The following is a 140,371-nucleotide window of genomic DNA, read 5'->3' on the forward strand; positions in this document are numbered from 1 at the left end:
GCGGTATGGTGAATTGGGTTCTTTCTGTGGCTGACATATTGCTCTATTGGAGAAAGTCTTGGAATGATAAAGAATCAGAGCAGAAGAGTTTTTCAAGATCAATCAACTCTATTTTACAGACGAAAGGGCTGGAGGGCCTGAAAGAGCAACTGCCCTTCCGAAGGCCACCAAGTGAGTGGCAGAGCTGGGGCCAGAGCTTCTTGACTTTCAGCCCATCCCTTTGGTCTAGTGCCAGGCTGAAAAGGGAAGGAGGAAGTGTTTCCCGTAGAAACAGAGTGCAGTGAGTGTGTCTGTTTGTGGTTTAAATGAAACATGAACATTGCCTTCGGTAATTCTCTTCTAATCCTTCTGATGACATTTAGAAGAAGGTCTCCTATTAGAGCAAGAAGGTAAGCCTTTGTTTCTCCCCACTTTTCAGTACAGACAACAGACCCCAGGCTGAGTCTTCAGCTGAAAGCAATATCTGGATAGAATTTTTAAAAATTGGATGGCATTCTTTATATTTATTTTTACTTCTATTTATTAAGTGACCCTAGTATTCTTTGAAATATGATGTTACACAGTTTCATTTTCAAAGAACTATTTGAACTAAATGCATACATACATATTTAGTAAATTATTATACTGGCAGTATTGCAGCAATTATCAAGGGCGGAAGCAAATGACTCAAGTGAGGGATCTTGCTTTGGCTATAGCCCCTCAGGTTTTTGCTGGTGTGTTGAGCCCTACCCAGCATCTTGACCTCCATGTGACTTCACTGCCTTTGAGATAAAATGCTCTGCAAAGTGACAAAAATCACTTAGGCTCCTATGATCTGCATTGCCAGATGGGAAACTTCTGAGATGTTTGCCTTTTTGTCTCCAAGGTAGAGCCAGGTTCATCAACAGAGCTCACCGTTTTCATAATGGGGAATCCCTTCCTGCACTCCTCCCCACAAAGCTAACAAAACATTGATTTTTCAACCCAGGAGAACATTATCCAGCAAACAGTTGACTTGGGCCTCAGAGAGCAAATATATATATTTATTTATTCAGGAAGTCATTTCTCTTTTGCAGGCCCTCAGCTGAGTCTTTCCCATCGGGATGGAAGGATTACCATGTGATTATTCATTTACAGTTGCAGACCCAAGCCTCTGGGATTTTGTGCACGAGGGTAGGGATGGCAGCAGGAACCAAGGGTTGGCACGAACATTTTGTGCCGACCAAGATGACTGACCACAGACTTTGCAAGCTCTGAATCCAGTTAAGTTGCAAACATGCTTTTCCTCAAGTAGGTGCTGACCCTGCAGCTGGCCAGCCCCACTCAGGGAGGCCTGAAGAAGGGGTTCCTTTGATTGTGTATTTGATCCTAGTTATTCATCACATGTCTTCCCAACTGCTACAGTCTCAGGGCTGTTTTATCCATTAAGTACTAGAGGCCCAGTGACTAGGGTCTGGGAGGTTTTCAAAGGCCTACAATATTTGAGACTAGGAAAAAAAAATATTGGCTCCAATATAGGAAAAGTCAACTATAAAATCAAATTTAAAATATTTACTTACGTGCTACCACAGTCACGTGGTGGTAGCAGGTAAGTTGATTTCACTTATTTTGGAATTTGGCACCCATAAGAAGTTTATTATGTTGGAAAACAATCTTAGGTTAGATTTTTTTTCTCCTTTTATGGGAATTCTCAATACCACAATTGCAGAAGGAGCAGTGCCAATCCCAAATTACTTGGAGTCAAACAATTTCAGAAGTAAAACTTTAAAAATCATTTCAGGTACACATCTGCAAGAATGATATTGAATGAGGAGCATACATTTTATATATTCAATATGGCGTGATAAAATGTTAAAATGCCTAGTGTGGTATGGGGGTATTAAACGTAGCCCTTGACATTCTAGGGCCAGTTGCCTTGAGTGTATCCCTTACTGCTCTCCTAAAGTCAGCCAGGAGAATACACGCCACCTTACTTTAGGGTCAGGTCAGCACAGGGCTGTACCACAGCTGCAGGAAGAAAGGAATACTGCTAACCATTTAGTGAACATGTAATATGAGCTTGGCACGGTGCTAGGTACTTGGTTACGGATATTAGCTTTCATTTAAAAAGTGCCTTCTGTGTGCCAAGGCCTTGTGCTTTATGTGTAATGCTATATGCAAAACAATATTGTGTGTTCCATGTTATTGTCTCCATTTATAGAAAAGGAAACTGAGGCTTGGAGAGGCTAAGGTCACAGATGTGTTAAGTGACAGGCCCAGGATTGAAAATGAGGGAGGTCTGCCTCCAAATCTATTGTTCTCTTCCTGCCACACTGCTTCCCTGTTTACTGATAGTTACCTTATGGGCTGACAGTCACTCTGTGACTATTCTAATAGACTGGGCTCCTTTTTGTCTCCTGGACAGGTTTTGCTCTCTTCAACTTTACTTCTGTTTTTCTTTCTCTTCCCTAAGGGCTCTCCCTCAACTATTACCATCCTTCAGATCTCCTCTTGGTCCTATGAGCTTGTGCATCACCACCTGCGTGAACCTTCCTGTACAACTCTACCTCTGGTGAACCCTTCCTGAACATAACCTCCTTCGGCATTAACTCCCGGTACCACTCATTTGGGTGCTCCATCATGTACTACCTTGTTTTGTTATTTGACTCTTAGGTGTGTATCAGGTCTTCCCAACTAGATGGTAAACTCGTGGGAAAGAAATCAGGCCCTTTCTTGCTTCTGTATTTCCATAGTGTCAGGCATATGGATAGCTCAGAGGGATACTCAGTAACTGTGTGTTGAACTGAATCGCCAATCTGGTCCTCTTAGTTTCCTCATCATTTGTAACCCAAAGAGTTTCAGCTGAATAATTTCTAAAAAGCACCCCCCCACCTCCGCCTGCTTCTAAGACTCTGTGAGACAAGATGAAACATCAAAGTGCTAGTAGCCAGACTAGAATGTGAGGAGAGGCCCTTCAGGAAGACCCCAAAGGTAGCTCAGAAGAGGCGGAGTAGAGAATACGCAATGATCCTGTAGAGACTAGTTTTTTCAGGATAGCCTAGAGGCATATGGGTGAGGGAGCCAGAAAAGTCTGTCTGGGTTGCTGGCCCGAGGTAGTCTTTGAACCCCAAACGCCACCTCCAGTATGGCTGTCAGGCTTCCCCCTGGAGGTGAGAGGTAGCTTCTTCAGGAAGAAGCGGGTTCTGGAAGAGCGGGGCTGGTGTAGGAGGGGCCGGGGCCACTACAAATGACCAGCAGTGGCTAAGGGGAGAACGGACTGTGCATTTTCTGATCCTCTGCTTGGGTCCTGTGTGAGATTGTCCAGAACTGATTCCTGGCCCCTCAGTAGAGGGCACTGGTGGGATCTTTTCATAGAGGTTGTGTCTGAGGACAGGTTCCACTGTGAGTAACTAGCTGGAAGCTTCGCTGCTCCGCTAGGTTAGTCCTGACAGCCTGTGAGAAGAGCTGTTGCTGACGCCTCTTTCCGCTTTCCGTAGGTGCCAAGGCTGAGACGGGCTGGGGTGCGGATACCCTGAAGTGAAATTCACCGGAGAGACAAGCTGAATGAAGGTGTAACTTTAGGTTCAGGAGGCAGGTGGCTGCTAATAGTCTTCTGTTTCTTTGAGCACAGCACGGAAGATTTTCAGCTAGCTTTCTGCCGAACAGCTCACACATCCATGAGGACCACCTAGGGCTAGGACAGCTGACCGGAAGCAGCACTTACTCCTAATGATGGATGCCCAGCCGCCCTGGCATTTGACTAGCTCTGTTGTGAAACACGGTTGCGATGCTAATTCAGAAGGGAGACTGAGACTGTGAATACTCAGCTCCTCGATTACTTTGTGAGTATGTATAAGGATATCCCCAGGAGAGAGGGAAGAGGGAAAAAAAGAGAAAAATGCAAATAGAACAACAGTCCAGGAAACTGGGTAGAGGCAAGCTCTGGCTGGAAAAACCCAGAGGGAAACGAAAAGGATGGGCAGCCTGCAGGGCAGTGTCCTGCTCCGGAGCAGCTCTGGAGGACAGCAGGGCTACCTCGCCCCACTTCTCTGAACGTCCTCCTTGCTCTCCTTGCTGAGACCTGTGGTATTGGCAATGAGTCAACAGCCAGGCCAGAGGAGTTGGGCTGGTCTCAGATTGCTAGAAGCTTTCACGGGGAATCTCTCCAAGAAGGAGTCTCCTTAAAGAGGGGTCCCTGACTCTGAAGGCCCATGGCCATGAGATGTCCTGGATCCTGGTTTCTAAACTCCGAGGCTCAGAGCACTATCACAGGAAATCTGGTTGCTGCACTCCTACTGGGAAGCCTCCTTCCGTACCCAGTGGCTGACCCTCTCTCCTACCAGGTCCATTTTTCTTTACTGTGTAGCTCTTTGGGGCCTGCTCAGGGAGACCAGTGCCACCATGATCTTGCTTCAGTGAGTGGAATGCCTCCCTTAGTTCCTGACTATAGGATCTGTCCTCAAGAAGGAGAGGATGTAGTCTTCAGTCCAGCCAGAGTGGAGGCATGTGGCTCCCCTCACATGTGTCTTGTTGCCTTTGACTTATTTCAAGCCTGTGTTCAGTGTCTGGACCTCCCAGGGATGATGAGGACAATGATAAAAGCAGAGCAAACACTTGCTGAGGGGTTTCTAGGTCCCAGTCACTGTTGTAAGTGCTCAATGTCTATTTTCTCATTTTTTAGCATATGAGGAACCTTCCTATTGCCCTGGCTCCATGGCTACCTTATCTTCCTCATTCAGTTCCTAAAGAGAAATACTGATCAGAGGCATAGCCCAGAGCGAGCAAGTTAAGGAAAACCTCATTAAGGCCAGTACACTCCTATCCTAGGTTGAACGCAGATATGCACAAAGTACACACGAAGCCACAAGATAAATGTCTTCTATCCCAATTTTACCAAAACTATTTTTTGGGGGAAAGGAAGTAATTTAAAACATTGTTTTTATATAAAATAAGACTTTGATGGAGTATATTGAAAAATTCAAACCAACTACTTAAAAAAAATAATTTTAAATGGTTCTGATTTGAAATAATTTCAAATTTATATATGTTTCAGAAATAGTACACAGAGCTCCCCTATCTACTTCACCCAAATTCCCTAATTATTAACATTTCTGAACTATATGAGACTAAGTTACAGACAAAATGCTCTATTACCCCTTTATACAGAAATGAGTATTTCCTAATTACAAGTACTCTTGCCTACATAACTACAGTACAGTCATCAAAACCAGGAGATTAATGTTGATCCATTATTACCACAAATGATGTTTGAAGATAACATATAAAACATCTTTGGGGGAATTCCCTGGTGGTACAGTTGTTAGGACTAGGCACTCTCCCTACCGAGGGCCCGGGTTTGGTCCCTGGCTGGGGAACTAAAAATCCCACAAGGCTTGCAGTATGTGGGGGAAAAAAATCTGTGCATTTGGTTATTTTATAAATATTAGTTAAGCAAAAGCAAGAGGCTTCAGAGAAAGCTCATTCCTGCTGGGCATGACTTTAGGTGCTTAATTCCCCTCAGCCATTACTAGCACTTCAGGGAAAAGTCTGAGAAACATTGCTCTGTGGGCTCTAGTTGACCATGAAGACCCAGTCCTGGATGTGCCAACTTTGAGGGTAAAGAATGTTGATCCTACCTAGAAAAATGGTACAGACGAACCGGTTTGCAGGGCAGAAATAGAGACACAGATGTAGAGAACAAACGTATGGACACCAAGCGGGGAAAGTGGCCGGGGGTTGGTGGTGGTGGTGTGATGAATTGGGAGTTTGGGATTGACATATATACACTAACATGTATTAAATGGATAACTAATAAGAACCTGCTGTATAAAAAATTAATAAAATAAAATTAAAAAAAAAAAGTGATGATACTTACCAAAGATAAAATATTTTGGATGTTTCAGGCCCATCTGGAGGTCCACCAGATGGGATCTCTGCAATGTTTTCACCCTGGCCCCAAATAGCAGATGGGAAGTGAAGACTTTTGTTCTTGCTGCATGCCCTTATTTATGTCTCCAACAGCCAATGGCATCGTCCGGGGACATGCTTGACTAGTTTACCATCAAGTTCTTGGGTGCTACTTTTTTTTCCATCTCACTGATACAATGTGAGCATTCAGGTGAAGGGGATGTGGTCCACAAGTGAGAGGCAGAAATGTAAACACCTCAGGATCATGGGCACTGAACACTCTTTCTTGAATGAACATGCTTTTGTCTCAATCTGGGAACCTGCGCATTTGCTGATTGATTTGCCAGTCCAGGTATAATGAGTTTGACCTTGGAAAATGTCTGAGATCCATTTGGGACCATTAACTAGAATGACACTTTGGGAACATCACTGGACTGGTTCAAGAAACCTGAATTCTCACTTAAACTAATCATGTGATCTTGGGTCCCCTCGGTCTTATTTTTCTCATTTGCAAAATGCGGAGGGGAGGACTAGATGATCTCTGAGGTCACTGGATACAATCTCTTAAGACCTGATTTTATGAATATCTACTGAAAGAGCCTAAAGCTATGCAGATGTGAAGTTCTGTCTTGTGCTAAATGCCATGGCCCAAGCAGGAATTTGTATTGATTCTCACTAGGTCAGTTTGTTTGTTTGTTTATAATGGAAATATAGTTGATTTACAATGTTGTGTTGATTTACAATGTTGTGTTAATTTCAGGTGTACAGTTTATGTTTTAAATGTGTAACTTCAACTAAGTTTCTATGTGAAGAAAGTAACAAGTGTGATGTTTTCCCACTGTAACCAATCTATTGGAAAGCAGTGGACCACCATTGGTGGTAGTCTTGTGTAATGGAAGACAAACTAGGAAATGGAGCTGAATCAGAGGGTGGGAAAAATACAAGTGATCTTCCACAGGGAGGTGAAGGGACAGTAAGCTTACCTAAGGACTAGTTTAAATGACTCAGGAGGGGAAGTTGGAAATGTCACTAGAGCTTTCTCTCCATCAGCTGCTGTGACAGTTGAACCCTTTGGAGAGGAGCTGGTAAGGAGGACACCCTCAAAAGTTAGTGGCCCTAAATCCTCTGCCTTCTTTCCATATCTCTGGATTCATGGAAGGAAGAGATGAGAAAAACCCCCTTAAGTAGTCTTAATACAAATACTCAGTAGCCTTTGTTTCCCCCTCTAATTGAAAGCATTGCCCCTACCCATCCCACTCCAAATTACCTTACCTAGAGAAATTAATACATATTGTCCTTTTTGTCTGACCTTGAACCCTACCTTATATACTCTTGGCTGGGAAGTTCTTTTTGGCAAGAGGAGGCTGAGGAGGAGTTTGGCCTCCTTAGTTTAGGTCCTTCGTTCTTCTGTCATGGAAGTCAGGCCTGCTCCATCCATCACAGGTTTGGCTTCTCAACGTTTGACATCACAGTAATAAATATAAATGATTACATCTCTCAAACTTTTCCTACACACCAGCCACTGTACTAAGCCCTTTATATATGTTGTCACATTAATCTGCATAATACTCTATGAAATAGGTGACCTTTGCATAGATGAGGAAATTCCAATCTCTCTAAATCAAGAGGACTTTTCATCATGGTTGTATTTCCATTATGGGTAGACATCTTTCCTTATCTCACCTCTTGTGAACTTCCTACAAGACCTCACTAGCAATGTTTTCTCATGCCCCCATGGCTTCATGGATGCGCCCAAGCTTACTGGCTTTGGAGTCCTGCACAGGAACACATCCTGGTAAGAGATCTGACTGCTCTTTCTATCTCTCCATGGTAGAATGCGGGGGTGGGGGTGGGCAGGTGGTGTAGGAGGAGGACTTTAAAATGAGGATCTGGAGTCTTCGAAGCCCTTTTCGAGGCCCAGTTGTGCAGGAGCGTAGGAGGAATGTGGTGAAATGGGCCAGGGTTCTCACAGAGAAGTCTCCCTGGACGCTGTTGCTGCGTTGGTCTGTTTTCTGCTGCTGTAGTTCTAAGGTCATCCCCTAGGGCCAGAGACACTATGAAGAGGGCTGTCTGAATCAATGTGAGCAAAAGGGTTCCAGACTCAAGGGCACTTCCTCTTCCTACACGCTGCCCTTGAGATCAGGACCCTTCTCTCTCTGTTGACTCAGCTGGTCCTCTTCATAGTGTCTATGGGTCATTTTCTTCAGAGTCTGGAGACTTTGGGGAACTCGGGTCATGTAGAAAGGTATCCTACCTAGGCTATCTCAGATAGTCTCACTCCTAGAAAGCTCGTTCACACTAGCTCCAGTTCTTGGGTTACATTCTGTACAGGACTCTGTTTCTGCTCCTTAGATCCAGGTCGAAACAATTCTCTTTAGAGCCATCTACACAAGGCTGGGCAATACTCCCCTAGACACCCTCCTCCCCCACTCCAAGCTCCCACCCCCAGCAACAGAAATCTCATAACTAATCAGTCTCCTTTTCCCATTTTTCAGCCTTTAAGTAGGAATGTATCAAGACGCAGCCTTGGTAACTGGTGCAAACCTGTTACTCATTTTGAACCTCAGCTTCAGCCTTTGAAAGGCCGAATAGCCAAATGCTGATTTCAACATAATTCCTGGCATCCCTGAATTTGGCTGTGATCAGGATCATGTGAAGGAATGGGTGACTGTCAAATCTAATCTGTTAAAGCATCTGTATGAAAACAAGGCAGGTCATTTGGGTTCATTGTTAATATCTGAATAATAATCTCTTTCAGATATTGGTGAGTACTCTGAATGTGACTGGAAGTGAAATTCTCCTTATGAACTTTAAAAATGTTGAAATCCTATCAGTCAGGGGAAATATAAATGCATATTTATTATTTTAAGAAAAATGTTGTAATAATTAATGGTTGTAAAAGCTTATACTACATATAAATTTTATTAAGAATTTTCACATAGTTAAATAGGAAAATTAGTAGACAGTTATACAACTAATAGAAGAACATGGATTAGCTGGATAACTTTAGGAAAAAAACCTTATATACTTTTTGAACCAAAAATATTTACAACAATTTAATAATTAGCACAACTACTATTTAATTTAACAAATAGTACAAAGCAGAACAATAGAAATTAGATTAGATCATGAGTCCATGATTTCATTATATTATAATCTTTGTGAATTGATATATTAGCATTTCTCATGTTAAACAAACTAATCCTTAAAAACTGTACTTTTTTAGGAAGATTTTTAAATTGAGGTATAATTTCCTTACAGTAAAGTACACAAATCTTAAGTGTACAGCTCAATGAGTTTTCACAAAGTAAGCATATCTAGAGCAAGAATAGAACATTTCCAGCTTACCTCCTACACCTTGCCAGTTAGCGCTTCCCAAGGTTACCCCTATTCTGACCGCTATCACCACACCATAGATTGCTTTAGAATTATGTTAAGTTATTTAATACTATTTAGATCATGAGTATTTCAAGAAAAAGCCATATTTGGAAATTCTTCTTATTTCGAGAGGATACATTAAAAGCATAATTTTAGGGCTTCCCTGGTGGCGCAGTGGTTGAGAGTCCGCCTGCTGATGCAGGGGACACGGGTTTGTGCCCCAGTCTGGGAAAATCCCACATGCTGCGGAGCGGCTGGGCCCGTGAACCATGGCCACTGAGCCTGCGTGTCCAGAGCCTGTGCTCCGCAACGGGAGAGGCCACAAGAGTGAGAGGCCCGTGTACCGCAAAAAAAAAAAAAAAAAGCATAATTTTAGCCACTTAAAAAGTTTGTGAGGAGGATGTCTCCAAAACCATAACACCCATAAGAAATATCATCAATAAAGAATAAAAAAAAGAGTTGTGAAGAAAGAATAAAGTGAAAAGAAAAATCAGCTACCCCTAAGAGACTTGGTTTTCTATGCACCTCAGTTGAAAATCATGTATTTAGAATGATAAATGCCCAGTACAGTGACCACAGGATATATAGATTTTACATTCAGTCATTTGGCATTTGACTATAAAGTATATTTATTGTCCCTCTACTTTCAAGACTCATCAACGTATTGGCCCCTCACTCTGCTTGAATTGAATTGTTCAATGCTCTGCTCCCCTTTCTTTTCATCATCCCTTCCCTACCTTCTCTCCTCACCATCTCAAACCACCCAGCCCACCTAGCAGGACTCTGCCTGCAGACTTATTCTCCAGCCTACTCATAAACATCATTCTAGCAGAAGAAAGACCTCAAGGAGAATTGAATGGGGTATTTGCCAAAGGGGTATCTGCGTGTTTGCCAAAGGTGAATATGACTGGACAGGGCTATTGCTACTGTTACCTACAGCTAACTATCATTATTGAATGCTTATCAGTGCCTGGGCTTGACTAAGGCCTCATAAATGTCATTTCTAAATCTTCCTGAAATCCTGTTGGGTAGGTAGTATTACTCCCATACATGGAAACATAGTTGCAAAGAGGTGCAGTTTTCTTGAGGTCATGTAGCCACAAAAGACTGAGCCAAGATTTACACCCAATGGTATCTGGCTCCAAAGCTTACTCTGACTCTGGTAAGGCATAAGGGAGCGCTGGAGTGTGGGAGAGGGATAGGTAGAGAGTAGACTCCACAGCTGGGAAGGGAAGGTCTAACAAGGTAGTATTTGGGTGCTCAAGTAGGGTGGGCGTGGGGCGGGCATGGGGCTTAGTGCAGTTTGTCTGGGACTGAGATTAAGGAAGAGAGAAAGGGCTGGAGATGGTCAAGGCTGCAGGCAATGCTGGGTGTGGGCTAGGAGTGGGAAGCTATCAGGACCGAGTCTACATAAAGCCATAGCTTCTCCAGTTCTGCTCACCAGGAAGGGAGAAGTGGTGTCTGCAGCCGGGGTTTGGAGGGGTGGGGGGGAGGACGGGGAGATGGCATTTCCACATCTCAACCCCTCTGGCCTGGGCGGATTGCCAGAGCAGAGAGCCAGGGAAGCACCAAGGCAGGAGAGATCATTTATCGGGAGGAAGGAAGCTCTGGCAGCTCCCACCAGCTTGTTTGTGACAAGCGGGCACTGGGCCACGAAGTCCCTTGAGGTCAAGGGAAATGTGATCCCGGAGCAGGGGGATGAAGTTGGGACACTCCCCTGACACTGTGCCTTCAGGGCTATAGGCAATCAAGCTAGAGCCAGGCCCAGGGCCCCGGAAGAAAGAGCAGTGGACTAGAGAAGGGGGACGGCAGAGAGGTGGGGTGGGGCAGAGAGAGAGAGAGAATTAGGATCCTTGGAGCAGCTCATAAACAGTCCCTTGGCTAGAGCGGTAATGACCTTTACTGCAGCCAACATGGGGCAACTGGCTCTTCAGAGCTCTCGGGACATTGTTTCACGGGGGAGATCTTACCTGGTTCCCCTGTGGTCCCTGCAGAGGACTCTCCTTTTCCACCCAGCGGTAAAGTAGAAAGTGCGCTTTCTACTTTAAAGTCCAGCTGCTGCTACTAACCAAGCTGACAAGCTCTTTAATTAACAACTCTTTCTGCAATCTCAACGTCCTCATCCCTAAAGAAGATGAGTAATCCTAGTCATGTCTATCTCACAAGGGAGTCACGTGGACACACTGTGAAAAGCGTGAAATGCTATGTAAATATGAAGTGGTGCTGCTTTGTCTTCTTCCCTTCAGGCCACCTCCCTGCCCACAAGCCACGTCACTGCCAATCAGAGCTGGGGAAGAGGCCTAATTTAGGAATAGGAGTGGCTCTCGCCATAAATCCCCTACACTCCTCTTCCATTTCTTTCCTCCTCTCGTCATGCTGCCGTGAGAAGATGGGGTAGGGGAAAGATGTAGGAGGCACAGACCAAGGAACCCACACCCCTAAGCTAATGAAAAAACAGCAATGAAAAGTTGAGAGATCGCCATCTCTTCTGGAGTTTAGCCTACTCATGTATCACCTCAACTCCCCACAGTCCCACCCTCTCAGAGGAGCCTGAGCTAGGAAGGGCCCCAAGAGATGTCAGAAGAGAACCTTCTGGGCTGAGGAGGAGTGGTCCAGAGGCCTGCAGAGGGATTTAAGGAGCGGCCCAAGCACGCGGCTGGCTGGAAACCTAAAGGACATCGTCCAGGTGGACAGGAACCAGCTTGAATTTGCTAGAGTCCCCTTCCTGGGGAGGGTCACAGGCCACGATGTAAGTAGCATTCAGTTGCTTCTCCTTGTACCTGCAGTCTGGGTACCTCCCTGAGGTGAGGTTACACATGGTCAGGGTTACAGGCTTCTAGCTCCGGTGGCAGTTTTTACGGCCTCTCTTGCAGGTTATGTTGGGCGTCTGACAAGTGGCGGCCACACCGGAGAAGGATTCATGCACGAAGGTGTTGAGGTCTTTGCAGCGATTGGAGTACTTGTTGATGTTTTGCATTGTCGTGTTGCATCTCTGAGGCCTGGGCTGCACGTGCTGAGTTTCAAACCACCGAGCTGAGGTCATGTTTCTGGGCTTGGCACCGACTGGGTCGTCGGCCATCCACAGGCCCAGCAGCAGGAACAGCAGCAGAGGGCAGAATCCTGCTCTGGCTGGTACCATCTCTCTTAGGGGGAACAGTCAGAAGGGAGGGCTGGGGTCTCTGCGCACAGAGGAGGTGGAAATTAGCCTTGCTAAACCTGCTCCTTCTAGCTAATCACCATCTCCCTCCCCTGCTGTCTCCTTCCTCCCTCACCCTGTGTCTTTCCTCTCCCTTCCCCTCCCTGTGCCCCAAACCACTAAGACCCCACCCCCTAACCCTAGGGCTCCATCCCCCTCACCCTGAATCCCTATCCTCCCTCATTCTGTCCTTCATGCCTCCCACTCCTTGCTCTATCTCCTCTCCCTCATGTCCATCCCTCTGTGTCCCCATGTCCCTATGTCCTTATTCCTTTCTCTGTGTCTCACGCCCTCCATGACCCCATCCCCATCTCCTCCATAGCCCCATTTTGTGCCTCCAACCCTCAGCATCTCTCTCCTCTCTTCTCTCTCCCCTGTGTGTATACTCACCCCCTCCACATTGAGTCCCTCCTTTGTCCACCTTGTCACTCACCTGAGTATGCTGTTCTCTGGCCAGAACCCATCCCTTCCCTGTCCTCTCTCCTCACTCACGTCCCGCCACAGGCCTTACCTCCTCCCCAAATCCTCGTGTTGTGGCTTCTGCTCACCGGGACGCACCTGCCTTCCGCTGGGCCTCAGATCTCTGAGGGCCTCTTCTCACCACCGAACTCCTTAAGAGCTGGCCTGGCTTGTGGTGCTTCTGTTTGGGGGCAGGCTGGGGAGTAGCCGTGGATCAGGAAATGAATCAGGTTCATGCCTCTTCACTTACGTGTCCCAAGTAAGTGGATATCTGTGGAGCTGGTACATCTGCCTAAACATCTTCAGCAGTGAGGATGCCTGAAGCCTGAATCCTCACACTCAAAGGCTAGACCTGGTCCCTAGCCACATGGTTCTAATGACTAGTAATGCACCTGACTCAGGTGTCAACCCCGAATGAGAGCTGTCATTTATCATCTCCTATATACACCTCTGGTTCTGATTCTGGGAAGAGCCAATCACTGTGGTGGTAAGGATTGCTTTTTCTGATCCGAGATAAAGATGGAATAGCCTAGAAAGTTACTTCCTGTCATCAGGACTTACTGCTGAGCTTTTGGAGGAGATGGAGGAGACAGGGAAGTGGACCAATCACCAGAGTCACAAGGCGCAGCACCATCCCACCTCAGCTATTCTACAATGATTCATCCCTCTGGGTCCCTCCCGTTCCAGGGTCAAGCAAGGTCATCTGGCTTTACCTGGAGATGGCGCCCAACACCTGTCACCCTTCACTCTTTCCCTTACTACTTTATTAAAATTTGCAACGCTTAGTGTCCTAATTTGAAAATGCTATTGGTGGTGGTGTGCTGTACAGCCAGCCTAGACCTTCCTCTACTGTGTATTCCCCGTTCCTTGTGGCAGTTACAGTTGTGTGGAGAGCTTGGGTCCGTGCTGCTCCGGCGGCTCCAGTGAGCTTGGCATGGGAGACTCAGAAGAACTGAGACACTGAGGAAAAGACGCATCACTATCTGTGGATGGGAAGGCCTGGAAAACTGAGATGAACAGTGTTCTTGTTTTCAGGTTTCACCTGTAAGTAGTAGGTGGTCTCAGAATAGTGGTTTCAGGTTCATTCATGTAGTCAATATTTATTGAGCATCTACTATGGGCCAAGGTGCTTGGGATATATCAGTGAATAAAAGATACAAAAATCCCTACCTTTGGAATCCTTACATTTCATTGGAGGAAAGGCAGTAAAAAATACACCATTGCTAAGGAAAAAAGAACAAATGGAGATTGGTAGGCAGTGATTTTTATTTTTATTTATTTTTCATTGGAGTATATTGCTTTATGCTATTGTGTTCGTTTCTACTGTACAGCAAAGTGAACCAGCTATACTTATACATATAACCCCTCTTTTTTGGATTTCCTTCCCATTTAGGTCACCACAGAGCAGTGAGTAGAGTTCCCTGTGCTATACAGTCGGTTCTCATTAGTCATCTATGTTATACATAGTAGTGTATATATGTCAATCCCAGTCTCCAATTCATCCCACCCCTCCCTTCCTCCCTTGGTATCCATACATTTGTTCTCTACATCTGTGTCTCTATTTCTGCTTTGCAGATAGTTTCATCTATATCATTTTTCTAGATTCCACATATATGCATTAATATACAATATTTGTTTTTCTCTTTCTGACTTACTTCACTCTGTATGACAGACTCTAGATCCATCCATGTCTTTGCAAATGGCACAATTTTGTTCCTTTTTATGGCTGGGTAATATTCTATTGTACACGTGTACCACATCATCTTTATCCATTCCTCTGTTGATGGACATTTAGGTTGCTTCCATGTCCTGACTATTGTAAATAGTGCTGCAATGAACATTAGGGTGCATGTATCTTTTTGAATTATGGTTTTCTCCGGGTATATGCCCAGGAGTTGGATTGTTGGATCATACGGTAATTCTATTTTTAGTTTTTTAAGGAACCTCCATACTGTTCTCCATGGTGGCTATATCAATTTACATTCCCACCAACAGTGTAAGAGGGTTCCCTTTTGTCCACACCTTCTCCAGAATTTACTGTTTGTGATTTTTTGATGATGGCCATTCTGACCAGTGTGAGGTGATACCTCATTGTAGTTTTGATTTGCATCTCTCTAATAATTAGTGATGTTGAGCATCTTTTCATGTGTTTGTTGGCCATCTGTATGTCTTCTTTGGAGAAATGTCTATTTAGGTCTTCCTCCCAGTTTTTGATTGGGTTGTTTGTTATTTTGATATTGAGCTGCATGAGCTGTTTGTATATTTTGGAGATTAGTCCCTTGTCAGTTGCTTCATTTGCAAATATTTTCTCCCATTCTGAGGATTTTTTCGTCTTGTTTATGGTTTCCTTTGCTGTGCAAAAGCTTTTAAGTTTCATTAGGCCCCATTTGTTTATTTTTGTTTTTATTTTCATTACTCTAGGAGGTGGTAAAAAAGATCTTGCTGCGATTTATGTCAAAGAGTGTTCAGGCAGTGATTTTTAAATAGGGTCATTAAAGTAGGTGACTCTGGGACAAAGATTTCAAGGTGAGAGTGAACTTACGCTTGTCTGGGGAAGAATGCTCCAAGCATAGAGGACAGCACTGTAAAGGCCCTAAAGCAGATGGATGCCTGGGGAGTTGGAGGGACAGTAAGGAGTCCAGTGTGGCTGGAGCGGATGAGTGATGGGGTCGGAGAGGGACCAGAGGCCAGATCATGGGAAGCCTCAGAGACCATTAGGAGTTTTGCTGTGCACACAGTGGGGAGCCCTAGGAGGGTTCTAAGCAGAGGAATAAAGGGAGTTCCCTGGTGGTCTAGTGGTTAAGATTCCCGGTTTTCACTGCCATGGCCCAGGTTCAATCCCTGGTTGGGGAACTGGGATCCTGCAAGATCCCACAAGCCATGCGGCATGGCCCAAAAAAAAAAAAAAAAAAAAAAAAGGAGGAGTAAAAGCTTTATCTGTTTAAAAATACCCTGGCTGTGGGACTTCCCTGGTGGCGCAGTGGTTGAGAGTCCACCTGCCAATGCAGGGGACACGGGTTTGAGCCCTGGTCTGGGAAGATCCCACATGCTGCGGAGCAACTAAGCCCGTGAACCACAACTACTGAGTCTGCGCTCTACAGCCCACGAGCCACAACTACTGAAGCCCGCACGCCTAGAGCCCGCTCTCCACAACTAGAGAAAGCCCACGTGCAGCCACGAAGACCCAACGCAGCCAAAAAAAAAAAAAAAAAAAAATCTCCTGGCTGTTGCATGGATGTGACTGCAGAGAGGCCCACGCAAACCATATGGGTCATACAGTTTGTGTTCCGGTCCAGAAGTTAGGATTTTGAGTCAGGAAGATGCGTGTTTGTTTTGAGGTCAGGGGACATCATTTTAGCAGATAGAGAGCATAGCTGTGGGTCAGGATGAAGTATCTTTGGAATAAAAAATGGTGTTGGAGGGAGAAGCACCACTAGGTGGCAACAGAGAAGCAGGAGCCAGTGCACACAGGCCTCTTGCTCCTCCGGTTCCCGCTCTGTGAGGCCTTGGCTGGGGAGCGCATTCACTGCTTTGTTCAGGTGCCTGAATCTTTGTAGTTGGAACTTCTGGGTAGAGAATTATGCCTCTGCTGCTGTAGAAATGCAAATGTTTGGAGATAAAATCCATGGTTTAAAGCAGACTGTGGACAGAATGTGGATCAGGCCAGCCCTGGACTGGAGGCTGGGGTGAGAGGAGTGGGTGGGAGGCCAGGACCTCATTTGGATTCCTCGCCTGCCCGGACTCCTCCTCACTTCTCATTATTCTAGGGTGAGATGTTTCCAAACCATGGCTTGAACTGCCCTCTGCTCTTGTATTTTCCTGTCATTATAATTATCCCAGTTTGCCTTTTAACTTCATCATGCGGGGTTCTCCAGAAGGCTTCCTTAGTGCTCTGTGAAAGTCAACACAGCCATGCTGTCCCAGTTCAAAGGGAAGAGGGAGTAAAGGGTTAGGTTTGCGTGTGAAAACTGAAAAGTCGAACCTACTATTTGCACAGTTCAAGCTGAAACCCTTATTTCACCTCCATTATTTGGATAAGGCAGGTGATTTTGTTTATTTTTTCGCTGAAACTATCCAGCTTCCAAGACCCACTTCACTTTGCACTCGGTAGGATAATTTTGCCATGTTTCCTTCGCTACATTCATAGGGCGAGAGGAAAGGATGGAGGAAGGGGAACAGGGTTAGGGAGAACAAAAGGAGTCAGGCATCAGGCCAAGGACTGGGCAGGGAGTCTGGCAGAAGAGAGAAGAGAAAAATTAAAAGGGAGAGCAGAAGACAAAATGGTGGGAGACAGGCTTCCCTGGTGGCGCAGTGGTTGCCAATGCAGGGGACACGGGTTCGTGCCCCGGTCCGGGAAGTTTCCGCATGCCGCGGAGTGGCTGGGCCCATGAGCCATGGCCGCTGGGCCTGTGCGTCCGGAGCCTGTGCTCTGCAACAGGAGAGGCCACAACAGTGAGAGGCCCACGTACCGAAAAAAAAAAAAAAAAAAATGGTGGGAGAGAAGATGGGGGAAGAAAGCCCCTCACATGGCAGCCTCTATCCAGGGATGTGAGGTAGCTCCCCAGCCTCCTTCTCCTTCTAGCGGCATAGTCACTGCTCTTGGCCTAACCTCTCCCCAGGCTGCTGCTGCTGCTGCTGCTGCTGTGTGTGTGTGTGTGTGTGTGTGTGTGTGTGTGTGTGTGTGTGTGTGTGTTTAAAGTTGTTCGGGTGGGTGTTGTGAAAATGCCAATAGTGCCAGGTGGACCTCTGCCTGTCTTCCCCACAGGACCACAGCTGCTACTTCCTCTAGCCTGCATTGGGAGGGGGTGAGGGGGGCTGGAAGAGATGAGGGCCAAGCCTGGATTGGTGCCCACCCTTCAGAGCCCAGCCTCTCTCTCTTCCGGAGTTCCACACAGCCTCTGGATACCGACGGAAAGCCCGTGAGAGTTTCCCTCCAAGCAGGAGCAGATCCAAGTTTTGTTATCCTGATTGTGTTGCTCCCAGGATAAATAAAGGTAGTGGACTCATTTTTGTAGACGGGGAAAGTGAAAAAAACAGCAAGTCGGGGTCAGATGTGGGATTCACTTTGGGTCTTTGAATTCTCATGACCTTTCCTGGAACAGCTGTGGATCTGGAGGAAGCAGCAGGGACAGAAAGCTGGAATCTTTGGCTCCCAGACCAATGCCTTTAGACAAGCCAGGATGTAGCAGTGGGGGACCTGGTCTGGGATTGAGAGGCCTTACCAGGTCACTCTGTCTCATAAGCCATTGCCAGTTCCTCATTTATCTCTAGAATAAAATATAAATTCCTTAGCCTGATATTCAAGGTCTGCCGTAATCTGGCAAACCCATCTTTCTAACTTTATCTCTGACTTTTCTCCCACTGATTGCCTCAACCCCAGCCAGGCTGGTTTTCTCTCTTTCCTCAAACATACCTTTCATAATTCTCTTTATCTCCACTTAACTCAACTGTTCCTTGAGATGTATCCCGAGGTCCCAGGTGACTCCCTCTCTCCCCAGAAAACTTTCTCTGACCCTCCTAATTCAGAGGGATCTCTCTCACCTCTAAATTCCTACAACATTTACTGTCTTCAAGATGTATAATTTTCTGCCTTGAATCATTGGTTATTTCTTCATATATATGTATTGCTTTCCTCCCGTTTAGACTGTCAATTCCCAGAAGACAAGGACTATCTGTTATACTACTTCTGTACCTCCCACAGGATGTAGCATAGTGCCTTGCATATAAGGGACCCTAAATGATTCAAATTCTACGTTAGAAGGCATTCATTCTGCCCTTGAATGATCCCAGTCCCAGTTGAGGAACTAACAAGGCACCTCCTGAAATTTAACCCTGGGGTGGAGGTGAACCTATGACAAGAAGGTTGAAATGGCTGAAGCAATCCTTTGGGTTCAAGGACAACCCAGGACACAGTTTGCTATTTGAACAATATGAGTTGGACAGGGCAAAAGTGATGCCACTGAGATTGTAGTGAGCTCACTTGGGGCAAAATCTTGGGGCACCCCCTCAATCATAGGGAATCATCCCTGCACTTGTCACTCTAGCCAGTGGTTCTAGAAATCCTACCATTGGGGAGGGGAGGAGGGAAAGAATGTGTAGATGGCTATACGCAGAAAGTCACTTCTACGGGAAAAATAACAAAAAGTTGTTTCAGTGATGAACTATCAATAATCCTTTTGCTGGTAGAAGAACCAGCACCATCACAAGCAAAGTCTAACAAAAATATTTCTAAGTCTTGGATATTTACCAATCCTTTTCAATATATAAAGTATAAATAAGTCTGCTTTTGCTAGGAAATCTGATTCTCTCATTAGACCAGAATTTCTCAACCTCAGCACAATCTACATTTTTGTCTGGATACTTCTTTGCTGTGGGAGCCGTCTTGTGCAATGTAGGATGTTTAGTAGCATCTCTGGCCTCTACCCACTAGATGCCAGTAGCACCTCCCAGTTGTGACAACCAAAAAAAAGTCTCCAGACGTGATCCAATTGCTCCCCGTTGAGAACCACTGAATTAGACATATGACCTCAAGCAAGCTACCATCCCTCTCTAAAACTTAGTTTCTTCATCTCTAGGATGATTCTTGCATATGTAAAGTCCAGTATAATGGGGTAACAATTCCACAAATCTCAGCCTTTGTCAGAATGGATGAAGCAATCCTATGGATCAGCTCCTCTGGGATAGGATTTTAAAGACCAGACCAGTAGGACTGTAGGTGGGAACCTGAAGGCCATCGCACACTCAGCACTTTTCCTGGTCCCGTGCTCATGCCTTTGTAACATACGTTCATACGTGTGTTGTTCCTACTGAATTGTAAATTTAATCTGGACTGGAACTGTCTTATTTACCCTTCTATTTTCCCCAACATTCGTCATAGTGTTTTCAGATAGTATTCAACAATTTAAAGTATTTAAAAGTAATCAACATGGGGCATGACTAATAGAAAGCTTGGTGAAGATGAATTTAAGTCAGGTGTTAAAGAGGGCTCTAGATTGGCAGAGTGGGGATGTGGGGAGGTCACTTGGCTCATTTGGGGAATATAAGACTTTACAGGGCTTCCCTCGTGGCACAGTGGTTAAGAATCCGCCTGCCAATGCAGGGGACACGGGTTTGAGCCCTGGTCTGGGAAGATCCCACATGTCGCGGAGCAACTAAGCCCGTGAACCACAACTACTGAGCCTGTGCTCTAGAGCCCACGAGCCACAACTACTGAGCCCACGTGCCACAACTACTGAAGCCCGCACGCCTAGAGCCCGTGCTCTGCAATAAGAGAAGCCACTGCAATGAGAAGCCTGCACACTGCAAGGAAGGGTAGTCCACACTCGCCACAACTAGAGAAAGCCTGCGCACAGCAACAAAGACCCAACGCAGCCAAAAATAAATAAATAAAATAAATTTAAAAAAAAAGAAGGCATTTGCAGATGTTAAGTGAGTTGGAGAAAAAAGTGAGTTGTTATAAGACCTAGGAGACCATATCCAGTTTTCCATTTATATATTGTTTAACGGCTAAAAGTCACCTCCATATTGACCATCTCATTTTATTCTTGCAGCCTCATGAGGTAAGGAAGGCTTCCATTTTATAGAAGAGGAAACGGAAGCTCAGTAGGTTATCTGAGATCAAGTCCTAAACTCTTTCCTCTACTATGTCTGTAGTAACTGTGTGCAGAGGTGAGCGGTGGTGGGTGGGTAGGAATGAAGAAAGAAGACCAAGAGGGATGAAAAGCCCGTTTCTCTTCCAAGGGAAGCTGCAGCCTTGAGCAAATAAGGAAGAGGTGGCACACTCTGAGCCTGGGGCCACAAAGTGCTAGCAGCTTCCTCACACCAAAGACTTGAGTCAGCCGGGCTCTGGCAACACCCTGCATGGATTCCCACTGGGTGTTGGCTGATACACCAGCCTGAAGGACACAGATGAGCCACCTGCCTGTGTGGGCTTTATCCTCCCTTACTTGGCTGTGCACACTTCCCTGGGGAGGTGCTCCGAGCAGATGCTTCTTAAACAGGATGTCCGGGCTGATCGTCACATGAGCTGGCCCAGCGGAACTGACGGGGGTGAGAGCGGGAGGAGAGAGCAGCATGCTGGGTAGAGGAGATAACGTGAGCGGGAGGTGGGGTGGGCACCGCTGGGGGAAGCAGGCAGAGATGGAGATGCAATTGGAGACATGGTGGCGGCCAGGTCATGGCGGTCTTCTGTCCTATGAGGTGTAGAGTCCTCCTGGAGTTGGAGAGTGTGTGGTGTCCAGGAGAGGGGAAAGCCTGAGCAGGGGAAGAAATAGGAATGGAAGAGACTGGTTCGGGAAAAGTTTTAGTTAAGATTGTCAGGGCTGGGACTTCGCTGGTGGTCCAGTGGTTAAGACTCCGTGCTCCCAATGCAGCGGGCCTGGGTTCAATACCTGGTCAGGGAACTAGATCCCGCAAGCCACAACTAAGAGCCGCATGCCACAACGAAGATCGCCTACGCCGCAACTAAGAGCTGGAGCAGCTAAACAAATAAATAAATATTTTTAAAGAATTAATTTAAAAAATAAAAAGATCGTCAGAGCTGCGTGACTGATGGACTCATGCTCGGATTGAGTACTCACCGTGTGCCAGGCCCTGGGCTAAGAGCTCTTGATATGCATCTTAACGAATCCTAAGACTGCCACGAGGTACAGAATATTATCTGCATTAACTGATGAAGAAACTGAAGCTTATACCGGTTTAGTGAACTTAGACTGATGGTGTACAGCCTGGAAGCAGTAGAGCCAGGATGCAATTCCTGGTCTGTTTTACTCAGAAGCTTTGCTCTGAGCCACCATGCGGTACCGCCTCCAAACAGGTGGGATTAAGGAGAGGGCGGGGTCAAGGACCACTCTCAGATTTCTTGCCTAAGTAACTGAGGAAAGGGACAAGGCAGGAGGGAAAGCGAGTTGGGGAAGGATGGCTTCAGCTTTGGACTCTGCTTTGTGATGTCAGAAAGAGCAAGTTTAAGGGGGCTGTGAACGAGGAACACCCACGCGACTCTCTCACGCGCCCCCCCACCCTTCCTGAACTACACACTGGCCTTGGGACACTCAGTGTTCTCTGTTTTGACTCTCTTCTCCCGCTCTCCAGGGAGAGAATGGTAAGCTGTCCTAAGCCCACAACCTGGACAACAGGTGCGCGGAGGCAAGGCTGAGACGCCTGTGGGCATCAAGGACTGTGGCTGGCAGGCTCTGGGGAGCCAGCTCTTTGGTTCTGATGAAGGGGCAGGTGTTGATGAAAAAGAGTTAGGAGCCTGGCCCTTTTTTCCAACATGACAAACTACAGCAAGATCTGCTGGACACAGGCGGTCCACACCCCCTCAAGTCCAGGCTGTGTTGTCTAATCCCACCTGACAAGTTTGAGGCTTTGGGGTCGGCATGCATAGGTTTCCAGGAGTGCTGTGACTCTGAGAGGGCCTGAGGTTACAGGTGAGAGTGTCAGTGTGATCACGATTGGAGTGAAGTTGATGGTGTGGGGGGGTCCACACCGAGGTCTTTGATTCTCAGCCCAGCACTCAGGCGGGAGGCCCTTGCGTACCTGGCCTCTGGGGATCTAGTGAGTGGGATGAGAGAGCGGAAGACCCTCTGTTCTCTGAGGGTCAGGAATAAGCAGCACTTTGTTCCTCAGGAACATGACGGTGCTTTCCTTGTCGCCTTTCCACAGGATCATGGCCTGTGAACCAGAGAAGACATCAAAGGAAACCCAAGAACTTCGGGACTTCTTGCAAGGAGGCTGGAACTAAGTGTTCTGATGACACCAGAGAGGCGGAGACCAGAAAGCAATGTCTCTTTCCTCCCCCCCATCCACCCCCGTCAGCACAGGGGCTCCTCAAACCCAGGGGACACTCCTTCGTCTCAGACTGGTCTTCATCCAGAAACCTTTCTAGCCTCTTCTTACCTTTGGGCTGTCCTTGGCCTCAGGAAGGAAGAATCCCACCCCTGCCCTGCTGTCCTCCAGCTCCTGTCCTTCCACTTCAGTCAGAGAAGTGTAGCTGAGCCTGTCCCTTCTGGAATTTCTGCATTTTTACCAGAAGGATTAACTGGGCCAGGGATAAACGGGAAGCGTCTCTCACCCAAGGACCAGTTGGACCTCGTATTTCGTAAGTGTTACAGCTCCCGGACTGGGTGAGGCTGAGACCCTAAAGTAGATCAAGCTAGAGGTGGCTGACCAGATGGGTGACCTTGGGCAAATGTCTCCTCTCTCTGAGGCATGAAGACTTGGGCCAGATGATCTCTGAAGGACAGTCCGGCTTTGAGGGCATAGGGGAAGGCACATGGGGGAGACTGGGGGCACGCTGGAAGCTCTGGGAAGGGGCGGAGAGCCACTCGAGACCCACCTCTGCTTCCAACCACCTTAACTCTGCCAGCAGGAAGAATGGCACCCCGTGTGGTCCAGCTCCTGTTCCTCCGGCTTGTTCTAGAGCCAGCTTTGGTCGAAAACATCCAGCTACAGCTCGCTATCAAGAACTTCCGTACCTTACATATCGACTATCCCAAGGTTAACTACGCAAAGCGTTTCCGGGGCTACTGTAGTGGTCTGATGTCCTATGTACGGGGCAGACAACAAAGCTGGTATTGCCCAAAGATCCATTATGTCTTACATGCCCCGTGGACAGCCATCAAGAAGTTCTGCAAGTACAGCGAGAGCTTCTGTGAGAATTACAATGAATATTGTACAGTCACCCAGGACTCCTTCCCCCTCACAATCTGCTCCCTGAGCTCCAAGCAGCCACCCACCAGCTGCCACTACACCAGCACCCTAACCGACCAAAGGCTCTATCTGCTCTGCTCCCAAAAGTATGATGCTGAACCGATAGATATCATGGGCCTCTACTAGGGATGGGACGTGTTAAGTCTGAACTAGCCCCCCCTACTGCCGCTACAGACCAGCCTGTCCCCACTCCTGAAGCTCTGATCCCTGGTACAAGGCTTCCTTCCTGGCTTCAAATGTAGGCAGGATCCCCTCCCAGGAGACCAGGGAGATAGGAAATATGTCCAGAGCTTTGGTCACCATGCAAAGTTGTACTGTCTTCTAGGCTCTTTCTAACTTGTTTATCTCCCCCCATCACTCCTGCCACCACCCTCCCTCTCTCACGGACAGTTTCACCCACCCAAGAAGCTGACTGTGTCCAGTTGGCAGTGACAGTCCATCTACTGGGCCAGATCCTGTATCGTGGCTGGAGGCCCAGAGCCTCAGCTCACACCATGGTACCAGTTCCGAGTCTCAAATCCCCTTCCCTGCCACCCTTCCCTTCTCAGTCTTCCCCATTTCCCTTATGATTCCCTCTACTCCCTCACCCACATGGTAGGTATCTCCAGCTATAGGAACCTCCCTGAGCGTCTTAGAGTCATATTAGCTTCATTTCTCCAGGCCACGCTCCCTCCCCCGAGCTCTCAGTCTGTTCCTCTCTATGGAATCACTGATTTCCTTTTCATGTAACCTGTCCTTTCTGTCCTCCTTCCACCACGGAGCCCATTGCAGTCTCTTCCCTACACACCCAACCTCTTTAGTCACCCTTTATTCTTCTCTGACCTCTTTTCCTTCCATCCGTCTCAGCTTGGTTCACTGGATTTCCAAATTATCTTCTCTGACCTATTCCCCCCAGATTCCTGCATCCTTTTATTTCCCAACCTCCTCCTAACATCCCCCAAACTCCAGAATCTGCCTCTGACAAGGCAGGGGTGAAGTGGGCCCAGCTGTAATCACAGAAGGATTTAAAACCATATCTGAATTATGTAAGATATAACCATTGGATGAAACTGGGTGAAGGGTACATGGGACCTGTCTGTACTTTTTGCATCTGCCTGTGAATCACTGCAAAATAAAAAGATAAAAAAACACATCTGAATTAGTTCTGATTTCATTCCTTTTTCCTCAGTGCACCAGAACTCCTACTCTCAGAGTCCTGGAGGCCACCCACCTCTGGCCATCTTCCTGGGCTACCCTTGGCAGTCAGTAGGATCTTCCATTCCATGTCTACCATGATGGAGGTGGGGTGGGGTAAAACTCACTTCCAGGCTGGGTGTTGAAAATGGATTCTCCCTCCCCATCAGCTCTAGAATAAACTCATAACAGGAGTTAGGCTAAGTAGATCTTTGGCCCACCCTCTCTGGTTTCTATTTCTCCCCAAACAAAACATGGATTGCAACAGATTAGGAAGGTGGAGGGACCGGGAAGGGTCTAGTTGCTAATACCTGGGTCCTACTAGCTCCAATCAGGAATTTCTACTCCCCTTTGGCAGGTCGAAGGGGATGGATATCAGTATTATGTGAACACAAGTAGCAAATACTTTTGCCTCCACATCTAGCTTCTCTCTTATCTCCAAATATATTCCTCAGCCGTGTTCTTAGAAGCTGCTGTTGAAGGGGATGCTACCTAATGGCGGGGAGGCCAAGTAGAGTAAAGGGGGTGGTGCTGAGAACCCCCATCCTTGGGTTTCTCAGCTCCTCTCTCTGTCTCTGCACCAAGGGGCCCCTCTTCCCTCACCCTGGTGGAAAACAGAGCCCATGAGCTGCTGCACACACAGATGTTTATTGTCCCCCAAGCTTCCCGGTGTTAAAGATGCAGGGTCGAGGGCCGGCAGGCTAAGATGACGCTACTCCCTAGTTGCTGCCCTTCTTATCATAGCTGCCAGCACCCTTGTAGCCACTCACGTAGCCTGAGTTGTCAGTCACGTCCTCCCGTCCCGCGATGCCTTTGCCCTTGCCGCTCTGGTCAAAGCGCTCCTTGTGGGTGCCCGTGTACTTGCTGGTGTCCGTCAGGTGGCTCACCCCTCCCACCGTCACTGCTTTCTGCAAGCCAGAGGATGAGGCGTCTGAGCCCTCTCCCTTCCCCTCCACTGTCACGCCCCTTCTCTAGAGATGAACTTCTAGCAGTTCGACTAGTTCTCAGAGCTCTTGTTCAACCCTTGGCATGGTGCTGTTTGCTTAGGGCCCAGGTGCAGCTGGAGGCAGGAACTATAATAAGAACCATCCACTTGCGAGGAAGAAATCTGGTTTATGGGAATAAGTGGGGGGAGGTGTGTGTGTGTGTGTGTATTTTTCTGCTTCCAGAGGAGCTAGTTTGACTAGGCTGCAGCCAGAGGACTTCAACCCCAGACCTAAAACACAAAGTCTGTCCTGTTGGGAAGGCCCTATTTGAAACCTAGAATAGGAAGAGCTTTTAGTAGAGAGGGGACAAGTAGGGAGCAGAGGGCGGGTGAGAGGGAGGAAGTCAGATATTTCACGCTACATAAGAGCGAGAAGAGGAGTGAGGATCAGGTACCAAGTCGTCTGCACTCAGTGTCCCCCCAAAGCCGCCAGGCCCTAGTTGCCTGGCCCAGATCCTGGACGCTTGGGAATGAGTCTAAGTTTTACTATTAAAATAGCTGTGGACCTTGGGTAAGTCATTTCCTCTCACAGTTTCCTCACCTCTGAAATGACTCGATGATCTCTAAAGCCTGTTTCAATACCAACAGTGCCCAGAGGCCTTCTGCCCTATCTCCCTGCAGTGCTGCTGTTGGCAGGGGTTAGGGACATCGGCATGGAGGAAGGGACACAGGAGCAGCAGGGACTCAGGGAAGTAGGGTCAGGGGTCAGGAATGAAGACTCACTCACAGTAACACCGGTGGTAGCTGGCTCCTTGCCCTCCATGAGTTTATAAATGTTCTCCAGGGCTTCATCCGGGCTTTTCCCCTTGAACTGCTTCTGGCCCAGTTCTTTCATTGCTTCCTGGAACTGTTGGAAAGTGATGGTTCGGGCATTCTTGGCCCTGATCAGTCAGACAGAAATTCAGGAACTCAGGAACATGAACTCATCACCTTCCAAGGTCCAACCCTCCCCTTACTCAGACAGGGCCTCTACACACTGAGTGCCTTGAGGACAGGGGCTAGCACAGTGCCAGAAGCCCTCCCGCATCCCACCACCTCGTTAGTTCTACTCACCAACCCCCGCTCCCGTCTCTGGTCCCTTACTTGACTTTGCTGAACACGATGTCCACGTCAGTGGAGGTGACCTTCTTGTCATCCATGATGCCACAGTCTTTGCACAGCTTGGAGAAGTTCTTGTTGTTCATTTCAGTGCCACTGCTTGACGATCCTCCAAAGACAGCAAACCGCTGGAATGTTCTTTCTGCTTCTGATGCCATGGTCAACTGGAGGTGGGGGAGAACAGTATGGGGGGAGACTCGGGGGTGAGGGAGGAGGGGAAGGGAGGATTGAGGAGTAATAATGATGAAGGTTCAAGTAAAATCAGGGGCTTCCCTGGTGGCGCAGTGGTTGAGAATCTGCCTGCTAATGCAGGGAACACGGGTTCGAGCCCTAGTCTGGGAGGATCCCACATGCCACGGAGCAACTAGGCCCGTGAGCCTCAACTACTGAGCCTGCGCATCTGGAGCCTGTGCTCCGCAACAAGAGAGGCCGCGACAGTGAGAGGCCCGCACACTGCGATGAAGAGTGGACCCCGCTTGCCACAACTAGAGAAAGCCCTCGCACAGAAACGAAGACCCAACACAGCCCTAAATTAATTAATTAATTAAGAAAAAAAAAGAGTAAATCCTATAAAAACAAAAAAGTAAAATCAGAATCAGCAACAGGAACAAACCCCCTTTTCCCTCTCCCTCCCTCCCCCCTTCCCTCTGATTCCCATCTGACCTACTGTTCCCAGTACAAGGGATACTAGTGTGGATCCTACATACTGAACAATCACCACCACCACCCACTGCCCCATCACTTCTGTGTACCTGAGAGTACCCAGATGGTGTCTGACCCTTCCCAGCCTTTGTAAGTAAGTGTGTGCAGATCTGTGAGAGCCGGCTGGCTGGGGAGACTATGTGGCAGTGGGAAGACTGGGGAGAAGAGGGAAGTTCTATGACCTCAGCAGTGTTTCTGTGACATAATTTTCAGCCCTTGCTACAGCCCTAATCTTTGGGGGTGGGGTTCTTAGGTTCCTACCTTGCATGCTGCATTGAGCATGTTGCCAACCTCCTGATCTCTGCAGGTGATCAAGCTTCCCTCATGGTTTCAGCCCCGCTTGACCCAGTCCTCTGGGTCTTGATCAAATTGCCTTATGCTCTGTCCCTCAACAAAAGCTGAGGAGAGCTCAGGGAAGGAGTTAATGGAAACAGGTTGACATCAGTCCAACATTGTCCTGTTTTCTAGTCTCCAGGCCCAGGTTCGTGACCAACATGGAGAATCCCGCTGGGTTTGGCAGACCAGGTGTAATAGGAGCTTAAGTGGCTTCCAAAGTTGGGCCCCACGTGGAAAGAGCACGGGCCTTGGAGGGTCACACATCTGGGTGGGTCAGGGTGAGGTTGAGCCTCAGACTCTAGATAATTTTCTGTGCAGGTCAAGGATGTTCCTTTTTTGTTTGTTTGTTTTGGGCTGCGTCGCATGGCTTGTGGGAACTTAGTTCCCCGACCAGGAATTGAACCCGGCCCCGGCAGTGAAGGCACTGAGTAACCACTGGACCGCCAGGGAATTCCAGCCCCCGACTTTTCTTTTAAAGTAATGCTATAATTTTATTCAGTTTTTTCTAAATGTGTTGTTTCTTCTTTCAGAAGGGGTTTCTCTTTGGCCTTTTCTCTGGCTGGAAACCATACAGATGAACGAACTTCAGGGCCCCTAAAAGAGAGGAACTAGGTTGGTGACTTTCCTCTCCTTCCCATCTAATCAGTCACCGATTCCTATAATCTCCCTTGTCTTACAAATCCACTCCTTTCTTTCCATTGCTATTCCTCCCACACTTTATTCAAGTCCCTGTCATCTCATATCTAGTTGATTATCCTGGCTTCTAAATGACCTCTTTCCTAAGTCAAATGCTTCACCCCTATCCACCCCATAATCCATCTCTTTTAAACCCCCCATCAGATTAATTTTCACAGAACAATTATTTATCCATTGCTCCTACTCAAGAACACTCTATGGATCTTCAAACCTTTCTGAAATGCCAAACCTTTTTACCTGTCATTCAAGGACCTTCACACTTGGCTCCACTCTACCTTACCAAACATCACCCACCTTTCATCAACACTACTCTTCATCTGGGGCCATAATGGCCTAATCATTATATGCTTCAGAAGCTACCTGAAGCCTAGTGGAGAGAGAATAACCTTGGAGTGGAATGAATCTGGGGATTTCAGTCTTAGGTAAGTCATCTACTAGCTGAGTGGCCTTGGGCAAGTCACTAAACATCTCTCAGCTTTAATTTCTTCATCTGTATAGTGAGAACAATAGTACTTACTTTATATAGTATTAGGGGATAATATATGGAAATTACCTTGCACATAGTAGCTACTATTCAATTCATCCTAGTAACTTGTGTATTTCTGTCCCAAAACTTTCCTTCATGATCTCTCTCTGCCTGGATAGAATGCCCCTCCTTACCACTCAAGTACTCCATTGTTGTACTCTTCATAGGGTTTACCCTAGGAACAAAACCCTTTTCCTTGGACTTCCCTGGTGGCACAGTGGTTAAGAATCCACTTGCCATTGCAGGGGACACAGGTTCGAACCCTGGTCTGGGAAAATCCCACATGCCACAGAGCAGCTAAGCCCTTGCGCCACAACTACCGAGACTGCGCTCTGGTGCCCGTGAGCCACAACTACTGAGCTCGCGAGCCACAACTACTGAAGCCCGCGCGCCTAGAGCCTGTGCTCCACAACAAGAGAAGCCACCACTCGCCACAACTAGAGAAAGCCCGTGCGCAGCAACAAAGACCCAACGCAGCCAAAAGTAAATAAGTAAAAAATAAAATCATTTAAAAAGCCCAAAATGAAACAGCTTGAGCACTGGTTGCTTTAAAAGAAAACCAACCCTTTTCCTCCTCTGAATTATACTAAGATAATGGTTCCTAGCCTGTGGGCTGCAGCCTCCTGAGGCAAGGGTTTCTGAGTTATTGCAAGGACCTCTGCAATCTGTATGTACACAGAAGACTGGTTGTTGAGTAAATAATAAGCTTTGCACATGTAGGTGCATAGATGCATAGATGTTGCGATTATCAGAAGACTGAACAAATTTATTTGAAAGTATTGCTGAATTCACGGTTTGTCCCCATCAGGGGATTCTAAAACCTTCATTTGGAAATGGAAATCTCTGATCTCCCACTCGAAAAGGGTGGGAAACTATTGCTATAGGACTTATTGTCTAAACAATTAATTTATATTTACATCACTTCTTAATTTTTTCTATCTTTATACCTTCACTCAACTACTGGATCCTATGCTCTAGAGAGGGTATGACTAGACATCACACTTCTTTGAATTTCATCTATAACAGTGGCTTGTATGGAGCAGGTACTTAAAACTGTGGCTTACTGGAAGGTATAGTTTGAAGCTGCTTCTGGCCCAAGAGAAGGAAATTAGAGACAGAAGTATTCTTGTTGGGCCACTGACACTGGGCCAGGCTGAGACCTGCCCTGACAAGGAGGAACCCCATCTTAGATCAGAAGCAGCCTCATTACTGCCTGTGGCAGGCTGAGACCCCAAGCCTAGGACGCAAACAGATCCCAGTGGAAATTTCCCAACTCCTGTCTGCCCTACGCCCCTGCGTTGGCCCCTTATCAGGTTCCCCCTGAGTCATCCTGACCCAGAGACGAATTTAGATGCTGGAACCTCCAGGTCCTTCCCTCCCCCACTCCAAGTAACACTACTTTAGACACATCAGAGGAGGCTGCCGGCAGAAGCTCTCACCCTAGGCTCTCTTTCTCCCCCAGTTGCAGTCGGGCTGGAGAAATCTCTCTTCTGTCGTATGCATCTTTATCTACAGTCCCAATTCCAGCAGGCTTTTCCTTGGCCGGGAGAGTGTTAATATGACATCCAGAGGGGAGAGGGGACTAGGAGAGGAGCCAGGGTACCCAGCTTCTGTGCCAGTTTCTGGGTAAATAGTTATGAAGGGAGTGGGGGAAAGGAATGGAGGAAAGCTTGGGTGCTCCAAATTGGGGGATCTAGGGGAGATCCTTTAGATGTGGGGCTGCTGAAAGCTGGGCTTGATCCTGACCGGTTCTACTCTGGGTCACCTCCTCCCTCTTGGGCCCTCCTTTCCAATAGACCCTGCCAAGTGGGGATGAAAGGGGCATTGATGTTCCTTGGATGGGATTGGGTCGTGAGTGGTGAGGGTGGTGGTGGTGGGCAGTTCCCAGGCAGGAGGGGGCAGGCAATTTGGGGGTCTTGGTGGGGGCAGTCTGAGCTGGTGTTGCAGTTGGCAGCTCCAGTTCCATTGGCCATTGTTCCCAACTGGCCTGGGGCCCAGCCCCCGAAATGGCAACTCGGGAGCCAGGCTGAAGGAGGATAGGGTGGGGACCTCAGGGGGGGAGGGGGCCTGGAAAGGGTGCAGGTGGGGAGAAATTCAGTCTGGTGTCCTTTTGTCTAAGACAACTTTGAATCCCTTTAGCCACATAACGATCCCCTTCTGGGTGGATTTCCTCTTAGGGGCACAGGGAGGGTGCATATAAGTGGGGGGAGGGCAGGGCGAGTGAGGGGTCCAGGACGTCAAACCCACCCAGGCCCTGAGAGACGCAGCAGTGCCTGAGAAACCAGCGCCTGGGCGATGCGATTCCGCCGGGCCGAGCTGGCCTCACCGTCCTCTGGGCCAGACTAGAAGGGGTTAGCTCGGAAGCCACAGGGTCTCTTGGGTCCCAGCCCAGGACACTGCGTCCTCCCCAAGCCCCCACTCCACCTCCACAGAGTTAACTCCACCCCTGCGCCTGTTTACCCAAGAGTCAGAACCCCTGGGGGTCCCTGGCCCCTCCTCCGCCCCCCCCTTGGGGCCTTGACCCGGGAGTCCCCGTTGGCCATCCTCTCCCCGCCCCCCCCCCCCCGCTCCCGCGATCTCCCTCTATTTATAGCAGCCCCCCGCACTCCCCGTACCCCCCTCCCCGCCTTGTTTTCCAACTCCTCAGGGAGCGGCCGGAGAGAAGGCGTCGGGACACTGCGGAGAGAGAGGAGGTACCAAGGGCCCTGGGAGCCCCCGAGCTGGAACTCCTGCGCCCTCGACGCTCCCACCTCCAGCCCCCACCGCCCAGTCCGCGCAGGCACACCTTCCCCTCCCAGCGGGCGAGACCCCCGCCTCCTCAGCAGCGATCCTCCCTTAACCTAGTACTCTGTTTCCGGGCGGGTGGAGTCAAATTCGTGGGATGCCAGCGCCCTGGATTCGCCTCCCTTTTACCCGTCCCCACCTCGGAGTCTGGGGGCGAAGTAAGGAGCCTGAGTGCGACAGGCAGAGCCAGGTCACGGGCGGGGGCAGTGCTGCGGGCGGGCGTGGGGATCCCCCGCGGGATTAAGGGATCCCCGCGTACCCCACAGCCGCCCCGTTGCGGGTAGCCGGGACCAGAGCCTGGAAGCACCCAGCAGTTTGCTTTCCTTAGAGCTCCCTTCGGGCCCCCAGCACAGGCCCTCCCAGAGCGGCAGGCAGCCTGGGGCGGGGGGAAGGGGGGCGTGTTTACAAGGGGTCGGGCGGATCTGCTGGGATCCGGCGGCCCGTGGGCGGGCGAGGGCGGGCCGGGGGCGGGTCTGTGGGGAGCCCGAGCCGGGGCTGGCCGGGGAGTCAAAGGCAAGTGAAGGTGGAAGCGGCCGTGGCGGCAGCAGGTAGGGGGAAGGGCGGGCGAGGGGCCGCAGGGCCTGGCTGGCGCCGAAGGGGCCGGTGGCGGGTGGAGGGCGGTTTGATCCCGATCCCTCGGAGATGACGGCTCGCGGGAAGGGGCCCGCTGGGAGGGCCGCTGGGCCGCCGCGCACAAAGGCGGAGGCTCCGCGGGCTGCAGGGCGTGTTTGGGGCGTGCGCGAGGTTGTGTTCGGGGTCCAGGGCGCTCCGCGCCAGCCGCGCGAGCGTGTCAGTCCCCACGCGGACGCGCAGCGGAGGGACTCGTAGGGACAGGTCCCGGGGGCTGGGCCCAGTCAGTCCCTTCTGTCCTACTCATCCCTTCCCAGCCGGCGCTCGGCCTTTGCAGGTCGTCGGGGCAGGCTGGGAAGAGATTGTGGGACCGCTCCTCACTCTCCGCTGCCTCACCCCTTCTCCACTCGCGGACCCACATCGAGACTGGGTGGAGGAGAGAAGCGAAGGCACGAGGCTTAAAAAAAATTTTTTTTTAAATAGTGGAGAGAAACAGCCGTGCTCTGCTACCCCATCTCACTCGAGAGCTGTCAAAAATCTTGGGGATCCCCTAGTCCCCACTTGTAGTTTGCAAATGAGAAATTGAGGGCAAGAGTAGTGACAGGCTGAGCCAAGGTCACACTGGTAGCAGCAGAACCTCGGACTAGAATCCAGAGGTTCTGACACAAGCCATGCTCTTTCCTCCACATCAGCACTTCCTTCTCTCCTCTCCCAGCACCCCCCCCCCCCCCCGCTCCCCGCCTGGACTGATACCTGCTCTCTGTGTTGCTCCGAAGACCCCTCCAGCCTGTACTGATTCTAGCTGAAGCCTAGGGAAGACTTGTTCACTGGACTTGGGGGTACAAATTGGGGAGGGTTAGTGACCTGGCAAGGGTTGGTGACCCAGGTAGTCCAGGTCTTGGCTTAGGCTTTCTGTCCCTAAAAGACCCAGGGTCTGTCTCCCATGTCATTCACCTCATTGCCTTGTTTTCTCAGACCCCAGAGCCAGGAGGAGTGAGAACCCTGACCCTTAACCCCACTGCATACAGCCAATAGGAGCCCAGTAAGTGACCCCACCCCCAGGCTGCTGGCCCTTTACTGTGCTGGTCTGCACAGGTGCTCTGCTCCTCGCCCTGGTCCCAAAGATTGAATATATGCTAATTTATTCACAGTCAGGAAGAAGAGTCTTGAAAGGAAGGGAGGCACTGAGTCAGTTGGACACAGATGTCCCTTGTCCTTCTTTTCTTGTTTCCCCCTCCCCCTCTTGGTCATGTTACTCAGGTCATTTTTAGCCCCTTTCCCTTTGCGCTGCTGACTTTGGGGCTTTAGTTGAAGGTCACAGTCCATGGTGAACTCTCATTACCCATCCTTAGTATCTTTAGAGTACCCAGTCACTGAGCCACGAGTTTCACCCCCTGCCTAACTAACTAGGAGTGTGGGGTGGCCCCTAAATATAGCCTGGGACACCCGAGCTGCACTGCTGCCCCACTCTGGTATTTCCATCCAGGACAGGGGAGAGAGGTCCGGAGGTGTGGGTGTTGAGGGGGGTTGGGGATGGCCAGGCTAAAAGGAAGTGGTGTCCTGAGCCCTCCTGCACAAGCCCTCCTCCCCAGCTGCCTGGATCTGGAGTTGGGGGCAGGAAAGGCTCTCTCTGTGTCCCGGAGTAGTCCTCAGCTCCTGGGGCCCTCTGCGCCCTATTGTCCAGGGCTGAGAGAGGAAGCCAGCTGTTCGAGGAGGTGCGGGGGTATGGAGCCAGCCTCCCCAGTCTCCGTGTTTCCTCACCCTGCCAGGCCACCATGGCGGAGCTGCAGGAGGTGCAGATCACGGAGGAGAAGCCGCTGTTGCCGGGGCAGACACCTGAGGTGGCCAAGGTTATCAGAGACCCTCTGACTCCCAGGGCCGAATTCCAGACCTTCAGGCATCCCCCTCACTCCTTACCTTCCCAAATTCATGATCTCCGTCTAACCACACCCCTGCTTTCTCCACGTCTACCTGCGTCTCTCTCCCCATACACCACAATTGAGAGTCCAGGCTTCTGTCCTGTAACTACGCTAACCTTCATCCTCTCCGTGTCTCTTTTTGTCAATCTCTTTCTGTCTTTGGTCTCTGTTGTTCTCTTTACCTACCTTTCTTTATCTGTATCTGTCTCTCCATCTGACTCTGCGTGGCTGTGTGTTTCTGTGTGTATCTGTCCGTGTGTGTCTTTCTCCAGGAGGCTGAGTTAGCTGCCCGAATCCTCCTGGACCAGGGACAGGTAACAGCTTGGGGCAGCCGCAGGTGGGAGGAGGGGCTGTCCTCTCCCCAGGAAGGAAAGGGCCGCTACGTGGCTCTCTCACCTCTCTGCTTCCTCTCCTTCTATTCCAGTCCTTTCCTGTCCCCATCTCTCCCTTTCATTCCTTCTCCTCCCTTCTCAGAGTTCCCTGATGCTCTGCGATCTTTCATTATTCTTTTCCACCCTCAAAATCATCTTCCAGTGTCATTTTTACCTAAACTGAATTCTTGCCGATCCTGTTTCTATTTTTTGGTTCCCGTCTCCTCTCTTTCCCCGCCTCCCCTCAACTCCCTGACTTTTGTGGAGGTTCCTCCCCTGCCTCTTTTCCTCTTAGCCTAACTCCTACCTGATGGTGTGACCTGTTTTCCTGCAGACTCACTCTGTGGAGACACCTTATGGCCCCATCACTTTTACTGTCTATGGCACCCCCAAACCCAAACGCCCAGCGATACTCACCTACCACGATGTGGGGCTCAACTGTAAGGACCTTCACTTCCCCTCCCATTTCTTTCTGGGAAGAGGCTGCGGGGAAGGGTAAAACGGTGGTCGGTGTGAGGGGAAGGGTCAGTATGGGAAGGGAGCCATGTGGCACGTCAAGGAAAAGTTCTCTCCTAGCCTGACTGTGGCATGAAAGAAAGAGGGTGGGTTCTGACTTGGGGACATTTTCCCTGTCTAATTCTACTGTTGGGGCGATGGGGATTCTCTTTAGATAAATCCTGCTTCCAGCCGCTGTTTCAATTTGCGGATATGCAGGAAATCATTCAGAACTTCGTGCGGGTTCACGTGGATGCCCCTGGAATGGAAGAGGGGGCTCCCGTGTTCCCTTTGGGGTGAGAATTAGCTCCTTCCCTCCTCATCAGACTGTGAGGCACATGGCAGGCATGGAGAAGATCGGACCGGGGAAGAAGGAAGGGAGGGCGAGTGGTAATTCTGGGAGAGGAAGAGTAGGATACTTGAGGTGGGGGCCGTAAGGGCAGGTTGCTATTTTCCTCAACATTCCTTTCTTCCCCAGATATCAGTACCCATCTCTGGACCAGCTTGCGGACATGATCCCTTGCATCCTGCAGTACTTAAAGTGAGAGGCCTGGGGACCCCTCCAAGCCAGAGTTCTCTTTCCAGCACAAGGTGGCCCTTAGAGCTCCTGTGCCCACCATGGCTCCTGGGCGAGTTCTGTGTGGACTAGAAGTACCCTCCCTTCTCCACGCTCCAATCTGATTGTTGAAAGGAAGTGGGTGGGTGTGGAAAACTGACTTGAGTCAGCAGAGTAGCCCTAAGGGATAGAGGAGAAGAAAAGGAAGCTGTGTGCCTGGCCCTGCCTCAGGCTGAGGAGGGGCTTCTCTGATCTGGAAGCTAGAGAAGAAAGAGGAGGGGGTGGCACAACCCCCGAGGAACCAGACAGACCTGTCTTTCCCTCCCACCCCCTCTGCCTCCTCCAGACACACACCTGGTGCCCTCGGCACCCTGTGTGTGAGGGCAGTGGGAGAAGGAAAAGAAAGAAACCAGGCAAGGCCTCCTTGCTGCGCATGTAGTGCTGATGATGCTGGGCTCTGTCCTTGGCTTGGCTTTTCCTGGGCACCAGGGCCCTGGGCAGCTCTGGTTCACCCTTTGGCTCTCTTTCTCCCCATTCTTCCTGTTGTTCACTAAAGTTGTATCTTTTATTTAACATCTTGCTTCAAGTTCCCTTCTTCCCAGTTCCTCTAGAGGAACCAGGAACTAAAACAGAACAAGTTGAACTAGCTCCTGAAAGTTGAGGATGGACAAACAGCTACATAAGAAACAGTGTCTGGTTGGTTGGCGAACAGGTGTTTCTTTTCAAGACACTCACTCTCCCAGAGGGAGCTGGGGGAAGACTTCAGGGACTGACGCTGACCACCAGTGTCCATTTTTAGCTCCTTGGCACCTTCTTTTACAGCATCCCCCAAAGGAAGGTCCCTTTCTGTCCTTTGTGCCCGTGGCCTTGGGAAGGAGGGTGAGGAGTTTGGAGAGTCAAAGTTTTGGACACCAGGACCCATTAGACCTACATTTCCCTTTCACAGTTTCTTCACAATAATTGGAGTCGGTGTTGGAGCTGGGGCCTACGTCCTGTCGCGATATGCTGTAAGAAATAAAAAACCCCAGACGAGGGAAAGGCAGGTCCAAGGCCCAGGCAGAGTATTGTTTACTAGTGTGTGTTTAGGGGGAGGACGTGCGTAAGAGGGTGGGGAGACAGGCCCCGTGCAGCCTGGGGTGGATGGAGCTCACCGGGGAGGGGTAAGGCCATGTATGCCTCTGATTTCCATTCCTTCTACTGCCCCTCAGCTTACCCACCCGGATACTGTCGAGGGTCTTGTCCTCATCAACATCGATCCCAATGCCAAGGGCTGGATGGACTGGGCAGCCCACAAGGTTTGGAGGGGCCTGTGCGCTGAGATCTAGGGCGGGCTTCCCCCGTATGGGTCCATTCAGGCTCTAACAACATAACTGATTGGCCTGTGAGCTTCAAGGAGGGAGGATGGAGCAGGAAAGAAGCCATGTCACTTTGCCTAGGTCTTTTCTCCACCTAATGTCCTGAGCTTTCTTACCTGCCCTTTCCACGTAGCTAACAGGCCTCACCTCTTCCATTCCGGAGATGATCCTTGGACATCTTTTCAGCCAGGTAAGTGGTTGTGGAAGATGGAAGAAGTAGAGGGGACTGGAATGCTTGGGGTGACTTCCTTACTTGGGATAGGATCTGGGGAGGGAAGAGGGCTTGCCTCTTCGCATCCAGTAACTGTTGACTTCCCTTCCCAGCCCTAATTATTCTCCCTCTTCTTTCCTTCAGGAAGAGCTGTCTGGAAATTCTGAGTTGATACAAAAGTATAGAAATATCATTACACATGCCCCCAACCTGGAGAACATTGAACTGTACTGGAACAGCTACAACAAGTGAGTGGGCATGTAAGAGAAATGTAGAAGCAGTAACGGGGGTCATGGGAGGCACAGAGAAGGGGAGGGGAGGCTGGGAAGTAGGCCGTGCAAGGCGGGCAGGATTCGGTGGGGAGCTGGGGCAGCTGCAGGACAGACCCAGGGGGGAGAATTATGAGGAGCCGGTCCCCTTGCTCCTGTTACTTCCTTAGATTTTTGGATTCGCAGAAGTTAGATGATCTCGTGTCTTTGTGCCCTTCATCCCCTTCACTGCCCTCTGACCAGGGACCTTGGGCACAAATGACCATAGGGCTCATGCTTGAGGCCTGTCTGCCACCTTCTCCTTCAGTTCCCACCTGTAATCACCAATATTTGACTCTAATTTTGGGGAGGAAGATAACTTCCTCACGGGGGACCTGGCTTCTGTCTGGATGGATAGCACTACTTGCCTAAAATTCCTACTCTTCTTTTGCACCCTCTTTAGTCGCCGAGACCTGAACTTTGAGCGTGGAAGCGATATCACCCTCAAGTAAGACTTTAAGGGATAAAGCTTTGCCTCTCTCCCTGGATCTTCCCTAGGTGCTTCCATCCTTTAGAAGGAGAGTCTTTTGCCAGGGAATTTTCTTGTCACCTGCCCCCCCGCTCCATCCTATTTAGCAAATCACGACCCTCTAGGTCTTACCACTTTGAACCCTGTTAGTGGGGTCAGTGAGGTTCAAAAGGCTGTTTCCTCTTTGGAGCCAACATCTTCCAGCTGCTCTTCTGGGAGAAGACGGGGGAGGGAGTGCCAGGGGCTCACCGCCGACTCCTCGACACTATGCCTCTAGGTGCCCTGTGATGCTGGTGGTAGGAGACCAAGCACCCCATGAAGATGCAGTGGTCAGTAGGGAATCTTGGGGTGGGTGAGGGAGGGTGGCAGTCAGAGGGCTGTCTTGCCAAGAGGCAAGCTCTGTTTGGGACAGGGAGAGCAACTTTGGGGCATAAGAGTTTGATTCCTGGTAAGAAGGAGATGGGTAGGGGGCTGATAAGAAAGAAACTGGGTCTGGGTCCCTGGGTTCCTTGTTTGAGAGGGGCCACAGGGAGTGTGGCCTCATTTATTCAGCCTCTTCCTTACTTCAGGTGGAATGTAACTCAAAACTGGACCCCACCCAGACTTCTTTCCTCAAGGTCAGTAACCGTACTCCACGCCCAGCCTGACTCCTGGCCCCCTGTCCAGAGCCATAGATCCTCTCTACATCCAGCTGCTAGGCTTCCAGGGTCCTACATGGGAGCAAGTGGGTGGGTGGAGTAAAAAAAAATAAAAAACACCCTAAAGGCCTGGAGTGGGGAACCTGGGGAAGAGAGACCCTCTTCTACCTCTCGGCGTGGCTTTTTATTTATGTGTGTATCACTTTTTCTGGATGGCTGTCTCCTGAACAGATGGCTGACTCCGGAGGTCAGCCCCAGCTGACTCAGGTGAGTACCCCTGCCATCTGTGGGGTGGGATATTAGTGGCCCTGAACGATAGCCTTTGCCACACACCCCGTCTCTAACGTGCCACGGCCGTGAGCTCTAGCTCAGCTTCTAACCTCCCCTCGCTGTCTCCCTCTCCTCGTTTTACTTTTACAGCCAGGCAAGCTGACCGAGGCCTTCAAGTACTTCCTGCAAGGCATGGGCTATAGTGAGTATGTGGGTCAGAGGCTGTCATGAGGACAAGGGGTGTTGGCACAGGAGGAGGGAGGGGCGCTGAGGGGAGCAACCCATTTAGGCTTATTCCTGGATTTACAACCATCTGCAAAATCAAGCTCATTGACCCCCGGCTCCATCTATAACTCTCATCTCCAGCCAGGCACCCCACTCTGAGTTCCCAGCCTCTCTTCCCCTCTCCTCTCTGACTGCCTGCTTCTCCTCCTGTCTCCACAGTGGCCTCGTCATGCATGACTCGCCTGTCCCGGTCTCGCACAGCCTCCCTGACCAGTGCCGCATCCCTGGATGGCAACCGATCCCGTTCTCGCACCCTGTCCCAGAGCAGCGAGTCTGGGCCTCTCCCTTCAGGGCCCCCAGGGCACACCATGGAGGTCTCCTGTTGAATGACCCTTGTTGCCCTGGGTGTAGGACCCAGCCCTCATCTCCCCCAGCACTAACCTGGGAGGTGCGTAGGGCACTGGGCCAGAGTGAGCAAGGGAAGCGGGGCAGATCGTGTGTGGAGAGGAACTTGATCTTTGATTGCTACCCTAACCTTGACCTCTAACCTGTGATTCCCCTCAGCTCCTGGGAGAGATGTCCTAATATCTCTTAGGGACCCAGACCCCTAAATGACCCCCCTCCATCATGGTGTTAAGGCAGAGAAGGCACGTATCCCCTCTCCCCACTCTGGGTGTCTGTAGCTAAGGGATGAGAGGTTGTTGTAGTTGTCCGTGGCATCTCCTCCAGACTCTGCCTCCTTTTGCCATATTGCAAGAGTCGGGGGCTCGCGGCCGGGGTACCACTCACCAAAGCTGATATGGCTTCTCATGAACCCTTCAGACTACTGAAGGGCATGGGCCTAAATGAATGTGTGTCGGGAGAACTGCTTATGGGTTCGTGGTCCTCAGGATGTGACAGAAACATTCAGTGTGGAAATGGAAGCTGGAATGGGAAGTGGTGGGCAGTGAACAAGTGTGACAGAAGGATTGGAGCTGGGCAATAGGAAGGGGGCTGGGGCCATTGGCTGCTCTAACTTTGGTAGCTGTCTAGACAGTGTGTGTCTAGAGTGGGAGGCGGGGAGGGAGCCAAGCTGGGCAGGGCTGCTTGGGGTTTGGCATCGCGGTGGGAAGGGCTGCCTTGGGGCTCTGACCACCGTGCGTTATGTGTGGGGGGCGCCCTCCTGTCTCCCACAACTTCTGCTGTAACAATAAACTGTAGAGGAATCCGAGTTCCATTCTTCTTCTTTGTCTGAGTATGCCTGCCTCATGCCCCTTTCCTGCCCTCTCCCTGCCCAGCTCTCACATTCTCTTCTCAAAGTGACAAAAACCATGGGAGAGGGCATATATAGCATAGACACACCACAAAATGTGACCTCATAGTTACTGGTCCCTATTCCAATAGGATGGTATTGTCCTCCATATTGATAGTATTTTCAAGTTTGGGGTGGGAGGAGCTACTCAGATCTTAGGATACTTCATATCTGTGGAATGGACCATTGAGAAATGCCACAGGATTTCAGAGACGTCACCAACATCATGATCTTAAAGAAGGAAGTGTAGAAAGCTGACTAAGTGTTCAAGGACATCTCGTGACTCATTTTCCGGCAGGATCCTCCCTAGGGTCACCAGATTCCATTTTAGACGGTTCGATACAATCAGTAGACCAGGCCTCATGCAGTTGCTAGAGGCGATGGGTTGCTCACAGTTGATCCCAATAGGAAGACTCCTTCAGGAGAGTCACAGCCAAAAAAAAAAGACTTCCTCTCAGAAATCTCTCCTTTGAATCAGGGAGTTAATTAGACTATGTTTGTGATTCTCTGAGAAGCTTTTCAAGTATGAACAATCAAGAGGACTTCAGATATTTCGTGGCTGATGCAGGCTGATTCTTGGGCTCTTGGGGCACAAGAAGTATAAATGAGGGCTTCCCTTGTGGAGCAGTGGCTAAGAATCCGCCTGCCAATGCAGGGGACACGGGTTCGAGCCTTGGTCTGAGAAGATCCCACGTGCCGCGGAGCAACTAAGCCTGTGTGCCACAACTACTGAGACTGCACTCTAGAGCCCGTGAACCACGACTACTGAGTCCACGTGCCACAACTACTGAAGCTTACATGCCTAGGGCCTGTGCTCCGCAACAAGAGAAGCCACTGCAATGAGAAGCCTGCGCACCACAATGAAGAGTAGCCCCCGCTCACTGCAACTAGAGAAAGCCCGTGCACAGCAACGAACACCCAACACTTAAAAAAATAATAATGAAGTAAAAATGAGACGGAACCATATAGCATTATTGGCAAGAGGATTGTGGGTAGACTATTACAAGGTCATTTGCCAGACTGCCTTATAGAAACCCCACAGGCAGTTTCGTCAGTGGAACTGAGCTGAGGACTAATGCAGCTTGGTGTCTGGTGCCAACACACTGGCATAAAAGTGGAGCATGGAATATGTTCTTGAACCTTGAGCTTTTCCTCACTCTCTCTCCCAGGACCAAGTCTATTTTAAATACAGTAGGCCAGGAGCAGAAGGGGGCAGTATTAGGTGACCAGCAGAGTTATACAAGTTATAGAGCTAGTTATTGATGGTGAGGGTGTTGGCTAACCACACACAGGGCAGACAGCAAGCAGTGCTTAAATGCCACACTAAAGAAAAGAAACAGCATCATTGGACTCAGTGGACCAAACAGCTCCTAGATAAACATGAGGAAAAGGCAAAGAACTCACAGCCTTGACCGGCAATAGCTGCTGTTGCTCGTTATGGAAGGGAAGGCAGGTCCTCTCGGTACATTTGCCTGAAAAGATAACACTGTTAGGGTAATCTTTTTTTTTTTTCAATTTTTTTTTTTTTGAGGTACACGGGCCTCTCACCGTTGTGGCCTCTCCCGTTGCGGAGCACAGGCTCCAGATGCACAGGCTCAGCGGCCATGGCTCACGGGCCCAGCAGTTCCGCGGCATGTGGGACCCTCCCGGACCGGGCACGAACCCACGTACCCTGCATCGATAGGCGGACTCTCAACCACTGCGCCACCAGGGAAGCCCTGTTAAGGTAAGCTCTGCAAGAGGGAGTAAATTACAGTTGTGCGTACATAGGAGAGAGCGTGTGTATGTATCTGTCATGGAGGATGTGTGTGAAATGGGTGGTGACTGTGTGTCTCTCTCTCCTACAGATGCCTCTGCATCTATAAGAAACCCAAGAGTTAGGTAGAGGGAGAGATGCTGTCTGCTGGGAGCAAGGGAGAAGGGCTTTGCTGTCCTTGACTGACCTCTCTACTTTGCTGGTCCTGCACACTCCAGGCTAGCCCATGGGGATTCAGTGCCCCCCTGTGGTTGGCATGGTTCTTCCTAACTTTCCCCAGCTCCCAGGTCCCTTCCTGAGTCCCCCACTGTTCTTTGTGATTCTAGCAGTAGCTATGGCGGGAGGGCCTGATACCATGGTCAGCAGTGGTCTGTGGCTCCTGCCCATTCTCAAGATCGGAGCTCAGAGGCTCAGAGGAGAGGTGGGGCGACTTCACAGATGTTGAACCGCAAACTACCGCCCTTTTGTCTCGGCTTCAGGCTTAGGACTCTGTTTCTCCCTTCCTCTCATTTTCAAGGAATGTTTCCCTGACTTTAGGAACAGAAGCCCAAGATAGCTAAGCAACGGTGCTATGGGAAGGAGATTAAAACTAGAGGAACACGGTCATGAGAGCCTTGGGTTGTCAGCTTGAAAATTCTGGAACTCATAAAGAGATATTAAAGGGTGATTCTCTAAAGGAACACACAAAGCAGTGAAACTACAGCAGGAGGGATAGATGTTAAGCTTTAATGAGTACTCCTCTAATAGGGAAAAGCCAAAGTGGGAGACATGACCTTTCTAGAGAGATTTTAGGACTAACTGGAAAGTGAGAGTCTATTCTGACCAGAGGCCAGGGGTGTGGTCAGGGTAAACCATGCCCAGAACAATGTAGTCGTTTGCACACTTTCTCCTCACCAACATCAGAATTTTCGGCCAGTTGGATAAATATACAGTAAAAGTAGAATGCTTTCTGTTTTTGACATTCAGTGAGTCTAAAGACAGTAACTCAGAATAAAACTGAAATAAAAAGGAAAGCATTGACAACTGGCGTCTTTAGATTTAGTCCTTAAGCATCCCCACAGACTGGGGGTGGGCATAACCCCTGTCTGCACCCCTTTGGCTTCACCTTTGCTAGTAACCATGGGCTCCTCCTCAGGTCAGTGGGGGGAATGTGAGGGTATCTGGCCGGTCGGCACACTCACACGTACCAGCCCACTCCAAATCTGGCAGCTGTTTCTTGTACCCTGTCACCCAGAGCCAGGGACCGTTTCCTCTGGTGAGGGAGACAAGACACTGGAAAGCTGTCGTTCAGGGGAGGGCGAAGTGGCATGAATTGTCTCCTAAGAATTAGTCTGGAGCTCTTTGGTTTTTGTTCCTGGGTGTATCTTGTTGACGTGTGTTCTCTAACTGGCCTCCTGCCTGGCTCTGGGGTATTCACAAAACTCTGGTTTCCCTTTGATGCTGTTCCCCGTCTCCCCTTCTTCACAAATTCTTATCTTACAACTGCAATATCCAAACCCAATCCTCAACTTGTAAGCAAAGGAAAGGTGGAAAGCTCCAGGCGGTTGCTTCAGAAAATCATTTATTGGTGCAGAAATGGAAAGCTGGCTCAAAGCGGGAGGGCAATTGGAGGTCTCATTCTTTTGTTTTTGTTTCTGTTTAAATATAAAAAAAATAGATGGGGTGGAGAACGAGGGGTGGGGAACGGACACAGGAGTTGAGAAGACTTGAAAACTGATTCACATAAACTCTCTTGTGACTATTCCAACTAGCTTCCCCTCTTATCTGCTTTTCTAACCTGTATATCTTCGCTCCTATTTTTATCTTTCAACTCTCATGATTCTAATTTCCTTCAGTTACAACCTATCTCTCAAGGCTGAGACAATCAAGGTTCACTCCTGAATCTGGCTTCTAGTCACCATGCCCCAGCTGGCTCAGCTGTCCCTCCTGTCCTATGGTTCTCATGCCTGTTCTTATTCCATTCTTCCTCATTTCCAGCTCATTCAGAAATCACGTTCATCTTCCGCTCCCTTAGAGCCCTCTCTGGCTCCTTGCTGGGGATTCAGAGCTTTCGAAAATGATCAAGATTGTTCCTTTTTCTGAACCTGATGTTCTCTCTCTGCAGCATTCCCTAGCTCTAGTTTAGCTCTCGATACAATATAGTTCAAACTAAAGATGGTTCCAGTCCTGGTTGGTAAGGATCTTGGGAAAGGAAAAGGAAATGGTCATTGGAAGGATGGCTGAAAGCAGAGGCTACAGGGGAATCTACAGGCCCCTGGGATGGGAGGGGGCAAAAAATGCATGACCCACCCGTGCTTGAAATCTCCAGCCTCTGCTCACTGACCTCAAATGCTGATAGCATCAGTGACCCAGAAACATGTGAAGAGCCTCGGAATCTGGTTTTTTTTTTTTTGCGTTACGCGAGCCTCTCACTGTTGTAGCCTCTCCCGTTGCGGAGCACAGGCTCCGGACGCGCAGGCTCAGCGGCCATGGCTCACGGGCCCAGCCGCTCCGCGGCATGTGGGATCTTCCCGGACCGGGGCACGAACCCGTGTCCCCTGCATCGGCAGGCGGACTCTCAACCACTGCGCCACCAGGGAAGCCCGAGCCTCGGAATCTAATGTGCTTCTCCTCAAGCCTCCTTTCTATAGTCATACAAACCCTCTGTACCAGAAATAGCTCTTTAACTTCCATATAATCATGTCCTTCCCAATTTCTCCTTCCAAAGTCTGGGCAAGATCACTGGAGTTGAAAGCAGCAGAGAATCGATGGTGTGTGGGACGTCTTCTGTTTGCCTCCCCAGACTTCTTTAGGATCTGCACCTCACAAGGCTAACCTGTCTGCAGTGCACCAACAGACATTTTCGTCCTTGGCTTCTTTGGTTTGGCTTCTTTCATTCTTGGTTTGGGTATGGCCGACAGGAGACGTTGGCAGTAGGTCAGAGAGTAGAAGGAGAGTGAGGGTATTCCTCTGGCTTCCTCCTGGTCAAGTCCCTGCAGGTTGCTTGCATCCCTGCACCAAGGCCACACCTCTTACTGGATGGCCCTCTAGTTTCTGGTAACTGCTCCCTCTGTTCAGCCTAGGTAACAGCATTATTATGCAGCCCCAGGGAATTACACCATCCCTTGTTGCTCTAAGCCCTGCCCACACCTTTCTATATACTCCCTTTATTAAACTTGCCTCACTTATCCAATGTGTTCTCTGCTTTCTTATGAGACCCTAACGAAGAAGATGGGGAGGGAAAGGTAAGGAAGAAGGGAATCTACATCTTGAGCTTTTCTTAGAATCACAGAAACACGGGTTTGAACCCCAGCTAGCTATCAAGTCATTTCACTTTTCTAAATGCACTTCCCTAGACTTAACAGGGATAAGATCTACCTGGCAGGGTTGGGAAGGGGAGATAATGTATGTGAAAGCAATAGCGCAGTGCCAGGTGCTCAATGTAGAAATTCTATTATTACTACCTGTGAGTGTATTCCATGTGAGAGCATTTAATACTGAAGGGAAAATGGAATAGGATGGTGCTTCCGGGAAATTATTTCCCATGTCAGACATTTTTATTTAGCTTTGCCTGAAGCTTGCCTTCTCACTGATCCCTGTGTGTGTACGCTGGGCTGGTGAGGAGGTTTGTGTATCTTAATTTATGGGGAGGGGAATGGGATGGACAGAAGACAGACTGAGACAAGAATGAAACTCAGGAGACCTTGTCCATGTTAAGGCCACTTGGGCTTCCACACCGAAAATATGAGAAGGGGCAAAGTGGTAAGCTGTTGAGCTCACAGGGCACACCTTCTCTTTCCCAGTTTCTCCATTAAGTCTGATATATTCCTCCATCTCGTGGGTCAGGGGCTGGGCAACAGCCACCCTGCTCCTCCTCAGTTGCACATAATGTATATGTCCTTAGCAGCTTTTAAGAGAAGCAACACATTGTGGGAGTTACTCAACTGAAAGGCAAACTGTCCAGCAGGGAGGGGCTGGAGCCCTAGCGGCAGGTCAGGCATGCAGAAGGAAAAGCGCTAAGTCGTGGCAGAGCCAAGCGATCACCCCAGGCATTTCTCTGCTGCCTTTCTCCCTCTCCAAGCACACTGCTTCTTAATCCCTCAGCACAAGGCAGCTGGAGGGAGAGCAAGAGTGGCCCTGAAGCCACACAGGGCTCAGCGTGAAACGTAGGAACCAGATGGAAATAGGCTCCATTTAGCCTTATCTCAAGAGTCTGTTGGACACTTTGTGGGAGACTGGGAGTGGGGTGGGTGTGGTTAGCATAGGAAAAAAATCTAGATCCCTGTGGTTTCTGTTTTTTAACCTCTTCTCTCTAAATGCTGGGAACTCTGGCTCAGTTTCTCAACCCCTGTACATAAGGTGGTAGTAGGTCGTTGGAATTTCAGCAACGCTCCCATGTCTCGAGAGGCATGGCCTGCAACTGACAGAATGGCTGGGGGCCCAATTCCAGAAAAGAAGACTGCATCCCACACTCACCCTTCCCGCTCTCCACTCCACCACCTCCTGTACCAGGTACCTCCTAGGCAACCCGGAGAAATGAAGTATAGCATGGCTGAAGGGGAAGGATAAAATGGACATTTTATTACACACAGTAGGATAAACGGGACAAGAGTCAAATCAGGAGTGATGGTCTTTATATCAGTCCTCCAATTTACAGGCACTCAACTGAAACATCCTTTTCTCAGTCCTGCATGAGAAATGGCACCTCGCGTAGCAAAAAGCTGGGGTCCAGGTTACAGAATGATGCCTAGTGAATGTCACTTTATCTCAGTGAAGAAATGTCAGAGGGCTAAGGTCATTTGGGAGGCAACTCTTGGGGGTAGGGAGGTCATCTTAGATCCATCAGAAAAGTCAGGAATCTCTCAGGCCCACAAGGCAATAAAGGCCATGAAAGCAAAACCGGCAGCTACACAGCCCCACTTGGCCAGAGGGGCTTCAGGACCTGAGAGCTCCCGGGGCAGAATTTCCAGGAAGGTGACATACAGGAAGGTGCCAGCTGCCATGCCTTCTAACACAGCCTGGGCCAAGCCTTGCCCCCCTTCAGAGACTCCCTGAGGCACAGCCAGCCCTAGGGCTAGGCCCAGGGGGGACATGAGAGCTAACGACAGTATAGAGAGCATGGCCCAACGTGATCCAGTGCCTACCTGCACCAGCCGCAGTCCTACACCAAACACTACGAGCCCCTTGTGAGCCAGGATGGCAAGACAGAGCTGCACGGTAGCTGCGACTGTTGGCTGCAGTCCCACAGCTAGACCTTCAAACACGGAGTGAAAGGAGAGTGAGAGCAAGAGGACGAGGGCTCGCAGGGGACCTCGTGATGGTGAGGGTAGAGGTCCGTGGCTATGGGGTTCAAGGACATTAGCCATACCCCATTCTTGCTCCTGCACTTTTGATCTTCCAGCAGCCCCAGGACAGCACTGCAATGCCAGTGACTCCAAAAGGAAGACAAAGAAGAAGCCCAGGGAGATGATGAGCTCTCCATAGGGATACTCCATCTAGGAACAGAAAGAGGGGTTGTGAGATGGGAAAGAAAGCGAAGAAATTGCATTGGATGGACATGGGATTGGGAGACTGAAGAGAATGGGAAGTGTGGTAATAGAACGAAAAAAAGGGAAATGAAGCCAAGAGTAGACACGGACATTTGACAACAAGAATACCACAGGGACTAAGGGAAACAATATCAGTAGGTTTAAAAATATGGGAAAATGATATGAAGCATGTCAAAGGGTCCAGAGAAAGAATGGAAGGCTAAACAAGAGTTCTTTCTGGGGTTTCATAAGCCCAAAAGGATTGGGTGGCTCCTCTTTTCCCCCACAATGCCGCTGCTGAGGAGCAGAAGGAATTCCTGGAATTCCACACATAAATCCTCTCAAAAAGGTCTGGGCATTAAAGGCATCTCTGGTTCTCCTTACTCTCCAGGTAGGGGCTGGTGGGAGATACTTACATAAGCTGAATCAGCATCATCAGAATTCCCCTCACTGTTTGTGCTGTTCTAGGGAGAAAAAAAGCACAAATTAGACGAGGGAAAGAGCAGCTCAGCTTCCTGTCCTGTGCCTTCGGCTCCATCACTTTCCTTAAAGGCCAATCTGACCTGTTTCCATCATTCCGCGCAAGAGCTGTCATCTTCCCTGTTGTTCCTCCCGTGTCCTTGGCTTCATTACTTTCCCCCTTTCTTCATTACTCTCCCTGGTTCTGTTCATCATTCTGGCCTCACAGCCCTGCAGCTCAGCAACTCTGCTGCTCACCTGTATCACCAACTTCTGGATCTCTGATTCAATTCCCTCCAAGGCTTCAGCAGTCATGTGCATGAACCCCGCTCCCAGGAAAACGCCAGCAGAAGTGCAGCTCAGGAGGCTGAGGACCTGGCGGTGACGACCTAGTAAACAGCAGGAGTTACAATCCAGCTGGCAAAGAGGAGACAGACAACAATGACTAAAGAGCCACAGGCAGCACCCCATGTCCCAAGCTTGGGGATGATGAGAGAATCAGAGCAAGATATCAGGACAGGGTGACAAGGCTGAGTCAGACTTAGGTTATGGGGACAAAGACATGGTCGGGCTGTACCTGTGGCAGTCTGGAACCATTTGAAGCAGATGGGGAAAAGGCCACAGACCAGAGTGAGAACCAGCAGGGAAAACAGGCAGCCAACTTTTACTCCTAGTAGTGGCTCCATCCTTATGGTACAGGGTAAGTAGAGGCCTCAGGATAACAAATGGAGTGACAATCTTCGCAGCAGGAGTGGTGTCTCAGGTGGTCAAAGCCAGAGCCTCCACTCTTCTCCGTTTCAGAAGGCTATTGGGTCTTCTGGTCTGTGTGGCCTCTTCTTGCGCAGACTTGCATAGAAAACTTGCTCAGCCCCAGCTTCCCGCCCTTCCCCTACATGGAGGCCCCTCCCCTGGCTGACGCCTTCCTGAATTTAGAAATCAGAAACTCTGGACTCCCTGCCAGGCACAGCCTGGTGCTGTCTTCTCCTCCTTTTGAATGCTCTGACTAACCCAAGGGCTGTGGAGTCTTAGTTCTCATCTGGGGCTGTTCTAATCCAAAAAGGGAGTCTATGGTAGCTCTCCCCGGCTGTTTTGTGTTGGGGACAATCTGGTCCTGCCTCACTCAGGACATTTGATCTAAGTCTTCCATACCCTCTCTACCCCACCTCAAGTCTTATAGGTTGCTATGCTGATACCTGAACTGCACCCTTTCAGAGGGGATTTGGGGCCACTTGGGGTGAGGAGGAGGGCCTGGGAAGTGGAGCTGCCAGCACTCTGTGGGAACTAGCAGAGGAGGGGGACTCCCCTCTCCCGTAACCCCAGAAAAATAGCTCCAGGCATGGAAATGTCTAGAAGGAAGATTTCTAGTATTACAACATCAATACTGTTATAACTTTTGACTATGCCTGTTTCCTGATATAAATTATAGGAGAGGGACTGAGAGTTTTAGGACAAAGAAAGTTGCTCTAGCTCTGAAACAGCAAGGCCTAAGGGAAAACTGAAGGCTCCTGCCTGGATATATGAAGGTGGAGATAGATTCAGGCCTGAGGGGAATCAACTCTTGAGAGAAATTTATGAAGTGAACTCTGAGGGAGCTGAGAAAGTTGAAAGGAAAGGAGAAAAAAACAGAAGCCAAGCAGCTGCTGATTCCCCTATTCAGGTGGCCTGCCTAACAACCCTGAGACCTGTTGAGCCAGTTCTCAGGGAGCTGGGGATGGCTTCCCCCACTACTCCAGATTATCTCCAGGACTCCGTGGGAAGTCCTGGAATCTGGTGGCAGCAGCAGGATTCTTCCAGGACAGGGTGAGCTGGAGATGTGTGTGGGAAACATTGAAAATCTGAGGATTCTCTTCATTATAGGATAGGCCATGACAACAGACTTCTACACCTTTTAAGAATCACAAGATCCACTTCCATTCTTTGAAAACTTTTAATTATTATTAAAACCTAAGCAAACACAGCTATATAGGGGTACTGTTGCTGAAACTCAGCCTCTGTTCACCAGTGCTGAACAGAGACACAGAGACAGAGTTTTCGGTGAAGTATAAAAGAGTAGCTTTTATTGCTTTGCCAGGCAAAGGAGGCCACAGCAGGCTAATGCCCTAAAGACCGTGCCCTCCCTTAAGAGAGAACAGCAAGGGGTCTTATAGTTTGGAAGTGGAAAATAGGGCCATAGATAAGGATCAGGGTAGATGCAAGCTTGCATTCTTCACTTCTGGAAAATTTCAAAGCTCGTGTTAGGTGCTCTCCTCTCCAGACTGGTTCTGGTGGTCCTTGAGATTATCGCACGGTGACCTTCTTTCTGGAATGAACAATGCTCACAAGGGAAGGGAGTGTTAGGGAGTGTTTCCTTGGAGGAGTAAACACCAGGTGCATAGTACAATTCTAGCTAGAAGGCAATCATTTGCAAAGTGCAATTAAACAAGAAAGAAAAGCATCTGTGAAAGGATGGCCGAGTGAGCTAAAAGAATAAGGCCTACTATAATGGAGGCTATTTTAACTAGTTTTTTGCTGTAAAAGTACCAGCACTCCCATCCTGGATACCAGGTAGCTTCAGCCTTGGCAGTCATGATAGAAGAAAACACATGTTACACATCCTTGTCAACTCTCAGGGGGATCTTGAGCAGGTGATGGAGGAAGCTCAGATGGCGTGATCACAGGTAAACGATCTCCCCAGGAGCTGACACGGGCACAGCGATACAAATCCCTATATAAAACAGAGGGTCAATGTGGGCTGCAGGTTCTTGCTACCTTCCACTAATTTTGGTCACACCCTCTATACCTGCCATGTCTGCGGGCTGTGATCACAGCATGCTGCATATGCCCATCTGGACAGCACAGGTGACAATGCACATGGCGTGGCCGTTTAAGAACAGGCTGAGTGATTCGGGGCCAGCGATTAGCCTCCTCCGGAGACCCTCGAGCAAGGATTACCATCGAGAACTTTTCCTCCTTTGGCTTCTTGTTCTAAGATAAGGATATAGAGATGGCTTAGAGGTAAAAGACAAGGGAAAAAAAATTTTTGAACCCCACTCATACAGCGCTTTTCATATTCTATAAGTCATGCACATTCAGGGCCTAAAATCTCCAAGCTATTCTCTGAATTTTCCAAATCCTCCCACCTCTGAGTCTTTTTCATTGTGCCCTCCCAGGCTACTTTCTCCCTACCACAGTATTCCCAGAGTACATACCCAGCTGAACGGGATGGGATGGTAGGCCTGGGAAAAGCTACAGGCCAGGGGCTTAGAGGCTGTCAACTGGGGACAGGGAAGTTCATGGGGACACTGTGAACACAAACAAAAGACATGACGTAAGACAAAACAACAGATCATAAAACCGAAAAACTAACAGTGAGAGTCAAGAAGGGCTAGGGAGAAGGGAGCACAGGAGCAGAGGGTAGGAAAGCCAGAGGAATCACTAAGAAAGAAACTGGACAGGGACACAAAGTAGTGGAGGTGGCTTAGCTTTACTCTCTTACTTTTCCTGGCCACAGCTGAGTTCAGATCTTTGCATGCTGGGAAAGGGAGAAGTAATACTCACCGGGGCAAAGACAAAACCAGGTCGAGGGTCCAAAGGTGACTTCTCTTTTCCCTGAAATCAAAGGAAATCAAAAAAATTAGGTTGGGCCTGAGGGGTCTATTCTCATAACTCAATCTCCGCACTCAGTAAATTGAGGACTCCTCTAACATTCAATTCTGGTAATTATTAACTATGTTCTTTGAATTAAGCTGGCTGCTTCTTTAATACTCCAGACAAAGAACTTTCTCTTTGCAGCAGGAGAAAGGCAGAAACTTGGCACATAATATGGTGCTCTCCCTTGTCAGCAACCTCCACTCTCAAAAAGATCCCACTCTAAATAAAACAATTAAATTTATGATTATACACTGGCTCATACTGTCCCAAAGAGATAAGGTTCTCGGCTCAGAAATGCCCTGGATCAGGAGTCGGCAAACATGTTTTTTTTTAAAAGGCCCGGAGAGTAGGCAAAATCTGTTTCTTTCCTAACTATTCAACTGCTGTTTGTACTGTGAAAACAGCCATAGACAACAGACATACAGCCACAGACATACAAACAAACACGGCTCATATAAAAACAGGTGGCGGGCTGGATCTGACCCACAGGCCCAAGTCTGCCAACCACTACCCTATATCATAATGACTTCATATGCCTACTATCTTGAGAATTATCCTCACCATTGTATGACAGAGTCCCTTCAGTTTTCACAGGCGTGCCAGTAACTGGTGAGAATAGGTAGGGTATGGAGGGTAAGGTGAAAAAAGGAGAAAGAACCTTACGTTAAGGACCAGGTCCCTGGCGTCCATGAGAAGGGAGTGCCCAGCTTTTGTTCCATTCTCCACCAATATCTGATTACAAAAGCGGAAAATAAGAAGCCCCAAATTACATGAAAACATAAATGTCAGTAGCTCTGTAAGAACATTCCCAGATGGAATAGGGATCCTAAAGAAATGGGCATTATATACAAGATGTGGATGGGGACCCTACAAGAGGGACAAAGGGATCTATATAAGAGAAAAATGGTCAAGAATGAAGACAAGCTCCAATGGGGAGAAGGAAAGCCATGAAACCCATGAAGCTGTTTTAAAACTTGAAGGGAAAAAGGGGTTTCTACTCACCAGAAAATGACCTGTCTTGCGCCACAAGGTTTGGACTACGTCAGTGCGGTTGGCCTTGCTGGGCAGTTCACTGAGAGAAAAGGCTGATACCACCACATCAAATTGTACCTGGTGCACAGGACAAGGAACATGACAGACCTGACATCTCCCTCTTCTAAGAGTACAACAAAGGTCTATCCCACTAAATTTCTTCTGCTTTCTTTTATTTTCTAACACTTAATGCTAGGTTGCAAAGCCAAGGCCACAGTTTTCCATGTGCATACTCCACATTTAGCATACTTTAAACATCGCCACTTGCCTTGGGTGATACAGGTAGAAACTGTCTGAAAAAGACACCTGGCACATAAGGCATCCCAGATCCTGAACCACCTGTAGAAGTAGAGATGTGGCAACTATGAGTGTACAGGTGTAAACTGAAGTGACATTCCGATAAGAAACATGGCCCCGAGAAAAAAGAAAAACGCTAGCTGAGGGTGAGATGCAATAGAGTAAGCAACTATAAAAAAGGGCCGGGAGAATACTGGGTCACCTGTCCTGTTATTCTTGTCCTACCCATTCACAGTCCAACAAAGGCCTCCAGCACCTTCTGCTGGACTATCGCATTGGAAGATCAGACTCATTTTTAACTTTTAGCCCTCTCCACTACTCCCCAATAAAAGACCCTCTCTTTTACTCCTTTGCTTTTTAAATTCCTTCAACTCTGGAAAAGCCCTTCCTTATACTTTGTCCTCACCTTTCAGTAGCTTTTCTGCCAATTCCAACATGGCTGCTGAGCTGTCCACGCACATATATTCCCGTAGGCTCTGGCCCCAAGTACTATGAGCAGCCCTAAAATGGCAAAAAATAAATCGCCAGCCCTCATGACAGAATCACCCTTGCGAGAGACCCCTCTGTTCCCAACCCACCCCTGGAGAAACACAGTGCTATGTTAAAATAGTTGGAAAAACTAACAGTGTTATTTTCTTATTTCATTTACAACTCCTTAAAAAAAGGCAGACTCAGGGCTTCCCCGGTGGCGCAGTGGTTGAGAGTCCGCCTGCCGATGCAGGGGACACAGGTTCATGCCCCGGTCCGGGAAGATCCCACATGCCGCGGAGCAGCTGGGCCTGTGAGCCGTGGCCGCTGAGCCTGCGCGTCCGGAGCCTGTGTTCCACAACGGAAGAGGCCGCAACAGGGAGAGGCCCGCATACCGCAAAAAAAAAAAGGCAGACTCAAAAATTATTTGTGCACAAAAAAATCTTGATGATATGTAAAACCTCCACCCTAGACTAAATTCCTTTCCTTTTTTATCCTTCTAATCATGGATCTTGTTTTCACTTGACATTTCTTTATGTTCTGACCCTAATCCATATACCTTCTCATGCCTTGTCTCATCTGAGGGAAGAAACATTCCAGTCCCCAACTTCCCTATTCTCCCTCTGGTTCTCCAGTCTCTTGATATTGATGTGGTATAAGCATGGCTCTCTAGAACTAGAAGTGACAGAGAAAGAGAAAGAGACTCACCAGGTGACAGAGCCAGTACCTGAGCCAAAGTCCATCAAGGTTTGTGGCTGGAACTCTGGAAGTCGAGCTTGGATCTAAAGAAATATACAACACCCCACAGTAGACGCTTGGTAAACATGAATTAGGGGACCACAACAGAGAAAATGAGATATGAATGACTTTTAAAATTCAATGTAAATGCTTTATAGAATAGAAAGCTCTTAAAACAGTGCTTCTAAACCTTTCTTGGGTCAAAAATTCCTTTCAGAGGATAGAGAACCTCCTAAAAAAAAAAATGCACATGCAACGTCCCAAGTATCCTACCCCAGAAGACTACTTTATGAATAAGGGAACTGATGGTAGGAAATTGAGCGAATTTCACCTCATGGAATGCCCTGGAGACTGCTGCAAAGCCACCATCCAGTCTTGCTGCCATATACACCAGGCTCAGTCCCTCACTGTAGCTGCCAGAAAAACCAGAGTCATACCACTGGGAAACAACCTCTATCCCGTAGCTACCCTCTGACTTTTAGGAAATGAAATCTTTGGAAAGGGCTCTTCCAGCTCAACACTTTCACTTCTCAACACAGAAGAGTCCTAGGGAGGCTTACAAGCCAGGTCACTTTTTTCAAACACAAAATTGTGTAACTGTACTTCCCCAAGTCTCCTTCTTCTGCAGCCCTTCTAGTCTCCCTTACCTCAACTCTTGCCAATGATAGGTAGTTCTACGCAGAGCATGCAGCACTTCTCCACAAAGTTTTTCCATCTGACATGAGTCTGGGGTGAGAACAAGGACTGGAAGTGAGGACCTAGGAAGAACAGGGCTCAGATCCAATATTTGAATAGACTGCCTGCCCATTCATCCCCAATTCCCACCTGGGAAAAGCCTCAAAGCTTAAGAGAGAAGTCAAACCTAAAGAAAAGTTTCAGGTAAGAATAACAATGACCACCACCACCACCAAAGTGTATCAGATAGTATATTTCCTCTAACAGCAGTTTACTCAACTCAACCAACTCTATCCCACAGGTTTGTTCTATATTAAAAGGAGGTGTAACAAAAATTTAAAGGATAGGATAAACACAGTATTTTGTGGATTTCTTCACCTCCCCAAAACTTAATATTGTGACGTCTCCAATCCTCCTACAGGGAGGAAAGGGGCTTGAAAAACTAAAATCTCATGATTGTGTTTTGTTCAGTACTATCTTATCTACCGAGCACCTACTATGAACCAGATCCTATGAGAAGTTCGGAGAATACAAGATGAATAAAAGGCAGGTCTCTTAATAAGAGACAACTCATAACCATAAAAATAACCTGATAAATTATTCTCCTTTCCCTGTAGTGGGTTTTAGTACTGGACATGAACTTTATTTTACTTGAACAAAAACTTAGATGGTCTTAATCCAGTGGACTGGGAGGACAAAGCCAAAGATCTAAGTTTCGACAGGATACTGAAGCACTCACTGACTTTTACTCAAGCCCCACGCGCAATCTCTGAAATAATGTCTTCTCTTAGTAAGGCATCATTGTAATAACTGCTCTCGCCAGAAAGTCACATAAGAAATTGCAGTATCTATTTAAGGGGCTGCGAAATTATTTCTTGCTTTTCATTTCCCTCTGCTTTTTCAATTTGGCCTACTCTTTATTCTTAAGCCCTACCTGCGTTTTCCAGGAATCTTTTCTCAAGATGGACAGCCCGTCTTTGCAACTCCTCTGGCTCTACAGGTAAATGCCGACTCCAGAGATAATTGGTCAGTGCTTGCACCTGCTTCTCCATATTGGGCATCGAGCTCTCTAAGGACCAAAGATGAAAAGTGGAATCACTTGCACGCAGGCCCACTTTCCGCTTCTTCTCGAGCCTCCATTTCCCCCCGTTACTCACCCAGCAGCAATAACTGCGCGGCGTCAACCAATACTTGAGGCAGCCGCACGTGCGACAGCTGCAGGATACCGGGGTGTCGGCGATGGGACCTCTTCCCCAGGAAATCAGACTTGTTATCCACCTGGGATACGCCGGGCACGAGGGCAGCGAGCGCCTGCAGGCCGGGAAAGAAAAGCTGATTGGGGGGGCAGAAAGCATGGCTGCGGACGCTGGTTAAGGGAGGGGCGGCCGAGAGCGGTCCTCCTCGGAGCGGAGCTGTTTCTGAGACCCACAGCCTCTTCGACAGCAGGGAAAGTAAGCACTCACTCGGGACTGGGTAGCTATTCCGAGGCCGCGGCGCCATCTGCCTAATGCCAGCAGATACGCCGGTCCTCTAGCGGTCGCCATGGAGCCAGAGGTGAACCGGAACCGGAAATTTAGGTGCAGTGACCCTCTCTCTCGCCGCGGCGAACATCCTCCGCGGAACGTCGGCGAGGGACAGAATCAGCCAATGAGGAGAACGAGTGCTTGCTAGTAGCCAATAAGCAATCGATATGTAAAGCTCCTTGAAGAGCGTACGTGCGCCTCAGTTCGGACGTAGCGAGCCGGAAGCGAGGTGGCCTCGAGTCTGTGTTGGGATTTGTCTCCTCCTCCAGGAATCTAGAGGGCGGGAGGGGGAAGGGGCGGGCCCTTTGCTGCGGTCTCTAGAAACGCGTCAGAGACCCGCGGAGTTTGTGTTTGTATTAACTACCTGTGGTGTTTTTTTTTCTCTTCTGGGGAACGCTGAAGTCTTGGGATTTTTACCTTCTGTGTGAAACGGAGAGAATGCAGTATCGGAAAGGTGAAATAAGGAAAGCCAGATTTAGGCGTCCGAATTTAACAGGATAATAGGTAATACTAGATTTAATGTTTTTTGCATGTTAGATTCTCTTAATATTAAACCAGTACTCTTAGATAAATAGCCACCATGAGAACATTATGTTCCAGGTAGTGTGGCAAGCACTTTTATATGGTACTACCTCATTTAGTCCCCACAATTCTATAGGGTAGATTACTTTAACCCCATTTTGCACCCAGTGAAAGTGAGTGTTCAGGTGGCTCTTACGCCCAAGATCACAGAGCTTGTTAGGTGAAAACAAGATTTAAACCTCGGCAGTCTAAGTCTGATAGTTACCTTTAAATATATGCTCTACTGCATAATGTTGGTACTTAGAATGCAAGTTACCAAGTGCCAACTACAGATTGGCACTTGCCATCTACCTCTACAAGGATTAAATCATGAGCTGCTGCAGCTGCTGAACTTTAACACTCTGAAAGGAGTTCAGGGTGGAGATCAAGAATAAGGCACTCTGTGCTCTGGAAAGAACTGGCAGAGAAGACCTTCAGAGAGTTAGATACTTTCAGGAGATGATTTTTATGAGCCCAATTCTTGCATCTCCGCATATCTAGAAAAGCACTAAAATATTTCTTGGTGAAGTCTGCTTCTCATGACTAGCAGTGACCTTCACGAGAGTAGCAGCAACCTTCTGCAAAAATGTGTGCTTGGGACCTCCTGGCGGTCCAGTGGTTAAGACTCTGTGCTTCCACTGCAGGTGACACGGGTTCGATCCCTGGTTGGGGAACTAAGATCCCACATGCCGTGTGGCTTGGCCAAATAAATAAATAAATAATTTAAAACGTGTGCTTGATTGCAGGTATCCCCCGCACCCCTCACCAAAATCACATATATACTGACCTAACCCCCTGCCTCTTTGGAGCAGAGCTATCTGAAATGCTGTCTCCCGGGCTATACTCCTCATTTTGCCCCCAAATAAAACTTAATTCACAACGCTCACATTGTGCTTTTTTTTCAGTCAACACAAGTTAACTAAGAAAAATAAGCTAAATGTTCTGAAGTATTAAATTAACATGTAGCATTAAAAAGAACTTACCCAGTCTAACCTCTTGATTCCTATAGCAAACACATTAGTTAACTATGGTGTATTTTAACCTTTTGGGATAGAAATCTGGTGGCTGGATGGGTAGCAGTATTGTCTTTGGTGTAACTGCAAGCGTCCAAATATGAAAATTATGTGATAAAGTATGGGGAACTATATCAGTTGGAGAGTTAAATGTCTGGTTTGCATTTGGGTTATTAAACTTTGCTTCTAGTAAAGGAGGCCTTTCCATAATCTGAGTGCTCTGGAAGGAGACTTAAGGGGCACTTAAGACCACTGTTGTAAATGCCTCACTCACTGCTCTCCTCCCTTTCAGGTTCACCTTCTCTCCCCACCACCCCACCGCTTTGATTCATGCTGCCACACTTAGTCTCATTTCTTGTGACACTTTGTTTTACTTTATATTGCTGGCTCAAGTGTTAGCAAGATAAACTATATCACTGTAGGTTAGCTATAGCATAAGATTGGCTATATTATTTTTTGACATAGGGAGGTAGCAGAACATAGGGATAAAGTGCTTGGCATCTGGAGTCTGGCAGTCTGAATTTGAATTCTAGAGCAGCAAGACAATAATAGTTGCTATCTCACAGGGTTATTGGAGTGAGGATTTAATAAGATAATGTCTGGCCCAAAGTAAATGCTCAATGTGTTTATGCTATTATTATTATCATATGTATTTGGGGAACTTAAAGGGACATGATCACATTTTAATTTTTATTATGAATTCATGTCTTATTTCCAAGACAAACTTGAAAATGGGGATATTTGGGACCAAGCAAGACAAGGCACTGGAGACTGAGAAGTAATGAGCAGGAGAGCTTGGTGGTGCCTCTGAATGTCCCTCCTGCTTTTCCTTTAGAACTACCAACATAGATGTGGCTTCATTTATTTTGACACTGGCCTAATTAGGATTGTTCCCTTCCTTCAATAATACAACATCTCAAAAGCTGACACAGTTCTGAATTTATGTGTCTTTGTTCTTAAGCCAAAGTGTTGTTCATAAAAACAAAATAAAACAAAAACCTCCACGTCAGCCTCCTCAGGGATCAAGGATGTCCTTGATCGAAAACAGTGCACATAATTTTTTGTGCATTGATGATGCTTAATCAATATTTGTTGATGATGTTAATAAAGTGATATATTTGTTTCCATGCTTGGAAAATCTCAGCAGGATAGACTAGGTTGAGGAGCTGAGTCTAGTCATTTAACCAGGTCACAATCCCATAAAGCATAGATGAGCCCATTTCATACCTAATCCATGAATTCTACCAACTTAACACTGATCATACTTTGACCTGGGTCATATTTCCAATTAGTGGCTCTACATTTAAAAAACAGATAAAAGTGTGGAGAAACTAGACAATATTAAAGAGAAATACCCCCCCAATTAAGTAAAGGAAAATAAGAAAGATTCTTTGAGGAAGGTTTGGATAAGTTGGTTAGAGATGGATAATGAGCAATGGAAAGAGCTAATAATTAGATCTAGAGAAAGTCTCGGTAATGAAGATGTGAAGCAACTGGAATAATATCTTGGGAATAAAGAAATTCTACCATCAAAGATCCCAAGTAGTGCCCTTTTTGTCGCTTTCTTCTTGTTGTTTTCCTTTTTAAAATCTTCTCTTAAGGCATTATTTGTTGTGTTTATTTGCATTTGTGTGTCTTCTAGATTAGTCTTTATCTTTTAAACAATTTTCACTTTTATTTTTAACTTTCCTGAATATGTCACCCTTTTTTCTGAATTTTTTATTAATTTTGATACATGTTCTTTCATGTCTTGTATTATTTTCTTAGCTTGTTTTGAAATCATGGATTACAGTTTTAATCTGTTTTGTGGACAGGTCTATGTTGGTTTATGTTCTTAAGGAAGCAGACATTAAGATGGAATTAGATTTATATGAGATTTATTGGGAGAATGCCTGTGAGGGGGAAAGAGAGAGGAAGCCAGAAGAGGCAGGATGAGCTGTCAGACTGTGATGCAGGTCTGACCTCTGTGAAATAGGGAGGGAAGGAAAACAGGTTGGATAGGCACAGGTCTAAAAGTTTCAGCCGGGTTAATGGAGGTTAAGGTGGCCATCAGAGGAGTCTTGCATCCTGAGAAATGGATCTGACTTAGTATCCCTGCTACACTCAGTCATTGTCTGAGACAGCCCATGGGAAGCGTAGCAGATTCAGAGGGTGGCAGTTGGGGCCATCAGTTAATTATGATCCCCACAGCAGGAGATCTGAGTAGTTCATTTCCACAGCTGCCCTAGAGCCACACAGATTGACTTCTCCAGATAGGTTCAAGAGACAATTCCTTCAAGCTTTGTATGGGACTCTGTTTTTGAAGAGAAACTTAGAAGATGGAGGTTAGTGGGGAAAATTATAGTCACTGTTACTGCAGTTGATCTCGGGGCTGCAACTGGCACCCATCCTCTCCCTCCTTTACCATCCATTCTCATTTCCCCTCGCCCCCAACTATTATGTCTTAGTGGCTTGTCTGGTGTTATGACCCAAACCCTTGTTCCTGAGTGGTCCAAACTCTTGATAGTCATATCTTTCTCTGGCTGACGTTGCTGCACATACACACTCACAGCTACAATGGAGCATGGGAATGCTGGGAAGCACCCAAGTAGAACACTTGGGTTCCATCTGAATTCTTCTCTACTCCCGTTGTGTAAAAACAGCCCTACCTCTTCCTGCTAACTAGGGTTACTTAGCCCTGATAGTATGGTAACTCCTCTTCTCATCTGCTGCTCCCTAGACCCAAGAAATCCGAAGTGTCGTGGCAGCAGCTGTAGCTTGTAGTTCAGTGAGACCCTTGATATATCCCCTGGCAAGGGTGCATCCTCTTTGGGGACCTGGACCTTTGACACTGCAGAGCCCAGAGTTACAGAGATGAAAGCATGAAATTTCTGTGGGTCAGTGGGAGTGATGGTAAGTGAAGCCATTCCTGCTTCTACTTCTTGATTACCAGACCTGTGTATTCTTCCTTTTGGGGACACAGTGTCATTTAGAGGTTTCTGGTTCAATAAATACACTGCATCCTGAAGGACCATACCCCATCCTTTCAGAATGTTGCCTCCAAACTGTTGCTTCAGCTGTGCCTTTAGAAAGCCAGCCTGTTACCCTCCCGTCTCCTCCCCTTCCTTTCCCTTCCTTCCCCTTTTCTTCCTCTCCCTTCTTCCCTTCCTCCCTCCTTTCCTCCTTTTTTCTTATCTATCTATCTATCTATCTATCTATCTATCTATCTATCTTTTTTGGACCTGGAGTGACCTTCACTTTCTCTTTTGTTTTGAAGTAAATACCAATGAACTCTTCCCATTAGTCCCTTACATTCCTCTAGAGGTAAGTGATATTGTTGAAGTAACTTCAGCAGAAGTTAGGGGAGCTCTTATGAACTGTGATTAAATAGAATGTGGTAGTTTAGCTAATTCTCCTTGGTTATAGCCCTCTGTATCTTTGATTTTACTTATCAAGCCAGCAGAGCCGCCTGGTGATGACTGCACTACCTTTTCGTCTTATGATATTTGACTTCTGTCTTTTTCAGATTGGATAAATAATTTATCCTCACCTGATTCACTGATGCAGGCCACATAGCAGGCCCCAAGCAATAGTCTTGATGCCAAAGGCAGGGTCATTCTTCCCCTTGCAGTGTCCATGGTTATGATGGTAATGAAAGTGGGCTCTCACTGCGGGTATTTAATTGCTGCAACAGAAGGATTTTCTCTTCTTAGTTCAAATATACACCACTGAACTACTTTGAGAAATATCCAAGGTATGTGGGTGAAACCAAGCGATGCACTGTGGGGCTCCTGAGCACGGAGGCCGTTTTCGTGCCCTGTTTCTTGTAGGCAAGACTCCAGCCTCCAGGACCTTCCCTGAGTTCCAAAGGGCAGATTCGAACAGTTGCTAATCAAGGGAACAGCAGCCAAGAAACCACCTGAGGCCAGATTAAAAGACCAGAGAAGCTCATCCAGATTAGGGGACCGACCACCTGAGACAAGATGAAGGGAACGCAGGCCCTGCTCACCCCTGACCTTGTCAGAGACCCCACCCTTGAACCGTTGCTATAAAACTTCTCCTCCAATCCTCCCGGGTTGGGACACATAGTTTTCAAGGACAGGAGCCCACTGTGTCCCCCTTTGCCTGGCAAAGTGATAAAGCTATCCTTCTCTACTTCACCCAATACTCTGTCTCCAAGATTTGATTCGGCACTGGAGTACAGAGACGTTGAGTTTTGGCATCATGGGGACAAAATTTCTAAAATGCAGGCACCTGTCTGTTTGCTCACTATACGCACAGCACTTAGAATAGCGCTTGTCACATCAAAGACACTCAGAAATGTCAGGGGCTTCCCTGGTGGCGCAGTGGTTAAGAATCCACCTGCCAACGCAGGGGACACAGGCTCGAGCCCTGGTCCGGGAAGATCCCACATGCCGCGGAACAGCTAAGCCCGTGCACCACGACTAGTGAGCCTGCGCTTCAGAGCTGGTGAGCCACAACTACTGAGCCCACGTGCCGCAACTACCAAAGCCAGCGTGCCTAGAGCCCGTGCTCTGCAACAAGAGAAGCCACGGCAGTAGCCTCCGCTCACCACAACTAGAGAAAGCCCGAGTGCAGCAACAAAGACCCCACACAGCCTAAAATAAATTAAATAAATAAATAAATTTATATTAAAAAAAAAGAGCTAGCTTGTGCACAAGGGAGAAGATGGGGAAAAAAGTGCTAGCTCCCTGAGTAGAAGGGGCAAGTTGCTTTTATAACAAAAAGGAGAGTTTGTCTCATGATTACCAGTAATTTCCAGAAATCATCAAACTTCTTTGATCAACAGCAGGTGGCTCTATGATGGCCAGGAACGGGGAGGCTAACCACACACAGGGCAGGCAGCAAGCAGTGCTTAAATGCCACACTAAAGAAAAGAAACAGCATCATTGGACTCAGTGGACCAAACAGCTCCTAGATAAACATGAGGAAAAGGCAAAGAACTCACAGCCTTGACCGGCAATAGCTGCTGTTGCTCGTTATGGAAGGGAAGGCAGGTCCTCTCGGTACATTTGCCTAAAAAGATAACACTGTTAGCAGGGTAATCTTCGGAAGAGGGAGTAAATTACAGTTGTGTGTACATAGGAGAGAGCGTGTGTGTGTGTGTGTGTGTGTCTGTCATGGAGGATGTGTGGGAAATGGGTGGTGACTGTGTGTGTCTCTCTCCTACAGATGCCTCTGCATCTATAAGAAACCCAAGAGTTAGGTAGAGGGAGAGATGCTGTCTGCTGGGAGCAAGGGAGAAGGGCTTTGCTGTCCTTGACTGACCTCTCTACTTTGCTGGTCCTGCACACTCCAGGTTAGCCCATGGGGATTCAGTGCCCCCCTGTGGTTGGCATGGTTCTTCCTAGCTTTCCCCAGCTCCCAGGTCCCTTCCTGAGTCAATCCTGAATTTGGTTTCTAGTTACCACGCCCCAACTAACTCAGCTCTCCCTCCTGTCCTATGCTTCTTATTCCATTCTTCCTCATTTCCAGCTCATTCAGAAATCACTTCTGTTCATCTTCTCTTTCCTTAGAGCCCTCTCTGGCTCCTTGCTGGGGATTCAGAGCTTTCGAAAATGATCAAGATTTTTCCTTTTTCTGATCCTGATGTTCTGTCTATGAAGCATTCTCTAGCTCTGTTCTAGCTCTGGATACAATATGGTTCAAGCTAAAGATGGTTCCAGTCCTGTTTGGTAAGGATCTTGGGAAAAGAAAAGGAAATGGTCATTGAAAGTATGGCTGAAAGCAGAGGAGGCTATAGGGGAATCTACAGGCCCCTGGGATGGGAGGGGGCAAAAAATGCATGACCCACCCGTGCTTGAAATCTCCAGCCTCTGCGCACTGACCTCAAATGCTGATAGCATCAGTGACCCAGAAACATGTGAAGAGCCTCGGAATCTAATGTGCTTCTCCTCAAGCCTCCTCTCTATAGTCATACAAACCCTCTGTACCAGAAATAGCTCTCTAACTTCCATATAATCATGTCCCTTCCAATTTCTCCTTCCAAAGTCTGGGCAAGATCACTGGAGTTGAAAGCAGCAGAGAATCGATGGTGTGTGGGACGTCTTCTGTTTAAAGGAAGCAGGGCAGACAGATCGACCTTCTAAAGGCACAGCTGAAAAATTTTTTTTGCCCTCATTTCAGCAAAATCACTGTGTTGTTACAGTCCAGATTTCTACATAATTTATGTTCTTTGGACAGCAATTGATGTCAAATGAGCCAGTCGTTCTTGAATCATTGTAGTTATTAGTTTTTAAAAATTAATGTAATTTGAAAATATTTTGCTCTGTTAAGTCCGTAGCAACTGGTATTGTTAATACCGTCCTTAAAGCAATACTTAGATTTGGAAATGAATTGGTAGTTTTATATACCGTGTTCTCACACTGTAATGGGCTTGCATATGTTAAATTAACATGATCACATTAAATATTAAGGACTATTTCATTATATAAAGTACTATAACTTACATTGTGATTTTTACCATTTCTTAAAGCATTATCTAGATACATAGATAAAGAATTCATATCAAGTTCACACATATTGTCCAAACCTACATATACAAATTTAAGAGTAAAGACATTGTTGGCTATTGCAAACTGTGCCTCAGCTGCCATGTACACCTATTGGGTATATCGTGCTAATTTTTGAGTACCTTCAGAACTGTGCATTGGAACATGAAGGGAAAAAAGAAATAGGTGCTTTGTACCATGTTACATCATAGTATAAAAATGCACTGCAGTCATGCTCTCTGAGAGGAAGAATTTGACAAATTTGTCTTTTTTTTTTTTTCCCTATATGCTTCTGCTGCCTAGTCCTTCCTGTATTTGGAAGCAGTGCCTGTCTCCTATCCTGGAAGAGGCACAATCTATAAGGAGTCTTGTCACTCGACATAGTCACCTTTAAGGATCTGGGTAAGAGACGTGGAAAAGTGTTTCGCCTGGATTAGAGCCATGTCAGTCCCGAAAGCAGAAGTTTAGGATGATAGGTTGCACTGGATCCCAAGTAACAGAGGCACATCTGTTGTTTAGTAAATTCATTATTTATATGTCTACATTAGTTACTTGTGGGGCTTCCTCAAATGTGAGGCCCAGGGAAGGGGCTCTCCTTTCTTGGGCCTAAGGGTAGTTCTGGCTATATCTTCAGCACTTAGGCAAAGCCAGGCATATAGTCATAGCAGATTCCTAATAAACATCTGATCAAAAAATTTTTTGAGTGAATTGGATGAGTTCCTGAAAGAGATGTGTTGCTGGCTCTCTGGATGCTCTATGGTTGGTGAACTTTTAAAAAAGAAGAGAATGTTTTCAGGGCAGGAAAAGGTTAGAATTGTCAGCCAGGAAGAGACTAGTTTAGAAATGTTTTCTAAACAGAATACAGATGAGCTCTCAAGTTGACTTTGTATGCACCTAAGGAGGGTAGTTTCTACTTGAGCCATGAAGGCTGGACCCAGAGTTCTGATTGAAAGAACCCTGTTTCTTCAGAGATCAAGGGATAAAGAGCTCTGGCCTAAAATGGGGACTAGCCGTACATGTGAACCTTGAAATGAACTGCAGCAGGCTTCACAGCCTGAATGGTGGCTGAGAGTGTGCGAAGCACATCGTGTGGCTTGAGACAGTCCCCAGAAATTTGCCCTAATGCTCTCTAGTTAGCATGTACTGTGAAAAGTCATTGTCACCATGGTGACAACGTGCTCTACATAACTATGTTTCAGAGGAAATGGGAGAGGCCTCCCTCATGCCAGAGAGGTATAGGGATAGAATAGGATGTCAGGCCACATTTTTTGGAGAAAAAGACTTTGCCTTTCAAATTTATATCGCAACAACTTAACCCGCTGACTGCAAAGCTGGCTAAGAAGTTTTCAGTGTGGGCATGTCCTTGACCCGTGCTCTGGCAAAACCACCTGCTGCCTACTCCTGCTTTCCCTCTCTATCTAGAGGTTTAAGGGAAGAAGCTCTAGAGAACAGACTTGGCAAATTTCAAGGGATAGATGGGATGGATCTTTTTTTTACAGACTTGCGCATTTCCATAAATTTTAGGCATCTGCTGAAAACTGTCAGACTGTAATTCTTATCTGTAGCTCCTACCAAGAAAATAAAATCTGTAACGTGGAGAATCTTACCTGTCTCGGGCCTTGTAGCAAACTTAGGTTGTAAGCTGCCCTTCTGGGCCATGTTGATATGGATCCTCAGAGCTTAGGAAACAAGTCCTTCATTCAACTGCAAGGTTGGGCCTGTGGCTCCTTGCTTAAGGGGAGAAAGAAATTTGGCTGTAGCCTTGGCAAGCTGTCAGAAAATGATTGCTAAGATATAAAGAGACAGTTCACAATAGAGGATTATGAGTAGTGAAATAAACATTGGGGAAACTATTTAATCTCACTAGTAAAGAAATGCATGTTAAAACATTAGGATGGGGACTTCCCTGATGGGCCAGTGGTTAAGACTCCGCACTTCCACTGCAGAGGGCACGGGTCTGATCCCTGGTCAGGGAACTAAGATCCCCGCATGCCGCATGGCACGGCCCAAAATACCCCCGCCCCCAAAGAAAGCATTAGGGCACAGTTTCTCCTATTAAAAAAGCAAGGTTGCAGTGGAACTTATATTCCACAGCAGATGGCATTATAAATAGGTGTTAACGTTTTGGAGGGCAGTTTGCAATATATCAAGAGCCAAAAGAATTGTTTGTGTTCTTTGATCCATTGATCCCAATTTTGTTATTCTGTAAACATTTATAGAGTCCCTTCCAAATGACAACATTCTAGGCAGAGACATCAGAGATTGGTGTTGCATACTGTGCCCTTCAGGAACTGACGGTCGGCTGGGGGAAAACATACCAATAATCAGATAATAATAATACAAAGATGAACGGGGAAGATGGGGGCCTAACTGCAGGTCTGGTGAGTGTGTGACCGGGGACAGGGAAGGTTTCCTGCAGCAGATGACACCACACTGAATCTGGGAGGATAAATAATTACCCTAGAAAACCACGTGGGGAAGGATGTTCCAGGCAGAGCCAGAATAAGACCTGGAGGTGGCTGTCCATGGTTCACCTTGGCTAGAGGATAGGCCTGGAAGTGATTTCAGAAAGTTATTCAACCATTCTCAAGGCTGACATTAGAAAAACTTTTTACACGTTTAGTGTCTTTCCCTTGACTCTGGTTTTTATTTTCTGCCTAGAGGTACATATTCATCCCTTCACTTCCCTGGGATAGACATAGGCAAATCATGCCACCTTGGCTACAAACTCCCCTGTAGTAGCAGCTGGCAAGCATGAGCTGCATTCCCTGGGTCTCTTTAACACAATGCAGGACTTCAGTGTTCCCTGAGCCCCTAATAAGAAGCAGAGATGACTTCTTGGGTAGGAGAGACTGGCAGCTGGAGCGACAGGGCACAAGACAGGCCAGACCTGCATGATCCTTTCCCTTTCCCATGGCCGCTCCATCTGGCAGGGGGCCCCTGGTGCCTTGGCAGAGCAGAGAGTCAGGCCACAGTATAGGAGAAAGTGATGGGAACACACACTAACTGTCTCCAGAGAAGAATGGACTTAATCCTGCTCACCAGCATTGCCAAGAGTGAGATGGGAAGATTGAAAGCCTGAGAATTATAACCTAAAGGAAAAGTTAAAGGAGAGTGCCTGGGGAAGAAAAAGTTTTGCAACACTAAGAAGAGTCAACATGTAGTTTGTTTTTATATTCCATCTCCTCCAAAACAAGAACAAGCTGAATGGGGTCACAGCTGTAGTACATTGGTCCCAAAGGCCTTTAGACATATGAGAAAGCACTCTCTAGCAGTGGTCATGTAGATGCCAGCATAGGGAATCTGGGAGACCCTGGAGAGCTCTATGAATAGGAGAAGCCCTGTTATCACCCCACCGTGCTGTGAATGGCTAGATGGCTGAGGTGCCCGGGCTTAGGGACTCAGGCACTCTCCTTTCGCCTTTCATTCGGTAAAGATCTGCTTAGCAAGTGCTATGGACCATGCATCATAAGTGAAAGTGTATCTATCTTTTACTTCAATTTTCCAGATGAGGGATAATGATTCTTGTCTAAGGGCCTGTGGCAGATCAGAACAGGGTCTGAGTCACAGGGGGAGCCCTGAATCCAGGAGGAAGAAGGCCCATCAGGGCTGAGTGGTCAGGCTGAAAGAACCAACTAATGGAAAAGCAAAGACTTGGCTGAGCACGAGGGTGACCCAGCCTGCAGTGCACGAGGTTGATGAGGCATTTAGAGAGCTGTCCCCAAGTGCGGACTGTGACCAAAAACGTCTTGAGACCGAAGTTCTGGCTCTCGTGATGGAAGGAGAAGAGGACTAGGGGGTTAGGATTTTTCTTCATGGAAGCTGGGAGGGCATTAGAGGGAGCAGCGTTACTTATGCAGTCAGCACCAATTCTTTTCCTCGGATCTCAGTTCCTGCTCTTGCTGCCTTCCATCCTCAGGCCCTCTTGCCTTCCTTCCAACTGACTCTGAGGGACTCTTCTTCACTGGGAATCTATGAATATTCTTTTCCCCAGGCCCTTGGATTTCCTGGCTTCAAATGACAGAGCCCCAGGGCTACTTAGGGGAGAGGACAGTCAGGGTGGAGGCTGGCGTGTTGCTCAGACTGGGTTGCATTTGCTGAAAGGATTTATGCTTTCTAGTTAGACTCTTCTTCCTTACCACTGCTCTTCCAGATGAAATGGAACAATTGGATGCCTTCCCCTTATAACCTGTGGCAAAAAAGAGGCTCAAGGAGAGGAGACAATTATCTGGGGAGTCCGGGAGTTGGGGCTGCCTTCTCTTTGCTTCTTTTCACCCTCCAGGCCATGCCTGGGTCTGATTTCCCCCAAGGACAACTGGGATCCTGCTATGCAGTCTCTGTCACGTATTGCTTGAGGTCCTATTTGAGTGTCAGGACTGAAAAGTCTCAACTTTCATCCCTGGAAGATAATGGGACAGTACTCCTTACTCAGCCCCACCACATCCAGTCCCTCCCTCCCTGGGCGATATAACAATACACCTTGGGAGGAAAGACCCTCAACACTTCTCCAGCCACAGAATCCTCAACTCTAACTCTGCGAGATCCTCAGCCCCAGGGCCTAGTAAAGGGGGCTGCACACATGAGATCAAGATTGTGGAAGTGAGGCTTCTCACTGGAGGGGTAGCAATAGCTGTGGTGACCCTTCTGTGGTCCTGGGGAGAAGAGTGGGTAAGGGGCTGAGTGAGGTAGTTATAAATAAGGCAAAGTGAGCATGAGAGGAAGAGGAGGCGGGGGAGACTTTCTTAGTTTGCAGCATGAGGCAGGTTTCTAATGGTGGAGAACTTTATTTTTATTGAATTTGAAGGGCTCTCCATTATTCTAGCCTGCCTCTCACTTTTTAGCTGTCTGACTTCGGGCAGGTCGCTGAAACTTTCTGAGAGTCAGTTATCCCTTTATAAAATTGTAGGGCTTCCCTGGTGGCGCAGTGGTTGAGAGTCCGCCTGCCGATGCAGGGGGCGCGAGTTCGTGCCCCGGTCCGGGAAGATCCCACATGCCGCGGAGCGGCTGGGCCCGTGAGCCATGGCCGCTGAGCCTGCGCGTCCGGAGCCTGTGCTCCGCAACGGAAGAGGCCACAACAGTGAGAGGCAAGCGTACAGCAAAAATAACAATAATAATAAAAATAAAATGGGATTGTAAAAATGCTTGCCTTAACTCATAAGGTTGTGGTGAGGATCAGATGGGAAAAAAAGAAGAAAAAAAAAAGCTCTGTAATCGCTAAACCACTTCACAAACGTAAGTTATGGCAATTACTGAGGAGCGATTAGGTGAGGATCATAGATGCTTTGGGATACGATGGGATCTCTGCGCCACGTTTAGAAGGAGGTGGGATGTGGCTCTCTTCTTGTGTGACAGCTCCCTCTACCTCAGTTCCTTGAAGAAATCTAGACCCCAACACTGTGATTAGGAATGTGCTGGGCCAGTGCAGAGGGACGGGAATAAAGGAAGGGGAAGCCCTAGAGAAGAAAAAGAAGGAGATGGGCCAAGTAGAAGAGGGTGTGGCCAAGTGAGTGTCTGAACTGGTACAGAAGAGGGAGTGTCAGAAAATTCCAGCAGAGAGTGGCGAGAACTTGCAGTACCACATTTCCTGAATAGGAGGATGGAAGATACTGTGTCTCGGGGAAGAGACATTCTCACCGCGTGCCTTTCACAGAAAACACAGTTATGACGTGGACCCTCCTCCAGTTTCTGCTGCTAGATCAGACTGTTTTTCTCCCAGGCCCAGGACTCCCACAGCGTCATCATGACCACCCCAGGTCCAGGACCCTGCGTGGGTCCAGTCAGTACTGCCACGTGATGGTGCAGCACAGGGAAGTGGTCTCTAGGGTCTGCAAGTCCCTCAACACCTTCCTTCACCAGAGCTTGCAAAGGATAAATGATGTGCAGCGCCATACCTACCAGGTGCCGGAATGAATGAGTTTTCCGCCTCTGAAAACTCACCACCAAGTGGTATCTCTGGGGTCCTAGCGCTCTGACTGTCCTTACAGGTCTTAGGATCTGGTCCTGGCACATCCGAGTGGCCTGTGTGCCGAACCAGCAGGTTCATCTGGAGGGCTGGACTCCCGGGTCCCCGGGTCCTCCGTGGGCCCTCTGAGGATCTCAGCGCCCCAGCGCCTTAATTGGACCGCCTTTTGTCGTGCTCCCCCTCGTTAGACTTCTTCCCCGAATCTGCACAGCTCACTGACCCCAGCCCACCATCTCTCTCAGGGCGCCTCAAGTGACAGGGAGTGGGGTGAGGAGACATGGGTGTACGACGGGAGAATGGCTATGCTGTCTCCTCCGCGCGTGATTGCCCTTCCTGCCAGATGAGTGCAGGGCCCCCGTGACATCCTAGGCTGAGACTTGCCACTTGTTCGGCTTTTCCCTGGTCCCCCTTTCGCCTGGGGAATCTTGGCAGGGTTCGCAGTGCGTGGGGTGGGAGCGGGGCAGCATCTACTTCGGGAAGCCTTGATCCCGCTCTAGGGTTACGCTCTCTGAGTCATGGAGGCAATTTGTTCACGAGCTGTTCTCATAAAACTGATCCTGGCTGGCAGCGTTTTCTCTGGCGGCTCTACCCTCTTCTCTGGCGGAGGCGCCGCGCACCGCACCGGCGGGCAGGAGGCGCTATGCTGCTTGCTCCCCACGAGCCGAGAGCAACAGGTCGAAATTTCCCTCTTGGCTCTGCTTAGCAAGGCTGAGACCGGCTTTATATTTTAAAAGCCTTTTTTTAAAAAACATCTTTATTGGGGTATAATTGCTTTACAATGGTGTGTTAGTTTCTGCTTTATAACAAAGTGAATCAGCTATACATATACATGTGTTCCCATATCTCTTGCGTCTCCCTCCCTCCCACCCTCCCTATCCCACCCCTCCAGGCGGTCACAAAGCACCGAGCTGATCTCCCTGTGCTGTGCGGCTGCTTCCCACTAGCTATCTACCTTACGTTTGGTAGTGTATATGTGTCCATGCCACTCTCTCGCTTTGTCACAGCTCACCCTTCCCCCTCCCCATCTCCTCAAGTCCGTTCTCTAGTAGGTCCGTGTCTTTATTCCTGTCTTACCCCTAGGTTCTTATGACATTTTTTTCTTATATTCCATATATATGTGTTAGCACACGGTATTTGTCTCTCCCTTTCTGACTTACTTCACGCTGTATGAAAGACTCTAGGTCTTGAGAGGAACAACAGAGAAATAGACACATAGGATTTAAATATCTGAAAACAGATCAGCTTCCAAAGTACAAGATTTTTACCCTTCCGCGGCGAACTGGCCCCCTGCCTTATTCTACCTGCTGCCATGGGATAGTCACACTTTTTCAAAGAGAGAAGAGCAGAAGCAGACATGTCTACTGAGCATCCCTTGTGTACCATGAGCCGCCAACAGTAGAGTGAAGATGGAGGAGGACCGGGGGAGGAGGGAGAGAGTATCAGCAGAGCGCTTCTCTTTTCTGCTCCAAGAGCAAGCGTTCTCTGTGAGCGTGTCTCTCTCTCTCTCCCTCTCTCTGTCTCTCTGCCTCTCTCTCTCTCACTACTATCATTTGTATCTCTATCTCTGATAGTACGGGCATATGGTAAAAATATAACCTCAAAAACATTAGCGATGTGTATCCAGTGAAAAGAATATCTTCCTTTAATATTTGTCTTTTAGGCCCCAGTTTCTTTTCTAAAAGCAACAAATATTTAGTTTCTTTGTATCTTTTCACAGTCTATACATAATATATATGCCTATACACCTATATACCTCTATTGGTATGTATAGAGGTTTGTGTGTGTTTGTATCTCTTCCATTTACCCCACACATAGTAGTATCATATACAGTGTTCCACACCTTATTTTTTAACTACTATGTTTTGGCGAAGGATGTACCTCACTCTAGTTAATGGCTGCATGGTATTCTCGTCTATGGCTATTTAACCACGGATACAATCATACAGTTTGTTCCAGTCTTTTACTGCTAGAAACAAGATAGAATGTGTATCCTGGAACAAAATAGCAACATCAAACCCTTTGTATTCAGCTGTTGACAAGCTCACTCCCATACATGATTAACGTTCCCAAGACCCCAGCACTGCAGCTCCTGCAAGCTGTGGGGTGGGGGGGAGTTGTGAGTTGTCAGCACCAAGTCTTCCAGATGCACCCAGTATCGTTGACCCCAAGGAAGCCTGGGAGACCATTATTTTTCGGAACATAACAACATGACCAGGGGATGTTTCCTTGTTATGAGAGCCCAGTGACATATCTGCACATGGAAGTCAGCATTAGAGTTTCAAAGTTCTGGTCTTTTAATACTAGAGAAAGCAAATACCTATTTATATGTGTTAGATAAATTAGATACAAGTAAGAACCGCTAATTTAGTTTCATATAGAGAGAATTTGAGAGCAAATTGCAAGCTCTCATTTTCAAGCAACTTCTGTGGGGTAAGCACTTTACATAAATTGACTCATTTAACCCTCATGACGACCCATGAGGTAGCTACCATTAGTCTCATTTTCTTTTAATTGATTTATTTTTATTTCTGGCTGCCTTGGGTCTTTGTTGCTGTGTGCGGGCTTTCTCTAGTTGTGGCGAGCGGAGGCTACTCTTCATTTCGGTTCGCAGGCTTCTCATTGGGTGGCTTCTCTTGCTGCAGAGCACAGGCTCTCGGCTCACGGGCTTCAGTAGTTGTGGCACTTGGGCTTAGTAGTTGTGGCTCGCAGGCTCTAGAGCGCAGGATCAGTAGTCGTGGCGCACGGGCTTAGTTGCTCCGCGGCATGTGGGATCTTCCCGGACCAGGGCTCGAACCCGTGTCCCCTGCACTGGCAGGCGGATTCTTAACCACTGCGCCACCAGGGAAGTCCCCATGAGTCTCATTTTAAAGGTGATCAAACAGAGGCACACACAGTTAACAGACAATAGCGGCAGAACCAGGAGTGTCTCCCTCAAAAGCCAAGTGTTCCCATTTATTCCGGGCTGCCTCTGAAGAGGCAGCTGGGGTGCACCGTAACCCCAGGCAGCTGGGGTTATCTCCTTTGGCAAAAACCTATGTTGAAGAGAGCAAGCTGGTTCCAGAGGGCTCATACATTTTTAAAAACCTGGTTGGGTAGACCCTGCCAGGGCTCCCTACAGATAGAGGACAAGGGAGAAGGAGAACTCCAGTCCACATAGTGTCACAGCAGTGCTCATCTCTGCATGGGATGGCATGAATGGATCCCTGACATCCTCAGAACATGACTCTTGCTCATATAGGAGCTTCTCTAGAGGTACAAAGGATTGGACACCCACTGGGAATCTCCCATATCTCTCCTAAGGACCTGGGACTTCGACATGGGCCCCAGAGTGGCCATGGCAGTGAGAGGCTGTAGAAGTCTTCCTGCTCTCGGTTCACGACTCTCTGAAGGAAATCTTAAAATGATCCCACACGTAGTCATCTGGGCCAGGGGCCTCCATTGTTCAACAACTTACTTATTTAGCAGTTTCTAGTCCAGCCTCCAGAGAGGAATCCCCAGGAAACTTGGGTTCATCATTACCTTCTCCATGCCTTCTAGAAATACCATTTCTAATATACTGCCCTGCAACAGGAACTAATTCAAGAGAGAATTCTGGAAGGATCTGTCAGTGTTTTTGAGAATCACTAGGAACCAACATGGGCAACCTAGCTACTCAGCCCAGGAGGTTGTCTAGAAAATGAAGAAGAAATGTGAGAAGAAAGGGATGGAAAAAGAGAGAGAAAAGAGAGAGGAGAGAAAGGTACATAATGAGAAAATATATTTATTTGTGATATGGAAATTATTTTTCATTTCTGAATTAGTGGAATCCTTTACTGACTGCATTAGATGTGCCAAGTCTTGTGTTAAGGGCTAAAACCAGGAGAGGAGTGGAATGTGTTATGGGAGGTGCTATCTTCTTTTTCTTGTACAAACCTTGTTCCAAATTTACATTTTTATTTTTTTAAAAAGGGACATTTATTTATTTACATATTGGCTGCATTGGGTCTTCGTTGCTGTGTGCAGGCTGTCTCTAGTTGCAGTGAGCGGGGGCTACTCTTCGTTGTGGTGCGCGGGCTTCTCATTGCGGTGGCTTCTCTTGTTGTGGAGCACGGGCTCTAGGCACGCAGGCTTCAGTAGTTGTGGCTCACGGGCTCAGTAGTTGTGGCTCACGGGCTCTAGAGTGCAGGTTCAGTAGTTAGTTGCTCCGCGGCATGTGGGATCTGCCTAGACCAGGGCTCGAACCCCTGTGCCCTGCATTGGCAGGTGGATTCTTAACCATTGCTCCACCAGGGAAGCCCCCAAATGTCCATTTTGAACTCAGTAAGGTGCCTTTATTCAAGCTCTGAAAGTACTATGGCATCAGATATCAATAAAACCTCCTAAGATTCTACAGGCCAGTTCAGTCTTCCCCCAACCCCCTTCAGCTCTTTAATCCTACTCCAGCCCACTAAAGAGCCATGTTATGTAAAAAGAGGCCCAGAATTCCCTGTTGGTCCAGTGGTTAGGACTACGCATTTTCACAGCCGAGGCCCCGGACTCAATCCCTGGTTGGGGAACTAAGATCCTGCAAGCCCCACGGTGCAGCCAACAAAAAAAGAGTCCTGATGGAACAAATAGAGCCAGGGGAGGCTGTTGGCAAAGGAGAAACCCAGGTTCCTTTTTGTTTTTGGTAATGCCCCTTGTTTTCTCTTCACATAAACATTCTGTATCTCATCACCTCCTGATGCCGGAAACTTGAGTCTTTGATTTTTTTGCTGTTCGGTTTTGCAAAGTGTTAGAACAGTTTGTTAAGTACTTCTTGAGTTTTCTTCCTCTGTTTCACTTGCATTGGATTTACTTTCTCTAATTTTCAGTCTGGACCTGATCATTGCTTCTACTCTATGTCAACTAACAACCTGAAAATACACAAAAGTCTTTCTGTAAAATCTGTAAAAGAATGAATATCTGGTGTTGTATAAAGGACTCCAATCTAGGTTTCTAGAATCTTGCATGTATTCACATATGTGCTGTTTTCTACACAATTGTCATGTACATTCTTAGTGCTTGTATTTCACTATGTAAATGGGGAATTTTATCTTTTTTTGTAAACCACCCATTTATGGGCAGTGTACTCTATTCCTGAAACTGTGTTACCGACAAGGTATACCACGATACGTGAAATGGTAGTCTAGATCCCCAAGTGGCCTGTGGAAAGTAGAGAAACCGATTTTGTGATAGAAGTAATATCACTTGTATAAACATGACTTAGGGAGAGTCAAGGGGTGGAGGAAGTTACTTTCCCTGATAGGTCCAGGAAGGCTTCCAGGAGGAGACTCCATCAGAGCAGGGCCATGAGAATAAGCAGGGGTTTGCTCGGCATTAGGGAAAGGCTGGGCATTCTAGGTGAAGGAATTGGTGTGGAACAATGCACAAAGGTGGAGAAGGACTGAGTGCTAAGAGACAGAGGTTAAATCACTGGCCCAGCTTCTAGGTGAGAAAAATTGGAATTAGACTCTTGAACTGGCATACTATAATCTTTCAACAAAATTAATCCACATAACTTTTACTACCTTTCTATATTCTCGTCTGAAAATGTGCTCCTGTTACCATTGTTGTCCTTATATAAATATGGACACAAATGTTGACCTAGACAGGACTGAAGGCAAAGCTAGGAGAACTCTGTTTTGTCATCTTGTTTTGTGGAATTCCTTAATTCCTTTGACTATTAAGCACGTTTTTTCATATATATTGTGTGTTAAGCCTTTTTATAGGTGATGAGGGTATAAAAGTGAATTAGGTATATTGTACCCCTTCTGTGATGCTTTAGTGTCTGGGTGGGCAGCAAGGCTGTACTCAAGTGTTTCTAATATGAGGCAAAACCCATATTCTCCAGTCATAGCAGTCTACCTGGCTCAACAGCTGATCTGATTGGCCTAGTCAGTGGGTTTCGTTGTTGTTATTAACAATTTTAAAAATAATTTTTGGAGTTGATGATAACCTTTCCAAACAGGGATTTTCACACAGAAAATGTGGATCCCTGGGTTGCCTTAAAATAGCCCGCCAAAATGTGGCCATGTAACCATCAGCTAGAGCAGAGTAGCAACTGCCAACTAAAAAGCTCAAGAACTCTTCCCTGATTCCACTCCTCCCTCCTGACTCCCATCCTCTCTGTTCACTCAGTGATGATACCTATCTGGCTCCTGTAGACATTTGTGTTTATGAGCCATCAGACTTGCTAAGTGTCCTGAGAGAAGTCTAGATGATACTCTACCCTATCCTTGACCATTCTCCTTTAGATTGTATTCAGAGAACATCCCCAAACACATTTTCTGATAGTTTTTTCTATCGATTCCCTCTGCACATTTTTAATTGCCCTCCATTGCCTTCAAATTAAATCCAAATGACCTAGTTGACAGGAAAGATCTTGGGCCGAGGATCTGTTTATTTGAAAAGAAATTAATACAAACCCATATTGAAAGTGTACTGGATTCTCAGCATGATTTTGTCTTTAGTATCAAAACACTGCTAAATGTGAGCTTGTTCTGTTATTTCATTAGTTTAATCACCACATCAACAGCCACTGAATTATCAGCCAATGTCATTATGCCATTATTTGTAATCCAGGGACGTTGTAAGATATAGTCTTGGGAAACAGTCTTCTGCATTGTGGTAAAAACAACTGTTGAGGATATCGGCCACAGGGTTTCACAGAGTCATCTGATGTCTAGCACTTGCAATTTCTTCACCCCCAGGGTACTCTTGAGATGTGTGCCCTTAACCTGATGAAAGGGAGATGCCAACTGACAATACCTTTCTGCACACGGCTTTCCGAATGCAGTGGTAATAACATTTTATAATTATAAACACTGCTTGGTTTAGCCTCTCTTTTGAACAGAGTTGATTAAATATGACCAAATCTTTGATTTGGGGCTTCAGTTTTTCTACTGTCCTTGGGTTTTTTATTCTTCTGTGAAAGCATTTTTCCAGGTAGAATTTTTCAACTTAAACCTCGAGATACAGCTGTTTATAAAAGTATGAAAAGTATACAGCTGTTTATAAAAGTATCTTAAACCTCGAGATATGAAAGCGGTTTATAGAAGTATAAAGTATGAAGAGTGTACAACTGCTGAGAAGTGAGCTGACTGATGTTACAGAGTACACAGAGAAATATTTAAGGTGTTAATTGTTATGGGTTTATTTCAATGTGATGAATAATCAGTGTGTCAACTCTGTGGTTTCATATGTATTACCGCTTAGAACAAAACTGTGTCAAAAACTGAGTTGATAAAAAGGAAATATTAATAATACAGATGGAATGGAGCTATGGTGCAGGATATCTGATGTCTCGGAAACCCTGAGATAAACAGTCAGGCTTGCCTGGGTCTATGCCCTAATTGTCTTGTTTCTCAGTTTGAGCTATTCCACTTGTTTCTCAACAATAGTCATTACTGCTGATAATTTTTAGTAGTTAAGGCTTTCCTTTTGATGCCATTCAGGCTAATTTTGGGCCTCTTAACTGTTAAGGTATGTTGTTTCTCCAAAGCCAGAATATTTTCCTGTGTGGAATGTTATCTCCTACTTCACCTCAGTCTCACGTGAGAGGAACAAGCTTGTTTGTCTGTTAAAGCGCACGGGCTTTAAAAAAAAAGACAGATCAGAGTTTGACTCACAGCTCTGCTCTTCACCAACCATGTGACCTCACTCAAGGAGTTTGCCTTCTCTTTTCTACCAGGGAAACAGTAAAATTCTTTCTGGATACACAGACATGCTAATTCTGATGGTGGGTCATGCTGGATGTTGAGCACAGGTGAAAACACTAGAAAGTGTAGGGAGTGTTACCAGCTGGACAGCATTATTGTGAGGCTTAATCCCAATTGCCTGGTATGAAATAGGTGCATCAAAGAGGTGGTGGCTTTCTTGTTATTTTCAACCCTTTTTGCATGTATTTTCAACACTCCATAAGGTATAAATATCATGAATGATGCTGAGATATTTTAGGCTGTATAGCACCCATCAAAGCTTTCTCTTAGGTTTAATAAGTTTTAGGCCTTCTGTTTTCCTATTAGACCAGAGGATGGTGAACCTCACTGGAGAGTGCCAAGAGCGGAACCACTCCATTAATGTTTGCTGACTGACAGGTATCCCCAAGTGCATTAGCCAGTCTTCACATCTAGACAGCTTCAGAGGCCTAAGATCAGCCTGTAGTCTTCTGTGATGATCTTTTATCTCGCTCAATTAAACAACAGTTCTGAGGGGTAGGGATTTGCATGCTGCCTGCAATATAATAGTTAAATGATTTTCTCGATAATAGTAAAGCAACAGTAACAGTAATAAATATACATGCTCCATTAGTCAGGTTTCTCCAGAGAAACAGAACCAATGTTATTAAATATATATAAAGAGATTTGTAGTAAAGAATTGATTCATACAATTATGGAGGCTGGCAAGTTCTAAGATCTCCAGGGTGAGTCAGCAAGCTAGAGACCCAGGAGAGCTGTGGGTGTAGTTCTAACGCAAAGGCAGGCAGGCAGGCTGTAGACCCATGAAGAGTTGATGTTTCAGTTTGAGTCAAAAGGCAGGAAAAAGCCGATGTCCCAGTTTGAAGGCCGTCAGGCAGGAGAATTCTGTCTTATTTGGGGGAAGGGTCAGCCTTTTTGTTCTATTCAGGCCTTCAACTGACTGCATGAGGCCCACCCACATTAGGGAGACAATCTGTTTTACTCAGTCTACCAATTTAAATATGAATGTCATCTAAAACCACCCTCACAGAAATACCCAAGATAGTATTTGATTGAACATCTGGGCACCCCATGGCCCAGTCAAGACGACACAAAGTTAACCATCACATATACATACATATATTTTATTTCAGGTAATCGAACTATTCCTTCTGGATTTAGGTATAATCTTTAAAAAAAATAAGATTTACATAGTAGAAAATTTTGGAAACGAGGATTGCATTTTCTGTAGACATTCCATCACACACACACACACACACACACTCACACACACACACCCTACTCCTTTATCAGGAATTCAGAGAATTACAAGAGTCTCAGTTGGAAGGAACTTGGACATTTGTTCCAAGTCCTTCATTTAACATCTGAGGACCAGAATGGTAGAGTGATTTATCTAGCTGACACAGAAAAGTAGAGATAGAACTGGGAAGGAAACACATGGCTCCTTGAAACAAGGATTCCATAAGTACTACACGGCTATTTAAAAAACAAGGTGGGTCTATGTACAACCTGTAGAGATCTCCAGGAGAACGTGCAGAGTCAAGGTAGTGGGACAGAGGGAAGGAAGGAGGGAGGAGCTGGAACTCGTTACACAAGAGGAAGGAAAGTATGACAAAGTGAGCTTCTCAGATGAGTACTTAGACGAGTGAGGAAGAGGAGAAAGGGAGAGTCCCGAGGGCCTGGAATCTGGAGGAGGAGGGACTGGTAACTAGGGGAAGTGAGACAGAGATGCCCTACTCTCTATCCGTCCATTCCCTCTTCCAGGACCGAGAACATGACTCAGATGCGTATCCTCTTCCTACGCACTCCTGGACAAGACAGTTTTCTTCTAGGCCAAGAACTTTGTAAATTTCCTCAATTGACTCCTCAGCATCATTAGTAAGGGTTAGGGGGCACTCCTTGCATTGGAATAAGACCTCCCCACCCCAGTAGGGTTGATTCTCCAGGCTCAGCAGCATCAGGCATGGTTGATCACTCCATTGTCCTTGATGAGGCTGACCTGGCAATGGGGCTTCTTGTGACACAAACAAGGGTGAAACGCATTGTGAGATCAGTCCCAATGACTTCAAGACAGATAGTTGTGTCAATCTGCATGTTGGGTCTGGGACACCACTGTCTCCTGGCTCTTTCATGAGCCCTAATTTAAAATGCTACAGGTAGAGAATTCCCTGGTGGTCCAGTGGTTAGAACTCTGTGCTCTGGCTGCCGAGGACAGCTGGGTTCAATCCCTGGTAGGGGAACTAAAATCCCACAAGCTGCCCTTGCAAATAAATAAATAAAATGCTCCCCGTAGTTTCCCCACCCCTCCATTCTTCTTCCTGCTGTATTTCCCCCCCTAGAGCTCATCACCCTGTCTATATAACTTACATATTTATTATGTTTATTGTCTCTTTTTTGTCTGCTGTATTCTCTAATGACTCCCACATACCTCTAACGGTGTCTCACACATAGGTACTCAAAAGATGTTTGCTGACTAAGCCTCCTCAGATCAATTGTCACGACACAATATTCCTGAGATGTCAAGGTCCCTGACTGATTTAGGCTCCATGCCAGCCCTTAGCAGCTAGCTGCTTGTGCAACTGAAGCTCCACGCTGATCACCCACGAGGTCTAATAGGGGTCAGGTGTAGACACCTCCTTTCCTAGTAGGACAAGTGCTGGTGATCCAATCCCCTTTTGTTTGGTGAACCTCAGTGTTTCCTTCTAACGCTTCCGCTCCGGAATCCGCACCCCTCGTTGACCCCAGCCGGCTGCCTCTCTCACAGCCTCTCCGATGGCTGAGGGCCTTTGACCGCAAAGCGGAGCCATGTGTAAATGCGCCTTCCCGCCAACAGAGGGCAGGTGCTGCTGCGAAATTCTGTGCTGGGCTCGCGCCTTGCTCCAGCCTTGCCGGTTTTCTTGGCGAGTTCTCCCCTCTTCCCCAAACTCCTCGCGCCCTCTTCCTGGGCGGGATTGAAGAAAACCGGGCCCGGAGAGTCAGCAAGCTCTTGCGTACGCGCGACTGTGGTGATGCAGCTACTCGGAAAGCCATGCTCCCACCGTGGGATGATGCTCTCCGGGCTCACTGACCGATCTGCGCACGGCCGCTCTAATACAACTCCGCTGGTGCTGACCCTGAGCCCCGAGTGACCGGGCCCACAGCGTTTTCCTTCGAGTCTCTTCACCCCCAAAGCCCCTGCCACCGCGGGGGCAGATCACGGGCTCCCGAGAGGGGTCTGGAGGCTCTACCCAGATTGGATCAAAGCAGAGGGTCTCTGCTTCCTTCATAGAAAATAACCTCAGACTTGCGAGCACAGCCCGAGGACAAGGCGCTGGCAGGAGAGGAGGGGGCGCGGAGTAGGGGCGACCCCACCTCTCCCCTCGCCTTTGCTCTAGCAGGCGGGTTCCCACGGCCGCCACCTTGGCCGGCAGGGGCCGCTGCGCCGACTGGACCCCGCGGGCCGAGCGGGACCAGAACTTTTACCTCCTGGTTCTTAGTGATGGCTTCGAACTTTCAAAAGCCTCCTTCAATCACTGAGGAAAACCGCAGAATAATAAGTAAGTAGGCTTCAGATAATGAGCGCCTACTGTGTATCACGAACTCTCCATCACGAAGGTGGCTGATCTGCGGAAGGAGGGCCGGGCGAGGAAGGAGGGATGTCTGTGGCGCTCTGCTTCTCCGCCTCGCCGGCAGACGTGGGAGTTTCGAGGTCAGCTCTATGCTGCATCACCAAGGCAATTTACGTTTTATTTCATCACTTCATTGTTTGAACTTTCTATGACCAGGGACCCTTCCTTACTCGACTGAGAAAGGGCTACAGTGAGGTAGCCTATTTGACTTTTTCCGTTCAAAATACAGATGCGTTGTACCTGCAAATGGCAGACGTAAATGCAAACGTTGAGAGCAAATCTAGTAAAAAGGATGTCTTCCTCTGGTCCTTGTCTAACAGGCCCCAAATTTATTTTCCAGACGCAATTATTTTTCAGGTTTTTTTTTTGTTATACTTTTACAGTCTTTATATAATCTACACATGTTAAACACATTTCTAAGTTTGTTGACATGAGTATAGATGCGAGTGTTTCCTCTTTTTTTCCCGCCACAAGTAGTAACATTTTATATTCAGTGTTCTACACCATTACCTCTTTCCCAGCGACAATATATTTTGGACATATTCCATGCCCGTGCAAGAGTGTACCTTATTCTATTTAGTGGCTGTATAGTATTCTTTTGTAAGGATATACCATTGTATTTTATACAGTCCCATATTCAGGATATTCTCTTTGTTTCCAAACTTTTACTAGTATAAACAAGTTGGAATGATTATAGTGGAACAAAGCAGCAACATTAAGCACCATGTGTTTACTTATAGTGCATGTGCTATTGGCAAGTCACCCCATATACTTGTCACGGGCTTCCTAGGGCCTTATGTGCTGAAGCTCCTGCATGGGTGGAGGGTGGGGAATGCTGTGGCCTGACAACAGAAAAGCCTTCCAGATGCACATGGTGTCACTGGATCTAATGAAGCCTAGGGAAAGTGAACATTTTCAGCACAACTCAGTTATTTTTTCTTGTAACAGGACTCTGAGGAGTCAGTATCAATTGGATCAAACTTTGGTCTTTTAATACTGGAGAGGGTTAAAATAATAACCATGTTTATATATGGAGGACAAACGAAGATGCCAAGATAGATAACTAACTTACTTTTATATTCACACTGAACATATTCTAGAGCAAATTGAAAGTTCTCATTTGTAAAACAATTTCTGTATTTAAACTGACCCTCACAATAGCCCAGAAGGCAGGTACAATTATCCCCATTTTAGAGGTTATACTGAGGCCCAAAGAGTGAACGTAATAGCAGGTAGAAGCAGAGCCACAAGTGACTCCTTCAAAGCGTGATGTTCTCCTACATTGTTGGCTGCTTCTTAGAAGGAGGCAGGATGCATAGTAGGTTTAAGGTAAGTTTCATCCATTCAGGTGGACTTTGAGTCTCTTGTCTAAGATGGGCATATCATCCAGGCTGAAATACCTGCTTCATCAGGTATGTCAGGGTTTCGTTTCCTAGGTAATAATGTTTCCTTAATAAAATGTATTTATAGAATGTGAATCTCCATTCTAATGGTTCTCTCACCTTTTATACCCCCAAGGACCCTTGTTATTTTCCCTTCATGCAGAAGCTATATTTATAAACACAAGTAATAAAATTATTTTTTGCCATTTTAATTGATCACATATTATATATATAATATAATATATACTATATATATTATATATATATTATATGTATAATTATTATATATATAATAATATATAAATATATATATTATATGTATAATTATTACGTGATACTTTTGAGTACCTGAGTTAAATGGTTTTACCATGGCATAGATACTTTCTGTTCAGTTGTTTCATTAGCCTCTGCTATTCCTCCTTAATATAGGTAAACGTGTGTTTCTTTTTGGATATTTGCAATAACATATAGTATAATACTTGCACTCTAGTAAAGCAGTTGTCAAAGTGTGGTCTAAGGACCCTGATGGCTTCCAACAATCGGAATGAATTTGGGAATAGATTCTCTGTTAATCAACCCTTTAGTTGAGAATGCGGCGTGGCCAACGCTTTGATGGCAGCCTGTGAGACCCTGAGTGGAGGACCCAGAAAAACTGTGCCTGGATTCCTGATCCACAAAAACCGTGAGATAATAATTATATGTTGTTTTTAAGCTGCTAACTTTTCATTAATTTATTATGCAAAGATGAAAAGTTGATATGATCTATGTGTCTTCATTCATTCAAACACTTTACTTAACATCTGATCGGTACCAGGTACTATTCTAGGCACAAGGGATGTAGCAATGTACTGAGGCCTTTTATTCCATGTAATGGGTCTCAGCCAAAACCTTTGATCATTTCTCCCTTTATTCAACGGGAAAATGTCACAATGACAGGTAGGTCAGTTGTGTGCACTCAGGTGATGACTGGGTCAAGTTAACACAGGTTTATCCTAGGATATAGGTGCATGATTAGAAGTATTTGTAGCTGGAGTTGTCTTGGGCTCCCAAGGCAAATGGTACCTCCACTTCCTCTCACCTTGGAATAGCCCCAATATCGAGACACTATCAATTTCCATCATAGGCTTCTGAAGTCAGGATCAGTTAAAGTGAGTCCCAAATGCCAGGCTGGGGACAGGTTACAACAGAAACACCTGAAGAAAGATTTGGAAGTGCTGACTCCTGAGCTCCCAAACTCTGCAGTTTTCTAAATGAACAAGGGCATAGGCAAGATTCACTTTGTGACTGAGTGGAACACAAAGATTAGGTATTGGTGATCACCACAGTGCCTTAGTTTCTTCTCAGGGGTCTTAATAAAGACCATGGAAAGTGCCCACTGAATTCAACCTCATCTGACCTCTCAGTAAAACAATCCCCATTCTGAGACTCTGCGGAGGTCATGATGAGTGACCAAATACAACGTTGTATGTATTGGTTGGCTATGACCAATATCCACTGCCTAGAATAATAGCTTGATACCAGAAAAAGCATGATTGGATTTCTGGCCTCACAAAATGTCAAAGGAGAGCAGCAGGGTGGGTATGAACCCAGGTTTCAGTATGGGACAACCTCACCTCGACCACACACCCCGACCTCTGCCCAATATTCCGTAGCAGCAAGACTAAGAGTTTTTGCTCTAGGTATCACTTTACACTCTAAAAGTTGAGAACAGCAAAGAACTTTTGTTTATGTTGATTATACCTATTTATATTTACCGTGTTAGAAATTTGAACCAAGAAATTTTAGAATGCTTAGTAATTAATTCAAAAATCACCTAATAACAATATTGAATCATTAAATGTTGATATATATTATATATTTTTCAAAAAACTTATTTTCTAAAACAAAAAACAGTAATAAGAAGAATGCCGTTGTTTCACATTTTCTTTACTGGCTGACTCTATATTGACAGCTGGATTCTCACATCTGCTTTTGCATTCATCCATTGTGCTATGTTGTTTTGCTAAACTGTGTAAAGAGAACCTGGCCTCACATAGATATGTGGTTTGAAAGGTAAGAACCTAATAGATACTGTGAAAGGGTTTGTGGGACCACCAGGTTCCTCGAACCATACTTGACCTGATCAGTGCATGCATCTCTCATTTCTTAGGTCACAGTTGTTGATTCTGAGATCAACCCTTAACACAATCAGATATGTTTGATGGGAATGTTGGCGTATGAAGACAGGGCCATCCTCTGCTGAACTTATTCCTGAGAGGGTATATGGTTTGGAGTTGTTGCAGTCACCTTACAAAAATGTGAGAGAAATTTGCCTGAAATGTGCACCAAGATCTAGGAGAGATGGAAATGGAGAAAGAGAGAGAAACTTTGGTTCTCTTTTCATCATCTGAGTTCTGATAAGCTGCACATTAAGCCATAACAGCCCGTTATTTCTCAGGACAGTTTAACTGTTCTTGCAGATTGTTAGGACATCATCAGCAAGGCCAAGTACTTGTGGAAGGAAGGGGATTCGGCACACCGTTGTGGCTGGAGGAGCTCCTGAAACTATCAGAGCTGTGGAGGACCCTGTGGGTCACAAGCCGGTCAAAATCCACGGGAAAGTGTAGAGGATATTAAAATAGATGAATAAATGAATTAATTTAATCCTCCACTTGGTTTTGAATCTCTTTGTTTTTTAGATAACTGCTCATGATGAAAGGATTGTGGCAAATGGCTCTCGCATTTTGTAAGAGAGTAAATGAAGAATTTGTTGTTTCTCATTATTAGCTGTGTCCTAGGTTCTTGACTCCCCTCCAGACAAATTTCACCTCACAGGTGAGACTGAATTTCTGGTAAGTTCAGAAGTGCACTGGCCTGATATAGGTGGGTCCTGATGTCTTTTGCCAGATTTGGTAATGTCCAGATGGTGCGCCATGGGTCGTATTTTCTAACTCAGTGAGAATGTGTGAACGATTTGATCTACTCGGTGCTCCTGTTATCCATTGAAATCACCCTGCTACACCCATTCACTAATGTCTCTCATGTCACCAATTCTGAATCCAATATACCTTTGAAATACTGAGAATTTTGAAGTAGGCATTGTTCTTTTTTTGTAATTTTTAAATTTTATTTTATTTATCTTTTTTATACAGCAGGTTCTTATTAGTCATCAATTTTATACACTTCAGTGTATACATGCCAATCCCAATCGCCCAATTCATCCCACCCCCACCCCCACCCCCCCGCCGCTTCCCCCCCCTTGGTGTCCATACATTTGTTCTCTACATCTGTGTCTCTATTTCCTGCCCTGCAAGCTGGTTCATCTGTACCATTTTGCTAGGTTCCACATATATGCGTTAATATACAATGTTTTTCTCTTTCTGACTTACTTCATTCTGTATGACAGTCTCTAGATCCATCCACGTCTCAACAAATGACCCAATTTCGTTCCTTTTTACGGCTGAGTAATATTCCATTGTACATATGCACATCTTCTTTATCCATTCGTCTGTCAATGGGCATTTAGGCTGCCTCCATGACCTGGCTATTGTAAATAGTGCTGCAATGAACATTGGGGTGCATGTGTCTTTTTGAAATATGGTTTCCTCTAGGTATATGCCCAGTAGCGGGATTGCTGGATCGTATGGTAATTCTATGTTTAGTTTTTTAAGGAACCTCCATACTGTTCTCCATAGTTGCCGTATCAATTTACATTCCCACCAACAGTGCAAGAGGGTTCCCTTTTCACCACACCCTCTCCAGCAATTGTTGTTTGTAGATTTTCTGATGATGCCCATGCTTACTGGTGTGAGGTGATACCTCATTGTAGTTTTGATTTGCATTTCTCTAATAATTAGTGATGTGGAGGATCTTTTCATGTGCTTCTTGGCCATCTGTATGTCTTCTTTGGAGAAATGTCTATTTAGGTCTTCTGCCCATTTTAGGATTGGGTTGTTTGTTTTTTTAATATTGAGCTGCATGAGCTGTTTATATATTTTGGAGATTAATCCTTTGTCACTTGCTTCGTTTGCAAATATTTTCTCCCATTCTGAGGGTTGTCTTTTCATCTTGTTTATGGTTTCCTCTGCTGTGCAAAAGCTTTGACGTTTCATTAGGTCCCATTTGTTTATTTTTGTCTTTATTGCCATTACTCTAGGAGGTGGATCAAAAAAGATCTTGCTGTGATTTATGTCAAAGAGTGTTCTTCCTGTGTTTTCCTCTAAGGGTTTTATAGTGTCTGGTCTTACATTTAGGTCTCTAATCCATTTTGAGTTTATTTTTGTGTATGGTGTTAGGGAGTGTTCTAATTTCATTCTTTTACATGTAGCTGTCCAGTTTTCCCAGCACCACTTATTGAAGAGACTGTCTTTTCTCCATTGTATATCCTTGCCTCTTTTGTCATAGATTAGTTGACCATAGGTGCGTGTGTTTATCTCTGGGCTTTCTATCCTGTTCCATTGATCTATGTTTCTGTTTTTGTGCCAGTACCATATTCTCTTGATTACTGTAGCTTTGTGGTATAGTCTGAAGTCAGGGAGTCTGCTTCCTCCAGCTCCGTTTTTCTCCCTCAAGACTGCTTTGGCTATTCGGGGTCTTTTGTGTCTCCATACAAATTTTAAGATTTTTTTGTTCTAGGTCCATAAAAAATGCCATCGGTAGTTTGATAGGGATTGCATTCAATCTGTAGATTGCTTTGGGTAGTAGAGTCATCTTCACAACGTTGATTCTTCCAATCCAAGAACGCGGTATATCTCTCCATCTGTTGGTATCATCTTTAATTTCTTTCATCAGTGTCTTATAGTTTTCTGCATACAGGTCTTTTGTCTCCATAGGTAGGTTTATTCCTAGGTATTTAATTCTTTTTGTTGCAGTGGTAAATGGGAATGTTTCCTTAATTTCTCTTTCAGATTTTTCATCATTAGTGTATAGGAATTCAAGAGATTTCTGTGCATTAATTTTGTATCCTGCAACTTTACCAAATTCATTGATTCGCTCTAGTAGTTTTCTGGTGGCATATTTAGGATTCTCTATGTATAATATCATGTCATCTGCAAACAGTGACAGCTTTACTTCTTCTTTTCCAATTTGTATTCCTTTTATTTCTTTTTCTTCTCTGATTGCAGTGGCTAGGAATTCCAAAACTATGTTGAATAATAGTGGTGAGAGTGGACAACCTTGTCTTGTTCCTGATCTTAGAGGAAATGCTTTCAGTTTTTCAGTGTTGAGAATGATGTTTGCTGTGGGTTTGTCATATATGGCCTTTATTATGTTGAGGTAGGTTCCCTCTATGCTCACTTTCTGGAGAGTTTTTATCATAAAAGTGTGTTGAATTTTGTCAAAAGTTTTCTGCGCCTATTGAGATGATCATATGGTTTTTATTCTTCAATTTGTTAACATGGTGCATCACATTGACTGGTTTGCGTATATTGAAGAATTCTTGCATCCCTGGGATAAATCCCACTTGATCATGGTGTATGATCCTTTTGATGTGTTGTTGGATTCTGTTTGCTAGTATTTTCTTGAGAATTTTTGCATCTATATTCATCAGTGATATTGGTCTGTAATTTTCTTTTTTTGTAGTATCTTTGTCTGCTTTTGGTATCAGGGTGATGGTGGCCTCATAGAATGAGCTTGGGAGTGTTCCTTCCTCCGCAATTTTTTGGAAGAGCTTCAGAAGAATGGGTGTTAGCTCTTCTCTAAATGTTTGAGAAGAATTCACCTGTGAAGCCATCTGATAGAATTCACCTGTGAAGCCATCTGGTCCTGGCATTTGTTTGTTGGAAGATTTTTGTTCACAGTTTCAATTTCATTACTTGTGATTGGTCTGTTCATATTTTCTATTTCTTCCTGGTTCAGTCTTGGAAGGTTATACGTTTCTAAGAATTTGTCCATTTCTTTCAAGTTGTCCATTTTATTGGCCTAGAGTTGCTTGTAGTAGTCTCTTAGGATGGTTTGTATTTCTGTGGTGTCTGTTGTAACTTCTCCGTTTTCATTTCTAATTTTATTGATTTGAGTCCTCTCCCTCTTTTTCTTGATGAGTCTGGCTAATGGTTTATCATTTTTGTTTATCTTCTCAAGGAACCAGCTTTTAGTTTTATTGATCTTTGCTATTGTTTCCTTTATTTCTATTTCCTTTATTTCTTCTCTGATCTTTATGATTTCCTTCCTTCTGCTAACTTTGGGTTTTGTTTGTTCTTCTTTCTCTAGTTCCTTTACGTGTAAGGTTAGGTTGTTTATTTGAGAGTTTTCTTGATACTTGAGGTAGGCTTGTATAGCTATAAACTTCCCTCTTAGAACTGCTTTTGCTGCATCCCACAGGTTTTGGATCGTCGTGTTTTCATTCATTTGTCTCTAGGTATTTTTTTATTTCCTCTTTGATTTCTTCAGTGATCTCTTGGTTATTTAGTAACATATTGTTTAGCCTCCATGCGTCTGTGGTTTTTTTAACGTTTTTTTCCCTGTAATTCATTTCTAATCTCATAGTGTTATGGTCAGAAAAGATGCTTGACATGATTTCAATTTTCTTAAATTTACTGAAGCTTGATTTGTGACCCAAGATGTGATCTATCCTGGAGAATGTTCCATGTGTACTTGAGAAGAAAGTGTAATCTGCTGTTTTTGGATGGAATGTCCTATAAATATCAATGAAATCTATCTGGTCTATTGTGTCATTTAAAGCTTGTTTTTCCTTATTTATTTTCATTTTGGATGATCTGTCCATCGGTGTAAGTGAGGTGTTAAAGTCCCCCACTATTATTGTGTTACTGTCGATTTCCTCTTTTATAGCTGTTAGCAGTTGCCTTATGTATTGAGGTTCTCCTATGTTGGGTGCATATATATTTATAATTGTTATATATTCTTCTTGGGTTGATCCCTTGATCATTATGTAGTGTCCTTCCTTGTCTCTTGTAACATTCTTTATTTTAAAGTCTATTTTATCTGGTATGAGTATTGCTACTCCAGCTTTCTTTTGATTTCCATTTGCATGGAATATCTCTTTCCATCCCCTCACTTTCAGTCTGTATGTGTCCCTAGGTCTGATGTGGGTCTCTTGTAGACAGCATATATATGGGTCTTGTTTTTGTATCCATTCAGCAAGCCTGTGTCTTTTGGTTGGAGCATTTAATCCATTCACGTTTAAGGTAATTATCAATATGTATGTTCCTATGACCATTTTCTTAATTGTTTTGGGCTTGTTTTCGTAGGTCCTTTTCTTCTCTTCTGTTTCCCACTTAGAGAAGTTCCTTTAGCATTTGTTATAGAGCTGGTTTGGTGGTGCTGAATTCTCTTAGCTTTTGTTTGTTTGTAAATCTGAAAGAGATCCTTGCCACGTAGAGTAATCTTGGTTGTAGGTTCTTCCCTTTCATCACTTTAAGTATATCATGCCACTCCCTTCTGGCTTGTAGAGTTTCTGCTAAGAAATCCGCTGTTAACCTTATGGGTGTTCCCTTGTATGTAATTTGTCATTTTTCCCTTGCTGTTTTCAATAATTTTTCTTTGTCTTTAATTTTTGCCAGTTTGATTACTATGTGTCTCGGCGTGTTTTTCCTTGGGTTTATCCTGTATGGGACTCGTTGCTCTTCCTGGACTTGGGTGGCTATTTCCTTTGCCATGTTAGGGAAGTTTTCGACTATAATCTCTTCAAATATTTTCTCGGGTCCTTCTCTCTTCTCCTTCTGGGACCCCTATAATGCGAATGTTTTTGCGTTTATTGTTGTCCCAGAGGTCTCTTAGGCTGTCTTCATTTCTTTTCATTCTTTTTTCTTTATTCTGTTCCACAGCAGTGAATTCCATCATTCTGTCTTCAGGTCACTTATCCATTCTTCTGCCTCAGTTATTCTGCTATTGATTCCTTCTAGTGTAGTTTTCATTTCAGTTATTGTATTGTTCATCTCTGTTTGTTTGTTCTTTAATTCTCCTAGGTCTTTGTTAAACATTTCTTGTATCGTCTCGATCTTTGCCTCCATTCTTTTTTTTTTAAAATAAATTTATTTATTTATTTATTTGTTTTTATTTTTGTCTGCGTTGGGTCTTCCTTGCTGTGTGCGGGCTTTCTCTAGTTGTGAGCAGGGGCTACTCTTCGTTGCGGCGCATGGGCTCCTCATTGTCGTGGCTTCTCTTGTTGGGAGCACAGGCTCTAGGCACGCAGGCTTCAGTAGTTGTGGTGCATGGGCTCAGTAGTTGTGGCTTGCAGGCTCTAGAGCTCAGGCTCAGTAGTTGTGGCACACGGGCTTAGTTGCTCCGCGGCGTGTGGGATCTTCCCGGACCAGGGCTTGAACCCGTGTCCCTTGCATTGGCAGGCAGATTCTTAACCACTGCGCCACCAGGGAAGCCCTGCCTCCATTCTTTTTCCGAGGTCCTGGGTCATCTTCACTATTGTTTTTCTGAATTGTTTTTCTGGAAGTTTGCCTATCTCCACTTCATTTAGTTGTTTTTCTGGGGTTTTATCTTGTTCCTTCATCTGGTACATAGCCCCCTGCCTCTTCATCTTGCCTACCTTTTTGTGAATGTGGTTTTTGTTCCATAGGCTGCAGGATTGTAGCTCTTCTTGCTTCTGCTGTCTGCCCTCTGGTGAATGAGGCTATCTAAGAGGCTTATGCAAGTTTCCTGATGGGAGCTACCTAGGCATTGTTCTTATGTTATTATTATAACTCAGACTTGAGACATGAATAACAGTTAACTGTGTCACATTTCTATGTGCATTTTAGGAAGCAAATTTAATAACGTAAGTAAAGTTTTAGTTTCAAAAAAAGGCTATTTTTCATAGGTAATTTGACTTGGGGATGGGAACAGAATTTCTGTGCTCCCTTCCCTACTCATTGCCTCACTCTCTTTTTTTTTTCTTCCAGTTTTACTGAGATATAATTGACATACAGCACTGTATAAGTTTAAGGTGTACAGCATAACGATTTGACTTACAAACATAATGAAGTAATTAGCACCATAAATTTAGTGAACCTTCATCATCTCATATAGATACAAAACTAAAGAATTGGGAAATAATTTTTTCCTTGTGATGAGAACTCTTAGGATTTATTCTCTTAACAATTTTCATATATAACATACAGCAGTGTTGATTGCATTTAAAATGTTGTACATCACATCCCTAGTGCTTATTTATCTTATAACTGGAAGTTTGACTCTCTTGATCCAATTCCCCCTCCCTCTCATCCCCCACCTCTGGTAACCACAAATCTGATCTCTTTTTCTATGAGTTTGTTTTGTTTGTTTGTTTGTTTTTGAAGTATAATTGACCTACAACACTATGTTAGTTCCTGGTACATAGCAGAGTGATTCAGTATTTCTATACCTTTCAAAATGAACACCATGACATCTGGTTGTCATCTGTTACCAAAGATATTACATAATTATTGACTATATTCCCCCACACTGTACATGTATACCTGTGACTCATTTGTTTCATAACTGGAAGTTTTTACATCTTAATTTCCCTCACCTATTTCTTTCATTCCCTTATCCTGCTTCCCTCTGGCAAGCACCTGTTTGTTATCTGTACCAATGACTCTGTTTCTATCTTGTTATTCTTGTTCATTTGTTTTGTTTTGTAGGTTCCACATCATACAGCATACAGTGAAATCATACAGCATTTGTCTTTCTCTGTCTGACTTATCTCACCAAGGATGATACCCTCTAAGTCCATCCATGTGGTCACAGTCTCACTCCTTTATGTGATTCAAATGGAAACAGTGCCTAAAATCTCAATCTAGGCAAAAATAAATCAGGAGCTTTAGATCAGATTGCTCTCCTCTCACACCTCCTGACCTGACCCTGGGGCCTTCTCTCCCTGATCTGAGGGTCACTTGAGGCAACCTGCTTCATACCCACACGGAGGGATCTGCTCCTGATGTTAAAACATGAAGTAGAAACAATAACAATGTGAACGGCCCTTTCACTTCATGCTGTACCTTACAAAGTGTGTTACAACCACTAACTGCTTTCACTCCTCCAAGACTTCCTTGAGATTTGGTACTATTACGAGCATTTTACAAAGTTAGAAATGGAGGCTTAGGGAAGAGAAGTGGACTCCAAGGAACGTGTCCTTGGAACATGCTGACGTGAACAATTAACTTCTCTAAGAGTGGCCACTGTAGCGCTGGCCTCAGGTTCAGTGCAGCCAGATCTTGAGTGTCTATCACAGAGGGTGGTGGGCGCCAAGCCACGGCTTTGTCGTCACAGAGCACGGAATCCTCCTTGCTCTGCTTTGAATCCTCCTGCCTCCCAGGAGGGAAAAGCTACATCTAAGCTTCAGGGCCACCAGCTCCCTCTGACCCCAGCCCAATCTTCAGCACAGGGACTGAGGAAGATGAGGAACAGAGGAAAAGCAGGAAGAGAGTGGGGAAGCATGGCCTCAGGGAGGGGGAACAGCATGGTGCTACTGAGTGAGAGGATGAAGGTGCATTTTACTGACATGAGGAAGTCTCTTCTGTTCCCCTCTCCCTCCGCTTCCAGTCCTTCACTAAAGCCTGATGATTCGAACTTGGAAACATAATCCTAAACCTGCACTTTTTCTTCTGCCCTATTGCTATTACCTTATCCCATGCCTCTGGGATTTGGCCTGGATACCACGAGTTCCTGACTGTCCCCACAGTCCCTGCACAGCTGCCAGAGTGATCTTCAGGTCACATTATTATCTAACATGCTCCATTTGTACCCCATAGGAAATTTACTCTTTATTTTCATCTCCATAGGTATGAAGCATCTGAGCCTCAATAACCTCTATCATTAATGCTCATGGTTAAAATGCTCTTGTCCTGCTAGACTAACTTTCATTTTTGTAACATGACTAATCTACATTCATGTCGGGCCCTTTGAATGTTCTCTCTCTGTCTCTCTGTCTCTGTCTCTCTCGGGAAGACTATCCCCTTAGTTTCTGCATGACCAGCTGCTTCTCATATTGTTCGGAATTCATTCCTTCATTGGGTCCCTACCAACCACACTTCAGATTCACTTCTATGGACTCATCGAGACCCACTACAGATGGCCCTCTGTGTGGATGTGAAACCCACGGATGTGGAGGGCCAACGGTATGAGCCCCTTTTATATAAGGGACTTGAGCATCTGTGGATTTTGATATCTGCGGAGCCTCCTGGAACCAATCCCCTGAAGTTACTGAGAGATGGCTGTACATTGTTTCCCTCAGTGCAGTTTTCCTCCTGACACTTATCACCTGGAAAAATAATTTTGCATTTTCTTCCCAGTAGAATAGGCACCCTAGGGCAGAAATGTGTCTTTGTTTACACTGCACCCTCACGACCTCAGAAATCTGCCTAGAGCACATCTGCACATGGGTTAACTACTGCATTAATGAATGACGAATGAATGCATGAACGAATGGTGGGAGAGGGGATGACGACACAAGGCAGAGAGAGCTGGGGCAGCTGAGTTGGCTAATCCCTCTACCATACGGTGTTAGAGATGCTGTGTCCATGGCTGGCAAGTGACATGTGATCTGCTGAGACAAGGAAGGTTCACTGCCTCATGGCAAATGTGACTCCAGCCTTGCGGTATCCCACCTTCTCCTTCTGTTACTCCAAGCCTGTTGGAAGGGTAAGCTCATTTCATGCCACTCTGTATTAATCTCAAGTCAGTGGATTCGGGGCTTCCCTGGTGGTGCAGTGGTTGAGAGTCTGCCTGCTAATGCAGGGGACACGGGTTCGAGCCCTGGTCTGGGAAGATCCCACATGCCGCGGAGCAACTAGGCCCGTGAGCCACAACTACTGAGCCTGCGCGTCTGGAGCCTGTGCTCCACAACAAGAGAGGCCGTGATAGTGAGAGGCCCGCGCACCGCGATGAAGAGTGGCCCCCGCTTGCCGCAACTGGAGAAGGCCCTCGCGCAGAAACGAAGACCCAACACAGCAAAAATAAATAAATTAATTAATAAACTCCTACCCCCAACATCTTAAAAATAAATAAATAAATAAAAACCCTTGGCTTAAAAAAAATAATAATAAAAAAGATAAAGTCGGTGGATTCTGTTGAGCCCTGGAATTTTCCAAACCTAGTATCTCCATGCAATAGCTTGAGTCAACAGACCTGCCTGGAAGAACAAATCCTCCAGTGGCTTCTCCAGAGAAGATGCTCAAGTGCAGACGCCGTATACAGTACTACCAAGAGCAAGAATGACTGACCATATGGAGGGGGGGAGGAATGGAAATTGCCATGTATCTGGGCCTGGAAGAGGAGCTGAAAAATAGGAGGTCAGGAATCCCAGACTCAAGGACAGAGGTACAGATTTAATGACATGCTACCTGCCTTCTGTTCTGAGTCAGGTGCTGCAAAAGACCCGACCTGTCCCCCGAACAATCACTTGAATGCTGCATCTGACCACAGTTTACAAAGAGCTTTCCCTTCCTGTTCCTCACTGATTCCTGAGTGCAGCCTTGTGATGGAGGCAGAGTAGGGGCTTTCATTATCCGCCCCCTTTTCTGTCTGTCTACATTTCTGTAATCCTGGAACCTGTGCCCCTTCCTGACCTGAATGTGAACAAGCCACTGATTCATCCTCGGGAGAGATCCCAATTCCATGTCTCCTTCCTTACCTTCTGCTACCAGATGACCAGCTGCTCCCTTCTCCAGGACACAGAAATCGCCAGGAAAGAGTTTCACCTCTTCTCCAGGTAGTACTGGAATCTGTCCATATACTACCTGAACAATTTGTCTCATTCCACATTAGACTCAAACTCTGGATCCACCCCTAGGATAACCATTAATATCTGAAGATTTGATATGCTTATTTAAAAACAAATCTATGCGGCTAAAATTTGCTTCTTTCTTTTGGTCTTATCACAATTACGGCATTTTCCCCTTTCTTTTTGTTTTTACACCGTATCGTTCTCTTCTATCATAAAATGCATGGTTCTTAAATCAGAATCAAATACATTTGTTTCTACTTACTGGGGGCTCTTTGCCTCCTGGTAATGAAATAGGCCGCTGTGAGTGGAAGCCGCAGCTTCCTGGCCTAAAGCAGAGAGAAGGAAAAGTCTGCACAACTTCATGACACAAGGAGCCTCTTATCCTCACGTCTATTTCCCACAAATCTCAGATTAGAGGAAGGGGAAAAGCCTCTAGACGAGAATGTAACTACATGACAGAAGAGCACAAACAGACACATGGAGCCTTGTAGGTGATTCTGCAAAGTTTACTGTGCGTGCACAAGGAGCTTCAGCTGAGCAAAGCTTAAAGGGACCTGGAGGCTGTGAGATGAGGACTGATGCTGATCTCTGGGGTGGATGGTGGGACAGGACTGTGGCGCTTGGCAAATGAGCATGGCCCAAAGTTTTGGCCCAGAGTTTAGATGATGTCATCCAAGTGAACTGGAACCAGGGGGTACCTGGCATCGTCCTGTGGTAATCTGTTTCCACACGCAATGATGTAGATCTTCCGATTACTTCTCTGTCCATAACGGCAGTTCCTATAATCGTTTTCCTTTCTTATGCGGTTGCAGTAGGTTACAGGCACTGGATATGGGCTTCTATGACAATTCGTCTCCCGTGATCTAGGGCAGGTTACATTTGTGGTGTGACAAACACGAGCTACGGCAGCAAACGTTGTGTGGAGAAAAGTATTTTTATCTTTGCATGCCCTTTTGTAACCGTTAACCACCCGCATTGCATCATCGCATCGACGGTGGGCCATATTTAGGTGCTGAATCTGAAACCACTGAGCCGGGGTTAATTGGGCGTGGACTGAGATCACCATTCCCAAGAGCCCCAGCAGCAAAAAGAGAGGAAGCTGGGCATTCTGCTGTCTTGGAACCATGTTTCCTGTGAAAAGAAGGGTATCTTCTGTATCCCGGCCCACAAATAACACACTCCCTCCTCACTCACCCTGCAGGCCCCCTGCTGTCACTGTGGTTCTAGCTCCTTTCCCCTCCGCTCCCCAAAGTCTGTCATGTGTCCTGGGCACTAACTTCAGCTCACCGCTCCCCCAGTTGCTGCTTCATTGCTGTCTCTCCTGTTCCAGCTCTGGGGCTCATTGTCTTACCCAGTATCTCTGCTGTGGCTCCTGTGAGAACAGATCAGCTGGTGGGCCTGGCGCTCAGGGGCAGCTGGTATCCCCCCAGTTCTTGGGTCTGGAGATATAGAGCAGCCCCTGTGGGTGGGGCTAGCAGAACAAGGAGGGTTCTGAATCTAGGACATGAAGAAACGCACAGATTAGGACATGGTCCACTTATGCAATGAGCCCTTTGTTTTATCATTTGCTGATCAGTGCATACCCAGGGATGAACCACTGCTGCTTCTGTTGTAACAAATCTAATTCCAGGCATCCTGTGCAGGACAGAGCTCTGCCACTGGGTCTGGATTTCCTAAATGAAAAATATCACTGGCTGCAGAATGGCCATAGATTTTTTATTTTTATTTATTTATTTGGCTGCGTTGGGTCATTGTTGCTGCGTGCGGGCTTTCTCTAGTTGCAGCGAGCAGGGGCTACTCTTCGTTGCGGTGCACGGGCTTCTCATTGCGGTGGCTTCTTTTGTTGCGGAGCATGGGCTCTAGGCACGTGGGCTTCAGTAGTTGTGGCACAAGAGCTCAAGAGTTGTGGCTCACGGGCTCTAGAGCTCAGGCTCAGTAGTTGTGGCACATGGGCTTAGTTGCTCTGCAGCAAGTGGGATCTTCCCGGACCTGGGCTCGAACCTGTGTCCCCTGCGTTGGCAGGCGGATTCTTAACCACTGCGCCATTAGGGAAGTCCCAGAATGGGCTATAGGTTTTATAACTCAACTTGGGGGCAACACATTGAAAGACTGAAGTACATGAAGGCAGGCCCGGTACTCAGAACAAATAGAGCCAGGAGGCTTGTTTGCACCAGAGGAACCCAGGCCCCCCTTTCATTTTAGTAATCACCCTGGTTCCTTCTCACCCAAATGTTCTTTATCTCCTCACTTCCCTGTGCTGGAAACTTGAGCTCTGAATTTCTCACTGCTCAAAATCCTATCAGTAATTAGTTTGTGACGAATCTATGATTTTTTTTGTAATTGCTGTTGTCTTTTTTTTTTTTTTTTTCTGCTTCCTATGCATTGAATTCACTTTCTCTTGTTTTTACCCTGGCCCGGTTTTTGCCTTCACTTCCTGTGAAATAGCATGACCTAAAAACACCCTGAAGAAAGTCTGTAAAATCTGCCAGAGAATGAACATTTGGTGTCATGTAAGGGATTCCAAGCTAGAGCTTGAACTCCTGTGTTCTTTTCAATCTGCGCTATTTTCTACAAAACAGTCTGTCCTAGAGTTGTCATTTATCTTACTAGTACATTTCATTTCTTTTTTTTTTACATTTCATTTCTTGATGTTAACAGGAAAAAACAATTTAATTTGTAAAATGAGCATCAGTGGATAGGACACTGTATTCCTGAAATTATGGAAGTCACAGTATGTAACTCGATGCATGAAACATACTCTTGGTTCTCAGAGAAGCAGAGGAAAATAACTGTAGGCCTATAATTTGATTACAATGTGATAGAGATAATAACACTGTGTGAAGATGGTTTTATGGGGGCGCTGAGGATGAAGGGTCTTACTTGGCCTCATGGGATAAGAAAGGCTTCCAAAAGAAATGTCCATTTGAGCTGGCCCATAAAGGATAAGCAGAGTTTAGGGACTTAGGGAATAAATGAGCATTCTAGGCTAAGAAGATGGTGTGGGACATTGTACAGACAGGGAAAGTGTATCAAGGTAGGAAAGGCCTCCAGATAAGAGATATTAAATCCCTGGTCTAACCTCTCAGTTAGAAAACTGGGGCTTCCCTGATGGCGCAGTGGCGCCCTCTCCCTGCAACTAGAGAAAGCCCACGTACAGCAACGAAGACCTGATGCAGCCAATAAACAAACAAACAAATAAATAAAATTAAGAAAAAGAAAACTGGATTAGGTCCTCAAATGGTACTGTACAACCCTCCAAGAAAATTAATGCACATTTTTTTAAACCACCTTTTTATATTTCTGTCATGTGGAAATGCAATTATTTTACCACTGACGTCGTTATGTAAACATGGACATAATGGTGACCTGGATAGGACTCAGTGCAGTGCTAATAGGATTCTGCCTGAAATCCTGTTCTACCTAAAAGGCATTAATATCTTTTACCATGAAGTAAGTTGTCTTTTTTTTTTCACGTATATTTTGTGGAAAGCATTTTCAAGAGAGATGAGGATGTAAAAATGAATTAGGTGTAGTTTAGCCCTTCTGTGATACCGACAGCCACACTGGGTAGAAGGATCTGTACTCAAGTGTCTATAATATGAACTAAAAATCATACGCTGCAGTCACAGGGAGTGCATCTGGCTCAAAAACCTGTTCTTGATCAGCATATAGTTTTACTTTTAACATTGGGTTTTGGAATATTAACACTTCAAATTGGGAGAGTTCACATAAAAATTTGCATTCCTGTCTTATCTTTAAAAATCGGGAGATGTTGTCGGTGCACTGTCTCCATTACCACAAGGGATCAACTAGAGCTGAGTAGTTCCCTCCTCTGTTGAAGGTGGCAATAGTTCAGGGGTTTTCACGCACTCTACTCCTACCTACTGATCACATCCTGTCTGTTCACTCAGATACTGCCCGTCACGCTTATCACAAGCGTCCTGAGAAGAGACTCACCCAATGTCACGCCCAATCTGCAACCATGCTCCACCTTTAAAATTGTATTCGGAGCACACCTTCTATGCTTTTCCTGATCGGTTCATACATAGCTTTCCTCTATGCATATTTACCTTACACTAAATCTCTTCATAGAAATTTTTGTTGGCTAATCTACATATCATTCAGTAACTGCCACTAATCACAACTAATAATTTTAGGTAATGTGCTTTTTCCTCTTGGTTGTTTTCAGACGACTAGGTTAGTCTCTCACTATAAAGATAACTTTTCCCTCAATAGAAAGAGAAGTTTTTTTCATGTTGAATACATTTCTAAATCTTTGCTTGTCCTGCGGCCTGCCACATACCCTCTTCAAAAAGTTAAGGTCAGATAAAGGACCTTGATTTGAATACGAGCTCTACTAATTCTGAGAAGTGAGACCCTATATGTACCACTTGGCCAAAGGGTCGGATACTTTAAGCCCAATGGCCAGTTATGCAGGGCCATGAACACACGAAATTGTGAAACCTATAAATAATGACACATACACTTGTTAGAACTACTGTGTGAATTAAACAAGAAGAGCTAAGCAGAGTGAAGTTCCAAAAAAGGCAGTTCCTCTTTTCTTGGCCAATTATAAAGGATATTGAGATCTAGTTATTAGATCTCAACTTAGTTTCCTGCCCGCTGTCAGTCAGCTTTTGCTTTGTTGCCTAATCAGACAAAAGGCTTTTGAGGCCTATCTGCCAGGGAGACCTATCAAGATAAGACCTATGAAATCTACTTCTATTACAACTTGTTGATTGACTGTATGTGCCCCTGCCGCCACCTTCATTAGCAGGGCCCCTAACATAACTGATTTTGGAGCTCTGGAAAGGCATATGTACTGATTTCTTCCCTTCCCTTACTGAAATGCAGACCCAAGTCTCAGGCAGCTTCTCCCATAATAAGAACATTCACAGTTTAAATTGTGAAGACAGAAAGAATATAATCTTTACATAAAAGTGATTGATTTTTTTTTTGTGCCTAGATTCATCAACAACTTTTTAAAAGAAAAATTAGATTTAATTGGATTAACAGTTTTCAGATGGAAACCCAACTTGCAAACAAAATATTGCTGCTTACCTGGACATGTCCAAAACAATATGTACACACAGAAAATCACACATGGACTCATACACACAAGTAATGCTTAGTTAGGGAGTGAAAGAGAATGATTGAGGTGAAAAAGATCTTTAGTCTATAACCTTCACTTTAGAGTATAAGGATGAGGTGATTTGCCTACCTCCAACAATAGCAAGCTACTGACAGTCACCAAACTGCAGGTTTTTTTCTTCATATGTGTGGTGATGTCATAGGTACTCTGTGTGATGCTGGTAAAGACTGTGGGTGTGAAATAGTAAACATGAAATTAGTCCTACTAGGCAATCTGTTTAAGATCATTGACAGACCTGAGAGTTTTCCATATGGCCTGCCCCTTAAGGTCTGGGAAGAAAATATCCACAATGTAATTCCTATAGGATTAGAGGAAGGAGGGAAGGCAACGGAGGTTCCATTTCTGCTAGGAGTATCCACCACTGAAAGGGACATATGTATCTCTGTGGATGTCATCTGCTCTGCAAAAACCCTGCCCTGGGACTCCCAGTTATTCAGTAAAAGAGTCAGAATATACACTCAGTCTTTACTCAGACTCCCTGGGCACTAGTTGGGAAGTTTCATGACGACAGGCCCTATACATAGAAGAGCCAAGAATTTTTTTCAGAGTACTTATTTATTTATAAGTAAGATGCTGGGTCTTACTGCAGCATGCAGGTTCCTTAATTGTGGCATATGGGATCTAGTTCCCTGACCAGGGATCAAACCTGGGCCCCCTGCATTGGGAGCACAGTGTCTTAACCACTGCGCCATCAGGGAAGCCCTGAGGAGCTAGGAATGTTTATTCTGAGGCAGAGGAATCTGTGGGAGAAACATGAAGTCTACTCCCTTAGAACTGAAATGCTTCCATTTTCTTTCTAACAGCATTTAAAACAGGCATAGGTATTTAAGGAAGTGGAAATATTTTCTAAGATGCAAGGCATATAGATTTGTAGTGAGCTCACCCACTGTAGAAAAGGTTTGGCAGGGACACCTGCTTCATTCATAGGCTGTGGAATCAGGTGGCTGATAGATGCAAACACTTTTTTCGTTTAACTACTCAAGTGAGGAGCAAAAATCCTTCGGAGTTTGAAAATACCTTTGTATGTCAGGCCTGTAAAGGGGTGAGTGGGTGGTAGGCACCTCCTTTCTTCCCAAGTCCTTCTCTTCTCTTCCCACTTCTTACCCGAAAAGGAGGGGTGTGAGGTGGAAGGAGAATGTGAGAACAGTAGTTGCTGTGAGTACAAGAAGTGTAGATAGGGGCCAGTGGGGACATGAAGTGTTTGGGCCGAGAGTTCTTAGAAATACAATAGGTATCTTGCGGGCAAGGGACCACAGCCTGCTCCCTGACCCCATTCTTCCTCGACCTGCTTTCACAGGGAACATGAATCTGATGTGGACCCTTCTTCTCCTCCTCCTCCTGGGGCCAAGTGTCTTCACTCCAGGCCTGCCCTTCTCAAGACGGCGTACAGACAACCCCAGGTCATGAGTCCCTGGAGGACACCACCGATACTGTGACGTGATGATGAGGCGACGGTGGCTGATCCGGAGGGGCGGATGCAAGCAGATCAACCCCTTCGTTCACGAGGATTTGGCCACCAGAGCAGATTTCTGCAGAGCTCCATCTGTGCCCTGTACCAGCAGCCGCTCCTTGCAAAGCTGCCACAACGGTACTCACAATGTCAGCGTCACTGACTGCTTTGCCAAAGCAGGGACCCGGCCCCCGCACTGCCACTGCCATAAGAAGGACTCCACCAGGCCCATCCGCGTGGGCTGTGAGGAGGGGGCCCCTGTTCACCTGGACGGCTAGTCTTCTCCCAGCCCTGACGTGGGAAGCCGAGTGACCTGCGCCCTACACCTCCAGATCTTTGAAGCCCTGCCGAAGTCTTCCCTGGAAACGCTTCTTCTCTTGCATCTGGATCCCTCATTGTTCCCAGTCACGAGCATCTCTCTCACAGCTTCTCCCCCGACCCTAACTCCACACTCCACCCCGCACTCCTGCCATGGAGTCGGTTTTTGGGGTGTAGGACAAGATGGGGCTGGGGAGTTGGGGAGAAAGCCCTGTTACCTCGCAAAGGGAATCTACCTCTGGAAAAGCCTTGCTCCCCCGGAGCGGCTACACAAGCCGTGCTGGCTGGGCTGATTTGCCCACGAGCTGCTCTAATAAGAACTCCCGATGGCGCTGGCCCTGTTCAGCCCCGAGTGGCCCGCCTCGCAGGGTCCTCCTGCGGGACCTTCGGCTCCCTTCTCCCCAGTGGGCTCCTGTGGAGGGAATTTGGGACGACTCCCGTGAGGGAAACCCGCTTCCTTTATAGAAACAGACCCCTGATGCGGGGGGACACAGCACGGGAAAGAGCCGCTACCTGGAGGAGAGGTGGCACGGAGCCGGGCGACTCCCACGCCACACGGTCCCTTCGGCGTCTCTCGCCGGCGCCGCCTCAACTGGCCCGCAGGGGGCGCTGCGCCACCTGAGACCCCGGGCCAAACAGAGACCAGAGCTGCTTTCCGGGTTCCTCTCAAGACAGGGAGAGATGGGTGGGAAGTTGCTTGGTTACCGACACGGGAATGGAGGATAACAGGTGATTAAACGGAAAATTCAGCCAGCGTAAATACAGCCTAACTTTCAAAAAAACAGATTTCTGAGTTTACCATAACTTTCACGCTCTCGTACTCTTTAGTATTTAACTTGCCTACAGATTTACATTCTAGCACCGCAGGTATAGAGGAAATAAGATCTGTACAGAGCACCTACTTGTGTTATAAGCTTTGCAGTTTGGCTGCACTGGAAAAAAAAGAGCCTATTTCTTTCTTGGAATCCATTATATACATACATATATATATATATACATATATATGTGTGTGTGTGTGTAAAAAAAATATATATATATATACATATATATATACAATCCTCTTCTGAAGGAAGTTTTTCTACCCACAAGAAGGAGCAGCCATAAATGACCATGTTTTCTGAGACTCCATCAAAATGGTGACAGGGCTTTGAATCCAAGAGGGCACCTGACTCTAGGGCAGCCATCCATGGACTGATTGGCTGGTGCTCATGGAGTAAACTGGGGATTTTACCCTCCTGGAATAATGGTGACAGAACTTGATACTCTTATTTTCATCTTCTCCTCTGAAGCCAGGAGCTGTAGTTGTGTTACAGTCGTTTGTGACCTTCCACACTTAATGCTTGCTATAAAAATGTTTTCAGTAAAATGTTAAAGGGCCATTGTGGTAGATCCTGTTGGTGCTGTGGAGATCTGTAGACTTTCACTTTCAGGTTGGGAAAGTTTCCTTCCCTTCTACTCCTAGTTTCCACTCTTGAATGGACTGTGAATTTTATTGAAGATTTGTCTTCATCTAATGATAAAATCATATAGTATTTCTCTCTGAATCAGTGAATTGCATTAATTGATTTTAGAATATTAAACCAACTTTGGGATAAACTCATTCTGGTTATGCTAAATTTTCTTTTTTTAATCACTGAATTTAGCTTGCTAATATTTAAGGGTTTTTTTGTGTTTTTTTGTTTTTGTTTTTTGCATTTATGTTCATGAATGAAATTGGTCTGAAATTTGTTTTTGGAAATATCTTGTTTGATCTTGGTATCCAGATTCTATGTTAGCCTTCATAAATGAGTTGAGGAATATTCCCTCTTTATTTTCTGTAATTGGAATTATATGTTCTTTTATTATTTACAGAACTCATCTGTAAGGCTGTCTGGCCCTGATATTTTCTGAGACTATTTTTAACTTCTATTTCAATTTCTTTAATGGTTATAGAGATGCTGAGTTTTCTAGTTCTTTTTTTTTAATTGAAGTATAGTCGATTTACAATATTATATTAGTTTCAGGTGTACAGCATAGTGATTCAGTAGTTTTGCAGATTATACTCCATTATAGATTATTACAAGATAATGGCTATCATTCCCTGTGCTATTGCTTACCTATTTTATACATAGTAGTTGGTATCTGTTAATCCCATACCCCTAATTTGTCCTTACTCCCTTCCCTTTCACCTTTAGTAACCACAAATTTTTTTCTATATCTGTGAGTCTGTTTCTATTTTGCATATACATTCATTCATATTATTTTTTTGGATTCCACATATAAGTGATATCCCTAGTTCTTCTTGAGATCATTTTGGCAAGTTTTTTTTCCCCCTAGGAATTTATCCATTTCATCTAAAGTGCTTAAATATATTGGCACAAAGTTGTTCATATTCTTTTGTTAATATTTACAGCATCTCTTTTTACATCTTATTTCTATCTGACATTCTATTTATACCTTTTAAAATTGATAAAACTTATGAGAGCTGTCGTTTTATTAGACGTATTAAACAAAGACTTTTTCAGACATACAGAGCTAAAAGAATTCATTGCCTGAAAGAAGTCCTTAAGACAGAGGAAAAATGACACCAAATGGAAATAGAAACCTACACAGAAATGAAGGACATTGGAAACTGTAATTACATGACAGTATGTGAAACTCCTGGGAATAGTGCATGGAAATAGCTTTGGAAGTTTTGAGTTATAACTCTAAAATACTGGGTTTTGTTCTCCATGAAGTAGTATGTTTATTTTCTGAAGCAGAATCTCTGATCATGTAATTTATTTACCCTTCTAATAAATGTCAAAGAGTCAAACTGCCTCCAAATTAAAAGTAAAATTCTTGGTTTAAAATTTCTTTCCTTGGGACTTCCCTGGTGGCACAGTGGTTAAGAATCTGCCTTCCAATGCAGGGGACGTGTGTTCGATCCCTGGTCTGGGAACTAAGATCCCACATGCCTCGGGTCAACTAAACCTGTGTGCTGGAACTACTAAGCCTGCTTTCTAGAGCCTGTGGGCCACAACTAAGAGAACCCACATGCCGCAACTAAGATCCAACACAGCCAAATAAATAAAGAATTTAAAAAAAAAAAAAAGATAAAATCAAAGAGTAAGGAAGAAATGCAGAGCAGAACCTCTAGCAAAATGAGTTGAGATATAGCCTGCGGTTAGGGAGATGGGCATGAAATGAAAAAAAAAGAAACCACACTTGAATTTGCATCTTTGATGAGAATGTTTTGCACACTAGGCCTTGATCTCGTCTCGAAAAAGAAAATGCAATAACAGAGGGGAGAGCCCCCTCTGCTAGCACTCAGTGAGGTGGACATGCCAGACTCCTGCCTACCCCTCCTTCTCTAGCCCTGAGTATGAAAACTGGCCAGCACTGGGGTGGCCTGAGCCACGTTGCTGTTCTTCCAGCAGGACCCGTTTGTGGTTCCCCTTCCTCTGGCCAGAGGGCACCCAGAAACAGTACCTGAGCTGCTTCTGTTTGAGGACATGGGGATTTTCAAGGAGGTCAGGATCACCTGTGCCTGGTGTCAGCCTTCCTAGGTTCACCCAAGCTGCCTTCCCTATGTGATCATTCCTCTCCTCCAACTTTGATGTCAAAGCCTCTCTCCAATCTCAACGTCCCCATACTTTCTAAGAGACTGTTTCTTTTCACTGAAGTCAGGCTTCTCAAAAAACAGCAAGCTTAAAAAAAAAGCAAAAAAACCCCAATAAGCTTAAGTTTGGCTTTAAACACTTCCTGCCTTCCACTCTGCGGATATCCCTGAACCAAGGAAATACAAAGGGTGTGGCTCCTACTTGGAACTAGGGGAATGAGGAACGTACAGAAAAAGAAAGAAAAATTCGTGTCTCAGCAAAATATCCTGTTTGCGTATATTCTTTAATTTTCTAACTAGAAAATTTCTGTGCTCTTCCCACCCCAGGAACCAGAATAGGGAGAACAGGAAGTTATTATTATATCCTGAAGGTTGTAACATTAGATTCACCTTGAATCCCAATGTTAGAGTTTCTGCAAAGATAGAGGGGTCCATGCATTGGGACCATCAGCTTTTTCTCCTGGTCTAAATTAAAGGAGGTCTTTAGTGTGTGTGTGTGTGTGTGTGTGTGTGTGTGTGTGTGTGTGTGTGTGTGTGTGTGTTACGGGGAGCAGGTGAAGGTGAACTGAGAAAAAGGGCTGGTTTGTATGATGACTGAGCATGTTTTCCTCAGTCTCAAAGAAGTGGGAATGGGGAAGTTTCTACCGAGTGGCAATGCTCCTGAGAGCTACTCTGTTGACAAAAATTAGACGTTACTCTGCTACAGATCTTTGTTAACAGTTGGAAAGTAAGCTAATTATATAAAATTATGGAATATTTCTATGAAAATTGGGAATCATTTGGAAAGTGAGCACCCTTAGGATGCATCTCTTTGCTCTCACTAATTGTGCACGATCATGAAGTCAGATGCTCCTACACTTCTCTAAAAAAGAGGTCTAGAAACTCGAATAAAAATCAGGATCTCCTGGATTAACATTCTCTAATAGTCTGAAAGTCTATTAAGCAAAAGCACAAATATGTGTGAAGATCCGCTAACAATACCCAATTACAGGGACTTCCCTGATGGCACAGTGGTTAAGAATCCGCCTGCCAATGCAGGGGAAACGGGTTCGAGCCCTGGTCCGGGAAGATTCCCACATGCCACGGAGCAACTAAGCCCGTGTGCCACAACTACTGAGCCTGCGTGCCACAACTACTGAAGCCCATGTGCCTAGAGCCCGTGCTCTGCAACAAGAGAAGCCACTGCAATGAGAAGCCTGCGCACCGCAACGAAGAGTAGCCCCTGCTCACCGCAACTAGAGAAAGCCTGCGTGCAGCAACAAAGACCCAACGCAGCCACAATATTAATTAACTAATTAACTAATAATTAGAAATAAATAAATAAAAGAGCTTTCAGAGAGCTCCCTGGCCCTTTCTACTATGTGAGGACAAAGAGAGCCATCTATGAACCAGGAAGTGGCTCTCACCAGACACCAAATGTGCTGGTGCCTTGATCTCGGACTTCCCAACCTTCAGAACGGTGAGAAATGAATTTCTGTTGTTTGTAAGTTTGGAAGTCTTTGGAAGTTTGTTGTAGCAACCTGAAGGAACAAAGACAAGGACTCTAGACAGGGTGGTCAGGAAAGAATCACTGATGAAGGGAAATTTAAACTGAAACCTGATGTCATAGAAAAGAACATTTCAGGCAGAAAGAACAGAAAGTGCAGAAGTCCAGAGGCAGGCAAAGGCTTGGCATCTTTTAGGTGCCTACAGAGCCCGGTGTGGCTGAGGTGAAGTGAGTGTGTGTGAGATGCTGATGAAGAGAGAGAAAGAGAAGACATACATAATAGAAGAGTCAGCCGCAGGGTCAACAGGGGATTCTCCAGGGAATAGAGTTCCTGTCCTAGAATTGGTATGGCCTCAGGAAAATGATAAAGAGAAACCCCCAATTTCTTAAAGAAAGAGACATCAATGACTGCAGACCATCCCTGGAATGAAATGTGGATCAGCTCACCACAAGGAGTTATGCAAGATCCAACCCAAGCAGGGGCAGCAGCAGCAAAATCTCAGGTGACCAACTCTCTCTCCACAGTGAACCTTTAAGTGAGGAGGGTGTCTCTGAGGTTCTGAGGTCCTCCTGCAGAGGAAAGAGGGATGTAATGAGCCTCATCACTAGACAAAGAGAAGTTGAATGATGCTCTCCCTGGAGGAGACATGCTAACAGTTCTGACATCAGCAGCCACGCAACAAACTGTGTTAAGTAATGAGAAATTCTGAACACTTGTTCATTTATCATAAGTAGTAAGAATAGAGGGAACTCCCTGGCAGTCCAGTGGTTAGGATGCTGTGCTTTCATTGCCGAGGGTGTGCGGGGTCGATTCCTGGTTGGGGAGCTAAGGTCTCACAAGCCATGCGGCGCAGCCAATAAAAAAGAATAGAGAAGAACTAAATGCATTCAGAACGCAAACACAGAGATTCAGAGTCACTATTATAGAGCTGCAGGGAAGGGCTGTGAGCTGCTCTACTGGATTACTAAGGATAAATGTTGACTCTCCCTTCATTAGTTCTCTACGTATAGTTTCCTTTTGCCAAAAAAGAGGAAGAGATGGATGAATCTCTAAATTAACCAATTATCCCATGCGTTCATGGTGATGAAAGATCACTGACAGAATAAAGAACTTCTGTCTGATGTCCCCCTTCTTTCTCAGTGGCCTAATTTCCTCCTTTATTGGTATCATTTATCGCGGTCTAATCAACTTGTCCCTGCAGAAAGCACCCAGCCCCTCCTCTCTGAGTGCATGGCCGTTGTGTACAGGCTGCCCAAGTGCCTGACGGCTTGTTCTCAGGATGGGTTCGTTAAACCCCATCAATCTCGCAGACCTCTACATGTTCCTGATTAATATCAAGGCTTCCTTCTCATTTCTCTGTCTGTGGCAATCCCCAAAACTGCCCCTGTCCCACTGTAGCTCCTCTCCTCTCCAGCAATGGCTTCAGCCTCCTGAGGTCACCCATCTGCTCCTTCCGTTCATGTGCATTTCAGCCATAGGGATCGTATAGCCTGAGGCTCGTGGCACTCATGCAAAAGGCCAGGGGCACAGACCTGGAGGTTATGCCTTTCCCGGGTCATCTACCCTCTCTCAACTGTGTACCATATTGGGACCTGTCCACCTGTGAACAGCTACACCCATTTCAAGTCTCAATTTAAGTGTCAACTACTCTGTGGAGCCTTCCTTGGAACAATTCCTATTCCTTTCTTTTTGTTCCTTGCACATTTAAAACTTTTTTTAAAATAGTTTGGTAGCTCCTATAGAACTCTAAGTCCCTTGAGGGCAGGTACTGTGTCTCATCTATCTGCGTGTTAATAAGAACTAGTGGGGCTTCCTTGGTGGCACAGTGGTTGAGAGTCCGCCTGCCGATGCAGGGGACACGGGTTCATGCCCTGGTCCGGGAGGATCCCACATGCTGCGGAGCGGCTGGACCCGTGAGCCATGGCCACTGAGCCTGTGCGTCCGGAGCCTGTGCTCCACAGTGGGAGAGGCCGCAACAGTGAGAGGTCCACGTACCGCAAAAAAAAAAAAAAAAAAAAAAAGGACTAGTGCATAGTAGATGCTTGATAAATAATTGTCAAATAAGTTAATTATAGTGAACATCTATCATAAGAGAGGTCAATGAGGTAAACAGAAGCATAATGAAACCAAGCGATGCCCTGTGGGGCTCCTGGGCACGGAGGCCTTTTTCGTCCCGTTTCTTGTAGGCAAGACTCCAGCCTCCAGGACCTTCCCTGAGTTCCAAAGGGCAGATTCAAACAGTTGCTAATCAAGGGAACGGCAGCCAAGAAACCACCTGAGGCCAGATTAAAGGACCAGAGAAGCTCATCCAGATTAGGGGACTGACCACCTGAGACAAGATGAAGGGAACGCAGGCCCTGCTCACCCCTGACCTTGTCAGAGACCCCACCCTTGAACCGTTGCTATAAAACTTCTCCTCCAATCCTCCCGGGTTGGGACACATAGTTTTCAAGGACAGGAGCCCACTGTGTCCCCCTTTGCCTGGCAAAGTGATAAAGCTATCCTTCTCTACTTCACCCAATACTCTGTCTCCAAGATTTGATTCGGCACTGGAGTACAGAGACGTTGAGTTTTGGCATCATGGGGACAAAATTTCTAAAATGCAGGCACCTGTCTGTTTGCTCACTATACGCACAGCACTTAGAATAGCGCTTGTCACATCAAAGACACTCAGAAATGTCAGGGGCTTCCCTGGTGGCGCAGTGGTTAAGAATCCACCTGCCAACGCAGGGGACACAGGCTCGAGCCCTGGTCCGGGAAGATCCCACATGCCGCGGAACAGCTAAGCCCGTGCACCACAACTAGTGAGCCTGCGCTTCAGAGCTGGTGAGCCACAACTACTGAGCCCACGTGCCGCAACTACCAAAGCCAGTGTGCCTAGAGCCCGTGCTCTACAACAAGAGAAGCCACGGCAGTAGCCTCCGCTCACCACAACTAGAGAAAGCCCGAGTGCAGCAACAAAGACCCCACACAGCCTAAAATAAATTAAATAAATAAATAAATTTATATTAAAAAAAAAGAGCTAGCTTGTGCACAAGGGAGAAGATGGGGAAAAAAAGTGCTAGCTCCCTGAGTAGAAGGGGCAAGTTGCTTTTATAACAAAAAGGAGAGTTTGTCTCATGATTACCAGTAATTTCCAGAAATCATCAAACTTCTTTGATCAACAGCAGGTGGCTCTATGATGGCCAGGAACGGGGAGGCTAACCACACACAGGGCAGGCAGCAAGCAGTGCTTAAATGCCACACTAAAGAAAAGAAACAGCATCATTGGACTCAGTGGACCAAACAGCTCCTAGATAAACATGAGGAAAAGGCAAAGAACTCACAGCCTTGACCGGCAATAGCTGCTGTTGCTCGTTATGGAAGGGAAGGCAGGTCCTCTCGGTACATTTGCCTAAAAAGATAACACTGTTAGCAGGGTAATCTTCGGAAGAGGGAGTAAATTACAGTTGTGTGTACATAGGAGAGAGCGTGTGTGTGTGTGTGTGTGTGTGTCTGTCATGGAGGATGTGTGGGAAATGGGTGGTGACTGTGTGTCTCTCTCTCCTACAGATGCCTCTGCATCTATAAGAAACCCAAGAGTTAGGTAGAGGGAGAGATGCTGTCTGCTGGGAGCAAGGGAGAAGGGCTTTGCTGTCCTTGACTGACCTCTCTACTTTGCTGGTCCTGCACACTCCAGGTTAGCCCATGGGGATTCAGTGCCCCCCTGTGGTTGGCATGGTTCTTCCTAGCTTTCCCCAGCTCCCAGGTCCCTTCCTGAGTCAATCCTGAATTTGGTTTCTAGTTACCACGCCCCAACTAACTCAGCTCTCCCTCCTGTCCTATGCTTCTTATTCCATTCTTCCTCATTTCCAGCTCATTCAGAAATCACTTCTGTTCATCTTCTCTTTCCTTAGAGCCCTCTCTGGCTCCTTGCTGGGGATTCAGAGCTTTCGAAAATGATCAAGATTTTTCCTTTTTCTGATCCTGATGTTCTGTCTATGAAGCATTCTCTAGCTCTGTTCTAGCTCTGGATACAATATGGTTCAAGCTAAAGATGGTTCCAGTCCTGTTTGGTAAGGATCTTGGGAAAAGAAAAGGAAATGGTCATTGAAAGTATGGCTGAAAGCAGAGGAGGCTATAGGGGAATCTACAGGCCCCTGGGATGGGAGGGGGCAAAAAATGCATGACCCACCCGTGCTTGAAATCTCCAGCCTCTGCGCACTGACCTCAAATGCTGATAGCATCAGTGACCCAGAAACATGTGAAGAGCCTCGGAATCTAATGTGCTTCTCCTCAAGCCTCCTCTCTATAGTCATACAAACCCTCTGTACCAGAAATAGCTCTCTAACTTCCATATAATCATGTCCCTTCCAATTTCTCCTTCCAAAGTCTGGGCAAGATCACTGGAGTTGAAAGCAGCAGAGAATCGATGGTGTGTGGGACGTCTTCTGTTTAAAGGAAGCAGGGCAGACAGATCGACCTTCTAAAGGCACAGCTGAAAAATTTTTTTTGCCCTCATTTCAGCAAAATCACTGTGTTGTTACAGTCCAGATTTCTACATAATTTATATTCTTTGGACAGCAATTGATGTCAAATGAGCCAGTCGTTCTTGAATCATTGTAGTTATTAGTTTTTAAAAATTAATGTAATTTGAAAATATTTTGCTCTGTTAAGTCCGTAGCAACTGGTATTGTTAATACCGTCCTTAAAGCAATACTTAGATTTGGAAATGAATTGGTAGTTTTATATACCGTGTTCTCACACTGTAATGGGCTTGCATATGTTAAATTAACATGATCACATTAAATATTAAGGACTATTTCATTATATAAAGTACTATAACTTACATTGTGATTTTTACCATTTCTTAAAGCATTATCTAGATACATAGATAAAGAATTCATATCAAGTTCACACATATTGTCCAAACCTACATATACAAATTTAAGAGTAAAGACATTGTTGGCTATTGCAAACTGTGCCTCAGCTGCCATGTACAACTATTGGGGATATCGTGCTAATTTTTGAGTACCTTCAGAACTGTGCATTGGAACATGAAGGGAAAAAAGAAATAGGTGCTTTGTACCATGTTACATCATAGTATAAAAATGCACTGCAGTCATGCTCTCTGAGAGGAAGAATTTGACAAATTTGTCTTTTTTTTTTTTTTTCCCTATATGCTTCTGCTGCCTAGTCCTTCCTGTATTTGGAAGCAGTGCCTGTCTCCTATCCTGGAAGAGGCACAATCTATAAGGAGTCTTGTCACTCGACATAGTCACCTTTAAGGATCTGGGTAAGAGACGTGGAAAAGTGTTTCGCCTGGATTAGAGCCATGTCAGTCCTGAAAGCAGAAGTTTAGGATGATAGGTTGCACTGGATCCCAAGTAACAGAGGCACATCTGTTGTTTAGTAAATTCATTATTTATATGTCTACATTAGTTACTTGTGGGGCTTCCTCAAATGTGAGGCCCAGGGAAGGGGCTCTCCTTTCTTGGGCCTAAGGATAGTTCTGGCTATATCTTCAGCACTTAGGCAAAGCCAGGCATATAGTCATAGCAGATTCCTAATAAACATCTGATCAAAAAATTTTTTGAGTGAATTGGATGAGTTCCTGAAAGAGATGTGTTGCTGGCTCTCTGGATGCTCTATGGTTGGTGAACTTTTAAAAAAGAAGAGAATGTTTTCAGGGCAGGAAAAGGTTAGAATTGTCAGCCAGGAAGAGACTAGTTTAGAAATGTTTTCTAAACAGAATACAGATGAGCTCTCAAGTTGACTTTGTATGCACCTAAGGAGGGTAGTTTCTACTTGAGCCATGAAGGCTGGACCCAGAGTTCTGATTGAAAGAACCCTGTTTCTTCAGAGATCAAGGGATAAAGAGCTCTGGCCTAAAATGGGGACTAGCCGTACATGTGAACCTTGAAATGAACTGCAGCAGGCTTCACAGCCTGAATGGTGGCTGAGAGTGTGCGAAGCACATCGTGTGGCTTGAGACAGTCCCCAGAAATTTGCCCTAATGCTCTCTAGTTAGCATGTACTGTGAAAAGTCATTGTCACCATGGTGACAACGTGCTCTACATAACTATGTTTCAGAGGAAATGGGAGAGGCCTCCCTCATGCCAGAGAGGTATAGGGATAGAATAGGATGTCAGGCCACATGTTTTGGAGAAAAAGACTTTGCCTTTCAAATTTATATCGCAACAACTTAACCCGCTGACTGCAAAGCTGGCTAAGAAGTTTTCAGTGTGGGCATGTCCTTGACCCGTGCTCTGGCAAAACCACCTGCTGCCTACTCCTGCTTTCCCTCTCTATCTAGAGGTTTAAGGGAAGAAGTTCTAGAGAACAGACTTGGCAAATTTCAAGGGATAGATGGGATGGATCTTTTTTTTACAGACTTGCGCATTTCCATAAATTTTAGGCATCTGCTGAAAACTGTCAGACTGTAATTCTTATCTGTAGCTCCTACCAAGAAAATAAAATCTGTAACGTGGAGAATCTTACCTGTCTCGGGCCTTGTAGCAAACTTAGGTTGTAAGCTGCCCTTCTGGGCCATGTTGATATGGATCCTCAGAGCTTAGGAAACAAGTCCTTCATTCAACTGCAAGGTTGGGTCTGTGGCTCCTTGCTTAAGGGGAGAAAGAAATTTGGCTGTAGCCTTGGCAAGCTGTCAGAAAATGATTGCTAAGATATAAAGAGACAGTTCACAATAGAGGATTATGAGTAGTGAAATAAACATTGGGGAAACTATTTAATCTCACTAGTAAAGAAATGCATGTTAAAACATTAGGATGGGGACTTCCCTGATGGGCCAGTGGTTAAGACTCCGCACTTCCACTGCAGAGGGCACGGGTCTGATCCCTGGTCAGGGAACTAAGATCCCCGCATGCCGCATGGCACGGCCCAAAATACCCCCGCCCCCAAAGAAAGCATTAGGGCACAGTTTCTCCTATTAAAAAAGCAAGGTTGCAGTGGAACTTATATTCCACAGCAGATGGCATTATAAATAGGTGTTAACGTTTTGGAGGGCAGTTTGCAATATATCAAGAGCCAAAAGAATTGTTTGTGTTCTTTGATCCATTGATCCCAATTTTGTTATTCTGTAAACATTTATAGAGTCCCTTCCAAATGACAACATTCTAGGCAGAGACATCAGAGATTGGTGTTGCATACTGTGCCCTTCAGGAACTGACGGTCGGCTGGGGGAAAACATACCAATAATCAGATAATAATAATACAAAGATGAACGGGGAAGATGGGGGCCTAACTGCAGGTCTGGTGAGTGTGTGACCGGGGACAGGGAAGGTTTCCTGCAGCAGATGACACCACACTGAATCTGGGAGGATAAATAATTACCCTAGAAAACCACGTGGGGAAGGATGTTCCAGGCAGAGCCAGAATAAGACCTGGAGGTGGCTGTCCATGGTTCAGCTTGGCTAGAGGATAGGCCTGGAAGTGATTTCAGAAAGTTATTCAACCATTCTCAAGGCTGACATTAGAAAAACTTTTTACACGTTTAGTGTCTTTCCCTTGACTCTGGTTTTTATTTTCTGCCTAGAGGTACATATTCATCCCTTCACTTCCCTGGGATAGACATAGGCAAATCATGCCACCTTGGCTACAAACTCCCCTGTAGTAGCAGCTGGCAAGCATGAGCTGCATTCCCTGGGTCTCTTTAACACAATGCAGGACTTCAGTGTTCCCTGAGCCCCTAATAAGAAGCAGAGATGACTTCTTGGGTAGGAGAGACTGGCAGCTGGAGCGACAGGGCACAAGACAGGCCAGACCTGCATGATCCTTTCCCTTTCCCATGGCCGCTCCATCTGGCAGGGGGCCCCTGGTGCCTTGGCAGAGCAGAGAGTCAGGCCACAGTATAGGAGAAAGTGATGGGAACACACACTAACTGTCTCCAGAGAAGAATGGACTTAATCCTGCTCACCAGCATTGCCAAGAGTGAGATGGGAAGATTGAAAGCCTGAGAATTATAACCTAAAGGAAAAGTTAAAGGAGAGTGCCTGGGGAAGAAAAAGTTTTGCAACACTAAGAAGAGTCAACATGTAGTTTGTTTTTATATTCCATCTCCTCCAAAACAAGAACAAGCTGAATGGGGTCACAGCTGTAGTACATTGGTCCCAAAGGCCTTTAGACATATGAGAAAGCACTCTCTAGCAGTGGTCATGTAGATGCCAGCATAGGGAATCTGGGAGACCCTGGAGAGCTCTATGAATAGGAGAAGCCCTGTTATCACCCCACCGTGCTGTGAATGGCTAGATGGCTGAGGTGCCCGGGCTTAGGGACTCAGGCACTCTCCTTTCGCCTTTCATTCGGTAAAGATCTGCTTAGCAAGTGCTATGGACCATGCATCATAAGTGAAAGTGTATCTATCTTTTACTTCAATTTTCCAGATGAGGGATAATGATTCTTGTCTAAGGGCCTGTGGCAGATCAGAACAGGGTCTGAGTCACAGGGGGAGCCCTGAATCCAGGAGGAAGAAGGCCCATCAGGGCTGAGTGGTCAGGCTGAAAGAACCAACTAATGGAAAAGCAAAGACTTGGCTGAGCACGAGGGTGACCCAGCCTGCAGTGCACGAGGTTGATGAGGCATTTAGAGAGCTGTCCCCAAGTGCGGACTGTGACCAAAAACGTCTTGAGACCGAAGTTCTGGCTCTCGTGATGGAAGGAGAAGAGGACTAGGGGGTTAGGATTTTTCTTCATGGAAGCTGGGAGGGCATTAGAGGGAGCAGCGTTACTTATGCAGTCAGCACCAATTCTTTTCCTCGGATCTCAGTTCCTGCTCTTGCTGCCTTCCATCCTCAGGCCCTCTTGCCTTCCTTCCAACTGACTCTGAGGGACTCTTCTTCACTGGGAATCTATGAATATTCTTTTCCCCAGGCCCTTGGATTTCCTGGCTTCAAATGACAGAGCCCCAGGGCTACTTAGGGGAGAGGACAGTCAGGGTGGAGGCTGGCGTGTTGCTCAGACTGGGTTGCATTTGCTGAAAGGATTTATGCTTTCTAGTTAGACTCTTCTTCCTTACCACTGCTCTTCCAGATGAAATGGAACAATTGGATGCCTTCCCCTTATAACCTGTGGCAAAAAAGAGGCTCAAGGAGAGGAGACAATTATCTGGGGAGTCCGGGAGTTGGGGCTGCCTTCTCTTTGCTTCTTTTCACCCTCCAGGCCATGCCTGGGTCTGATTTCCCCCAAGGACAACTGGGATCCTGCTATGCAGTCTCTGTCACGTATTGCTTGAGGTCCTATTTGAGTGTCAGGACTGAAAAGTCTCAACTTTCATCCCTGGAAGATAATGGGACAGTACTCCTTACTCAGCCCCACCACATCCAGTCCCTCCCTCCCTGGGCGATATAACAATACACCTTGGGAGGAAAGACCCTCAACACTTCTCCAGCCACAGAATCCTCAACTCTAACTCTGCGAGATCCTCAGCCCCAGGGCCTAGTAAAGGGGGCTGCACACATGAGATCAAGATTGTGGAAGTGAGGCTTCTCACTGGAGGGGTAGCAATAGCTGTGGTGACCCTTCTGTGGTCCTGGGGAGAAGAGTGGGTAAGGGGCTGAGTGAGGTAGTTATAAATAAGGCAAAGTGAGCATGAGAGGAAGAGGAGGCGGGGGAGACTTTCTTAGTTTGCAGCATGAGGCAGGTTTCTAATGGTGGAGAACTTTATTTTTATTGAATTTGAAGGGCTCTCCATTATTCTAGCCTGCCTCTCACTTTTTAGCTGTCTGACTTCGGGCAGGTCGCTGAAACTTTCTGAGAGTCAGTTATCCCTTTATAAAATTGTAGGGCTTCCCTGGTGGCGCAGTGGTTGAGAGTCCGCCTGCCGATGCAGGGGGCGCGAGTTCGTGCCCCGGTCCGGGAAGATCCCACATGCCGCGGAGCGGCTGGGCCCGTGAGCCATGGCCGCTGAGCCTGCGCGTCCGGAGCCTGTGCTCCGCAACGGAAGAGGCCACAACAGTGAGAGGCAAGCGTACAGCAAAAATAACAATAATAATAAAAATAAAATGGGATTGTAAAAATGCTTGCCTTAACTCATAAGGTTGTGGTGAGGATCAGATGGGAAAAAAAGAAGAAAAAAAAAAGCTCTGTAATCGCTAAACCACTTCACAAACGTAAGTTATGGCAATTACTGAGGAGCGATTAGGTGAGGATCATAGATGCTTTGGGATACGATGGGATCTCTGCGCCACGTTTAGAAGGAGGTGGGATGTGGCTCTCTTCTTGTGTGACAGCTCCCTCTACCTCAGTTCCTTGAAGAAATCTAGACCCCAACACTGTGATTAGGAATGTGCTGGGCCAGTGCAGAGGGACGGGAATAAAGGAAGGGGAAGCCCTAGAGAAGAAAAAGAAGGAGATGGGCCAAGTAGAAGAGGGTGTGGCCAAGTGAGTGTCTGAACTGGTACAGAAGAGGGAGTGTCAGAAAATTCCAGCAGAGAGTGGCGAGAACTTGCAGTACCACATTTCCTGAATAGGGGGATGGAAGATACTGTGTCTCGGGGAAGAGACATTCTCACCGCGTGCCTTTCACAGAAAACACAGTTATGACGTGGACCCTCCTCCAGTTTCTGCTGCTAGATCAGACTGTTTTTCTCCCAGGCCCAGGACTCCCACAGCGTCATCATGACCACCCCAGGTCCAGGACCCTGCGTGGGTCCAGTCAGTACTGCCACGTGATGGTGCAGCACAGGGAAGTGGTCTCTAGGGTCTGCAAGTCCCTCAACACCTTCCTTCACCAGAGCTTGCAAAGGATAAATGATGTGCAGCGCCATACCTACCAGGTGCCGGAATGAATGAGTTTTCCGCCTCTGAAAACTCACCACCAAGTGGTATCTCTGGGGTCCTAGCGCTCTGACTGTCCTTACAGGTCTTAGGATCTGGTCCTGGCACATCCGAGTGGCCTGTGTGCCGAACCAGCAGGTTCATCTGGAGGGCTGGACTCCCGGGTCCCCGGGTCCTCCGTGGGCCCTCTGAGGATCTCAGCGCCCCAGCGCCTTAATTGGACCGCCTTTTGTCGTGCTCCCCCTCGTTAGACTTCTTCCCCGAATCTGCACAGCTCACTGACCCCAGCCCACCATCTCTCTCAGGGCGCCTCAAGTGACAGGGAGTGGGGTGAGGAGACATGGGTGTACGACGGGAGAATGGCTATGCTGTCTCCTCCGCGCGTGATTGCCCTTCCTGCCAGATGAGTGCAGGGCCCCCGTGACATCCTAGGCTGAGACTTGCCACTTGTTCGGCTTTTCCCTGGTCCCCCTTTCGCCTGGGGAATCTTGGCAGGGTTCGCAGTGCGTGGGGTGGGAGCGGGGCAGCATCTACTTCGGGAAGCCTTGATCCCGCTCTAGGGTTACGCTCTCTGAGTCATGGAGGCAATTTGTTCACGAGCTGTTCTCATAAAACTGATCCTGGCTGGCAGCGTTTTCTCTGGCGGCTCTACCCTCTTCTCTGGCGGAGGCGCCGCGCACCGCACCGGCGGGCAGGAGGCGCTATGCTGCTTGCTCCCCACGAGCCGAGAGCAACAGGTCGAAATTTCCCTCTTGGCTCTGCTTAGCAAGGCTGAGACCGGCTTTATATTTTAAAAGCCTTTTTTTAAAAAACATCTTTATTGGGGTATAATTGCTTTACAATGGTGTGTTAGTTTCTGCTTTATAACAAAGTGAATCAGCTATACATATACATGTGTTCCCATATCTCTTGCGTCTCCCTCCCTCCCACCCTCCCTATCCCACCCCTCCAGGCGGTCACAAAGCACCGAGCTGATCTCCCTGTGCTGTGCGGCTGCTTCCCACTAGCTATCTACCTTACGTTTGGTAGTGTATATGTGTCCATGCCACTCTCTCGCTTTGTCACAGCTCACCCTTCCCCCTCCCCATCTCCTCAAGTCCGTTCTCTAGTAGGTCCGTGTCTTTATTCCTGTCTTACCCCTAGGTTCTTATGACATTTTTTTCTTATATTCCATATATATGTGTTAGCACACGGTATTTGTCTCTCCCTTTCTGACTTACTTCACGCTGTATGAAAGACTCTAGGTCTTGAGAGGAACAACAGAGAAATAGACACATAGGATTTAAATATCTGAAAACAGATCAGCTTCCAAAGTACAAGATTTTTACCCTTCCGCGGCGAACTGGCCCCCTGCCTTATTCTACCTGCTGCCATGGGATAGTCACACTTTTTCAAAGAGAGAAGAGCAGAAGCAGACATGTCTACTGAGCATCCCTTGTGTACCATGAGCCGCCAACAGTAGAGTGAAGATGGAGGAGGACCGGGGGAGGAGGGAGAGAGTATCAGCAGAGCGCTTCTCTTTTCTGCTCCAAGAGCAAGCGTTCTCTGTGAGCGTGTCTCTCTCTCTCTCCCTCTCTCTGTCTCTCTGCCTCTCTCTCTCTCACTACTATCATTTGTATCTCTATCTCTGATAGTACGGGCATATGGTAAAAATATAACCTCAAAAACATTAGCGATGTGTATCCAGTGAAAAGAATATCTTCCTTTAATATTTGTCTTTTAGGCCCCAGTTTCTTTTCTAAAAGCAACAAATATTTAGTTTCTTTGTATCTTTTCACAGTCTATACATAATATATATGCCTATACACCTATATACCTCTATTGGTATGTATAGAGGTTTGTGTGTGTTTGTATCTCTTCCATTTACCCCACACATAGTAGTATCATATACAGTGTTCCACACCTTATTTTTTAACTACTATGTTTTGGCGAAGGATGTACCTCACTCTAGTTAATGGCTGCATGGTATTCTCGTCTATGGCTATTTAACCATGGATACAATCATACAGTTTGTTCCAGTCTTTTACTGCTAGAAACAAGATAGAATGTGTATCCTGGAACAAAATAGCAACATCAAACCCTTTGTATTCAGCTGTTGACAAGCTCACTCCCATACATGATTAACGTTCCCAAGACCCCAGCACTGCAGCTCCTGCAAGCTGTGGGGTGGGGGGGAGTTGTGAGTTGTCAGCACCAAGTCTTCCAGATGCACCCAGTATCGTTGACCCCAAGGAAGCCTGGGAGACCATTATTTTTCGGAACATAACAACATGACCAGGGGATGTTTCCTTGTTATGAGAGCCCAGTGACATATCTGCACATGGAAGTCAGCATTAGAGTTTCAAAGTTCTGGTCTTTTAATACTAGAGAAAGCAAATACCTATTTATATGTGTTAGATAAATTAGATACAAGTAAGAACCGCTAATTTAGTTTCATATAGAGAGAATTTGAGAGCAAATTGCAAGCTCTCATTTTCAAGCAACTTCTGTGGGGTAAGCACTTTACATAAATTGACTCATTTAACCCTCATGACGACCCATGAGGTAGCTACCATTAGTCTCATTTTCTTTTAATTGATTTATTTTTATTTCTGGCTGCCTTGGGTCTTTGTTGCTGTGTGCGGGCTTTCTCTAGTTGTGGCGAGCGGAGGCTACTCTTCATTTCGGTTCGCAGGCTTCTCATTGGGTGGCTTCTCTTGCTGCAGAGCACAGGCTCTCGGCTCACGGGCTTCAGTAGTTGTGGCACTTGGGCTTAGTAGTTGTGGCTCGCAGGCTCTAGAGCGCAGGATCAGTAGTCGTGGCGCACGGGCTTAGTTGCTCCGCGGCATGTGGGATCTTCCCGGACCAGGGCTCGAACCCGTGTCCCCTGCACTGGCAGGCGGATTCTTAACCACTGCGCCACCAGGGAAGTCCCCATGAGTCTCATTTTAAAGGTGATCAAACAGAGGCACACACAGTTAACAGACAATAGCGGCAGAACCAGGAGTGTCTCCCTCAAAAGCCAAGTGTTCCCATTTATTCCGGGCTGCCTCTGAAGAGGCAGCTGGGGTGCACCGTAACCCCAGGCAGCTGGGGTTATCTCCTTTGGCAAAAACCTATGTTGAAGAGAGCAAGCTGGTTCCAGAGGGCTCATACATTTTTAAAAACCTGGTTGGGTAGACCCTGCCAGGGCTCCCTACAGATAGAGGACAAGGGAGAAGGAGAACTCCAGTCCACATAGTGTCACAGCAGTGCTCATCTCTGCATGGGATGGCATGAATGGATCCCTGACATCCTCAGAACATGACTCTTGCTCATATAGGAGCTTCTCTAGAGGTACAAAGGATTGGACACCCACTGGGAATCTCCCATATCTCTCCTAAGGACCTGGGACTTCGACATGGGCCCCAGAGTGGCCATGGCAGTGAGAGGCTGTAGAAGTCTTCCTGCTCTCGGTTCACGACTCTCTGAAGGAAATCTTAAAATGATCCCACACGTAGTCATCTGGGCCAGGGGCCTCCATTGTTCAACAACTTACTTATTTAGCAGTTTCTAGTCCAGCCTCCAGAGAGGAATCCCCAGGAAACTTGGGTTCATCATTAACTTCTCCATGCCTTCTAGAAATACCATTTCTAATATACTGCCCTGCAACAGGAACTAATTCAAGAGAGAATTCTGGAAGGATCTGTCAGTGTTTTTGAGAATCACTAGGAACCAACATGGGCAACCTAGCTACTCAGCCCAGGAGGTTGTCTAGAAAATGAAGAAGAAATGTGAGAAGAAAGGGATGGAAAAAGAGAGAGAAAAGAGAGAGGAGAGAAAGGTACATAATGAGAAAATATATTTATTTGTGATATGGAAATTATTTTTCATTTCTGAATTAGTGGAATCCTTTACTGACTGCATTAGATGTGCCAAGTCTTGTGTTAAGGGCTAAAACCAGGAGAGGAGTGGAATGTGTTATGGGAGGTGCTATCTTCTTTTTCTTGTACAAACCTTGTTCCAAATTTACATTTTTATTTTTTTAAAAAGGGACATTTATTTATTTACTTATTGGCTGCATTGGGTCTTCGTTGCTGTGTGCAGGCTGTCTCTAGTTGCAGTGAGCGGGGGCTACTCTTCGTTGTGGTGCGCGGGCTTCTCATTGCGGTGGCTTCTCTTGTTGTGGAGCACGGGCTCTAGGCACGCAGGCTTCAGTAGTTGTGGCTCACGGGCTCAGTAGTTGTGGCTCACGGGCTCTAGAGTGCAGGTTCAGTAGTTAGTTGCTCCGCGGCATGTGGGATCTGCCTAGACCAGGGCTCGAACCCCTGTGCCCTGCATTGGCAGGTGGATTCTTAACCATTGCTCCACCAGGGAAGCCCCCAAATGTCCATTTTGAACTCAGTAAGGTGCCTTTATTCAAGCTCTGAAAGTACTATGGCATCAGATATCAATAAAACCTCCTAAGATTCTACAGGCCAGTTCAGTCTTCCCCCAACCCCCTTCAGCTCTTTAATCCTACTCCAGCCCACTAAAGAGCCATGTTATGTAAAAAGAGGCCCAGAATTCCCTGTTGGTCCAGTGGTTAGGACTACGCATTTTCACAGCCGAGGCCCCGGATTCAATCCCTGGTTGGGGAACTAAGATCCTGCAAGCCCCACGGTGCAGCCAACAAAAAAAGAGTCCTGATGGAACAAATAGAGCCAGGGGAGGCTGTTGGCAAAGGAGAAACCCAGGTTCCTTTTTGTTTTTGGTAATGCCCCTTGTTTTCTCTTCACATAAACATTCTGTATCTCATCACCTCCTGATGCCGGAAACTTGAGTCTTTGATTTTTTTGCTGTTCGGTTTTGCAAAGTGTTAGAACAGTTTGTTAAGTACTTCTTGAGTTTTCTTCCTCTGTTTCACTTGCATTGGATTTACTTTCTCTAATTTTCAGTCTGGACCTGATCATTGCTTCTACTCTATGTCAACTAACAACCTGAAAATACACAAAAGTCTTTCTGTAAAATCTGTAAAAGAATGAATATCTGGTGTTGTATAAAGGACTCCAATCTAGGTTTCTAGAATCTTGCATGTATTCACATATGTGCTGTTTTCTACACAATTGTCATGTACATTCTTAGTGCTTGTATTTCACTATGTAAATGGGGAATTTTATCTTTTTTTGTAAACCACCCATTTATGGGCAGTGTACTCTATTCCTGAAACTGTGTTACCGACAAGGTATACCACGATACGTGAAATGGTAGTCTAGATCCCCAAGTGGCCTGTGGAAAGTAGAGAAACCGATTTTGTGATAGAAGTAATATCACTTGTATAAACATGACTTAGGGAGAGTCAAGGGGTGGAGGAAGTTACTTTCCCTGATAGGTCCAGGAAGGCTTCCAGGAGGAGACTCCATCAGAGCAGGGCCATGAGAATAAGCAGGGGTTTGCTCGGCATTAGGGAAAGGCTGGGCATTCTAGGTGAAGGAATTGGTGTGGAACAATGCACAAAGGTGGAGAAGGACTGAGTGCTAAGAGACAGAGGTTAAATCACTGGCCCAGCTTCTAGGTGAGAAAAATTGGAATTAGACTCTTGAACTGGCATACTATAATCTTTCAACAAAATTAATCCACATAACTTTTACTACCTTTCTATATTCTCGTCTGAAAATGTGCTCCTGTTACCATTGTTGTCCTTATATAAATATGGACACAAATGTTGACCTAGACAGGACTGAAGGCAAAGCTAGGAGAACTCTGTTTTGTCATCTTGTTTTGTGGAATTCCTTAATTCCTTTGACTATTAAGCACGTTTTTTCATATATATTGTGTGTTAAGCCTTTTTATAGGTGATGAGGGTATAAAAGTGAATTAGGTATATTGTACCCCTTCTGTGATGCTTTAGTGTCTGGGTGGGCAGCAAGGCTGTACTCAAGTGTTTCTAATATGAGGCAAAACCCATATTCTCCAGTCATAGCAGTCTACCTGGCTCAACAGCTGATCTGATTGGCCTAGTCAGTGGGTTTCGTTGTTGTTATTAACAATTTTAAAAATAATTTTTGGAGTTGATGATAACCTTTCCAAACAGGGATTTTCACACAGAAAATGTGGATCCCTGGGTTGCCTTAAAATAGCCCGCCAAAATGTGGCCATGTAACCATCAGCTAGAGCAGAGTAGCAACTGCCAACTAAAAAGCTCAAGAACTCTTCCCTGATTCCACTCCTCCCTCCTGACTCCCATCCTCTCTGTTCACTCAGTGATGATACCTATCTGGCTCCTGTAGACATTTGTGTTTATGAGCCATCAGACTTGCTAAGTGTCCTGAGAGAAGTCTAGATGATACTCTACCCTATCCTTGACCATTCTCCTTTAGATTGTATTCAGAGAACATCCCCAAACACATTTTCTGATAGTTTTTTCTATCGATTCCCTCTGCACATTTTTAATTGCCCTCCATTGCCTTCAAATTAAATCCAAATGACCTAGTTGACAGGAAAGATCTTGGGCCGAGGATCTGTTTATTTGAAAAGAAATTAATACAAACCCATATTGAAAGTGTACTGGATTCTCAGCATGATTTTGTCTTTAGTATCAAAACACTGCTAAATGTGAGCTTGTTCTGTTATTTCATTAGTTTAATCACCACATCAACAGCCACTGAATTATCAGCCAATGTCATTATGCCATTATTTGTAATCCAGGGACGTTGTAAGATATAGTCTTGGGAAACAGTCTTCTGCATTGTGGTAAAAACAACTGTTGAGGATATCGGCCACAGGGTTTCACAGAGTCATCTGATGTCTAGCACTTGCAATTTCTTCACCCCCAGGGTACTCTTGAGATGTGTGCCCTTAACCTGATGAAAGGGAGATGCCAACTGACAATACCTTTCTGCACACGGCTTTCCGAATGCAGTGGTAATAACATTTTATAATTATAAACACTGCTTGGTTTAGCCTCTCTTTTGAACAGAGTTGATTAAATATGACCAAATCTTTGATTTGGGGCTTCAGTTTTTCTACTGTCCTTGGGTTTTTTATTCTTCTGTGAAAGCATTTTTCCAGGTAGAATTTTTCAACTTAAACCTCGAGATACAGCTGTTTATAAAAGTATGAAAAGTATACAGCTGTTTATAAAAGTATCTTAAACCTCGAGATATGAAAGCGGTTTATAGAAGTATAAAGTATGAAGAGTGTACAACTGCTGAGAAGTGAGCTGACTGATGTTACAGAGTACACAGAGAAATATTTAAGGTGTTAATTGTTATGGGTTTATTTCAATGTGATGAATAATCAGTGTGTCAACTCTGTGGTTTCATATGTATTACCGCTTAGAACAAAACTGTGTCAAAAACTGAGTTGATAAAAAGGAAATATTAATAATACAGATGGAATGGAGCTATGGTGCAGGATATCTGATGTCTCGGAAACCCTGAGATAAACAGTCAGGCTTGCCTGGGTCTATGCCCTAATTGTCTTGTTTCTCAGTTTGAGCTATTCCACTTGTTTCTCAACAATAGTCATTACTGCTGATAATTTTTAGTAGTTAAGGCTTTCCTTTTGATGCCATTCAGGCTAATTTTGGGCCTCTTAACTGTTAAGGTATGTTGTTTCTCCAAAGCCAGAATATTTTCCTGTGTGGAATGTTATCTCCTACTTCACCTCAGTCTCACGTGAGAGGAACAAGCTTGTTTGTCTGTTAAAGCGCACGGGCTTTAAAAAAAAAGACAGATCAGAGTTTGACTCACAGCTCTGCTCTTCACCAACCATGTGACCTCACTCAAGGAGTTTGCCTTCTCTTTTCTACCAGGGAAACAGTAAAATTCTTTCTGGATACACAGACATGCTAATTCTGATGGTGGGTCATGCTGGATGTTGAGCACAGGTGAAAACACTAGAAAGTGTAGGGAGTGTTACCAGCTGGACAGCATTATTGTGAGGCTTAATCCCAATTGCCTGGTATGAAATAGGTGCATCAAAGAGGTGGTGGCTTTCTTGTTATTTTCAACCCTTTTTGCATGTATTTTCAACACTCCATAAGGTATAAATATCATGAATGATGCTGAGATATTTTAGGCTGTATAGCACCCATCAAAGCTTTCTCTTAGGTTTAATAAGTTTTAGGCCTTCTGTTTTCCTATTAGACCAGAGGATGGTGAACCTCACTGGAGAGTGCCAAGAGCGGAACCACTCCATTAATGTTTGCTGACTGACAGGTATCCCCAAGTGCATTAGCCAGTCTTCACATCTAGACAGCTTCAGAGGCCTAAGATCAGCCTGTAGTCTTCTGTGATGATCTTTTATCTCGCTCAATTAAACAACAGTTCTGAGGGGTAGGGATTTGCATGCTGCCTGCAATATAATAGTTAAATGATTTTCTCGATAATAGTAAAGCAACAGTAACAGTAATAAATATACATGCTCCATTAGTCAGGTTTCTCCAGAGAAACAGAACCAATGTTATTAAATATATATAAAGAGATTTGTAGTAAAGAATTGATTCATACAATTATGGAGGCTGGCAAGTTCTAAGATCTCCAGGGTGAGTCAGCAAGCTAGAGACCCAGGAGAGCTGTGGGTGTAGTTCTAACGCAAAGGCAGGCAGGCAGGCTGTAGACCCATGAAGAGTTGATGTTTCAGTTTGAGTCAAAAGGCAGGAAAAAGCCGATGTCCCAGTTTGAAGGCCGTCAGGCAGGAGAATTCTGTCTTATTTGGGGGAAGGGTCAGCCTTTTTGTTCTATTCAGGCCTTCAACTGACTGCATGAGGCCCACCCACATTAGGGAGACAATCTGTTTTACTCAGTCTACCAATTTAAATATGAATGTCATCTAAAACCACCCTCACAGAAATACCCAAGATAGTATTTGATTGAACATCTGGGCACCCCATGGCCCAGTCAAGACGACACAAAGTTAACCATCACATATACATACATATATTTTATTTCAGGTAATCGAACTATTCCTTCTGGATTTAGGTATAATCTTTAAAAAAAATAAGATTTACATAGTAGAAAATTTTGGAAACGAGGATTGCATTTTCTGTAGACATTCCATCACACACACACACACACACACACTCACACACACACACCCTACTCCTTTATCAGGAATTCAGAGAATTACAAGAGTCTCAGTTGGAAGGAACTTGGACATTTGTTCCAAGTCCTTCATTTAACATCTGAGGACCAGAATGGTAGAGTGATTTATCTAGCTGACACAGAAAAGTAGAGATAGAACTGGGAAGGAAACACATGGCTCCTTGAAACAAGGATTCCATAAGTACTACACGGCTATTTAAAAAACAAGGTGGGTCTATGTACAACCTGTAGAGATCTCCAGGAGAACGTGCAGAGTCAAGGTAGTGGGACAGAGGGAAGGAAGGAGGGAGGAGCTGGAACTCGTTACACAAGAGGAAGGAAAGTATGACAAAGTGAGCTTCTCAGATGAGTACTTAGACGAGTGAGGAAGAGGAGAAAGGGAGAGTCCCGAGGGCCTGGAATCTGGAGGAGGAGGGACTGGTAACTAGGGGAAGTGAGACAGAGATGCCCTACTCTCTATCCGTCCATTCCCTCTTCCAGGACCGAGAACATGACTCAGATGCGTATCCTCTTCCTACGCACTCCTGGACAAGACAGTTTTCTTCTAGGCCAAGAACTTTGTAAATTTCCTCAATTGACTCCTCAGCATCATTAGTAAGGGTTAGGGGGCACTCCTTGCATTGGAATAAGACCTCCCCACCCCAGTAGGGTTGATTCTCCAGGCTCAGCAGCATCAGGCATGGTTGATCACTCCATTGTCCTTGATGAGGCTGACCTGGCAATGGGGCTTCTTGTGACACAAACAAGGGTGAAACGCATTGTGAGATCAGTCCCAATGACTTCAAGACAGATAGTTGTGTCAATCTGCATGTTGGGTCTGGGACACCACTGTCTCCTGGCTCTTTCATGAGCCCTAATTTAAAATGCTACAGGTAGAGAATTCCCTGGTGGTCCAGTGGTTAGAACTCTGTGCTCTGGCTGCCGAGGACAGCTGGGTTCAATCCCTGGTAGGGGAACTAAAATCCCACAAGCTGCCCTTGCAAATAAATAAATAAAATGCTCCCCGTAGTTTCCCCACCCCTCCATTCTTCTTCCTGCTGTATTTCCCCCCCTAGAGCTCATCACCCTGTCTATATAACTTACATATTTATTATGTTTATTGTCTCTTTTTTGTCTGCTGTATTCTCTAATGACTCCCACATACCTCTAACGGTGTCTCACACATAGGTACTCAAAAGATGTTTGCTGACTAAGCCTCCTCAGATCAATTGTCACGACACAATATTCCTGAGATGTCAAGGTCCCTGACTGATTTAGGCTCCATGCCAGCCCTTAGCAGCTAGCTGCTTGTGCAACTGAAGCTCCACGCTGATCACCCACGAGGTCTAATAGGGGTCAGGTGTAGACACCTCCTTTCCTAGTAGGACAAGTGCTGGTGATCCAATCCCCTTTTGTTTGGTGAACCTCAGTGTTTCCTTCTAACGCTTCCGCTCCGGAATCCGCACCCCTCGTTGACCCCAGCCGGCTGCCTCTCTCACAGCCTCTCCGATGGCTGAGGGCCTTTGACCGCAAAGCGGAGCCATGTGTAAATGCGCCTTCCCGCCAACAGAGGGCAGGTGCTGCTGCGAAATTCTGTGCTGGGCTCGCGCCTTGCTCCAGCCTTGCCGGTTTTCTTGGCGAGTTCTCCCCTCTTCCCCAAACTCCTCGCGCCCTCTTCCTGGGCGGGATTGAAGAAAACCGGGCCCGGAGAGTCAGCAAGCTCTTGCGTACGCGCGACTGTGGTGATGCAGCTACTCGGAAAGCCATGCTCCCACCGTGGGATGATGCTCTCCGGGCTCACTGACCGATCTGCGCACGGCCGCTCTAATACAACTCCGCTGGTGCTGACCCTGAGCCCCGAGTGACCGGGCCCACAGCGTTTTCCTTCGAGTCTCTTCACCCCCAAAGCCCCTGCCACCGCGGGGGCAGATCACGGGCTCCCGAGAGGGGTCTGGAGGCTCTACCCAGATTGGATCAAAGCAGAGGGTCTCTGCTTCCTTCATAGAAAATAACCTCAGACTTGCGAGCACAGCCCGAGGACAAGGCGCTGGCAGGAGAGGAGGGGGCGCGGAGTAGGGGCGACCCCACCTCTCCCCTCGCCTTTGCTCTAGCAGGCGGGTTCCCACGGCCGCCACCTTGGCCGGCAGGGGCCGCTGCGCCGACTGGACCCCGCGGGCCGAGCGGGACCAGAACTTTTACCTCCTGGTTCTTAGTGATGGCTTCGAACTTTCAAAAGCCTCCTTCAATCACTGAGGAAAACCGCAGAATAATAAGTAAGTAGGCTTCAGATAATGAGCGCCTACTGTGTATCACGAACTCTCCATCACGAAGGTGGCTGATCTGCGGAAGGAGGGCCGGGCGAGGAAGGAGGGATGTCTGTGGCGCTCTGCTTCTCCGCCTCGCCGGCAGACGTGGGAGTTTCGAGGTCAGCTCTATGCTGCATCACCAAGGCAATTTACGTTTTATTTCATCACTTCATTGTTTGAACTTTCTATGACCAGGGACCCTTCCTTACTCGACTGAGAAAGGGCTACAGTGAGGTAGCCTATTTGACTTTTTCCGTTCAAAATACAGATGCGTTGTACCTGCAAATGGCAGACGTAAATGCAAACGTTGAGAGCAAATCTAGTAAAAAGGATGTCTTCCTCTGGTCCTTGTCTAACAGGCCCCAAATTTATTTTCCAGACGCAATTATTTTTCAGGTTTTTTTTTGTTATACTTTTACAGTCTTTATATAATCTACACATGTTAAACACATTTCTAAGTTTGTTGACATGAGTATAGATGCGAGTGTTTCCTCTTTTTTTCCCGCCACAAGTAGTAACATTTTATATTCAGTGTTCTACACCATTACCTCTTTCCCAGCGACAATATATTTTGGACATATTCCATGCCCGTGCAAGAGTGTACCTTATTCTATTTAGTGGCTGTATAGTATTCTTTTGTAAGGATATACCATTGTATTTTATACAGTCCCATATTCAGGATATTCTCTTTGTTTCCAAACTTTTACTAGTATAAACAAGTTGGAATGATTATAGTGGAACAAAGCAGCAACATTAAGCACCATGTGTTTACTTATAGTGCATGTGCTATTGGCAAGTCACCCCATATACTTGTCACGGGCTTCCTAGGGCCTTATGTGCTGAAGCTCCTGCATGGGTGGAGGGTGGGGAATGCTGTGGCCTGACAACAGAAAAGCCTTCCAGATGCACATGGTGTCACTGGATCTAATGAAGCCTAGGGAAAGTGAACATTTTCAGCACAACTCAGTTATTTTTTCTTGTAACAGGACTCTGAGGAGTCAGTATCAATTGGATCAAACTTTGGTCTTTTAATACTGGAGAGGGTTAAAATAATAACCATGTTTATATATGGAGGACAAACGAAGATGCCAAGATAGATAACTAACTTACTTTTATATTCACACTGAACATATTCTAGAGCAAATTGAAAGTTCTCATTTGTAAAACAATTTCTGTATTTAAACTGACCCTCACAATAGCCCAGAAGGCAGGTACAATTATCCCCATTTTAGAGGTTATACTGAGGCCCAAAGAGTGAACGTAATAGCAGGTAGAAGCAGAGCCACAAGTGACTCCTTCAAAGCGTGATGTTCTCCTACATTGTTGGCTGCTTCTTAGAAGGAGGCAGGATGCATAGTAGGTTTAAGGTAAGTTTCATCCATTCAGGTGGACTTTGAGTCTCTTGTCTAAGATGGGCATATCATCCAGGCTGAAATACCTGCTTCATCAGGTATGTCAGGGTTTCGTTTCCTAGGTAATAATGTTTCCTTAATAAAATGTATTTATAGAATGTGAATCTCCATTCTAATGGTTCTCTCACCTTTTATACCCCCAAGGACCCTTGTTATTTTCCCTTCATGCAGAAGCTATATTTATAAACACAAGTAATAAAATTATTTTTTGCCATTTTAATTGATCACATATTATATATATAATATAATATATACTATATATATTATATATATATTATATGTATAATTATTATATATATAATAATATATAAATATATATATTATATGTATAATTATTACGTGATACTTTTGAGTACCTGAGTTAAATGGTTTTACCATGGCATAGATACTTTCTGTTCAGTTGTTTCATTAGCCTCTGCTATTCCTCCTTAATATAGGTAAACGTGTGTTTCTTTTTGGATATTTGCAATAACATATAGTATAATACTTGCACTCTAGTAAAGCAGTTGTCAAAGTTGTTTCTAAGGACCCTGATGGCTTCCAACAATCGGAATGAATTTGGGAATAGATTCTCTGTTAATCAACCCTTTAGTTGAGAATGCGGCGTGGCCAACGCTTTGATGGCAGCCTGTGAGACCCTGAGTGGAGGACCCAGAAAAACTGTGCCTGGATTCCTGATCCACAAAAACCGTGAGATAATAATTATATGTTGTTTTTAAGCTGCTAACTTTTCATTAATTTATTATGCAAAGATGAAAAGTTGATATGATCTATGTGTCTTCATTCATTCAAACACTTTACTTAACATCTGATCGGTACCAGGTACTATTCTAGGCACAAGGGATGTAGCAATGTACTGAGGCCTTTTATTCCATGTAATGGGTCTCAGCCAAAACCTTTGATCATTTCTCCCTTTATTCAACGGGAAAATGTCACAATGACAGGTAGGTCAGTTGTGTGCACTCAGGTGATGACTGGGTCAAGTTAACACAGGTTTATCCTAGGATATAGGTGCATGATTAGAAGTATTTGTAGCTGGAGTTGTCTTGGGCTCCCAAGGCAAATGGTACCTCCACTTCCTCTCACCTTGGAATAGCCCCAATATCGAGACACTATCAATTTCCATCATAGGCTTCTGAAGTCAGGATCAGTTAAAGTGAGTCCCAAATGCCAGGCTGGGGACAGGTTACAACAGAAACACCTGAAGAAAGATTTGGAAGTGCTGACTCCTGAGCTCCCAAACTCTGCAGTTTTCTAAATGAACAAGGGCATAGGCAAGATTCACTTTGTGACTGAGTGGAACACAAAGATTAGGTATTGGTGATCACCACAGTGCCTTAGTTTCTTCTCAGGGGTCTTAATAAAGACCATGGAAAGTGCCCACTGAATTCAACCTCATCTGACCTCTCAGTAAAACAATCCCCATTCTGAGACTCTGCGGAGGTCATGATGAGTGACCAAATACAACGTTGTATGTATTGGTTGGCTATGACCAATATCCACTGCCTAGAATAATAGCTTGATACCAGAAAAAGCATGATTGGATTTCTGGCCTCACAAAATGTCAAAGGAGAGCAGCAGGGTGGGTATGAACCCAGGTTTCAGTATGGGACAACCTCACCTCGACCACACACCCCGACCTCTGCCCAATATTCCGTAGCAGCAAGACTAAGAGTTTTTGCTCTAGGTATCACTTTACACTCTAAAAGTTGAGAACAGCAAAGAACTTTTGTTTATGTTGATTATACCTATTTATATTTACCGTGTTAGAAATTTGAACCAAGAAATTTTAGAATGCTTAGTAATTAATTCAAAAATCACCTAATAACAATATTGAATCATTAAATGTTGATATATATTATATATTTTTCAAAAAACTTATTTTCTAAAACAAAAAACAGTAATAAGAAGAATGCCGTTGTTTCACATTTTCTTTACTGGCTGACTCTATATTGACAGCTGGATTCTCACATCTGCTTTTGCATTCATCCATTGTGCTATGTTGTTTTGCTAAACTGTGTAAAGAGAACCTGGCCTCACATAGATATGTGGTTTGAAAGGTAAGAACCTAATAGATACTGTGAAAGGGTTTGTGGGACCACCAGGTTCCTCGAACCATACTTGACCTGATCAGTGCATGCATCTCTCATTTCTTAGGTCACAGTTGTTGATTCTGAGATCAACCCTTAACACAATCAGATATGTTTGATGGGAATGTTGGCGTATGAAGACAGGGCCATCCTCTGCTGAACTTATTCCTGAGAGGGTATATGGTTTGGAGTTGTTGCAGTCACCTTACAAAAATGTGAGAGAAATTTGCCTGAAATGTGCACCAAGATCTAGGAGAGATGGAAATGGAGAAAGAGAGAGAAACTTTGGTTCTCTTTTCATCATCTGAGTTCTGATAAGCTGCACATTAAGCCATAACAGCCCGTTATTTCTCAGGACAGTTTAACTGTTCTTGCAGATTGTTAGGACATCATCAGCAAGGCCAAGTACTTGTGGAAGGAAGGGGATTCGGCACACCGTTGTGGCTGGAGGAGCTCCTGAAACTATCAGAGCTGTGGAGGACCCTGTGGGTCACAAGCCGGTCAAAATCCACGGGAAAGTGTAGAGGATATTAAAATAGATGAATAAATGAATTAATTTAATCCTCCACTTGGTTTTGAATCTCTTTGTTTTTTAGATAACTGCTCATGATGAAAGGATTGTGGCAAATGGCTCTCGCATTTTGTAAGAGAGCAAATGAAGAATTTGTTGTTTCTCATTATTAGCTGTGTCCTAGGTTCTTGACTCCCCTCCAGACAAATTTCACCTCACAGGTGAGACTGAATTTCTGGTAAGTTCAGAAGTGCACTGGCCTGATATAGGTGGGTCCTGATGTCTTTTGCCAGATTTGGTAATGTCCAGATGGTGCGCCATGGGTCGTATTTTCTAACTCAGTGAGAATGTGTGAACGATTTGATCTACTCGGTGCTCCTGTTATCCATTGAAATCACCCTGCTACACCCATTCACTAATGTCTCTCATGTCACCAATTCTGAATCCAATATACCTTTGAAATACTGAGAATTTTGAAGTAGGCATTGTTCTTTTTTTGTAATTTTTAAATTTTATTTTATTTATCTTTTTTATACAGCAGGTTCTTATTAGTCATCAATTTTATACACTTCAGTGTATACATGCCAATCCCAATCGCCCAATTCATCCCACCCCCACCCCCACCCCCCCGCCGCTTCCCCCCCCTTGGTGTCCATACATTTGTTCTCTACATCTGTGTCTCTATTTCCTGCCCTGCAAGCTGGTTCATCTGTACCATTTTGCTAGGTTCCACATATATGCGTTAATATACAATGTTTTTCTCTTTCTGACTTACTTCATTCTGTATGACAGTCTCTAGATCCATCCACGTCTCAACAAATGACCCAATTTCGTTCCTTTTTACGGCTGAGTAATATTCCATTGTATATATGCACATCTTCTTTATCCATTCGTCTGTCAATGGGCATTTAGGCTGCCTCCATGACCTGGCTATTGTAAATAGTGCTGCAATGAACATTGGGGTGCATGTATCTTTTTGAAATATGGTTTCCTCTAGGTATATGCCCAGTAGCGGGATTGCTGGATCATATGGTAATTCTATGTTTAGTTTTTTAAGGAACCTCCATACTGTTCTCCATAGTTGCCGTATCAATTTACATTCCCACCAACAGTGCAAGAGGGTTCCCTTTTCACCACACCCTCTCCAGCAATTGTTGTTTGTAGATTTTCTGATGATGCCCATGCTTACTGGTGTGAGGTGATACCTCATTGTAGTTTTGATTTGCATTTCTCTAATAATTAGTGATGTGGAGGATCTTTTCATGTGCTTCTTGGCCATCTGTATGTCTTCTTTGGAGAAATGTCTATTTAGGTCTTCTGCCCATTTTAGGATTGGGTTGTTTGTTTTTTTAATATTGAGCTGCATGAGCTGTTTATATATTTTGGAGATTAATCCTTTGTCACTTGCTTCGTTTGCAAATATTTTCTCCCATTCTGAGGGTTGTCTTTTCATCTTGTTTATGGTTTCCTCTGCTGTGCAAAAGCTTTGACGTTTCATTAGGTCCCATTTGTTTATTTTTGTCTTTATTGCCATTACTCTAGGAGGTGGATCAAAAAAGATCTTGCTGTGATTTATGTCAAAGAGTGTTCTTCCTGTGTTTTCCTCTAAGGGTTTTATAGTGTCTGGTCTTACATTTAGGTCTCTAATCCATTTTGAGTTTATTTTTGTGTATGGTGTTAGGGAGTGTTCTAATTTCATTCTTTTACATGTAGCTGTCCAGTTTTCCCAGCACCACTTATTGAAGAGACTGTCTTTTCTCCATTGTATATCCTTGCCTCTTTTGTCATAGATTAGTTGACCATAGGTGCGTGTGTTTATCTCTGGGCTTTCTATCCTGTTCCATTGATCTATGTTTCTGTTTTTGTGCCAGTACCATATTCTCTTGATTACTGTAGCTTTGTGGTATAGTCTGAAGTCAGGGAGTCTGCTTCCTCCAGCTCCGTTTTTCTCCCTCAAGACTGCTTTGGCTATTCGGGGTCTTTTGTGTCTCCATACAAATTTTAAGATTTTTTTGTTCTAGGTCCATAAAAAATGCCATCGGTAGTTTGATAGGGATTGCATTCAATCTGTAGATTGCTTTGGGTAGTAGAGTCATCTTCACAACGTTGATTCTTCCAATCCAAGAACGCGGTATATCTCTCCATCTGTTGGTATCATCTTTAATTTCTTTCATCAGTGTCTTATAGTTTTCTGCATACAGGTCTTTTGTCTCCATAGGTAGGTTTATTCCTAGGTATTTAATTCTTTTTGTTGCAGTGGTAAATGGGAATGTTTCCTTAATTTCTCTTTCAGATTTTTCATCATTAGTGTATAGGAATTCAAGAGATTTCTGTGCATTAATTTTGTATCCTGCAACTTTACCAAATTCATTGATTCGCTCTAGTAGTTTTCTGGTGGCATATTTAGGATTCTCTATGTATAATATCATGTCATCTGCAAACAGTGACAGCTTTACTTCTTCTTTTCCAATTTGTATTCCTTTTATTTCTTTTTCTTCTCTGATTGCAGTGGCTAGGAATTCCAAAACTATGTTGAATAATAGTGGTGAGAGTGGACAACCTTGTCTTGTTCCTGATCTTAGAGGAAATGCTTTCAGTTTTTCAGTGTTGAGAATGATGTTTGCTGTGGGTTTGTCATATATGGCCTTTATTATGTTGAGGTAGGTTCCCTCTATGCTCACTTTCTGGAGAGTTTTTATCATAAAAGTGTGTTGAATTTTGTCAAAAGTTTTCTGCGCCTATTGAGATGATCATATGGTTTTTATTCTTCAATTTGTTAACATGGTGCATCACATTGACTGGTTTGCGTATATTGAAGAATTCTTGCATCCCTGGGATAAATCCCACTTGATCATGGTGTATGATCCTTTTGATGTGTTGTTGGATTCTGTTTGCTAGTATTTTCTTGAGAATTTTTGCATCTATATTCATCAGTGATATTGGTCTGTAATTTTCTTTTTTTGTAGTATCTTTGTCTGCTTTTGGTATCAGGGTGATGGTGGCCTCATAGAATGAGCTTGGGAGTGTTCCTTCCTCCGCAATTTTTTGGAAGAGCTTCAGAAGAATGGGTGTTAGCTCTTCTCTAAATGTTTGAGAAGAATTCACCTGTGAAGCCATCTGATAGAATTCACCTGTGAAGCCATCTGGTCCTGGCATTTGTTTGTTGGAAGATTTTTGTTCACAGTTTCAATTTCATTACTTGTGATTGGTCTGTTCATATTTTCTATTTCTTCCTGGTTCAGTCTTGGAAGGTTATACGTTTCTAAGAATTTGTCCATTTCTTTCAAGTTGTCCATTTTATTGGCCTAGAGTTGCTTGTAGTAGTCTCTTAGGATGGTTTGTATTTCTGTGGTGTCTGTTGTAACTTCTCCGTTTTCATTTCTAATTTTATTGATTTGAGTCCTCTCCCTCTTTTTCTTGATGAGTCTGGCTAATGGTTTATCATTTTTGTTTATCTTCTCAAGGAACCAGCTTTTAGTTTTATTGATCTTTGCTATTGTTTCCTTTATTTCTATTTCCTTTATTTCTTCTCTGATCTTTATGATTTCCTTCCTTCTGCTAACTTTGGGTTTTGTTTGTTCTTCTTTCTCTAGTTCCTTTACGTGTAAGGTTAGGTTGTTTATTTGAGAGTTTTCTTGATACTTGAGGTAGGCTTGTATAGCTATAAACTTCCCTCTTAGAACTGCTTTTGCTGCATCCCACAGGTTTTGGATCGTCGTGTTTTCATTCATTTGTCTCTAGGTATTTTTTTATTTCCTCTTTGATTTCTTCAGTGATCTCTTGGTTATTTAGTAACATATTGTTTAGCCTCCATGCGTCTGTGGTTTTTTTAACGTTTTTTTCCCTGTAATTCATTTCTAATCTCATAGTGTTATGGTCAGAAAAGATGCTTGACATGATTTCAATTTTCTTAAATTTACTGAAGCTTGATTTGTGACCCAAGATGTGATCTATCCTGGAGAATGTTCCATGTGTACTTGAGAAGAAAGTGTAATCTGCTGTTTTTGGATGGAATGTCCTATAAATATCAATGAAATCTATCTGGTCTATTGTGTCATTTAAAGCTTGTTTTTCCTTATTTATTTTCATTTTGGATGATCTGTCCATCGGTGTAAGTGAGGTGTTAAAGTCCCCCACTATTATTGTGTTACTGTCGATTTCCTCTTTTATAGCTGTTAGCAGTTGCCTTATGTATTGAGGTTCTCCTATGTTGGGTGCATATATATTTATAATTGTTATATATTCTTCTTGGGTTGATCCCTTGATCATTATGTAGTGTCCTTCCTTGTCTCTTGTAACATTCTTTATTTTAAAGTCTATTTTATCTGGTATGAGTATTGCTACTCCAGCTTTCTTTTGATTTCCATTTGCATGGAATATCTCTTTCCATCCCCTCACTTTCAGTCTGTATGTGTCCCTAGGTCTGATGTGGGTCTCTTGTAGACAGCATATATATGGGTCTTGTTTTTGTATCCATTCAGCAAGCCTGTGTCTTTTGGTTGGAGCATTTAATCCATTCACGTTTAAGGTAATTATCAATATGTATGTTCCTATGACCATTTTCTTAATTGTTTTGGGCTTGTTTTCGTAGGTCCTTTTCTTCTCTTCTGTTTCCCACTTAGAGAAGTTCCTTTAGCATTTGTTATAGAGCTGGTTTGGTGGTGCTGAATTCTCTTAGCTTTTGTTTGTTTGTAAATCTGAAAGAGATCCTTGCCACGTAGAGTAATCTTGGTTGTAGGTTCTTCCCTTTCATCACTTTAAGTATATCATGCCACTCCCTTCTGGCTTGTAGAGTTTCTGCTAAGAAATCCGCTGTTAACCTTATGGGTGTTCCCTTGTATGTAATTTGTCATTTTTCCCTTGCTGTTTTCAATAATTTTTCTTTGTCTTTAATTTTTGCCAGTTTGATTACTATGTGTCTCGGCGTGTTTTTCCTTGGGTTTATCCTGTATGGGACTCGTTGCTCTTCCTGGACTTGGGTGGCTATTTCCTTTGCCATGTTAGGGAAGTTTTCGACTATAATCTCTTCAAATATTTTCTCGGGTCCTTCTCTCTTCTCCTTCTGGGACCCCTATAATGCGAATGTTTTTGCGTTTATTGTTGTCCCAGAGGTCTCTTAGGCTGTCTTCATTTCTTTTCATTCTTTTTTCTTTATTCTGTTCCACAGCAGTGAATTCCATCATTCTGTCTTCAGGTCACTTATCCATTCTTCTGCCTCAGTTATTCTGCTATTGATTCCTTCTAGTGTAGTTTTCATTTCAGTTATTGTATTGTTCATCTCTGTTTGTTTGTTCTTTAATTCTCCTAGGTCTTTGTTAAACATTTCTTGTATCGTCTCGATCTTTGCCTCCATTCTTTTTTTTTTAAAATAAATTTATTTATTTATTTATTTGTTTTTATTTTTGTCTGCGTTGGGTCTTCCTTGCTGTGTGCGGGCTTTCTCTAGTTGTGAGCAGGGGCTACTCTTCGTTGCGGCGCATGGGCTCCTCATTGTCGTGGCTTCTCTTGTTGGGAGCACAGGCTCTAGGCACGCAGGCTTCAGTAGTTGTGGTGCATGGGCTCAGTAGTTGTGGCTTGCAGGCTCTAGAGCTCAGGCTCAGTAGTTGTGGCACACGGGCTTAGTTGCTCCGCGGCGTGTGGGATCTTCCCGGACCAGGGCTTGAACCCGTGTCCCTTGCATTGGCAGGCAGATTCTTAACCACTGCGCCACCAGGGAAGCCCTGCCTCCATTCTTTTTCCGAGGTCCTGGGTCATCTTCACTATTGTTTTTCTGAATTGTTTTTCTGGAAGTTTGCCTATCTCCACTTCATTTAGTTGTTTTTCTGGGGTTTTATCTTGTTCCTTCATCTGGTACATAGCCCCCTGCCTCTTCATCTTGCCTACCTTTTTGTGAATGTGGTTTTTGTTCCATAGGCTGCAGGATTGTAGCTCTTCTTGCTTCTGCTGTCTGCCCTCTGGTGAATGAGGCTATCTAAGAGGCTTATGCAAGTTTCCTGATGGGAGCTACCTAGGCATTGTTCTTATGTTATTATTATAACTCAGACTTGAGACATGAATAACAGTTAACTGTGTCACATTTCTATGTGCATTTTAGGAAGCAAATTTAATAACGTAAGTAAAGTTTTAGTTTCAAAAAAAGGCTATTTTTCATAGGTAATTTGACTTGGGGATGGGAACAGAATTTCTGTGCTCCCTTCCCTACTCATTGCCTCACTCTCTTTTTTTTTTCTTCCAGTTTTACTGAGATATAATTG

General features: G+C 45.7%; 7 protein-coding genes and 2 long non-coding RNA genes across 28 annotated transcripts; 4 read left to right on the top strand and 5 right to left on the bottom strand.

The window, feature by feature from the left end:
- The first annotated feature begins 11,631 nt into the window (after positions 1–11,631).
- Positions 11,632–24,740, top strand: RNASE13 (ribonuclease A family member 13 (inactive)). Of its 3 annotated transcripts, XM_060168263.1 has the most exons (3): positions 11,632–11,992; positions 12,117–12,181; positions 22,562–24,740. In XM_060168263.1, the coding sequence occupies exon 3, from the start codon at positions 23,273–23,275 to the stop codon at positions 23,732–23,734; it is 462 nt and encodes a 153-aa protein (XP_060024246.1). In that variant the 5' UTR covers positions 11,632–11,992; positions 12,117–12,181; positions 22,562–23,272; the 3' UTR covers positions 23,735–24,740. The 3 variants fall into 3 exon arrangements, with proteins under 3 accessions (XP_060024246.1, XP_060024244.1, XP_060024254.1); XM_060168261.1 differs by lacking the exon at positions 12,117–12,181; XM_060168271.1 differs by lacking the exons at positions 11,632–11,992; positions 12,117–12,181 and adding an exon at positions 12,235–12,375.
- On the bottom strand, positions 11,912–12,382 carry LOC132530799 (ribonuclease 7-like). Its single transcript, XM_060168245.1, is given in 1 exon segment — positions 11,912–12,382. A coding segment is annotated over 1 exon segment (471 nt).
- Positions 24,741–25,418: 678 nt separating the features above from the next.
- TPPP2 (tubulin polymerization promoting protein family member 2) lies at positions 25,419–46,815 on the bottom strand. 13 transcript variants are annotated; one of them, XM_060146458.1, is made up of 6 exons: positions 31,372–31,490; positions 30,564–30,706; positions 27,828–28,496; positions 26,850–27,028; positions 26,494–26,647; positions 25,419–25,689 (listed from the first exon to the last, which is right to left on the bottom strand). In XM_060146458.1, exons 3-6 carry the CDS (start codon positions 27,846–27,848, stop codon positions 25,501–25,503), a joined length of 543 nt encoding a protein of 180 aa, XP_060002441.1. In that variant the 5' UTR covers positions 27,849–28,496; positions 30,564–30,706; positions 31,372–31,490; the 3' UTR covers positions 25,419–25,500. The 13 variants fall into 13 exon arrangements, with proteins under 13 accessions (XP_060002441.1, XP_060002433.1, XP_060002450.1 ...); XM_060146450.1 differs by having other exon boundaries at positions 30,564–30,746; positions 31,372–31,453; XM_060146467.1 differs by lacking the exon at positions 30,564–30,706 and having other exon boundaries at positions 31,372–31,469.
- Positions 31,729–40,505, top strand: NDRG2 (NDRG family member 2). 4 transcript variants are annotated; one of them, XM_060146416.1, is made up of 17 exons: positions 31,729–31,817; positions 33,454–33,520; positions 34,248–34,328; positions 34,670–34,711; positions 35,103–35,208; positions 35,439–35,559; positions 35,742–35,804; positions 36,766–36,826; positions 37,028–37,114; positions 37,308–37,364; positions 37,530–37,633; positions 38,097–38,141; positions 38,440–38,491; positions 38,732–38,779; positions 39,032–39,067; positions 39,221–39,272; positions 39,515–40,505. In XM_060146416.1, exons 3-17 carry the CDS (start codon positions 34,254–34,256, stop codon positions 39,679–39,681), a joined length of 1,116 nt encoding a protein of 371 aa, XP_060002399.1. In that variant the 5' UTR covers positions 31,729–31,817; positions 33,454–33,520; positions 34,248–34,253; the 3' UTR covers positions 39,682–40,505. The 4 variants fall into 4 exon arrangements, with proteins under 4 accessions (XP_060002399.1, XP_060002410.1, XP_060002403.1 ...); XM_060146420.1 differs by lacking the exon at positions 31,729–31,817 and adding an exon at positions 32,386–32,456; XM_060146427.1 differs by lacking the exon at positions 34,670–34,711.
- Positions 46,816–46,885: 70 nt separating the features above from the next.
- SLC39A2 (solute carrier family 39 member 2) lies at positions 46,886–50,065 on the bottom strand. Its single transcript, XM_060146565.1, has 4 exons — positions 48,871–50,065; positions 48,567–48,697; positions 48,266–48,313; positions 46,886–47,816 (listed from the first exon to the last, which is right to left on the bottom strand). Exons 1-4 carry the CDS (start codon positions 48,992–48,994, stop codon positions 47,184–47,186), a joined length of 936 nt encoding a protein of 311 aa, XP_060002548.1. The 5' UTR covers positions 48,995–50,065; the 3' UTR covers positions 46,886–47,183.
- A 271-nt stretch (positions 50,066–50,336) lies between these two features.
- On the bottom strand, positions 50,337–56,735 carry METTL17 (methyltransferase like 17). 3 transcript variants are annotated; one of them, XM_060146543.1, is made up of 14 exons: positions 56,612–56,735; positions 56,306–56,459; positions 56,083–56,217; positions 55,121–55,199; positions 54,805–54,880; positions 54,444–54,517; positions 53,674–53,768; positions 53,239–53,309; positions 52,941–53,048; positions 52,602–52,670; positions 51,846–51,896; positions 51,497–51,589; positions 51,088–51,272; positions 50,337–51,012 (listed from the first exon to the last, which is right to left on the bottom strand). In XM_060146543.1, the coding sequence occupies exons 1-14, from the start codon at positions 56,690–56,692 to the stop codon at positions 50,907–50,909; spliced, it is 1,377 nt and encodes a 458-aa protein (XP_060002526.1). In that variant the 5' UTR covers positions 56,693–56,735; the 3' UTR covers positions 50,337–50,906. The 3 variants fall into 3 exon arrangements, with proteins under 3 accessions (XP_060002526.1, XP_060002518.1, XP_060002534.1); XM_060146535.1 differs by having other exon boundaries at positions 54,805–54,886; XM_060146551.1 differs by lacking the exons at positions 54,805–54,880; positions 55,121–55,199 and having other exon boundaries at positions 54,463–54,517.
- A 268-nt stretch (positions 56,736–57,003) lies between these two features.
- On the top strand, positions 57,004–85,987 carry LOC132530814 (uncharacterized). Its single transcript, XR_009543900.1, has 5 exons — positions 57,004–57,175; positions 60,965–61,137; positions 65,040–65,138; positions 83,970–84,067; positions 85,845–85,987. It is a non-coding gene; the product is annotated as an uncharacterized LOC132530814 (long non-coding RNA).
- Positions 85,988–96,674: 10,687 nt separating this feature from the next.
- LOC132530824 (eosinophil cationic protein-like) lies at positions 96,675–97,142 on the bottom strand. The gene has a single exon (XM_060168287.1). The coding sequence runs from the start codon at positions 97,140–97,142 to the stop codon at positions 96,675–96,677; it is 468 nt and encodes a 155-aa protein (XP_060024270.1).
- A 32,886-nt stretch (positions 97,143–130,028) lies between these two features.
- LOC132530829 (uncharacterized) lies at positions 130,029–134,126 on the top strand. The gene is made up of 3 exons (XR_009543906.1): positions 130,029–130,071; positions 132,109–132,206; positions 133,984–134,126. It is a non-coding gene; the product is annotated as an uncharacterized LOC132530829 (long non-coding RNA).
- Positions 134,127–140,371: the final 6,245 nt, after the last annotated feature.

This window comes from Lagenorhynchus albirostris, chromosome 1 (genome assembly GCF_949774975.1).
Source record: "Lagenorhynchus albirostris chromosome 1, mLagAlb1.1, whole genome shotgun sequence".
Classification (NCBI taxonomy): Eukaryota; Metazoa; Chordata; class Mammalia; order Artiodactyla; family Delphinidae; genus Lagenorhynchus; species Lagenorhynchus albirostris.

What these genes read in the sequence shown, in the direction of transcription:
- RNASE13 (XM_060168263.1), top strand. Translation starts at nt 23,273, where the DNA reads ATGGCACCCCGTGTGGTCCAGCTCCTGTTCCTCCGGCTTGTTCTAGAG.
- TPPP2 (XM_060146458.1), bottom strand. Translation starts at nt 27,848, where the DNA reads ATGCTCAATGCAGCATGCAAG. An exon ending in TGCTCAATGCAGCATGCAAG is followed by an intron (nt 27,029 to 27,827) that starts GTAGGAACCTAA and finishes CCCCACCTCCAG; the next exon opens with TTGACCATGGCATCAGAAGC. An exon ending in ATCGTGTTCAGCAAAGTCAA is followed by an intron (nt 26,648 to 26,849) that starts GTAAGGGACCAG and finishes CTGACTGATCAG; the next exon opens with GGCCAAGAATGCCCGAACCA.
- NDRG2 (XM_060146416.1), top strand. Translation starts at nt 34,254, where the DNA reads ATGGCGGAGCTGCAGGAGGTGCAGATCACGGAGGAGAAGCCGCTGTTG. An exon ending in TCCTCCTGGACCAGGGACAG is followed by an intron (nt 34,712 to 35,102) that starts GTAACAGCTTGG and finishes GTTTTCCTGCAG; the next exon opens with ACTCACTCTGTGGAGACACC. An exon ending in CCTGCAAGGCATGGGCTATA is followed by an intron (nt 39,273 to 39,514) that starts GTGAGTATGTGG and finishes CTGTCTCCACAG; the next exon opens with TGGCCTCGTCATGCATGACT.
- SLC39A2 (XM_060146565.1), bottom strand. Translation starts at nt 48,994, where the DNA reads ATGGAGCCACTACTAGGAGTAAAAGTTGGCTGCCTGTTTTCCCTGCTG. An exon ending in CACAGGTACAGCCCGACCAT is followed by an intron (nt 48,698 to 48,870) that starts GTCTTTGTCCCC and finishes GCTGTTTACTAG; the next exon opens with GTCGTCACCGCCAGGTCCTC. An exon ending in TCCAGAAGTTGGTGATACAG is followed by an intron (nt 48,314 to 48,566) that starts GTGAGCAGCAGA and finishes TTTTCTCCCTAG; the next exon opens with AACAGCACAAACAGTGAGGG.
- METTL17 (XM_060146535.1), bottom strand. Translation starts at nt 56,692, where the DNA reads ATGGCGACCGCTAGAGGACCGGCGTATCTGCTGGCATTAGGCAGATGG. An exon ending in CGCGCAGTTATTGCTGCTGG is followed by an intron (nt 56,218 to 56,305) that starts GTGAGTAACGGG and finishes TTTGGTCCTTAG; the next exon opens with AGAGCTCGATGCCCAATATG. An exon ending in TATCATTGGCAAGAGTTGAG is followed by an intron (nt 54,887 to 55,120) that starts GTAAGGGAGACT and finishes TTTTTCTGGCAG; the next exon opens with CTACAGTGAGGGACTGAGCC.
- LOC132530824 (XM_060168287.1), bottom strand. Translation starts at nt 97,142, where the DNA reads ATGGTTCCAAGACAGCAGAATGCCCAGCTTCCTCTCTTTTTGCTGCTG.